The sequence below is a fragment of the Dermochelys coriacea genome, chromosome 3, assembly GCF_009764565.3.
Source record: "Dermochelys coriacea isolate rDerCor1 chromosome 3, rDerCor1.pri.v4, whole genome shotgun sequence".
NCBI classification, from domain to species: domain Eukaryota; kingdom Metazoa; phylum Chordata; order Testudines; family Dermochelyidae; genus Dermochelys; species Dermochelys coriacea.
Genome location: NC_050070.1, coordinates 20,563,579 through 20,707,757, shown reverse-complemented (window position 1 = coordinate 20,707,757; position 144,179 = coordinate 20,563,579). Strand labels below are relative to the sequence as shown.

Genomic DNA, 144,179 nt, shown 5'->3' with positions numbered 1-144,179 from the left:
AGATATATAGATATTTATATAAAGAAAAGGAGTACTTCTGGCACCTTAGAGACTAACAAATTTATTAGAGCATAAGCTTTCATGAGCTACAGCTCACTTCATCGGATGCATTTGGTGGAAAAAAACAGAGGAGAGATTTATATATACACACACACAGAGAACATGAAACAATGGGTTTATCATACACACTGTAAGGAGAGTGATCACTTAAGATAAGCCATCACCAGCAGCAGGGGGGGGAAAGGAGGAAAACCTTTCATGGTGACAAGCAAGGTAGGCTAATTCCAGCAGTTAACAAGAATACCAGAGGAACAGTGGGGGCTGGGGTGGGAGGGAGAAATACCATGGGGAAATAGTTTTACTTTGTGTAATGACTCATCCATTCCCAGTCTCTATTCAAGCCTAAGTTAATTGTATCCAGTTTGCAAATTAATTCCAATTCAGCAGTCTCTCGTTGGAGTCTGTTTTTGAAGCTTTTTTGTTGAAGTATAGCCACTCTTAGGTCTGTGATCGAGTGACCAGAGAGATTGAAGTGTTCTCCAACTGGTTTTTGAATGTTATAATTCTTGACGTCTGATTTGTGTCCATTCATTCTTTTACGTAGAGACTGTCCAGTTTGGCCAATGTACATGGCAGAGGGGCATTGCTGGCACATGATGGCATATATCACATTGGTAGATGCGCAGGTGAACGAGCCTCTGATAGTGTGGCTGATGTGATTAGGCCCTATGATGGTGTCCCCTGAATAGATATGTGGACAGAGTTGGCAACGGGCTTTGTTGCAAGGATAGGTTCCTGGGTTAGTGGTTCTGTTGTGTGGTGTGTGGTTGCTGGTGAGTATTTGCTTCAGATTGGGGGGCTGTCTGTAAGCAAGGACTGGTCTGTCTCCCAAGATCTGTGAGAGTGATGGGTCGTCCTTCAGGATGGGTTGTAGATCCTTGATGATGCATTGGAGAGGTTTTAGTTGGGGGCTGAAGGTGATGGCTAGTGGCGTTCTGTTGTTTTCTTTGTTGGGCCTGTCCTGTAGTAGGTGACTTCTGGGTACTCTTCTGGCTCTATCAATCTGTTTCTTCACTTCAGCAGGTGGGTATTGTAGTTGTAGGAATGCATGATGATTCTATATCGGAAACCTACTGACCGCTATTCCTACCTACATGCCTCTAGCTTTCATCCAGATCATACCACTCGATCCATTGTCTACAGCCAAGCGCTACGATATAACCGCATTTGCTCCAACCCCTCAGACAGAGACAAACACCTACAAGATCTCTATCATGCATTCCTACAACTACAATACCCACCTGCTGAAGTGAAGAAACAGATTGACAGAGCCAGAAGAGTACCCAGAAGTCACCTACTACAGGACAGGCCCAACAAAGAAAACAACAGAACGCCACTAGCCATCACCTTCAGCCCCCAACTAAAACCTCTCCAACGCATCATCAAGGATCTACAACCCATCCTGAAGGACGACCCATCACTCTCACAGATCTTGGGAGACAGACCAGTCCTTGCTTACAGACGGCCCCCCAATCTGAAGCAAATACTCACCAGCAAGCACACACGACACAACAGAACCACTAACCCAGGAACCTATCCTTGCAACAAAGCCCGTTGCCAACTCTGTCCACATATCTATTCAGGGGACACCATCATAGGGCCTAATCACATCAGCCACACTATCAGAGGCTCGTTCACCTGCGCATCTACCAATGTGATATATGCCATCATGTGCCAGCAATGCCCCTCTGCCATGTACATTGGCCAAACTGGACAGTCTCTACGTAAAAGAATGAATGGACACAAATCAGACGTCAAGAATTATAACATTCAAAAACCAGTTGGAGAACACTTCAATCTCTCTGGTCACTCGATCACAGACCTAAGAGTGGCTATACTTCAACAAAAAAGCTTCAAAAACAGACTCCAACGAGAGACTGCTGAATTGGAATTAATTTGCAAACTGGATACAATTAACTTAGGCTTGAATAGAGACTGGGAATGGATGAGTCATTACACAAAGTAAAACTATTTCCCCATGGTATTTCTCCCTCCCACCCCACCTCCCACTGTTCCTCTGATATTCTTGTTAACTGCTGGAATTAGCCTACCTTGCTTGTCACCATGAAAGGTTTTCCTCCTTTCCCCCCTCCCCTCCCCCCCCCGCTGCTGGTGATGGCTTATCTTAAGTGATCACTCTCCTTATAGTGTGTATGATAAACCCATTGTTTCATGTTCTCTGTGTGTGTGTATATATAAATCTCTCCTCTGTTTTTTCCACCAAATGCATCCGATGAAGTGAGCTGTAGCTCACGAAAGCTTATGCTCTAATAAATTTGTTAGTCTCTAAGGTGCCACAAGTACTCCTTTTCTTTTTGCGAATACAGACTAACACAGCTGCTACTCTGAAACCTATAGATATTTATATAGTGACCCAGCCACTCCCAGTCTCTGTTCAAACCCAAGTTAATGGTATCTAGTTTGCATTTTAATTCAAGCTCAGCAGTTTCTTGTTGGAGTCTGTTTTTGAAGCTTTTCTGTTACAAAATTGCCACCCTTAAATCTTTTACTGAGTGGCCAGAGAGGTTGAAGTGTTCTCCTACCAGTTTTTGAATGTTATGCTTCAAAAACAGACTCCAAGGAGAAACTGCTGAGCTTGAATTAATATGCAATCTAGATACCATTAACTTGGGTTTGAACAGAGACTGGAAGTGGCTGGGTCATTACACATATTGAATCTATTTCCCTATGTTAAGTATCCTCCTCACACCTTCTTGTCAACTGTCTAAATGGGTCATCTTGATTATCACTACAAAAGTTTTTTTCTCCTGCTGATAATAGCTCATCTTAATTAGAATCATAGAATCATAGAATCATAGAATATCAGGGTTGGAAGGGACCCCAGAAGGTCATCTAGTCCAACCCCCTGCTCAAAGCAGGACCAAGTCCCAGTTAAATCATCCTAGCCAGGGCTTTGTCAAGCCTGACCTTAAAAACCTCCAAGGAAGGAGATTCTACCACCTCCCTAGGCAACGCATTCCAGTGTTTCACCACCCTCTTAGTGAAAAAGTTTTTCCTAATATCCAATCTAAACCTCCCCCATTGCAACTTGAGACCATTACTCCTCGTTCTGTCATCTGCTACCATTGAGAACAGTCTAGAGCCATCCTCTTTGAAACCCCCTTTCAGGTAGTTGAAAGCAGCTATCAAATCCCCCCTCATTCTTCTCTTCTGCAGACTAAACAATCCCAGCTCCCTCAGCCTCTCCTCGTAAGTCATGTGCTCTAGACCCCTAATCATTTTTGTTGCCCTTCGCTGTACTCTTTCCAATTTATCCACATCCTTCTTGTAGTGTGGGGCCCAAAACTGGACACAGTACTCCAGATGAGGCCTCACCAGTGTCGAATAGAGGGGAACGATCACGTCCCTCGATCTGCTCGCTATGCCCCTACTTATACATCCCAAAATGCCATTGGCCTTCTTGGCAACAAGGGCACACTGCTGACTCATATCCAGCTTCTCGTCAACTGTCACCCCTAGGTCCTTTTCCGCAGAACTGCTGCCGAGCCATTCGGTCCCTAGTCTGTAGCGGTGCATTGGATTCTTCCATCCTAAGTGCAGGACCCTGCACTTATCCTTATTGAACCTCATTAGATTTCTTTTGGCCCAATCTTCCAATTTGTCTAGGTCCTTCTGTATCCTATCCCTCCCCTCCAGCGTATCTACCACTCCTCCCAGTTTAGTATCATCCGCAAATTTGCTGAGAGTGCAATCCACACCATCCTCCAGATCATTTATGAAGATATTGAACAAAACGGGCCCCAGGACCGACCCCTGGGGCACTCCACTTGACACCGGCTGCCAACTAGACATGGAGCCATTGATCACTACCCGTTGAGCCCGACAATCTAGCCAGCTTTCTACCCACCTTATAGTGCATTCATCCAGCCCATACTTCCTTAACTTGCTGACAAGAATGCTGTGGGAGACCGTGTCAAAAGCTTTGCTAAAGTCAAGAAACAATACATCCGCTGCTTTCCCTTCATCCACAGAACCAGTAATCTCATCATAAAAGGCGATTAGATTAGTCAGGCATGACCTTCCCTTGGTGAATCCATGCTGACTGTTCCTGATCACTTTCCTCTCCTCTAAGTGCTTCAGGATTGATTCTTTGAGGACCTGCTCCATGATTTTTCCAGGGACTGAGGTGAGGCTGACCGGCCTGTAGTTCCCAGGATCCTCCTTCTTCCCTTTTTTAAAGATGGGCACTACATTAGCCTTTTTCCAGTCATCCGGGACTTCCCCCGTTCGCCACGAGTTTTCAAAGATAATGGCCAAGGGCTCTGCAATCACAGCCGCCAATTCCCTCAGCACTCTCGGATGCAATTCGTCCGGCCCCATGGACTTGTGCACGTCCAGCTTTTCTAAATAGTCCCTAACCACCTCTATCTCTACAGAGGGCTGGCCATCTCTTCCCCATTTTGTGATGCCCAGCACAGCAGTCTGGGAGCTGACCTTGTTAGTGAAAACAGAGGCAAAAAAAGCATTGAGTACATTAGCTTTTTCCACATCCTCTGTCACTAGCTTGCCTCCCTCATTCAGTAAGGGGCCCACACTTTCCTTGGCTTTCTTCTTGTTGCCAACATACCTGAAGAAACCCTTCTTGTTACTCTTGACATCTCTTGCTAGCTGCAGCTCCAGGTGCGATTTGGCCCTCCTGATATCTTTCCTACATGCCCGAGCAATATTTTTATACTCTTCCCTGGTCATATGTCCAACCTTCCACTTCTTGTAAGCTTCTTTTTTATGTTTAAGATCCGCTAAGATTTCACCATTAAGCCAAGCTTCTTATTCAATTAATTAGCTTCTTACAGTTTGTATGGCAACTTCCACCTTCTCTGTATGTGTATCTATCTATCTATCTATCTATCTATCTATCTATCTATCTATCTATCTATCTATCTATCTATCTATCTATCTATCTTCTTACTATATGTTCCATTCTGTGCATCCGAAGAAGTGGGCTGTAGCCCACGAAAGCTTATGCTCTAATAAATTTGTTAGTCTCTAAGGTGCCACAAGTACTCCTGTGGTTTTTTTTGCACAGTTCCTCTCTGCAAAGAGCAGCCAGGTGAGCACAGTAATTTTAAGCTATAGAAGCACTGGCAAGTAAGATTTCTGATGTGCTACTCACTGTCTATTAAAAAAGAAGCTATATACATTGCACTAGGAAGAAGAAATCTCACTCTCAAAGCATAATTCTGAAAATCAAAATGATGCGACTCATTAATGAAATCGCAGCTGTCTATGGAAGCCTATAAAATCCAGACCCTGTGACTTGGGGGTTCATTTGAAAACTACTGACTTATGTTTATTTCTCACTGAATGACAACATAAACTGAAAACACAGACTGTGTCCACTTTAAAGGCTGGCTGGCTCTCTTGTGTCTTGCCAGATCTTGTAAAAGCTGGGCTTGTGTTATGAATAGTGTATCCCACTCCAGATCTCAGGGTCAAATAAGCAGAATTTTTTTTAAAAAACTGCCTCAATCAGCAAGGGGCGGCTTCCCTCTGTGCTGAGAATATGGCAGGTTTTAACACAGGCTGACTTTTGACCATCTCCTGAATTTATGAGGTCTTTTTGGAACATATTACTTGTGTTTTGAAATTGAAATGAGAAGAGGATGAGCAAATATATTTACTTAACATCAAGCTACTAAAAACTTCAGGAGGAGTCTGGATAGGCTTGATCAAGGCAGGAAAAGGTGAGCATAGGCAGGAGAAATCTTTCTATCTGCCTATGATCACTTCTGAACATGAAGGTGGTCCAGATTCTGTGCTCATTTGCATTTGTACAACTGATTTCAGTGGCATGTAACTCAACAGCATTGTTCTGGTGGGTGAGATTCTGTGGCCTGCGTTGTGCAGGAGGTCAGACTAGATGATCAGAATGATCCCTTCTAACCTTAGTATCTATGGATTTACAGTGCTATAAGTGGGAACAGTATTTGGCCTGAAGGAAAAGCTTCTTCTGGGGAAACCCTATTTTACAATCTAATGAAACTCCATAAGGAATGGATTGCTGTAGTAAAAGAGAAAGTGTAAGAATGGCACCAACTGTTTGACAAACTATGATTTTTACTTTATGCCTCTTGGCAGCCCATTGCCTGTTGCTGAAGACTTTCTCCTACATTACCAACATGCATAAAGCTCAAGCTCATGGATTTCTGACATATTAGCTGGTTTTACTGAAGGTTAGATTGAGTTCTTCAGGCCACATTTATCTTTAATACAGTGTTGCCTGTCTCCCGAGTAGACCTGAGGGACTCAGTTGCTATGCTGACTGCCAGTAGAGATTGTTTGGTGTTGGTATTGCAGTTCATCCCTCTGAATTAGTCTTGAATATGTCATTGAGACCCTTGAAGACCCTTGAAACTGCACGTCTCTCTCTGAAGCACTGAGGATGGTAGAAGATTGCTGGGAAAGGGAGCAGGCCAGCAGAAGCAGACGGAGCTCTGAGTAGGTTTCCACCAAGGATTTTTGGTCACTGTCTATAATAGAGCTAATGCTTTCTCTCCATGGAAATTGATGGGAATTAGATGTTTCTTGTCATTGGAGTTCTGGCCCCTTCAAACTTGGTTACCTTGGTTGAAAACCTGTGTGTAGGCAAGCACATGGTTCAATAATCATGATTCATGATCTCTCTTTTTTTTCAGGGAAAGCAGAAAACCACATTAAACAACAAACTGGATTCCCACTCTTTCCAAACAAGGATCAGATATTCTCCAAACCTCTTTCCATTTATCTCCAGTTTGGGGGCTAAGATGAGGAAATGGGGTAAAAAGGAATAGTTCTTCATACACATTCATGTCTGGTGGTCAGACTAGATGATCATAGCGCTTTCTTCTGGCCTTAAAACCTATGAGCCTGTGTTCTGAATTATTACTGTTACTCCTGCCCTGTTTCATGGGTTAAGACGATCCTGGTCAAAACAGTGCTTGGAAGGGAGACTTCCAAGAAATGTCGGGGTGCTTCAGGAAATGAGGTTGGTGATTCAGCAGATGGCACACTTTCTTATGAGTTAACGTTCCACAAATAGTCCAGTATTTGCAATGGTGCTGTGCCATTTTAAAGATTAAATGGACAACTAAAGTCATCATTAGAGTTAAGTGGGTTTTACTGTCCTGCAAGAGTTTTCAGCATTTTTCCCTGTCCTGAAATGGGACGAAACCCAAAATCTCAATCTCAAATATTTTTTCAAACCAATAATCTGGAAAAAATAATTCAATTTGGGCCAATCAAAACATTTCATTGAGATAATTTTGAAGCTTTTTATTTCAGCCTTTTAATTTTTTTAAAAAAATTTAGTATAACTTACCTAAAATTTCAGAACAAAAATGTTGTTTTAATCAAAACAATGAAACATTTTGTTTCAAAAATGTCAAAGTGGGTTGATTAATTAATTTAAAAAAACAATTTTTTTTATCAATAGTTTCTTGAATCAGGAGATTTGTCAAACTGACCCTTTCACACAAACAGTTTTGGTTTTGACATATCAACATTTTCTGATGAAAAAAAATGTTTCATAGGAAAATTCAACCAGTGCTAGTCCTGACCACCAGTCGTCGTTTCCAAGCTGTTGTCAAAAGTCATTTATTAACCCCTGTATTCTTGGCCAATTCGTGGATGTATAATTACATTCTGACTATCCTGTAGTTTCAGCTGGATATAGTATTCTTCTTTACTTCCTGTGTCATAAATATAAAGGGAAGGGTAAACACCTTTAAAATCCCTCTTGGCCAGAGGAAAAACCCTTTCACCTGTAAAGGGTTAAGAAGCTAGGATAACCTCACTGGCACCTGACCAAAATGACCAGTGAGGAGACAAGATATTTTCAAAGCTGGAGGTGGGGAGAAACAGATTCTCTCAGACTGTGTGTTGTTTTTACCAGGAACAGAACAGGAATGGAGTCTTAGAACTTAGTAAGTAATCTAGCTAGATATGCGTTAGATTCTGTTTTGTTTAAATGGCTGATAAAATAAGTTGTGCTGAATGGAATGTAGATTCCTGTTTTTGTGTCTTTTTGTAACTTAAGGTTTTGCCTTGAGGAATTCTCTATGTTTTGAATCTGATTACCCTGTAAGGTATTTACCATCCTGATTTTACAGAGGTGATTCTTTTACCTTTTCTTTAATTAAACTTCTTCGTTTAAGAACCTGATTGCTTTTTCATTGTTCTTAAGATCCAAGGGTTTGGGTCTGTGTTCATCTATGCAAATTGGTGAGGATTTTTATCAAGCCTTCCCCAGAAAAAGATAACTGGCTCTGTGGATGAGGGGAAAATAGTGGACGTGTTGTTCCTTGATTTAGCAACGATTTTGACACAGTCTCCCACAGTATTCTTGCCAGCAAGTTAAAGAAGTATGGGCTGGATGAATGGACTATAAAGTGGATAGAAAGTTGGCTAGATTGTCGGGCTCAACGGGTAGTGATCAATGGCTCTATGTCTAGTTGGAAGCTGGTATCAATTGGAGTGCCCCAAGGGTCAGTCCTCAGGCCAGTTTTGTTCAATATCTTCATAAATGATCTGGAGGATGGTGTGGATTGCACCCTTAGCAAGTTTGCAGATGACACTAAACTGGGAGGAGAGGTAGATACGCTGGAGGGTAGGGATAGGATACAGATGGACCTAGACAAAGTAGAGGATTGGGCCAAAGGAAATCTGATGAGGTTCAACAAGGACAAGTGCAGAGTCCTGCACTTAGGACGGAAGAATCCCATGCATCGCTACAGATTAGGGACTGAATGGCTCGGCAGCAGTTTTGCAGAAAAGGAACTAGGGGTTACAATGGACGAGAAGCTGGATATGAGTCAACAGTGTGCCCTTGTTGCCAAGAAGGCCAATGGCATTTTGGGCTGTATAGGTAGAGACATTCCCAGCAGATCGAGGAACATGATCGTTCCCCTCTATTCGACATTGGTGAGGTCTCATCTGGAGTACTGTGTCCAGTTATGGGCCCCACACTACAAGAAGGATGTGGAAAAATTGGAAAGAATCCAGCGGAGGGCAACAAAAATGATTAGGGGATTGGAACACATGACTTATGAGGAGGGGCTGAGGGAACTGGGATTGTTTAGTCTGCGGAAGAGAAGAATGAGGGGGAATATGATAGCTGCTTTCAACTACCTGAAAGGGGGTTCCATAGAGGATGGATCTAGACTGTTCTCAGTGGTAGCGGATGACAGAACAAGGAGTAATGGTCTCAAGTTGCAGTGGGGAAAGTTTAGGTTGGATTTTAGGAAAAACTTTTTCACTAGGAAGGTGGTGAAACACTGGAATGCGTTACCTAGGGAGGTGGTGGAATCTCCTTCCTTAGAGGTTTTTAAGGTCAGGTTTGACAAAGCCCTGGCTGGGATGATTTAGTTGGGGATTGGTCCTGCTTTGAGCAGGGGGTTGGACTAGATGACCTCCTGAGGTCCCTTCCAACCCTGATATTCTATGATTCTATGAAAGGGGGAGTAGGGTTTGGGAGGATTTTGGGGGGGGAAGACGTTTCCAAGCAGGCTCTTTCGCTGTTATATATTTGTTAGATGCTTGGTGGTGGCAGCAATAAAGTCCAAAGGCAAAAGGTAAAATAGTTTGTACCTTGGGGAAGTTTTAACCTAAGCTGGTAAAAATAAGCTTAGGGGTTTTTTCATGCAGGTCCCCACATCTGTACCCTAGAGTTCAGAGTGGGGAAGGAGCCTTGACATCCTGTCCTAAACTTTTGTCCATTGTTGCTACGGGCAGTAGTTTTCAGTTGATATTTGTAAAGTGCTTTGTTTTGTTTTAGGAGGAAAGACTGTATAAATATGTTATTTCTATTGTCCCTGAATAAATCAAAGCAGGAAGGGAAATGTATCTGTAGTGCTCAATTGTGCAAAGTCTAAGGCAGGAGTTCTTCAGCATCTTGCACAATCAAGCCCTATTACCTTCCATACACTTCTGGTTTCTGTGTGCAATGAGAACTCCTTTGCTGTAGAATTTGCCATTGTGTAATTGAAGTGTCTGCCTCTAACAAGGAATTTACTTCTACCAGGCACCAGTGTATCCTTACATGCCAAACTGGCAGCTTCTTTTGTTACTTTGAAGTGGTTAGAAATTCTTTCAGACCTGTGGGACTAAGCCTATGATTTAGTTACATTCAATTGTACCTTCATAGGGTAGTGAAGGCAGAGCAATGTTATTTCAACAGCTCAATTCTTATTTTATTATTTGCAATGTTGTATTGCTCAGTCATTGTTGTGACCGTATTAGAGTGGCTGTTGTGCAAACACAGACAAAGACACTCAAGCTCAAGGCGCTCATTACTTAAAAAGACAAAGAAACAAAGGAGAGGGAATGTCAAAACATAAAAGCAAATAATCAGGGTGGTGATAAATACATGCCATTTTAATGACAGGTTTCAGAGTAGCAGACATGTTAGTCTGTATCCGCAAAAAGAAAAGGAGTACTTGTGGCACCTTAGAGACTAACAAATTTGCTTGAGCATAAGCTTTTGTAAGCTACAATATCAGATTAAGTGAGCTGTAGCTCACCAAAGCTTATGCTCAAATAAATTTGTTAGTCTCTAAGGTGCCACAAGTATTCCTTTTATTTATGCCATTTTAATGTAAACAAACTGTCTACTCAGTATTGTTCAATCATTTTTGTAAAGAGAAGTTGTTTCCCCTATCGTTGCATATCAACATTATTTTGACCAGTTAAAATGCAAAATTTCTTTCTTATACTAAAGCATCTTTTTTGCATGACTCCACACAGTGATGGGCATCGTTTAAGAACCTAGGCAGAACTGTACAGAAAAAAAAATACAACTTCTCTTTAAATGCCCTCTCCTAGCCTTCCCTGCAGCAGTCTCAATCCACTCCATCTGGGCAGCCATGACTACATAGGGATTAACTCTCTGAACGTTTCTTACTGGCAGCTAATAAAGGACCTATTCTGTGCCAGCTCTCACATGCGTTTCTGGCTTCTTCTGTGGGCCATAACAGAGACTCAGATAGCCAGAGGATAACTTCTCTGATGCAGAATTAGCATAGGGTTGATGGAAGAGGTTAGAGTTAAAATTTTTATTAGAGCTAATATTAAAAAATTATATTGTACACAAGTTAAGAAAAGAGTGTCTGTACATCTGGGTATAGTGCTTAGATTATCCACAAATACAAAGTTTGTTTTTAAAGTCATAAGATACATATAGTGCATAATCAGCAATAACCCAAATTTAGGTGAATAAATTTAAGAATACAGGTTAGATATTAGCATCGAAGTATTCGGGTACATCACTTATGAAAAGTTATACAGAGAGTTGGTTGTGGAAAGCAAATATAGCAATGAGTAAAGATTGTCCCTCAGTAATTGAGAATTTAGGGTAGGTTGTCCATTTAGAAGTACAATCCATGAGGAAAGTATTTCAGTTACCTTCCCATCTGCGCTTCTCGTCGGCACTCCAGCTCATCCCTCCTGGTACTTCCGATATCCGGTGATGTGCTCTATGTAGATGTCCCTTCACCCCCTCACAGGCACCAGTGTTGGTTAAATGAGGATTTGGGGTGCAGCCTACTGGCAGCGATTGGGGGGTTACTATAAGTTAAAGCAAACTTCAAAGCTGCTCTAAATTACACTGGAAGCGATCACAACCATCTTTGCCATCCCCGCTCCTTGCCCCCTGTCATAAATATAAAGGGAAGGGTAACAACCTTCCTGTATACAGTACTATAAAATCCCTCCTGGCCAGAGGCACAAAATCCTCTTACCTGTAAAGGGTTAAGAAGCTCAGGTAACCTGGCTGGCACCTAACCAAAAGAAGGGGACAAGATACTTTCAAATCTGGTTGGGGGGGAGGGGGTGGAAGGTTTTGTCTGTCTGTTCTGTGTGCTTGCTGGAAAGAGATCAACAAAGCAAGCAATCCAACTCCATTAGAATTAGTAAGTACTAGTAAGGAAATGTGTTAGTTTACTTTTGTTTTGGCTTGTGATTTTCTCTGTGCCTAGAGGAAGGTGTATTCCTGCTTTTCTTTTTGTAACTTTAAAGTTTTTGCCCAGAGGGAAATCCTCTGTATTTTAAATCTGATTGCCCTGTAAGATTAGCTTCCCTTCTAATTTTACAGAGGTGCTTCTTTTACCATTTTTCTTTCTAATAAAGTTCTGTTTCTTTTAAGAGCATGACTGATTTCTCTATTGTCCTAAGACAATTGGTTAGGATATTATTCTCAAGCCTCCCCAGGAAAGGGAGTGTAAGGGTTTGGGGGGATATTTTGGGGGAATAGGAACTCCAAGTGGTCCTTTCCTTGATTCTTTGTTAAATCACTTGGTGGTGGCAGTGTATCCTTCAACGGCAAAGAGTTTGTGCCTTGGGGAAGTTTTACCCTAAGCTGGTAGAAATAAGCTTAGGGGGTCTTTCATGCAGGTCCCCACATCTGTACCCTAGAGTTCAGAGTGGGGAAGGAACCCTGACATCCCGCATCTGCACCTTCTCTCAGGAGGCACAGCACAGAATCTACTTCTATTGGAACAGGATGGAGTTTCCTCACAGTGTTTGCTGGGGCATGAATACAGGAAAGAGCCATTCTGGCGAACTACGGTCAAGGAAAACTTATAAGGTTTACAATAATTCCCTTTCTTCTTCCCTCTACTCTGGGCAGGATACATTATATGAAAAGAGTTCTCATGGTTTTGGTCTATCTTCTAATGGCTGTCAATTTCCTATCCACCAGTTTTCCAGAAAATCTCCAAAAACAGAGCCATCTCACAATAACCATGGAACCTGTTGAATTGTGTGCTGGCTCATAAGGACATTAAACAAGGGACAGCTAAACAGATCCTATGGAGATCAGGGCTAGGTAAGCAACTAAACAGATACGTAGTACTTCAGTGGTGACACATGCCACCAGCTGCAGATAGAAATCCAAAAATTAAAAGCATGACATAAATGCACTGTTAAAAATACAAAAAGATCTGCTCATTTCTTGACACCATATGGCCATTTTGAGTATTAAAGGGTTCAGAAGTATTGTTTATAGACATTGCATGACCATGAATGCCAAAAATAATAATCCTATTAAATGTAGTCCAAATAACTTGTAATGAGATTCAAAATGATATGTTAAATACACATACTAATAGTGAAACTCAAATTGTTTTAGAAATAGCAGAGGGAGAACATTAGCCTATTTTGATTCTAATAATTACTTGCTTCCTGTGTTCCAAATCTATTCAATATGTTTTTTGTAAGAACAAATATTTGTTCTACTAATTGTTCTGAGATTCTCATTGTTATTTTTAAAGGACTGAAGGGCTACACAAGACCAGCGGTTGTTCATTAATGTAAGATCTGGTTGTTTTTTTACTTTAATCATCTTACAGTATTTGAAGAAATTAGGTTCTCTAATACCTCTGTCCTTTGTCCAGATTTAACTTGTCTGTATTTTGTATACCATTATGCAGCCACTTCTCAAGTAAATCTCTGCCAGACTAAACATAGTATTTCCTCATAGGACATTCCAACTGAACCCCAAATAAGTATTGTAGGAGCTTTCAGGATTGTTTATAGGATGTGGATTCCCCACTTTTGAAGCTAGGTAACCATTTATAATTTATATGTTAATTCTTTTGTGACCATTAAGAGACTATCATATCGTAATATCAGAAACTATCAACTTCTTTGACTGCAGAAAAATGTAAAAGATCTAGAAAGAAAACATGGGGCTTAAATACATAAAATATTATTTTAAAATAAGCATAAAAGAAGATGAATGGGAAAAATGCTCAGCTTAACTCTGCCTCCATTGAAATTTCCGTAGTCTTCACATTGTGGTATCAGAATTATGCCAGAACTGACTACTTGAGTAAATCCCACCCTAATATGTCCATTGCAGTACCTTAGACCTATGGCTCATAAGACTGTTATGGGTTTGGTGCTGGGGAAGAGGGATAATGTGCTGCCACACAGTTGCAATCTAGCAACAGCCACTCAGTAACCCGACGGCCCCAGGGAATTGTCCCAGTAGAAAGCTGGGGTGAGACAAGACAAGTCATCGATCCCCCAACACCATGAAAGGACAACAAAGAAAGATTGTGTGTGGAATGGGTGTACATGTGCGGGGAGCTATTTGGAACCTGAGAATGAGAAATCTGGAAAAGAAACTAGCTTGGGGGGATATTGTACCCTTTTCTTAGATGGCTAAATTGAGTTCATAGAGAGGTTCAGCATGACTTACTCAAGGTCCCAGAATGAGCTGGTAGCAGATATAGGACAATTATTCTGCTTTTGTCACTAGACGACTTTCTTATTTTATTCCCAAACAAATACATTTCTATGTAAACTAGATTTTTCTGGAGCCTGTTTTAAATGTAGAACTTGTGTATGATTATATTGCTATCCTAATTTCACCAAGTCTAAAAGTGAACAAAGGGAAAGAAAAGTTGGAAGATAACAAAATCACCTACAGCAATCTGCCTCCCTTGAAAATGTCCCTTGATTTCTTTTATTAACAAAATTGTGTTTAATTCTTCTCACAAATATTCAATACACTGGGTACACTGATACAGCTGGGATTTCTGAATACAAATACAACCTGACTGCATACCATCGAAGCAACACTCAGTTGCTTGGAGAGTCTATTGGTGAATTCTTTAAGTCTCTCTAATCATGTATGTGATGACACTGAAGGGGGCTCTTTACTTTTTTATTTCTCATCTGTATTTGATATTCCCTGTTTATTACAAAATCCCTTCCTTTGCAAAAGTTACAATGTAGCTGTTTTCTAATACTGCTCTATCCTTTTCACTCTCTACAGGAGCCACCCATGTGTGAGAGCTGGGAACCTAATGATTTTTGATAAGTATCCTTGCTGACTGAAAAGTAAAAAGATCAGGACAAATCACAGAGATGCTAAACAGTGAGAATGACTGGGGACATTTAGTTTGTTGATTGCAAAATCTGCCTTTGCTATTTTTACTCATCCGTGTATATTTGTTCCCGGTCTTTACTCTCTAAAAGCCTTTGGTTTATATTTAAATAATTGAATGGTGCACTCTTTGAAGCAAGGACTGTCTTCCTGTGTGTTTGGACTGTGGGCTATTCTGATCCAAATTCCTACTTGTGTCTGCCAAGTGCATGTCTTAACCATGTGCACCCTCAGTTGACTCAGTTAAATCTTAATTGCTCTTAATTTTCATATAGCAGCTGTAATTCTGAATCCACTTAATCCCTATTTAAATCTAACTATATCACATGTGATGTGAGAATATATATGGATATGTGGTTATTATATCTATATCTATCTATTTAGAATGCAAGCAGCTTGGAAATGGGGCTGCCTCATTCTGTGTCATGCACAGAACACAGCATGGTATTGGCATTTCACAAAAAACTAGTAAGCCTAGGTGTTTCCTGATGCATATGTAGCTATCTACGCACTGCGGGGAATAAAAGAAAAAATATGATGTGTGAGTTTCCAAATGTCACGATGTGTTCAAGTGCCTCCTACCGAGGCATCCTCAGGTCTTCAGACTCACCTCCTTTCCCCACCCCCCACAAACATGATCAGGCAGAGAATGGTAATTGAAGGCTGAAACTTTATACTGAAATGCTTCTCTGTTGGAGTCCGCTCTTGTCTCTGTGTGGTAGTACAACAGGGCTACATTCTTGGAAGTGCAGACATTCCAATGGGCTTTCTATACAATGGTGACATGCTAGAGATATGGGGCTGCACTGTTTTACCCCATGTGCCTGCAACTGCACCAGTTAACTTATCTCACTGTTTCAAAGTTCTGCAGCACACATAGCATGAGAGATCATCAAATGTTTGGAGACTCCTGTAATCTCTTGGGTTAAAATAACATGACAGGTTTTCAAGTGCGTATGAAAGAGTCTCATGAACTTTTGTGTGTCCCTGGCTTGCATATCTGATTTGCACACACAGACAATGGTTGAAATTTGAAATATTCTACAATTTGGAAAATGTTTTTAAGAGTTCTCTTTTCCTTATTATCACTATAGGAAATATTCGTCAATTACTAAAAACATTCAATGTGGTAGATACACCGCTTAAGGATGTGTGCACACAATTCAAAGTTCACACATACACAAGGAAGCACACAAAAAACTATACACAATCTTAGGATAGGGTAGCTCTACACTTGGATTTTAGTTGTGTTTTAACCTGACTTAATTAATGTCTATTCTGTCTAATCTATTGATCAGTTTTATACTACCACCCATAATATCTGAGCCACCTTCCACATAAGATCACTAGAAATAGCAAAGCCCATAGTGGAGTTCACAGATTCTCTGATACTCTTTTTCCTTTAAGGGTCAAAACTCTGCTTGGAGTAGTTATCTTTTCAAATTTAATTTAATTAATTTCCTCCCTCCTTCCTCCCCCCACTTGGTTGGTATTGAGTATAAAGGAGTATCCGGGTTGTGAGTGTCCCTACCAGTACTGATGATAAATTCTAGTGTCACACTACATCAAAGTTTCTTCCAGGACACAACTGTTTGTTGCTAGCTGGGTTTAACCTTAGGCTGTAGCAGGGACAATGAGGCAGGATGGGCCTAGGGTGGTGTTTTGCTAGAGGTTCCATTGTTGTCCTGAAGTTGTTTCCTCAACAAGAAAAGGTTGCAAAAAGAAAAGGAGTACTTGTGGCACCTTAGAGACTAACAAATTTATTAGAGCATAAGCTTTCGTGAGCTACAGCTCACTTCATCGGATGCATTTGGTGGAAAAAACAGAGGAGAGATTTATATACACACATACAGAGAACATGAAACAATGGGTTTATCATACACACTGTAAGGAGAGTGATCACTTAAGATAAGCCATCACCAACAGCAGGGGGGGGAAAGGAGGAAAACCTTTCATGGTGACAAGCAGGTAGGCTAATTCCAGCAGTTAACAAGAATATCAGAGGAACAGTGGGGGGTGGGGTGGGAGGGAGAAATACCATGGGGAAATAGTTTTACTTTGTGTAATGACTCATCCATTCCCAGTCTCCATTCAAGCCTAAGTTAATTGTATCCAGTTTGCAAATTAATTCCAATTCAGCAGTCTCTCGTTGGAGTCTGTTTTTGAAGCTTTTTTGTTGAAGTATAGCCACTCTTAGGTCTGTGATCGAGTGACCAGAGAGATTGAAGTGTTCTCCAACTGGTTTTTGAATGTTATAATTCTTGACGTCTGATTTGTGTCCATTCATTCTTTTACGTAGAGACTGTCCAGTTTGGCCAATGTACATGGCAGAGGGGCATTGCTGGCACATGATGGCATATATCACATTGGTAGATGCGCAGGTGAACGAGCCTCTGATAGTGTGGCTGATGTGATTAGGCCCTATGATGGTATCCCCTGAATAGATATGTGGACAGAGTTGGCAACGGGCTTTGTTGCAAGGATAGGTTCCTGGGTTAGTGGTTCTGTTGTGTGGTGTGTGGTTGCTGGTGAGTATTTGCTTCAGATTGGGGGGCTGTCTGTAAGCAAGGACTGGTCTGTCTCCCAAGATCTGAGAGAGCGATGGCTCGTCCTTCAGGATGGGTTGTAGATCCTTGATGATGCGTTGGAGAGGTTTTAGTTGGGGGCTGAAGGTGATGGCTAGTGGCGTTCTGTTGTTTTCTTTGTTGGGCCTGTCCTGTAGTAGGTGACTTCTGGGTACTCTTCTGGCTCTGTCAATCTGTTTCTTCACTTCAGCAGGTGGGTATTGTAGTTGTAGGAATGCATGATAGAGATCTTGTAGGTGTTTGTCTCTGTCTGAGGGGTTGGAGCAAATGCGGTTATATCGTAGCGCTTGGCTGTAGAAAATGGATCGAGTGGTATGATGTGGATGAAAGCTAGAGGCATGTAGGTAGGAATAGCCGTCAGTAGGTTTCCGATATAGGGTGGTGTTTATGTGACCATCGCTTATTAGCACCGTAGTGTCCAGGAAGTGGATCTCTTGTGTGGACTGGTCCAGGCTGAGGTTGATGGTGGGATGGAAATTGTTGAAATCATGGTGGAATTCCTCAAGAGCTTCTTTTCCATGGGTCCAGATGATGAAGATGTGATCAATGTAGCGCAAGTAGAGTAGGGGCATTAGGGGACGAGAGCTGAGGAAGCGTTGTTCTAAGTCAGCCATAAAAATGTTGGCATACTATGGGGCCATGCGGGTACCCATCGCAGTGCCGCTAATTTGAAGGTATACATTGTCACCAAATGAGAGATAGTTATGGGTCAGGACAAAGTCACAAAGTTCTGCCACCAGGTTAGCCGTGACAGTATCGGGGATACTGTTCCTGACGGCTTGTAGTCCATCTTTGTGTGGAATGTTGGTGTAGAGGGCTTCTACATCCATAGTGGCTAGGATGGTGTTTTTAGGAAGATCACCAATGGACTGTAGTTTCCTCAGGAAATCGGTGGTGTCTCGAAGATAGCTGGGAGTGCTGGTAACGAAGGGCCTGAGGAGGGAGTCTACATAGCCAGACAATCCTGCTGTCAGGGTGCCAATGCCTGAGATGATGGGGCGTCCAGGATTTCCAGGTTTATGGATCTTGGGTAGCAGATAGAATACCCCAGGTCGGGGCTCCAGGGGTGTGTCTGTGCGGATTTGTTCTTGTGCTTTTTCAGGGAGTTTCTTGAGCAAATGCTGTAGTTTCTTTTGGTAACTCTCAGTGGGATCAGAGGGTAATGGCTTGTAGAAAGTGGTGTTGGAGAGCTGTCTAGTAGCCTCTTGTTCATACTCTGACCTATTAATGATGACGACAGCACCTCCTTTGTCAGCCTTTTTGATTATGATGTCAGAGTTGTTTCTGAGGCTGTGGATGGCACTGTGTTCTGCATGGCTGAGGTTATGGGGTAAGCGATGCTGCTTTTCCACAATTTCAGCTCGTGCACATCGGCGGAAGCAGTCTATGTAGAAATCCAGGCTGCTGTTTCGACCTTCAGGAGGAGTCCACCCAGAATCCGTCTTTTTGTAGTGTTGGCAGGAAGGTCTCTGTGGGTTAATATGTTGGTCAGAGGTGTGTTGGAAATATTCCTTGAGTCTGAGATGTCGAAAATAGGATTCTAGGTCACCACAGAACTGCAACCTGGAAATCCTGGACGCCCCATCATCTCAGGCATTGGCACCCTGACAGCAGGATTGTCTGGCTATGTAGACTCCCTCCTCAGGCCCTTCGTTACCAGCACTCCCAGCTATCTTCGAGACACCACCGATTTCCTGAGGAAACTACAGTCCATTGGTGATCTTCCTAAAAACACCATCCTAGCCACTATGGATGTAGAAGCCCTCTACACCAACATTCCACACAAAGATGGACTACAAGCCGTCAGGAACAGTATCCCCGATACTGTCACGGCTAACCTGGTGGCAGAACTTTGTGACTTTGTCCTGACCCATAACTATTTCACATTTGGTGACAATGTATACCTTCAAATCAGCGGCACTGCGATGGGTACCCGCATGGCCCCACAGTATGCCAACATTTTTATGGCTGACTTAGAACAACGCTTCCTCAGCTCTCGTCCCCTAATGCCCCTACTCTACTTGCACTACATTGATGACATCTTCATCATCTGGACCCATGGAAAAGAAGCTCTTGAGGAATTCCACCGTGATTTCAACAATTTCCATCCCACCATCAACCTCAGCCTGGACCAGTCCACACAAGAGATCCACTTCCTGGACATTACGGTGCTAATAAGCGATGGTCACATAAACACCACCCTATATCGGAAACCTACTGACCGCTATTCCTACCTACATGCCTCTAGCTTTCATCCAGATCATACCACTCGATCCATTGTCTACAGCCAAGCGCTACGATATAACCGCATTTGCTCCAACCCCTCAGACAGAGACAAACACCTACAAGATCTCTATCATGCATTCCTACAACTACAATACCCACCTGCTGAAGTGAAGAAACAGATTGACAGAGCCAGAAGAGTACCCAGAAGTCACCTACTACAGGACAGGCCCAACAAAGAAAACAACAGAACGCCACTAGCCATCACCTTCAGCCCCCAACTAAAACCTCTCCAACGCATCATCAAGGATCTACAACCCATCCTGAAGGACGAGCCATCGCTCTCTCAGATCTTGGGAGACAGACCAGTCCTTGCTTACAGACAGCCCCCCAATCTGAAGCAAATACTCACCAGCAACCACACACCACACAACAGAACCACTAACCCAGGAACCTATCCTTGCAACAAAGCCCGTTGCCAACTCTGTCCACATATCTATTCAGGGGATACCATCATAGGGCCTAATCACATCAGCCACACTATGAGAGGCTCGTTCACCTGCGCATCTACCAATGTGATATATGCCATCATGTGCCAGCAATGCCCCTCTGCCATGTACATTGGCCAAACTGGACAGTCTCTACGTAAAAGAATGAATGGACACAAATCAGACGTCAAGAATTATAACATTCAAAAACCAGTTGGAGAACACTTCAATCTCTCTGGTCACTCGATCACAGACCTAAGAGTGGCTATACTTCAACAAAAAAGCTTCAAAAACAGACTCCAACGAGAAACTGCTGAATTGGAATTAATTTGCAAACTGGATACAATTAACTTAGGCTTGAATGGAGACTGGGAATGGATGAGTCATTACACAAAGTAAAACTATTTCCCCATGTTTCAGAGTAGCAGCCGTGTTAGTCTGTATTCGCAAAAAGAAAAGGAGTACTTGTGGCACCTTAGAGACTAACAAATTTATTAGAGCATAAGCTTTCGTGATCCGATGAAGTGAGCTGTAGCTCACGAAAGCTTATGCTCTAATAAATTTGTTAGTCTCTAAGGTGCCACAAGTACTCCTTTTCTATTTCCCCATGGTATTTCTCCCTCCCACCCCACCCCCCACTGTTCCTCTGATATTCTTGTTAACTGCTGGAATTAGCCTACCTGCTTTTCACCATGAAAGGTTTTCCTCCTTTCCCCCCCCGCTGTTGGTGATGGCTTATCTTAAGTGATCACTCTCCTTACAGTGTGTATGATACACACAGAGAACATGAAACAATGGGTTTATGTATATAAATCTCTCCTCTGTTTTTTCCACCAAATGCATCCGATGAAGTGAGCTGTAGCTCACGAAAGCTTATGCTCTAATAAATTTGTTAGTCTCTAAGGTGCCACAAGTACTCCTTTTCTTTTTGCGAATACAGACTAACACGGCTGCTACTCTGAAACCTAAGAAAAGGTTGATAACAGAATTGGTCGAAAGTTTTTGGACCAATTTTTTTGTTGATAAATAGCCTTTTTAATGCATTTCCCCCATCAAAATGATTTCTTCCTTTTCTTCCATTTAAAAAAAGAAATGTTAGAAAACATTATTGAAATGTTTCATTTACCAAAAACCCCAGCTTTTGAGAAGTGACACATGTTGATAGCTAATTTGTTAGAGTTTTGGATACAATTTTTGAAAAAAAAGCACAAGAAAAATTTTGCAAAAAAGGAAAAACAAACACATTTTGAACACTTGATAATTGATATAATTGAAATAAGACTAATAATAATTGAAAGAAGACTCAGGCCCTTTAGTTGAAAAAACTACTAAGAACTTGTCTATATGTTAAAAGAAAAGGAGTACTTCTGGCACCTTAGAGACTAACAAATGTCTATATGTTGTTAGTGCATGGCAAGCTAGTGCACTGTAGATTTACACCCTGACTTGCCATGCAGTAGCCTTAAGTATTATGTTCTCACAGTGGTTTAAATCAGGACTAATGCCACTGAGATCAGTGGAGTTACACTGCTAGAAAATTGGTGTAAAATGAGAGGTGAATTGGATTGCACAATCTCTAGGGGTCAGAGAATAGTTTAGTTTCCAGCCTATCTAGTTCTTGACTTCTCATTTGAGATGGCCTACAAGCTTGTGCCAGATGTGGAAATGGATGTATGCTTAATCTGTGGACACATGTTCACCTGTAAATGAACATTCTAAATTATTTGACATGAACCACTAAATGGCAAATACTGTTTTGAAATGATGTCTGAAAAACAAGTTATTGGGATTAATATGATTTATGGAGACTGAAAAACAAATCCCTGTTTGAAGTGGAATAAGAGGACACCCATTTGCTGAGTGATAATTGAACCCAAAATAAACAATTTTGCTTATGGTTAATAATAAGTGTGAAGAATAGTTGAATGACTGATGCTTTCTTTTCTTACCCTACATACCTACACTGTAGATTTGTGCATTTGATTGTCATAGTTAACTTGTAAGCCAAGAAAAATGACAGAACAGGTTTCAGTTTGCACAAAGCAAAAGACAGGGCATTGATATAGAGGATTTTGTATAATGGGAATTAAAATAAAATATAAGGGCTTGTCTACCAGGTGCGCTAATCTGCACTACAGGAGTGTAAATGTTCACGAACTAGTCAGTGTGGACCCAGCTGTTGCACACTAAAAGTTACCTCGTGTGGATTAACATGGTTCTGTTTGAAATGGGACCACTCTAACAGACATGAGGAAACTTCTAGTGCCAGCACAATCTGCAAGGACCAGTTAGTGTATGACACACTAGCACGCACTAGAATTTACACTTCTCTAGGGTGGGCTAATGCACAGCACAAGAGGGGCCAGGAGCTGAATGTGAGGGGCTATGAATGGAATGCATTCCCCTGCATAGGCCAGAACTTTGTTCCATACAGCTGTGCATGGAAGATGGGAAGTGGCCTGGCCATAGAAGAGGGTGACACATAGCAGACACACCATTTTATAGATCTTTCTATTATCTCTTATGTTTAAAGGCCCTACATAGGACTGAAGTAACCTTCTTGTAGCACCTCCACAGTCGACTAATGGGAATGATGGCTTTCCCTCACCCTACCCCATACCTCACATATCTTTCCAAGGCCTGGCTCCTCTACTGAGCTCAGGCTTTGTGTGAATAACTGATGGATGCCTGCCTTCTCTTCCCTGTCCCTCACCTTACAAACCAAGTTTTGGGGACCACCCATGTGCTTAGCTCTGTAGAGACCCTCATGAGTGCAGGGATGAGTGCAAAATGAAGTTATGTAAATAGTAATTCTCAATAAACGACAGAGGGAATAATTAGATACACAGAAAAAAATCGCCATTGAGGGCAGCTGTGCAATCTCGCTACAATAGGGGGTGTGCTGCACACTTTAAGTAGTATTCTTTCATTTGTTTACTGTGGGCTTGATTATCCCTTGGATTAAATGTCCATGCAAGTGCTTAATGGGCTCTAAGAGCCCCCCTTATGGCTGTGCATGGGCTAACCAAAATTTGGGACTGATCATGCAAGAGTCATTGGGTGCTTTTCACCCCCTACTCCTACCATGAGCAGGTAAATAAGGAGCCATGAGATGGGAAATAGGTGGAGCCTTGACTCTCCTCCACCAACATGTTGGCTGGCACTGCTGAGCTGGTGGGGTGCAGGACAGTAAATTACTGATGATTTGGACCTGCAGCAAATTACCAGCCTCCTGGCATGATCTGAGAGTAGGGCTAGAACTATGTCTGTCTGAGGCATGATTCCTCCATTGTGCTGCTGTTGGGGTGGCACAGATGTGCACTGGCCTTTCCAAGAGCCTGCTGGCAAAGCCTGAATCTAGTCCAATCAGCTCCTATTGTATCTCATTGAATGGGAAGAACGTAAATAGCTACCTTAGAGTAAACCAAAACTGATCTATTATTTTTAGTCCCTCCTCCCCACTCCTCATTTGTGCTTTCCATGAAATGCCTCTGTTTTCAATTACCTTGAACAAATATGTGAAACCAGCTCAAAGTATAAACCCTGAGAACAGGTCATAAATCTTTGTTGCTGTTGTTGTTGTTCTGTTTACATATTTGTGTTTATTACCAGTTATTCCAAGTGCTAGAGCATTGCCAATGGGCACAGGAAAATGGCACACAATCCATCCAATGAACAAATACTATAATAAAAAATAATGATAATGAATAATTTATTTATTTAATTAATAATAATGTGCAGCAACCACTCAAGATAATTCCTGTCCTAGGCAAAACTTCAGTCTGCCGTCCCCCTCTTATTCTGTTAGGGGTTCACAGCAGACTGCCAGCACCTCCCCCTCTGCTGCCACTTCCACCCCTGAACCTCATGCATCTGGGTTGGAGGCTGATGGGGCAGATCCCAGTCTGGGACTGCAGAGGTTGATGGGCCCTAGGGCCAGACCCCTTGGGCGCATAACAGTCCAACATTCAGGCATCAGCAGGGGCCAATATCCAGTCTGTAGAGCCCTGATTAATGGGCAGCACAACCATCCAGGCTGGGGGGCTGACCCTCCCTCACACAGGGGGCAGCAGGTGCCTTTCCACAGGATGGAGTCAGGGGGGGAGTGTCTCTGCACCTCAGCCTGCATCCCCAGCCCAGCACTGCACCTTAGCCCCTGCACTCTGAGCCCATCCCAGACTACTCCCCAATTTGTCCTCAGCAACCCCCCCCACCTTTCCAGATGAGCCCCTTGCTGTTGGGCCCATAGCCCTCATGGTGGCAGTCCCTCCAGAGCCTGGGCATGGGGGAGTTGAAGTGGTTGGTGAGGCAGGGGCTGATGGCTGCCCCGGCAGCAGGGCCCACAGGAGCCAGGTGTAGAGTGGCAATCCATGGCCAGCCACTAACATGGAGCTGGGCAGGTAATTGCACTGGCAAGTCATGGTGCTGCCAGGAGCAGTCCCAAGCTACTCAGAAAACGTCTCAGGGGGTTGGGGGAGGGAATGCTTCCCTAACAGCTTGTCTGGGGGCAGCTTCCTGCTCTTCAGAGCCCCACTATCCCTGGTGCCACCGTCAATCTGTCACTCTCAGAAAGCTTCCGCCCTAGACAGATGCCTAGCCAGCCTATAGCTAGTGCAGACTTTGCTAATGTTCAATGTACAATGTCTCCAATCCAGGAGAACTAATAGCAGCTTTCACCCGTGGCCAAAATGGTCTCTCGTAATCAGACTGAAAAAGAAGAGTCCCTTAATGGGGCTCAGGAGATGAGGGTTTTATTCATAGAATCATAGGGTTGGAAGGGACCTCATGGGGGACCATGAGCAAGCCACTGCATCGCTCTGTGCCTCAGTTTCCCCACCTGTAAAAAACAGGCATACTAATACTCACCTCCTTTACCAAGGACGCTTATCTGCAGAGGAAAGTCTGCACTGTAATTAAAAAACCTGTAGCTGGCTTGTGACAGTGACTCCGGCTTGCAGGGATTGTGCTAAGAGGCTGTTTAATTGTGATGCAGATATTTGGGCTTGGGCTGGAGCAGCTGAACCCAATGCAATTAGATATTATGCATGATATGAGGTATTAATCAATGAATGTGACAGATAGGGTTTCCAATTTTGGATGGATCTATTCCTGGAGGTTTCATCACATGACATAGTCTTTAATTAAAGATTAATTTTTAATTCCTGGAGACTCCAGGACAATCCTGGAGGGTTGGCAACATTAGTGACAAAACAGAACAGACTGTTATAAATACAGTAGCTTAAGCTTTCAGTATATTCAAATATTCAGTACCCTGTATCATTAGCTAATTATATGTTGAGAAGCAAAAGCCGTAGGCCTGCTTGCCCTTCCTCTTGTGTTGTAGAAATACTTCAGTGCAAATCTGCAGGGATAGAGCTTTATGTGTGAGTAGGGGGTGTGCTAAGAGCAGAAGGGGGCAGGGCTGGTGGAGTATCCTCAGTGTAGTGAATACCTATGTGAGAATTGCTGTAATCAATGTGAGCTTCTGTGTCATGCCTACATCCTTCTCCAGAGGGGTTTGGCACAGATATGTGTAAATCAGTCAATTGTAGCAGGAATTCTCTGGAGGCCATGCTTATATGGACGCCAGACATAAAATTACTGTGTTGGAATGTGATTGAAAGCCCACTGAAGTTAATAGAAAGACTCCCATGGATTTGCTTTGGATAAGGCCTTTGGTGGGGAAACTGTTCTGGAAAACATTATTGTTGCATGATCCTGTCACATAGGAAACCAGTTTGGATAAAACAGGATCTCAACTGTGACAATGTCTGATGGTTTTTTTCCTTCCCCATTATTTTCCATTTCACACACTGTGGATGACAACTGGGACCAGTAGTGAAAGTTTAGAAACATTGTGAGAAAGACTGATCTTGAAGTATCTTTTTTAAAAATCTTGTTTTCCAAGACTGGAATTTGAAATGGCAGATGTCTCATTAAAACATGAAAAGAATGAGACTTGCAATAAAAACCTGGACTTGTTGTTTAAGTTTGAAAACTGCCTTTGGCATTAAAGTTGGTTGAAAAATGATGCAATTGTTTTGTGAAAAAAAAATCATTGACATTTTGAATTTTTGAAAAAATCCTAATAAAATATTTTTTAAAAAAGTTTCCAGTTTTTTAGAGAAACAAACCCATATCAAAACTTCACAAAATTTCAACCTGTTCTACTTTGGAAGCTGCAGTTTATATGGGAAAGAGAAGGCTTGGGATACGTCTACACTGCAATTAAAAAACCTACAGCTGGTCTGTGTCAGCTGACTCTCGCTCATGCTAAGGGGCTGTTTAATTGTGGTGGAGATGTTCGGAATACTCCCATCTTGCTAGCTCCTAGGCTCCAGCCAAGCCCAAACATCTGCACCTGACAATTAAACAGCCTCTTAGCCCAAGCTTTGCAAGCTAGAGTCACTGGCGCGAGCCAGCTGCGGGTTTTTAATTGCAGTGTAGACATACCCTGGGAGATCTGTGCCTTATAAGGCTTTCATCAGCGTGAGTTTGGGCTGGGCACATTACTGGTGTTGAAAACCCATAGCTAAGCTATGCTGATCATTCCATGAGTGCCAATAAAACCATTTTACATTATTATACCCTCATGTATTCTGTATATGCTACTCATTTTAACAAAAATTTACGTTAGGAGTGTTTCTGAGAGTTTTAATGTTTTGCTGGTACTACTTTCATATCCTTCTGCAAAATCCCCGAGAGGCTGAAAGATCGTAAATAACTAGTAGAACTGGCCAAAAATGGAAACCTGTTTTTTAAAAAAATCAAAGCTTTTTCAATTTTGAAGTGTTGAAGGTGTGCCCATTTTTTTGTTTTTTCAAAAAATATTTTTTTCCAATCTCACCACCAAAAAAAAAAGTTAACAGAAAACATTGAACATGTTATCAGTTTTTTCAATTCTCAGTAATGCTTTCCATTACAAAAATATTAACCATTCAATATTCAAAATGAAATATAAAAGGATATGCTTTTTAAACAAGACCCTTTTCTAGTGAAAAAAACATTTTTTGTTTGAAAAATCCGTAATAATGTATTTTTCAAAACTATTCAACTTACCTAAAATAGCTTTTATTTAGTCAGTAAAGTTACCATCTTAATACCTGATATCCTGGGCCATTCTATGGCTAGGATCAGATGCGTAATTCATTGAAAAGCTGAGAAATCAAATTCAGGCTACAATTCAGGACCATCTTTAATTCTCATGTGGAATATTTTCAATTAATAAGTGCTGCAAAGTCATAGGGCTTCATTATTGTTAATGTGACGTTTGGCTTGCGTTGTACTGGGCTGGCTAAATTTCAGGAATTTAAAAAAACTCCCAGCCTAGCCTAGCTTTGTTGAAATATTTGTTCTCTGTTATCCTCAGCATGCCATGACCTGTGTAACATGGAATGGTGATTTTTTGACATACACATTGAAAAGATTTTTTTAGCTCTAAGAATAGTTGTGCTCCAATTTCCTTGAAAATAACTCACTGGGCCAAATCCCAGGCTTTTTGAAGTCATTGTCAAAACTCCCATTGACTTTGGCGGGGGGTGGGAATGGAGGGGGAATGGTACCAGGATTTGGCCTACTCAGTTCATTAGTGATGGTGTGAACCCCAAACAGCATTATGCTTCCTTTAAAGAAAGAGTCGCTCTCACTTACTGTTTATATACTAACATAATTTTTCACACATTTATTGTGTTACTCTCCTTAATTTGGTGCCATGCTGTGTCCCTGTGGGATGCCACTCAAACACTATGTCAATGATCTCAAAATTGAACTCCAGTGCTTTATTTTACAAATGGCTCCTAGCAGATGTGTGGCACACTTTATTAACTTAAGTACCCATTAGTTGAAAATTTCATTAGTTTGGGGGAAAGGGATCAGTTTTGTCAATAGACCTGGTATGGGTGGATTCTTTGTGTCAACCTGACCCATATCAAAATGGATTATTGTTGTAAGTGAGACAAGTGACCTAATGTTCTGCCTATTATGCACACATGATCTATAACCTTTTAAAATACTAGTGTGGGAAAAGAGCACACTTCAGTGCATCCCCAAACCATGGATTCTTAACAGGTGGCAGTCCTTCTCTTAGCAACATTTGTTATAGGCTGTCTGTGTGAGTGTATGAATTATCAGGGGGTACAGTTTCCAACCAGGTAACCAGGGGAAAATCAGTACAGAGAATGAAACCAGAATAATGAACGGTATAACACACATTGTAATGAGTGTGGAGTGTTGCTGGTGGAACTTTGTCTATAGTGCCATCATCTGACTGAGCGGCAGTGTTTCGGCTGAGGCTTTTTAAACTTTGCCAGGATCCTTCACACTAATAAAGTCATAGATTGTTAAGCTAGATATCATTATAGCGATAACGTAGGGTACATTTTATTCCACTGTTTCAATGTTCTGATACCATGTGCTTCTTGAATGATGGCAGCAGCAGTATTTTCAATCACATTCATTTGACTGTGCTTTACAAACTGTCTCAGGGCCAACTCAGAGGCTCTATGCAAAGCTATTCAGTTGGGCCACACATTTAAAGACCCAAAGTGTAACATGCAATCTATTTATTTTATACATGCTTACACACCTGTGCCAAGCTCCTTTCTCTGTTTGGATGGGGAACAGGGAATCTACCTAGAACTGGTAAGTGCATGTGGAAGGAGTTAGTAGAATAATAGCTGGATTCCTATAAGCATGAGTAGGGGGAACATACAAGGTACTACTCCCAGGGTTACTGTAAAGGCATTAGGTGCTCAAGTTATTACTATCAATTGTTCCAGTCAGCTTGTTCACCATACTATGTGGGACTGGCACATAAGCAGTAAACACACTAATATTAACTTGTTCCTGGGCAGGTGACACTTTCATGGCCCAGCAATTCACTGCAGTTTCAGGCATTTTAGCATTGTATGAACTGGTCCGGATCTCTTCCAGAGGTTGCTGAGCTCTGCTATGTTCACAGGATTATATGCTGCCTTCTGCTATACGCTGCATCTTGCGCTACAGCGCTTTGATGCTACAGCAATAAGCACAAAACTAGGACAGACAGGTAACTAGATAGGTACCTACGATGCCGGGAAAGATGGGAGAAGAGGAGAAGCTCTACTATCTGCCAGACAGCGCAATAGCCCCTCCATGCTGCAGGGGCTAGCTTGCTCACAAGTGAAGACAAGGACAGGGAATGTGGAGCAGCATGTTCCTTTGACTGGAAACTTGTCTGTACATCAGTGCTGGCTGAACCAGTCATAACTACTGCTGTGTCCAGTACAACAAACCTACAAGGTTTTGGCGCAGCTGCAAATGGGGGACAGATGGTTCCTGATGAAGCTGGGCTGCCATAAGGTAGTGAAGAACCTCCCCATGAAGGGGCTGACTCACCACTAGTACTTCCTTGTGGCCGGGCATGGTTTAGCAGTTCTCTTCCCATCAGATACATCCTGCTGAACATTAATCCTGGCCTGCAGTGGTCTGCCACTTCCTGTGACTTGGTCCTTTGGCCAGGTCACTTTAAAGACTCTCTCCTTCCAGGGTAGTCAACAAACAAAGCCAAGGGGCATTAACATATACACACAAAACAGTCTGAGTTCACCAGTAACAGAGGGGAATGGTTCCCTCTCAAGAGGCATCTGTATCTGGACCTCCTTTTCTTTAGGGAGAGGTCATCAGGCAGCAGTTGGCTGGGGAGCTCCTGAAATCAGTCAGCCTTCTCCTCAGGAGCTGAGTGCTGAAGGTCTGCTCTCTTCCCTGGCCTGCCATTAACTGAGCTGGGGCTCTCCCTCTTCATCTCTTCACTCTAATCCTGACATTTCTCACAAGTACAACATGGCCTAGATACCTGAGCCCACATTAGCTCATTAACTCCATGTGTCCAGTGTGGAATTTGTAAACCCCATCACAGACCCCTTAAGGATTAGCATGGAGACAACTGGCTTCAGCTCAGATGTCACTGACCTTTGTGGGGGTTCTGAAATCCATGAAGATCTTGAGACAATCTCAAATTTAGGGGGTAAAACACATTTTCTGTTTTCTCCAATTTTTTCTGTTTCCTCAGTCTGATGAAAAACGTTTCCCCAATTTGGCAGGTGAAAATTGTACTCATATTCAATAAGAAAGGTGTACATTTGGGAAACGAACACATTTCTTTTGGAACTATGAAAATTAAAGACAGTTCTTTACTGGACTTGGACCAAATCATTGGAATTATAACAACCCCAAAATTTTGTAATAGACAAACTCTGGATTACCACACAGCTCTAGGCAGCATCTTTCCTCCACTTCATCAGCCTCACAGTTCCTACTCCTCCATTCGTCTAACTCAGTGGTTCTCAAACTTGTTTCATCACTTATGCAGGGAAAGTCCCTGGCGGGCCGGGCGGATTTGTTTAGCTGCCGCATCTGCAGGTTCAGCCGATCGCGGCTTCCAGTGGCCATGGTTCGCTGATCCAGGCCAATGGGAACTGCTGGAAGCGATGGCCAGTACGTCCCTCGGCCCACATTGCTTCCAGCAGCTCCCATTGGGGCTGGAGCAGTGAACCGTGGCCACTGTGAGCTGCCATGGACCAAACCTGCGGACATGGCAGGTAAACAAACTGGCCTGGCCTGCCAGGGGCTTTCCCTGCACAAGTGGTGGAACAAGTTTGGGAACCACTGGTCTAACTCATTCTTCTGCGTAGAGGCCTGAGAATAAGGAGAGTTCCATGGTTCCAGTATGAGTTGATGGCTAAAAGCCGATGGAGACTGTCTGAGAGATTCATTTTGGACACTAAGAAATCAGCTCAGCGTAAGTGTATTATACGATAATAGCTAGTACTAACAGCGGAACACCAGACAAGCTCTGACATTACTCTTACTCTACTGTCTTGCTCCTGATAGACAAACATCTTACTAAGATTTAATCCTAGTAATTATTTATGTCAACAAGTTGAGGTACTCACTTCCAAATCGATGACTAAAGCATACCATTCTGCTTAGTACTTCAGTGTTGATTAACTCCTTCATTGCAACAGCTTCAATATCTTTTGCTGGCAGGTGCTTCCTCACAATCTGCTTTACTAGTGATGCCAAACTGCATCCTTTCTCTTCTCCATGCAAAGATTAATATGGGCTTTGCAGCACTGCCAGCCCCAGACAACTGAAAGTCCTAAGGGTACTGGTAACATGAACCAGTGTACAATAGGGTATAGGGCCATCTCCTTATCAATGTTGAATATAGTATGATGGAAGTCATGCTGGTTTTGGAAAGATATATTGGGAAAAAAATGTACTTGTAAATTTTTTCCCCTTAATTTGAGTCAGCATTTCTCCAAATCTGAATGAAGCTATTTTAACCACATTAACATTAAACCCAAACCAACTTGCTGGTATGCAAATGTTTGAAGGTAGTGGACTCTTCTTGCCCTTGGCAGATTGGATGCAAACACGAACAGTAGGAAAACAGCCTGTGGCTTGTGGCTTTCCTTTGAAAGTTACAAGTTTTTGACACAGTTCAGTGCTGCTTGTGGAAATGTAATAAAAATAAACTATACTGACTGTAAATTCAGAGGACAATTTATTGTGTTTGGAAAGAAGAATAGTTAAGGAAAAGAGAAAGCTGATGGTCTACTTACATGTTGTTGTGCTGCTTTCGTGTTTGTTTCATGGATTCTCAGATTGTTTTCACACCACCCCTCTAAAGACAATGAGACTATTTGGACAAAATGATTCTTTTCTTTTGTTTAGATTCTTTTACACCACACGAGGACCAGCCTTTTGCTCCGTGCGTCCCCAGACATAACTGTGATAATGTAATGCATTCAGGCCTCAATCCTTCCTCATGCTTCCACCCAGCAACACATCTGAGATCACAAATGGGGCAAATACCAGACAGAGGGCCAAATCCTGGCCACAGACAGCAAATTGCAGTACATAGTAAGTATTGTATCTGAAAAGCTCATTTTATTGTTCTTCCACGTAGTCTGTCTATTCTAGGACCACCACCTACTCCACATGTGCAGTCCAGATCCCTGACAGTGGGCCTGGTTTGAGCGAAAGTGGGAGTTTTCATTCCAGCTCAGACATTCCAACAGCCATCTGAAAAATGTAGATCTGGGCTTGCAGAGGAGATTTCATGACTGTCAGTTACTGCCAAGTACTGTACAGTGTTTGAATATGTTTTATATAAAAGCTTGTATATCTTTGTGGCCAATAGGAAACTGTCAAGCTACATGAGCTTTTACACACCTAAAATCAGAGACCAGAATACTAACTCTAATGGTTGGGCACTGAAGTTGGGTGAAATTTTCAGACAAACAGTTTTTTTGCTGAAAAATGCAGTTTCAGTTGACCCAAGAATTCACGAATAGTTTTGGCCAGTGTCACGAGGCACACTGCTCACCACCAGACTGGCACCTCCTTCTGGTACTCTGGTGATTAGCTCAAGGCTGACACCCCCCTGTCTGCAGTTTGCACACCGTCACTCCGCCTGCCCTCAGCTCCTCTCGCAGCCTCAGGAACCACAGCATCCTCTTTGTGGCTCGGCCCTCTGGCTGTGTCACTGACCGCATTCTCCCTCCAAGGAAGGTTTAGCCCTCAATAATCCTAGGCAGTCCTCTCACTCACTGCCTTGATGCCACTCACCCTGTGGCTGGTAAAGGAACCTGGGCCTGCCCTCTACTCTGAGTTCCAGCCCAGGGACCCTCAGCTCAGTAGTCTGGGCCTTTTCTCTCTGGCCTCACTGCTCGGTCCCTGAACTGCTTCCTACTACTGGTTTCTGTTTCCTTCTAGACCTACCAGTTCCCAAAAGCCTCCTTCTTCTTCCCAGGGAGTGACTGCAATTTCTACTCACTCCTCCCTTTCTCCTGGGAGTGTCTGCTTTTTTCAAGCAGCCTCCTCTCCTTTCAGCTCTTGGGCTTTTTAGGCCACACCAATTCCTGACCAGCTGAGCCTCGTTAATTAGCTGCCTAATGGGTTAATTGGACCCACTGGGCAGTGGCCATGTGGCCTACATTGAACCCTGCAGGGTGAGTGTGGGGTAGTCACCCAATCACAGCCAGAAAGAAAAATGTCAGGTTAGGTTCACAAAATGGCTGGAGGAAGAGGTGGTCCCCACCTCTTAAGTTTTGCCTACTGGTTAGGGCACTCACCTAAGATGTGGGTGAGCCAAGCCAAGTTCTGTTCCCGCATCTGCCTGATGTGGAGAAGGGATTTGAATGTGTGTCTACCATCTCCCACACTGCAGGAGAGTGCACTAGCCACTGGGAGATGAGATATCTGGGGGAGAGCTTTCTCAGTCTCTCCCAGTGAAGCTATTCCACTTTGCATAAAATACTTGAACATTCACTGGGCTAGAGAGAGAGTTAAGTCAGAAAGACTTTATAGCATGGTCATTCAGACACACGCCTGACATGGGAGACCCAACATCATGTCCTTGCTCCAATTACTATTTAACTTATCCTTCTCCCTAATATCCCCTCCTGACTCTAGGCCTGCATTTTGGACTGAACGAGATGTTTTGTTTGACCCAAACTGGACTTTTTGTTTCAGATAGAACAGACTTTTTTTGATTGTAGGAACTGCCAGTGAACTAAAAAAATCTTTTTTTTTTTTGCCCAGCTCTACAGGGGACATCATGTGAATTTGTGAGACACACAGGAAGACATGGGTTCTATACAATTATCTATTTAGGTATCCATCTTTGCTATTCATAATTGAGACCAAATTTTCAAATTACTGAGGACTAAACCATGGCTTAAATTGCCTAGGTGTGGGGAGAAGAAAGGGGAAGAAGACTTTTCTACTCCCAGGTACACCCATACAGTAACAAGACCAGAGAGCTTTGGTTGGAGTCAGATTTCAGAGTAGCAGCCGTGTTAGTCTGTATTCGCAAAAAGAAAAGGAGTACTTGTGGCACCTTAGAGACTAACAAATTTATTAGAGCATAAGCTTTCGTGAGCTACAGCTCACAATGCATTGGTTGGAGTCCTATCCATCACATAGAATCATAGAATATCAGGGTTGGAAGGGACCTCAGGAGGTCATCTAGTCTAATCCACAGCTCAAAGCAGGACCTAATCCCCAATTAAATCATCCCAGCCAGGGCTTTGTCAAGCCTGACCTTAAAAACCTCTAATGAAGGAGATTCTACCACCTCCCTAGGTAACCCATTCCAGTGCTTCACCACCCTCCTAGTGAATTTTTTTTCCCTAATATCCAACCTAAACCTCCCCCACTGCAACTTGAGACCATTACTCCTTGTTCTATCATCTAGTACCACTGAGAGCAGTCTAAATCCATCCTGTTTGGAACCCCCTTTCAGGTAGTTGAAAGCAGCTATTAAATCCACCTTCATTCTTCTCTTCTGCCAACTAAACAATCCCAGTTCCCTCAGCCTCTCCTCATAAGTCATGTGCTCCAGCCCCCAATCATTTTTGTTGCCCTTCTCTGGACTCTTTCCAATTTTTCCACATCCTTCTTGTAGTGTGGGGCCCATAACTGGACACAGTACTCCAGATGAGGCCTCACCAATGCCAAATAGAGGGGAATGATCACGTCCCTCGATCTACTGGCAATGCTCCTACTTATACAGCCCAAAATGCCATTGGCCTTCTTGGCAACAACAGCACACTGTTGACTCATATCCAGCTTCTCATCCATCATAACTCCTAGGTCCTTTTCTGCAGAACTGCTGCCTAGCCACTCGGTCCCTAGTCTGTAGCAGTGCATGGGATTCCTCTGTCCTAAGTGCAGGACTCTGCAGTTGTCCTTGCTGAACCTCATCAGATTTCTTTTGGCCCAATCCTCTAATTTGTCTAGATCCCTCTGTATCCTATCCCTATCCTCCAGCATATCTACTACTCCTCCCAGTTTAGTGTCATCTGCAAACTTGCTGAGGGTGCAATCCACGCCATCCTCCAGATCATTAATGAACATATTGAACAAAACCAGTTCCAGGACTAACCCTTGGGGCACTCGGCTTGATACCAGCTGCCAACTAGATATGGAGCCATTGATCAGTACCCGTTGAGCCTGACAATCTAGCCAACTTTCTCCCTCCCACCCCACCCCCCACTGTTCCTCTGATATTCTTGTTAACTGCTGGAATTAGCCTACCTGCTTGTCACCATGAAAGGTTTTCCTCCTTCCCCCCCCTGCTGTTGGTGATGGCTTATCTTAAGTGATCACTCTCCTTACAGTGTGTATGATAAACCCATTGTTTCATGTTCTCTGTGTGTGTGTATATAAATCTCTCCTCTGTTTTTTCCACCAAATGCATCCGATGAAGTGAGCTGTAGCTCACGAAAGCTTATGCTCTAATAAATTTGTTAGTCTCTAAGGTGCCACAAGTACTCCTTTTCTTTTTGCGAATACAGACTAACACGGCTGCTACTCTGTAGCCAACTTTCTATTCACCTTATAGTCCATTCATCCAGCCCATACTTCTTTAACTTGCTGGCATGAATACTGTGGGAGACCATATCAAAAGCTTTGCTAAAGTCAAGGAATAACATGTTCACTGGTTTCCCCTCATCCACAGAGCCAGTGCTCTGTGAATCCCTCAGTGCACCATGCCCTTGAAGACATATAGCCTTCCGGAAAGATCCTTAGTTGTCTAGTATACAGACTGAAGTCTTTTCAAGTAAGAAGAAGGTTCTCACAGCAGTAAGTTCCACTTAACTTGCTATGAATCATACTGCTCTGCCTTACAGATTATGATTTTATGATTCCTCTATGTTACCTAAGGTGTTTGCACTGTACAGTTTTAGATGAAAACAGTGCATGTTCCTCAGAAAATGGTGATCACACTTGCTATTAGAGACAGTCCAACTTCAAGTGATTCAGCATATGGATTCAGTTATGTTAAGTGGGTCAAATTTTCAAATGTGCCTAAGACATTCAATGGGCTTCAAAGTCACTTAGGAGTGTTAGAACATTTTTACTCAGCATCACTAGGTTTGGCTACTTGTCCAAAGCTTATCTGGACTTATCCAAACCTCTTTGCTCTAGACACCAACCTGGAAATTTCAAAATACTCTTACTCTCATTAATTGCTTTTATGATTTTCCAGTTAAAATACCACAAGAGTAGCCTCTCCTGCAGTATTTCAAGACCTTCTCTTAAGCCCAGCCAAAACCTGGAAGCAGAGAACTACAGCACGATTCTGATGCTAGGGCATAGGGGATTGGCTGTGTAAATTTGTGTATGTCATTTTACCCCTCTTTGTTCCCACCTTTTGTTTTGTCTATTTAGACTTAGCTTTTGTGGCAAAGACTGACTCTCACTGTTTGTTTGAATATGTAGCACATTGAAGGCCCATCACAGATTGATCTGGCTCTTTGGCTTCAGCTTCACTTATGGCTGGTATAGCTCATCTCGCCGGGTGAATAGCATTAAAGGGTAGACACGTGACAAGAATCATGTGCTTATACCAGGCCAGCTGGGAGATAAGAGAAAACCGAGTTCAGCAGGGGAGGGTAGATCTGAAAGCAATTCGATTGACAGTTAGGGAAGACTGTAAGTAGGGTGGCCTGATGTCCCGATTTTATAGGGACACTCCCAGTATTCGGGGCTTTTTCTTATATAGGCGCCTATTACCCCCTCACCCCCTGTCCCAATTTTTCACACTTGCTATCTGGTCACCCTAAGTCTAAGGAAAGTAGACTTGGGAGTCATTATTTAATTGAAAGCAAAGACCTAGTTGGGAAAGGGCTGGTGAAGAGCCCTGGATGGACAGTGTATAGAAAAAATGCCCTGGGAAGGAGAAGGCAGGGCAGTTTTATATTTTGGGCAAACAGACCAGTTGTTTATGGAACCCATAGTAGAGGGTGAGCATGGGCATGGGTTTCCCCATATGGCCACTCTCTGAGGGAGTACAGGTTTCAGAGTAGCAGCCGTGTTAGTCTGTATTCGCAAAAAGAAAAGGAGTACTTGTGGCACCTTAGAGACTAACAAATTTATTAGAGCATAAGCTTTCGTCAGCTACAGCTCACTTCATCGGATGCATCCGATGAAGTGAGCTGTAGCTCACGAAAGTTTATGCTCTAATAAATTTGTTAGTCTCTAAGGTGCCACAAGTACTCCTTTTCTTTTTGAGGGAGTACAGTGACCCTTGCATACAAGGGGAATAAGGGACTGATTAAAGCCCAGGAGAAGGCCGAAGACAAGGTCACAGAGGACAGACCTTCAGAGGAAGGGCTGTGCCCAGTGGAAGAACATGAGGGAGTGATTTGTTTTTGGGTTTATGTTAGACTTTGAGTTAAACTCCAGAAGGCAAGGACTTTGGGATCTAGGCAGAGGGCTACATCGCTTCAGAGATCTGACAGTGCTGGAAGCCAGTGAACGACTAGTATTAACAGGAAACTGAGGTAAGGGCAAGTTCTGATACCAGATTCAGAGAGATCTTGCTATTGGACCTGATCTTCTACTGAGTCTTTAGGTGTCACTGAAATACATATAAAATAATACTATGGAGACTTCCAGCCCACGCACATCCAAAAAAAAGTTAGCTAAGGGTTGGAGTGACATTTTGCAAAACATATTTTGGGTTCAGTTCAAATGCTGGGAAAGGGTAAGGTCAATTCTTATGATATCTTCCCCAGTTAACCCTTCATTAGATATATGACACTACTCTCTGTTATATTCAGTAAAGAATTGACTTGCTCTGTGACAGCCAGAGCAAAGCATATGTTAAGCACAAAAATGCAAAGGAGAAACCAATTGATGGATGTAGGAATGGTCTGAAAGCCAATTATGTTTAGCAGAAATATGCATCTGATATCTTCTACCACAGCAGTATCAATGGCATAGTCAAATGGTAGAATTTTGGGAAACTCCCACTGCTGTTAGGACAGAGCAACCATTTGCTTTAAGGGCAAAATTTGAAGTGATGTATGCAGCCAACCAGCAATGTAAGAAAAGACACAGCTAGCTCAGAGCTCTTTGTGAGATAAGAGGAATAGAGGCCTTAGAATATATGTTCAACGATCAGATTAACTAGTAAATGCTGAGTGCTTTTGAAAATTTTGCTCAGTTTCCTTGTTTTCTTAATGTACCTGTTTGCACTTGTTGATTTGCAAAATTCAGTGCAGTAAAGGCAATTAAAAAGTCCACTTACTTAACACACTATTAACACACATACCATACCACAGGCACCTGTTCTAAATAGACAAGAAAACTGTGATTGATTCTGCTAGCCCTTTGTGGTAACTGCCAGTAAATGATTACTTATAAATGGTGACCAGTTGAAATCCATAATGGCTTTTAGCCATGAATGCATTTAAGTGAAGACCTACTCTAATTCTTTTAATAATGGAAACAACTCTCCTTTGGAGCCAAGTGTATGTGTTTATTTTCAAAACAAAGGCACAATTTCATAAAGTATCGATACTGCTTTAGCCAAATAATTGTAGACATTTCCCCTCTTCTCCTTCCAAAGATGCCTTATCTGGTTGACTGCAAGAGCAACATTCTTAGATTAATCATTCAAAAGCATCTAGTTGAAAGTAGGAATGCATAATGTCAAAACAAAAGATCACATTTATGGAGAATTCCTTTTCCAAAAGCAGTTTACTACATGTGTTGAAGATAAATTACAGTGATGTGGGAGCCAATTTGTATCCATAAAAATCATTTTACAATGGTCACTTTTTCCTGCTTTTCAATTAGAGTGGGGGTCTAGGATCTTTTGAAAACATGTCAAGCTGAAGAGAGAGATGCCGTTAGATGTGAACAATAATTAAATAGTTCCAGTGATACATGGCATAGATATGTCAAGGATCACCTGTGATCATGCTTCAGGGCTGGTCACTGGCCTGAGTCAGGAAGGAATGTATGAGAAACATATCAGCTATAGGCTTCTCTCTGACACAGGGAGATCACTGTGCTGTGCTGAGATTGTCTTTGGCGTGGTTGAGGAAGTGTTGCGAGCAAGGTACAGCTACACCACATTTCTACTTCCCTGATACTGGGCTAGCCAGAGCTAAAACTGCCCCTGGTATAACTTAGAGCAACCTTAGGGCTCCTCTAAGTTATACTATCTGCATTCAGGGACTGTGGTGGGTCAGGATCTGGCGGAGCACAATGAACTCCTCCACCTCCCATGTCAAAGAGCAGAGAAACATGTGGGATAGAAAAGGAGTACTTGTGGCACCTTAGAGACTAACAAATTTATTAGAGCATAAGCTTTCGTGAGCTACAGCTCACTTCATCGGATGCCTCCAATGAAGTGAGCTGTAGCTCACGAAAGCTTATGCTCTAATAAATTTGTTAGTCTCTAAGGTGCCACAAGTACTCCTTTTCTTTTTGCGAATACAGACTAACACGGCTGCTACTCTGAAACATGTGGGATAGAGGTGCCTACACCAGCTTTGTGGCACTCAGTGATTACCCTATCACAGGGGATTCCCGGTTTACTTTCTTAGAGTGGCATTCTGGCTGCTTTGTGCTCCTTCGAAACAACCAAGGCCAAGGTCTGAGCCCAGGCTTTTGAAGCAGATGGGTAGTTTTTCTGTCCCAGTGTGGCAATTTATCACAAAGAGCTTAGTAAAAGGAAGAGAAAAACTCTTCCAGCGACATAGAATTTTCCTGCCTGTATATGTATGAGGCAAGATTTAGTCCCCCCGCCGCTCCAAAAAAACAAAATCTGCATGCCAAATATCCTTGTGAAACCATTAATTCCAAACACCAGCTAATTAACACTAACAGCAAATGCCTTGTTTCTTACCAAAATGCACTGAATTTTTTTGACTTTGTCAATCCCCACACTATTCAACACGCCAGTCCTGTTACATAATAACAACCCCGGTAATGTTCCCGACCGATGCTGAGCATCCTCATCTTGTAGGGTTGGGCCCCAAACTACTAACACTCCATACTTGGAATCCCTTCAGTAGCTGAAAGATGGTGGTGGTTGTTGCTGCATAGGGTTAGGGAACAGAGGATGGGAAAAAAACCCTGACCTCAACCCGTGTGTGCAAAAATACTTCATGATTTACCTCTTTATAGCTACGTTCCAAGCCCTCATTGTCCCCTGTGAAAAACATTGTGGTCTGGATTAATAGAAATGCTGACATTAATTTAGCTACAGCAAAACAAACTGTGCATCTCATATATAATTATATTCCATGGTGGACATCAGGGCTTGCTGTTTCTATGTGGCTGTAGGAAATGGGAATTGTTCACTCCAAAGGTAGGGTGCCTGCAATGAACAATAATCCTAGAAGAGAGCTATGGAGAAGGGGGTCAAGACACAAAGTAATGGAGGAAAAGAAAGAGGAGGTGAAGCAGTTAAGCTTAGCATCAGGATTACTAATATATGCTGCAGGACTTTTTTTGTGTCAATCATTGCAGGCTGTGCTTTTACATCGTACACAGCCTTTTTTCTGCAATGACTTTGCTTTTTTCTATGGAAAAAACCTCTTATTAAATAAATCATCTGCCCCCTGTAATCTACTAGCTTGCATGCCATGCTAAACATTAAACCAGATGAAATGGGGCTTAGTTACACACAGTAAGTGGCCAGCATTTTGTCGAGGGTAAATGAGATAGCTGTTTGTTATTTCTAGGGGGGAAAAATCCCGGACTAAAAAGAAACATCTCTATTAGACAGAGTGGTGTCTTTACAAAGGTGCATTATGCTTCAGCCAAAAAGTGAAATGGGTGGCAGATTATTTCCAAAGTTAAAAGTGTATGGAGAAACCACAATATAAATTAACTCCTAGCAGCTGTTTAGGTCATTCCTTGGATCATTTATCGGTGTGAGTTTTTTTTATACGCTGCATGTTTGGTATGTGTGATGGGGGAAGGGGTTAAATAGAGAGTTTCTGACTGCTTTAGCACATGAAGTCCAATGCAAGTTTCTAGAACAATGAACATAATGGTACTAGAGATAAACCCATATAACTACTAATTTCTTGTTGTCATTACAGTGTCTCTATCTACTGAGCTGGCCTTCAGCACCAATGTACCACAGTCATTATCCTCATGACAGCCCTTTGAGGAAGGGAAGCATTATCTCCATTTTACAAACAGAATACTGAGGTACAGGCTAGGTTAAGTGACTTGCCCAAAGTTGTACAGAAAGTCTGTGGCTGAGCTAAGACTTGAGCCCACATCCCCTCACACTTACTCCAGTGTGTGATCCACTAGACCACCATTCCAGTTCCCACATATGTATTTTCCAATATTATCTACAGGATATATATATATATAGGTGTAAAGGGGATTAATACATGAGGAACAGGATTTGGATTAAGGTTTTTGGGAGAGGCATAAAAATGGTTACGTTCTAAAGACTAGATTGTGCAAACTCATACAGGAATATCACACAGGGCCAGACTATGCTCTATAGGCATATCCTTAGGGCATCAGCTCCTGGAGCCATATGATGAAGGCAGAATCTCAGCTTTCATTTAAAAAAAATAAGTTTCTAGCCTACCTGGTTGTGAAGAAAAGCTTGAAAATACATCCTGGGTCTATCTGATGCAGGGACACGCCCAAAACAATAGCTCAGGGAAGTGGGAATTCTCTATGCATCTCAATAGGATGTTAACTTCAAAACCCAATTCCCTGGGGCTCTGTCAACACCACTCCAACAGAAAACACTGAATGTGGCAGATAAAGAACATAGCAGGCCTAGTTTACCCACCCCATCAGATGGTCCCTAGCAGCCGGGGTAAATACTGAGGTACTCCCTACTGCCACCCCTGCTTCCTGGGGCTGGAGGAAGTGGGTATGCCTGCCTCTCCTGGTCAGAGCAGGACATGGGGATGGAGCTATGTGGGGCCCTGTGTTGTGGCATGCCTAGAATGCCAAACTGCCTTAATCCAGCCCTGTTTATACATGTGAGTAGTCCCAGTGAAAGGAATATTACTGCCTTGATGGAATGCTTCTGCAGGAATTGGCACCAGGTTAATATATAGCTTGACATGTTAATACATTGATTACAAACCCTGATGAACAGGGGGAATAGTGGGCCATGGGAGCCAATAATATTATGTAATTTCTTTGTTCGGCAATGCATGCAGCATGGAGGTTCTGAGAGTTGATTTTTCATGAGCATGGGTGCCACAAGTGCTCCTTTTCTTTTTACATGAGTGAGGTTTCTTTAAGGGAAGGTGAGTATTTGTGTGCTTCACAGAAGTGTTTCTAGCAGTATAATGCAATGTGGAAGTTGCTAGGTGCTGGCATGGCACTGGTAAGAAATGTTCAGATCTACGGTAGTTACATCCACGTTGCTGAGAGTGGAATCAGGGCCTAAATTGTCATAGGTTCAGCCAGAATGTCAGGGTATGTATTATGCAGTGATATGGTGTAACTACTTTTTCAATATATGACGATAAATTGAGAAATGGGGGGGGGGATTGAATTCTCATAATTCCAGTGTTCTTCACTCATTCACCACAGACACATCATGTGCCTTTAATTACAGGATCACATAGAGCACAGAATCATTCAGTGTAGAGCCCTACAACCCAACCTGAACCCAATGGGACCTGACTGCAAGTGTCTGGTCCAGGGCAGGTTGGGTGGAAAAACAACCAGACCCTTTCGGGCTTGGGTTGGGTCAGCTTGCCTCCTCCTGCTCATGGGGTTGGAAAAGGCTGCATGGCCTGCTCTTGCTGGCCACAGCCACCTTGCTGCGCTAGGTATGCTATGGCTGTGGAATGAGTGTGTTGAGGAGCAGCAGTGCCTCTCACTCTGCAGCACACACAGCACCACCAGAAGGGGAAAACAGCAGGAGCTGGGCATGCAGCTGCTGGTGTGCACAAACCTCACAGATAGTGGGAGGATTGCCTCCCACAGGTAAGAGGCAGAAGCACCTGTGGCGCTGACTCAGATTTACAGGAAGGATTGAGGTAAGGTCAGAAAACAACTTGACCTTCTGAAGCTTGGGCAGAGTCAGGTCTAAAAATTAGGCCCAAGCAGACTCTAATTCTGTGCACAAGAGGCAGAGAGTTGCAAGAAGAGTAAGGATATTTTCTTGTATTTAAGGCCCTGGAGAAGAACCCAAGAGAGTTGGTTCTATTCCTGGAATTCCTATGTGATATTGGGCAAGACTGTACTGTGACAGCTATGGCAATTTCCTGCAATATCTTTGCAAGACCTTATGGTATTAAGTTTATGTGTTATTGTGCACTGGGATTGCATGTAACTTCTCTATGGCAGAGAGGTGACAAATATTGCAACACCATGCAGGGGTCCATTGTTTGGAATTAATGGTTTATTTATGATGGTGTTCTACTCCATGGGAGGTGATGGCTGAGAAGCCTGAAGGCTAGAGTGGGTGCCATTGGAGTACTAGGGAATACAGGTACAGTTGCCCTGAATCGTGATATGTTTATGTCACATATGTTTAGGATATAATATGCCTGTATAAGGGGGCCAAATTAACATCGCATAGGCAATCTTCATTCTTGCATTTCTCGACTTGTGAATGCATGACTTTTCAATCTGAATGTTCTTTCCCTAGATGTTTGTATGCAGTATAATAATATAACTTCTCTCACACAGTGAGATCCCAAAGTGCTTCTCGTATTATACATGCACATCAGGCCAAATCCTAGCTCCATTGAACCCAATAGAAGTTTTGCTATTGATTTTAAGTGTCAGGATTTGGCTCTGTATCACTGAAATGCAACCAACTCTGGGTCTCAGTAGGAGTGCCATACCCAGAACAAACATAGAATTCCCCTTAATACATTGTATTTTTCTACCTGACTGATATAGTTTCAGGCAACAGGGTAATATGGAGTTTGGTCTCTTTTACTGAGAAATTACATGTCTCATCTTAAACCTTTTGTCTGTAGTCTAATAAAAGATATTACCTCACCCACCTTCTCTCTCAACTTAAACCTTGTAAGATGTCGATTAATCATAGTGATGGATGCCAAACAAATTGCTGTATGCCAGAGACAGATAATATACTTTATGGGCTATTGGTCTATATACTCACATTCCTATATTCCTTATTTAAAGCTAGTTCTAGGTGACACTGCCCAACCTAAAAGTTCTGGAATATTTTTGCTGTCCTGCTTCTTGCAGTGATTTTTCATTTAGGAACACACCCGTTTCCTGTCAATGTTATTTCTATGATGACTTGGTTGAGAGCAGGGCATATTGTTCTCTGAATTTCTTTGTAAAATATTTTATTTAATTAAACTTTTACAACCAACTCTGCTCTATGTCTAATACTTGTTGTAAATTATAAAGAAAAGCCCCTTCGGCATTTATGAGAATTCAGATAATAAAAAACTATAGGCAAAGAGAAACAACGTCATTGAGTCTCAGATAGCTGTTCATTCCTGATATGTATCTTCCACATAGTGCTATTTAATGAAATATCTAATTTCTCAGTGTACAAGCTAGGCTCAAAAAAAGGACAGGATGGGAGTATTTCAAGGGATTATATTACTAAAGTTTCATAAATGGAGCAAATTGTACCATAATTTGAATAATTGTGGTTTAGTTCAAAATTCTGTAAAATATTACACAGGAAATAAAAGTAAAGTTTGATACAATCTAAAAAAAATAGTCAGAGAATTTAAAATTATCCTCAGTTGGTAACATGTTATTGTATGGAAAATTAGTTCATTCTTCCTATTGTGTACACACACACACAGTGTTTGAAATTATTTTTTTGGTGTGGAAATCTGATGCTATTTATAGTGAGAGCTCTTCTCTGAAAGCAGCATATTGCTACCAGACACTCCCTGAAACAACCATAGAATGACTGCAAAATGGCTACCACAGAGATTTCATAATTGAGGATTTTAATCCATTGGCTGCAATGCTGTTATGAGACTTGGAAATCACCCTCTAACCTTTCAGCACTGTTGGGTGTGTAAACTATTGTGTTTGCTCTTAGGAAACTTTTGTCTTGCCAAATACTCCAGTATTTATGTTAGTTGACAAGTATATTATTCAGTTTACCCATCCCTGACATACTAGGCCTTATGTAGAATTGTTATCCCTCCCAAGAGCTATAGATGAGAGGCAGAAATAAATAGGCATGGGGAAGAAAGAGGAAAGAAAACTAAAAGAAAAAAGATACAAATCCCCCCCAGGATGTTGATGGTGTTTTTCTATTGCCCTTTGTCTTGTAGATCTTTGCTATGAGGGCGGCAAGATTTGGAGTGTTTGGAAAATCTGGTTAGGTTCATACATTTTGGGGATCGGTGTGATGGGTTAGATAATCTCTGGTAAAATAAAGATCCAGTGACTCACAGGCTTGATATTCCTTATAAACGAATGTGGAAGGGCTTCTTGCAGCCAGGGTCATGAGACTGAATCAAAAGTCTGCTAGCACTCAGGCGCTCAGTAGATGTCGTGAAAAGGGCTTTTTACAGCAATGTTCCTCCCAACTCTCAGGAAGCAAGGGAGGCGGGAAGGTAGCCGGATCCTAAGTTAGTCCCATTGAAAGCAAGAACTCCTTTTACCATTCACAACCCAGCTCTTTTGCTGACCATTACTGCATTACTTGTCATGACTGAGATCCCTGGGAACACTGGATGGTTCAACTGTTGTAGTTTTACTTTCCAAGAGGAAGTCTTCCCTCCTCACGACTGGATGGATGTATGCACTCGACTGGATGTGGCTGACTCTTTGTTTCTCTGGGTTAGTCTTGCCCATCTGATTCCCATTATTAATGGTATAATTATTAATGGTATGTGATAATGGCATAGCTCACAATTACAGCATGGAATGAACCCTGCCTCCAAAAGCATCCTGATCATGGTGGTGTAGAGGCACATGAGAAATGTGTGCTACACAAAGCCTCATATAAAAGCACCCCTTTCCCATGAATAAACATAGGAAAAAAATGTGGGGTGAACCAACTACACCAAAATAAACATACTCACAAAATTCCTAGAGACATTTTAAAAGAGTTTATTTTGAATGAGGCAACAAGGAGTAAAAAGCCCATTATTTCAGCTTTTTCTGGGCCTTTTTGCAAGGAGTATCTACAGAGCATTCTAATAGTTGTATATAAACCTGAAAAAAATATGTCCACATGTTCTCTCAGAGATGGAAATATTTTTGAGTGATGACTCCAGCATTTGAGTTCAAATTTCATATTTTGGTGTTTCTTTCATATGACACTTGACCCCAAGGCCATGGGAGACAATAGTAAAACTCCCTTTGACTCCTATTGTGATCAATGTTGGCAGTAAAACGTGTGAATAATAAAATAGTCACACAATGTGATGTGAAAAACCTAAAATTTTTCAGTGCAAAAAAATCAGAAAAATCCCTAAATTTCTGGGTCACCACATTAGCCCAGAACAATAATTTATTTTTTCCTGAAATTCATGGTCTATTTTTTTAAATAATACTGTTAGATATACGTATTATTTATTATTTGTTTTTAACAAAGCATTATATATTTATTTATTAATTTATTATAATTTAGTTGAGGAAACTATCTGTTGTTTTTTTGTTTTTTTTTTTACAATGGGAGCAATTTTTCCTTCTTGATTTTAATCCCAGAATTTATTTACTTTCTTCTTTGGTTTGTTTGCAGTGCACATATTCATCTCCTTTTCTTTTTTCTTCCAGAGATAACTATGAGGGTAATTTTGTGGTTAATTTCTATACTTTGAAATAATTGCATTTGAATTTCCAAGTTGTTGTTTAATAGGCTCACAAATCTGACCTTTATGTGAAACCCTAGCTTTCGAGACTATTTACAAAATTTACTGTATAGTATTGACTTGGTCCAACACACGATGAAGTCAATGTAAAGGCTTCCATTGTTCCTAATGGATCATGCTCATGGCCCAAGTAAAACTAGTTATAATGAATAACACCAAAATGTAATAAAGAATTCATTTATTGGCTTTTGAAGCACATTAAAATAACCTGCTGTAGATTATTCAGTTTCATTTACAAGTACAAACTCAGACAGTATCTTCCCGAAGTTCCAGTATGTTGATTGCTGTCATCTTTTAAATACAGTGTGATACAAACTTGTGATTTTTGCTCTTCTACATGTCCATTCAGGCTTTTATGTGCTGCTGTATATTTTCCATAATCTGCTGAGTATTCAGTTGCTCATCAGCAAGCTGCTGGTCAATAAATGTTTGCAATTCTATCCATGTCTTGGAGTCTTGGTCCATGCCTTTCTGAATCAACATGCGTGTTATTTCCAATTTTTTTCTGAGTGCCTCCTCAGATTTTTGGAGCATTTGATAAACTGATTGCCAGTCAAATGGTTTAGGCACATCTATTCTAAGCTCTCCTTGACGAACAGCTATGTATGGCCTTATGCTATCAATTGTCATTTTCTCAAGATGATGGAGAAGTTCTGTGATGTACTGGAGGAATGTAGAGTACTTTTCTATAGTCAGATCAATTAATTTTTGTGTCTCACTAATTAGCCTTTCATAGGCTTCGCTGAGTTGGTCATAGGCATCTTGTATTTTCACTTTGACCAGTTTGTTATATTCAGCAGAACTCCTTTTGGCAGTTTCAGACCAATATCGGATCTTTTCCTGAGCAGCAGAAGAGAGCTCAATGGCTTTCTGTTTTCCTTTTCCATCAGCATCAGTAACCAGATCATAATACCTCTGGCCATGGTTTTCCACAAATTCTCGTACTTGATCAGTCAGACGTGAAACCAAGTCAGCAGTATCTCCAATGTATTTGGCATGCCAGTCCACTAGAGCATCCATTAGATTCTTTAACCAATCTAGCACCTTGTCTTCCACTTCATAGTATTTGACTGACCACCCAACTAAACTTGGATCAAAATATTCCTCCCGCAGTACTTTTACATATAGAAGAATCTGATGTAGCTTCTCTGAAATCTCTTGAAATGTCTTCTGGCTAAAGTCTTTTAACTGAGAAAGGTGTGTTTTAATATTCTCTGTTAAGGATCTCAATTTTTCTGCATAGTCTGAGCTGATGGTATCACTGTACATCTGTTGTGCTTGAACTTTAATCTCTTCAAAGTTTTTCAATTGTAAGTTTCTAATAATTTCTTCCAAGTTTTGGAAAACTTGCTGCACTAATTGTTTCAGTTGCCTAAGCTTTTCTGCAAAGTCAGCCTCCTGAAGAGTAGCAAATATTTGTCTGGCTTTGTTCTGCAAATGTATTAGCATTTCTTTAATTTGATCAAGCACTTCACTGCCTTTGAGAATTCTGTCAGAAGCAGGAACTTTAACTTCCATCTCATTGACAAATACAATCAAAACGTCGAAATACTCCTGCATTTTTGAAATGCATAGATCAGTAGCTTTTGCTGCCTCCTCTGTAGCCATTACATAGAGTTCTTTACCAGTGTACTTCTCAGCCAGTCCAGGGACCCGGAATTTTGTGATCTTCAGGAATTCGATGGTTGAGTCAATCAAGTGCTTTATCCTCTTGTGGTATTCCCTTATTACCTCCATTGTAGCATCAAAAATCTTTGCTCTTATTTGCTGGTAGTCAATCTGGTCTGCTTGATCTGCTGCTTCTTGATATAACTGTTTAGCTTTGACTGTCATCTCTTGGTATTTCCCAGTGGCCTGGTAGGCAGCTCTTCTGAAGTGAAGATCCATTTCATCTATTTTTCTTGTGGCTAATTGGTATGCTCTTTCAGCCTTGTTTTGCATGATATTCTTCAGCTTTAGGGTGGCAGCACTGATTTCCATCCCTGTATGCTCGTGGTGGTACTTGTTAATACTGTTATAGAGAGCCTCCATCATTGTAGGTACCTTTTCTTTTAGACTGCTCAGCATGTCTGTAGCAGCAGCATCGTTCCAGTTAGTTTTGATCTGAATCAGGTCAGGTTTCTTGAATGATATCTCACTTTTTAATATGTCAATTTCATTCTGAGAGGCAGACTGAAAATCCAAAATGGTATAAGTGAAAAAACAGATTCCAATTCAAACAAATAAAATATTATTACATGCTACTTCTGCTCTAAAAACATGATCCTAAATTATAGAGAGATTTTAGATAGGCATTTTCTTATCTTGCATTCAATTCATTTTAATATAAACTCAGTTTTGTCTATCATGTGTGTGCATGTCTTTAAATGCTGTATTGTATTAAATTCTGTCCTTACACCTAAAAACAGTGGAATAAGAAAGTAAATCAGGGCAGATTTTGGTCTCATTATTTTTATAACACCTTTCTGATTCCTTTGTATACCTGTTAATTGTATCAAAGCAAGATACAAGAATTACTTGGAAAGGTGTCAGTTCTGCTCATTCACTAAACACGTCATACTAGTGTTAAGATTCTATTTAATTATTTTACATGATGAATTGAAAGAGATCCACTATCTTACTCCAAAAGCATTACAAGTTTGTGATCCTCCAGTGCTTTAAATCAACAAGACTACTAGCATAAATGTTACTCAGTATGATTAAGGGTTGCTAAATCAGACCCTAAGAAAGTAAATACATTTCCCTGATTTCATGTTTACACAAGTTAAATTGTGAGTTTTATGTGATACATAAATTAATGTATCACAATCTTGGAATATTAAGTCTGTAATTTTGAAGTTATTGTGGTAGAATCTCAGGATTGGCATTTTTTGTTGCCAAACCCAATAAGTGGCTTTTAGCTCTGTGCCTCACAATATATCTGAGATGTGTTAATGATTCCACACAAGATCCTTGACAGGGAGCTAGAATTTAGGCTCAGTAGCTCATTACCATCACTTCTAGGTTGCTGGTTCTAGTTTGGGCATTTCTACAGTAATTACAAGTATAGTAGAACCTCAATTTTACGAACACCGATCTTACATATGACCAGTTATGCAATCCATTTTCTCCAACAGAAGAAAAATCACATAACAAGAGATAACGAGGAGTCCGGTGGCACCTTAAAGACTAACAGATTTAGTTGGGCATAAGCTTTCAAAAGTTGATGCCCAAATAAATCTGTTAGTCTTTTAGATGCCTCCGGACTCCTCATAGTTTTTGTGGATACAGACTATCACGGCTGCCCCTCTGATACATAACAAGAGATGTCAATGAAGAACAAATCAACATCCCTTCACATTCCCACACCTTCAATGCATTGGAAATTGCTTTGCAGTGATTTGAAGGACAGAGAGGAAGTAGCGCAGTGCATTATAGAGCAATGTATGCACCATACCTGCTGTACCTGCTCAATCCTCAATTAATTCATAAAATAATCTGATGTACAGTGGTTTATACACAATTAGTCTGATGCCCTCTGTCCACTGCCTAATGGATGCATATTTGTGATCTCAAGGCTCTGCCAAGGCTAAATAGGTAGGGCGCTTGAACTATTTTCTTATCTCTAAAAGTGTTTACAGAGATATTACTTCCAGACTGGGGATAAGTCATATTGATGAGATTGGATGGAGTAAGGAAGCTCACATTGCAGGGTTTTTGGTATTTTTCCTTGGACAGAGGTCAGTTTTCAAAACTATCACTCTAACCCCTTTAGTAAGCATTACAGTCACTTTAAAAGGTAAAATCCCAAGCCCCGTTGTGTCTTTTTGCTTCACACATTTCAAGCCTTGCCTACCTGTTGAGTCTGGTAGTAAATTTTCCCTCGGAGAACATCTGTGTCCATCTCAACACGAAAACCCAGGGTGCCCGCAGAAGATGAAGATACCGATGAGGAGATCCTGTGGCTATTTCCCCAGTAACGCATCTGAACATCAGTAAAGGTTGGGCTGATGATCTTTAGTGATGCATTGTGGGCCAAGACTCTGATATAACCAAGAACAAACAGTGTTTAAGAAACAAGTGAATGCTAAGTTACAGGGCAGCTCCTAAAGAAATACATATTGCAGTATGTTTTCTTACAGTATCTCTCGTGATTAATAAAAGTATAAACAAAGCCAAAGCAAGCAAGAGAAAACTAAGAGTTTTACTATCAACATTTTATCTTGGGACTCTGACTAACACATATGCAAATTCAGGGTCATATCCTACACTGTTTTCTCAGGCAAAACTCCATACTGAGGTTGGTCAAGAGTTTTGCTTGAATTAGGACTGAAAAATAGGCCCTTAATGTTGTTAGCTGATTCTTACGGCTTGTAAAGTTAGATTTTTACAAACTAGTCTACTTCTTTTTCCATCTGTGTACTGCAGGCACAAATAAGTGTAGGTAGAAATTTTGTGCCCCCAGTTATTGTTGCTTGCAGTCACTGTTACTAAGCCTCTGATCTGCAGATGAAATCAGGTAGTTGGACATCCAAGTCACTGTAATTCTGAGCATAAATAATTGTGGGTGAAAAATTAGGCTTCCATTGACTTGTGCTCACAGAAAGAGAGCCTCAGTGGAGGCTGTGTTGAAAAGCAGGATCTTTGATTATAGAAAAACCTTACTTACATCTCACCAGTTATGTGAAATGGCAGGCTTTCAGAACAGTCATATGCAAAAAGAGTGTTTTCCAGATTCCCAGTTATCTAATGGGAGTGGAGTGGTGAGGGGTAGCCCAGGGAGCAAAGGGAGTACACTTATTCTTTATAATTACCACAAAGTGCTTTGTAGGAATTAGGTTTCTACGCCATAGTCTGTCTCTTGTCATTTTGTCTATTATAAACCATGTCACCTGAACAAATCTTTACCTAAATCCTTCCATGGTCAGGTCTTTATTGTACTCCACACTCATGTCACGATGTGAAAAGCTGCCTGTTGTCTTTGTCACAAACACATCACCTTCATATCTGTCAGTTGATACAGCTGCAAAAGAGAGATTTTGCATTGTTTGAATTTCTGGAATCACTGCAGAAAACAGATCACATGGTATCCTGTATTTCAGCTGGGTACATAACTGTGGCTCCACAGTCACACACCACTGTGTGGTAAGAAGTTAGATGCCCACAATACAAAATACAAAAGGATATGCATGTATCTGTTTTGTCCCAGACATTTTAAAATGCAAGATATGTACTGTAGCTAGAAAAGTAGGGAAAAATAGGGAAATAAAAATTGGGAATTTTATAATTCCTTCTTCATGTCTTTTATTGTAATTTGATATAAAAGGCCCTTTTGCTTTGCTTTTTGCCCTTGATACAGAATATATATTGAGTTTTCTCTTCTACAGCATGTCATGTTAAATTTACCTCATGTTTTTATTATAACTTTGAAGTTTGGTGGTGCTCAGAAAAGTGGCTCTAAAATTTTTTTGTGGCATTCCGAGTGTGTGTTTCAATAATTTTTAAATCAAATGTGCTCAGTTTCCAAGCAAAAAGATGGGTATTTTTTTAACTGCCAGCCTTACAAACTGAGGGATCAATCAAGCTGGATTCTGCATTACTACCAGTGATAGAGCCTCACTAATCCAGAGCACTTTCAAGTCAATGAAAAGATTGCTACAGAACAAATTATGCCCTTAGTTAAACCTGTGCAACCCTGTGAGCTTTTGGTTGATTTGTACAGGTGTAAAAGATTGAACCTTTAATTGAGACTTACTAAAAATAAATGAGTTGATGATGTGCAAGAAGGAATAGAAACTAGCTCTCTTTCTTTTAGCTGTACTGACTAAGCAGGGCTAACAGGAGTGAGAAGATATAAAGTTATGTTGTCACTAAAATGAACACAGAGAAGGAAAAGGGATCCTCTTTTACATCCCTCTTTCACAGTACAACTGCACTTCAAACACAAAATAATATTTGGAAAAACTAATGTTAACATTTCAACTCAAATTTTGGAGTATGAAATTCCAAAGTTCATCTTACCTTCCAGGTCATATTCCAGGAACTGTAGTGTTGAACTGGAGGTGGAATCAATGGAATATCTAAAAGAGTCCTTGTTGTTTTTTAGGTCTGTTTTCCATGTGACATTATACAATGGTGAAGCAACTCTGAAAGATCCAGTCAAAGCACCGAATGCAGGGAAATAAATTCCAGCAGGCAAAGACATTTTGAGAGGTGGGATCTCTATTTTCTGCTCAGGAATTGTAATTGTTGGCAAGTCAAAGTCTGCAATCTTATTAGCCACTTCACTCAGATCCACATACATATTACCAAGGGAAATGCTTTTTGGAAGTGTGAACTGAGATAGAGTTATTTGGTACTGAGGTACTGTCACCTCAAAGTAAGGAATTTTATATTCCTCCAATGTAATGTACTTGTTTCCTATATCTACCTTGGGGAATCTCATTCTTGGCAGAGAGGGTAAATTGATGTCAAAAGGCATTATGCTTAGCGTGTGTGGAACTTTTATATTTCTCAAGTCAATGGTATACGATGGAACTTGCAGGGTTGTGAAAGGAACTTGAAATTCTGGAGTTGTGAGAACTAGATTTGGAGCTTCTAGTTGCATCTCAGGAACAGTGATTGTGAAGCCGTCAGCCAGTCTGTTCACATATATAGGGAAAAAGTAACTGTCTTCACTTTTTGTATAAACTATGGATGCAGAAGTATTTAAGTACTGCTTCGTGTCAGCACTTGTAGTGAGGTCCAGTTTCAAGATATCCCATAAACTCTTTTCATAAACTGGAAACACAATGTTCCTGAGGAAATCGACCTGTCCTTCCAAAGACCCAGAAATGTCAAATTGTGCCTTTGATTTTTCATTTAATAATTGCATATCATGACTGAGAGATAATGACTGAATTTGGCCTTCACCCTTCCAGCCAAGCTTCTGGTTTTCAGTGTTGATGTTCATTAAGACTTCCTGATTAACTGAAGCTATGTCCAGGAAGGAATTTGGTTGAGTAGCTTGTAGCTGAAGAGATGCTGACATACTCCAAGGAACTAGTTCTAAGGTTACTCTGCAGCTCTGAGTCCCTCTAGTTCTCAGAAGAGGGGTACACTGTGCATAGTTTTCCCCATTGTGCTCCCAGACTGCATAAACACGATGTGTAGATGCTTCAACAGCAACTTTTTCTGTCATTTCCACATTCCAGATTCCATCTGCTTTAGAATTAGCCTCCAGCTTGACTGAGGAGCGAGCTCCATTAGAGTTCAGGTAGGTATTTGCTTCATGGATTAGCATCCCAGAAAATGGATTTAGGGTGTATAACATTCCATTGATATTTCCTTTTGTTGCTGTTTCTACAGAAATGTAAGATGTAAGACTTTCTAAAGTAAGTTTGTGATCAACTGCACCTTTAGCACTGGCACCATATCTAAGAGTATCAAAATCATAATTTAAATTAATTGCTGAGGAAACAGTAGGCTTGGACTTAGTGTTTCCTGTAAGCTCTTGCTTGAAATTTATTTTAAAAACTGGCATGTTGATCTTTGCATTTGTTGTCACGGAAGCTTCCATGTTCCTCTTTGTGAGGCTAACAGTGCTGTCATGCTTTCCTTCCACAAATTTATTATTACTCAGGGACAATGCTGTGGCCAGTTTCAAACCCCTTTTCCTTGTCAGGCTTGTTGTAGCATCTAAATTAAACTGCAGTGCATCAATGACAGAAGAAGATGAGGAACTGAAGCGAGCAACAACATCGGACTGGTTGAAAAGCCCAACATTTGTATTCAAGGTAATCACACTGGATTTAAATGAAAAGTCATAGGTAATGTTTCCCAAGGCAGGAACCAAGATATGGTTTGATGGGCTGTGCACTGTGAATTTAGGAAGCTTAAGTGTGCGCAGATCTTTGGGGACATGAAGGACTGGCATCTCCAGTGACGGTAGGACTAATGTGTAAGACGGTACTGAAAACCCAATAAGTGGGATGGTGAAGCCTGTTGTGCTTATTTCTTTGGGGATCACATAACCAAATGCTGGCAACTCTGCTGTAAAGGGAGACACCTCGATGTTCACAATAGGAATGGTATATCCAGGAATCCTGAAAGTCCGTGGTAGTTTGTTGACTGAAGTTTCTACTTTATATTTGTCAAACTCTATCTTGGCTTTGTTATATGAACTGGTGAGAAAATCTAATGCATTGTCCCTTCCTTTCTCAAAATGTCTATTGAACAAGATGATGTACTGATTAATTGCTTCATGCACTGCTTTTAAGGGAAGAGGGAGTGAGTGCATGTCTTTGTTCTTCTTATATTGGGCATTCAGATTTAAATCAAATGATTGCTTTGTAGTCTTCAATAAATCCTTCAGGCCTGTCTGTTCCCAGAGTGAATACCCTTTCATCATCTGAGAAGTTTTGATTCCAACATAAGGAATGTGAAGTTCAGGAATTGATAGAGGAATATTTAGGAAGTCCAGGTTGGCTTCACCATTCATTCCCACATGAGCTTCAATCTTGTCTTCAGTGTTCCCAACAGACATGCTGTGGGAATATTTGTACTGATTGAACCTGCCATTAGCTTGCCAGTGGACTTGCTGAACAGAGGAACTGAGCACCAGACCATAATTATTCAGAAATTCAATTTTTCCAGTCACCTTCAATGGAAAACTAACTTTCACATTCCCATCATTGTTTGTTGATATGCTAACTTCAAAGGGCTGCACCAAAAAGGCAACATTATTATTTATGGTTCCAGCAACTCTCCCATTGAGTTTAACCTCATGATTTCCTTTTATTTCTACTTTCATCGTTGCAAGCTGTCCTGTGCCTTGTACACTTAAATTGCTACGACCCACATGTTGCGACTCAACTTCAGACTGAAGCTGAAGTGTTACATAATTTAGGAGACCACATTCATAATTCACTTTCTGGTTGACTTTCAAGTATTTATCATTTATCCTGTTTTCAGCAGCAAATGCAATAAAGGGACCCTCAATTGTAAAAGTGGCACGGGAGTCATGGGTGCCTTCATCGGAGAAATCAGGAAAAGCCCATTTCCAGTTTCCTTTACCACTGGAAGTAAATGATATGTGTCCTGCTTCTACCTCTGTTATCATGTCATTCATCAGATCAGCCTGGCTGGAGAGATCAGCTTGCGGAATGTTCAGTCTGTGAGAATATGTTGTCTTGCTCTGCATCAAAATTTTCCTCTGTAGCTGGACTAGTAAATTGTTGTGTACTTCCATCAAATTCTTTGTAGTACGTAAGCTTGTAGTAGTTTCAGCTTTCCCCTGTACAGAAGTCCCTAAAAATATCACTTCACTGTTGTGATCAACTTTAAGGAGTGTATGGGTGACCTTCATGGTTTCTTTAAGGATCAATTGCTGCATCTCAGGGGCTGAGAGGCGTGCATCTGCGTTCACAGTGAAAGCAAGGAAATCTAATCTGGATGTTGCTTGAGCTGAAACAGTGGCTACAAATTCTGGGCTGTTTATGGAAGCTGTAGTGTTCTGAATGCCAGCAAGAGTGGACAGTGTGAAGAATGGAGAAACTATTCTGAAAGTACCAGACAGTTTGCCGAATGTAGGGACAGTGATTGTGTGCGGAATACGTGGCAGCTGGTATTCTGGTATCTGAATGTTAGGAGTCTGGAACTCATTTAGATTTAGTTTAGGGATCAAGAATTCAGGTATTTGTAGCTCAGGAATATACATTTCTGGGAAAGAAATGTCAGAAAAAAGCATATCTTTCATCTTTAGTTCTCTAAAATACATGTCAGGTATTGGCAACTGAAATTCACTGGACATCATTTGGTCTATTGTTTTCACAATCCTCAGTTTGATTTCATTCAGGTCAATTGTATAGGAAGGAACCTTATAGGTATTTAGAATAGTAAATTCTGGGGTAGTAAACCTGACTGGAATTTGTATGTCTTTAAGTTTCTTTATGTGGATCTGATAAGAGGAGATATGCAAGTCAGTTAATGGAACTATGAAATCTGGTGTTTGAAATGTTGCTTCCCGGAGAGCTCGGAGACTGACTTCAAAGGCAGGTATGTTGACTATGCTGGTTCTGATTTCAGGAACATTGAAACCTGTTTCAATAAATACATTCAATTTTTCAGCCCAGTTTTTTACATCATACTGCTCAGCTAAAAGAGCAATCTTCTTAGAAGCAATGTCCCATTGGTCAGAAATATATGTGACAATGATGTTGTAGAACTGGCTTGCCTTCTGAAGATATCTCTGGCATTCCTTTGGAATGTCCATTTGATAAATCCTGTCTCGTAGATCTTCCAGGTTTTCATTTAGCTTGACTTTCAGATCAGCAAACACTGTTGAATTTAGGAGGTCCCTAAACCAATGAACGACTGCTGTAAGCTTGGTGTCTCCTAATTGTTCTATGAATTTTGAAACCGCAGCATTGACATCCTTCATATACTGTTTTAATGCTTCTGCTTTCTGTGGGAGTTCTAGGGTTCTGAGTTCATCATTGATTTTCTGGGTAATTTCCCGGATTTTGTTGTTTGTTTGATCTACAAACTGATTATAGTCAAAATACTTTAGCTGTTTTATAACCATGTCAAGGAACTTGTTGACTTCATCCATCAATTTTTGATAATCAAATGCTTGTACTTGCTTGACAGCATCATCAATAATACTAACAATTTTATCAAAGAATGATCTTATGTCAATTTTTTTCAGAGAAATGGTTAGCTTTTGGACTGTTTCTTTTACTTTATATTGGTCAGACAATTGTATCATCCTGTCCATTAGAAACTGAGCCTGCTTGTCAATCTCATACTTCATGATCATGTCATGAATTTTGCCTCGGAAAGCACTGATCTTCTCAGCAACTTCATAATCCTCCATCAAATTTAGGAGAATATCTTTAATTTGTTCAATAATTTCATTCATTTTTTGAAATGGCAATGAACTCCTGATTTTTTCTAAAAGCTTTTTAATGTCAACAGACTGTACCTGTTGTTTCAAATTTTCTGCAATACGTTTGGCATCAATATTGTGAATCTGGCTCTTGAGCTGTTCTAGCTTTCCTTGTACCTGAGCTATGATTTTGTACTCAGCATCCATATTTTGAATCCAGGCTTTGGCACTGCTTTCTATTTTGCTTGGGTCATACTGAGAAATAATGGACTGTAAGTCTTGAATAGTGTTAATCGTTGTTGCACTGATTTTATACTGTTGATCCAGAACTTTAATTTTTTCAACTATTTGGTCAATCAGGTTTTCAATAACTGTTCTAATGTCATACTGATCATAATTATCTCTGATATGTTGCTCAATTTGTATCAGGTAAATTTGTAGCTGAGACAGTGCTTCCTGCAAATTGATTCTGGCATTTTCCAGTGCATTCTGGAGGTCATCAGCTGTTATTCTATAGTCCTTTGTGAAAGCAACCAATTTCTCTTTCATGCCGTTAACCTTGCTTTTGAAATCTAATTTGTTCATGTAGTCATTAACCTGCCGTGGGAGCTTATCCATAGTTGCCCTGTATTTCCTCATATAATGATCTATATTTATGCTTTTAAAGTACCTTTGTATAGACTGCAGTGTGGATAGAATCGCACCCCTGATTTGTTCAAAGTAAGCAGGCAAGTATTCTAGGAATGGCAGGTTGATAACATGCTCGTCCTTGTTCTTATCATATTTCACAGAGCCAGAGATGCTGAATTCTTGAGGCTGTTCCACAGCATCCCTCAGACCTAAAACATCAATTAAATTAATTGGTTCAGGCATTAATGGTACTTGAATTGGTGAGTCCATTATAGTGAGGTCTGCTAAAGCTTGTCCTCTAAGTTCCACACCAGTTTTTTCGGCATCATTGTAAGCACCGAGGTCCTGTGTGTATACATTATTGTTCACTTGACTCTTCAATTTCCAGGCACTTGACTGCTCTGATGGAGTGAAAAGCATATGGATTTTATTATCAAGTAATGTAGTGTATTTTTTTCCAGTAGTTAGGCTGTGGCTGGTAGATCCTTTGTAATCATGGGAGAAAGTGAAAGCCAGGGGCTCTGCTTTAAACAGGAATTTGCTGTATAGTTGTCCAGTATGTTCTCCCATAGCAAATAGTCTCCCATCACCAGTGGTGTGTACATCAGCAGCGACAGTAAATGGGGCCATAGCAGAACGTACTACATTGGTGAAATGTAGGGATTTTGCATCACAGTTTGTATTGATAGTAATGGAGGAAGCAAGCCCTGCAACATCCAGGTTAATTCTGTGGATGAGTGCTGTGCCTTGAATTTTTGCAGCTGTGTCTGTTTTAAAATTTGCAGCCAGATCAGCATAAGTGATGGCATATGTATGCTTCACTTCATCTGTTCCATAGGCCCCCCTCACATTACCAGTCAGCGTCAGCTTCAGTGCCTCCAGTCGTAACTGTGCTTTGTTGGTTACACCAGTTTCACTGTATTTTAAGTCATTGTTCAATTTAGCTGTGAGTGAATAGGGCTGCAGTTGTAGGTCAAAATAATGCTTGTGGGACTTGTCAGGGCTGATGGTATTGTCTAATTTTGAAGTAAATGTTAAGGATAAGCCAGGAATATTCAGCTCATTCACATGCTCAAGATTCATTTCCTTGTATGATCCTACCAAGTTATTTGAAAACTTGAGTCCTTCTCTGTTAACTCTAAAGTTTAAGATGTTTTTGCTGTCCACGCCCAGAATTGTGCTCTGATATACACTTCCTAGTGCTATTTCTATTAGGGCCATTCTTCCATCTACGCTGAATTGTGCATTGTGTTCACCATAGCGTCCCTTAGCAGTAACTGCCAAGGTGCCTCCAGAAGCATCAATTCTAGCATTCATTTCTTTCTGCAACATTAGTGGATTAAACTGCAGGTTTGTGATTGCGCTGCTGGCCAAACCATCCTGGTTAATCCTTATTGTAGACTTATGTGCTGCTCGGTTTCTTTGACCATTCACAGTAATATCACAGTTTAGTTCAAGACCCTGGAAATTAAGGGAACCTGAAAGGAGGGTGTAATACCGGTTTTCTTTGTAAGTTGCTTGGTATTCAGAGCGAACCGAAGCCATCTGCTTTGCCAAAATTAATTCAAACTTGTTGAGACCCGCAAGGTTTTGGTATCTTCCATTTGTTTCTGACTTCACATTCAGCTGGCTCTTTTCATACTTCAGTGAAGCTGTGTTTGTTATGATACCACTCTGAATATTAGAGACTGCAGTGACTGACAGTACATCACCAGTTCGCTTGCCAGTTATCTGATTGGTAGCGTGAAGGTAAGACGAGTCAAATGTCAGATTGGATTTCCCAGTTAACTCATGGCTGTTTTTGTTATAGGTGCTTGAGAGAGTGTAAATTCCTTTAGCAAAGGCTGAAGCAACTCTTAGCTCCCCTTCCATTTGTACTTTGTTGATATTCAAATTATTTTTCTGGCTGAAATCCATATCTGTAGAAAAGGAGAGCTGAGTGCCCAGAGTGCTAGATGCCGCAAGTGAGACGGACTGTTTTACAGTGAGAGTAGGTTCATATTTGTTTGTCCTGCTATATTTAAAATTTGAATCTAGGAGTCTGTGATGTAGGGAACTTTCATATGTGCAATCAAATGTATTCTGATCATAAAATGCTTCTCCAGAACCTGGAATAGGAGATAGGGAAGGGGGAAGACAGAAGATATAAAAGTATAATAAATATCTTACATTTACTTACAAGACAAAATAATATACTATGTATGATATCATTAAGCTTTCAGAATTGCATATTATTTTGTTCAAAAAGCAAACACTGTTTTGGTAAAGTAATTACTAAACATTTCTATACTACTGGATGTTTGATATCTGGGGCTAAATTTTCAAAAACAGCATTTAAATTAACTCTCATTGTGATATTACATATAAATCTATAAGATGAAATAGGCCATACCATTGTTTAACTTGAAATGAACAAACTATGTGCCAAACAAATCATCCAAATCAGTGTTCATGACACATCTCTTTCATTGTCTTCATCTTTATTATGTTTCATGCTGGGATTTTCAAAAAAGCCTAAAGGTGTTAGGCAGCTAACTCACACTGAAATTTAGATTTAGGTGCCTAGCTCCCTTTGAAAATCCCAGTTTCATGGCCTAATCCTTAGAGTAGCTAACTGTCTAGAGCACCCATTGACCTCTCAAATAGGAGTTTGAGTTGATTCAATAGGAATTTGTGGAACCTAGTTCCTTTCAAGATCAGATTCTTGGGCTGTGATTTCCTCGGGGCAAGGTCTTTGTTGACATACATATATGTTTTTGTACATATTTTTAGGCACACATACACACACACACTATGGTGCTGTATACAATAATAATAGCAATACAACTGTGCCTGCCTATTTGCATGGGAAACTGTTTGTGCACATACAAGTGTTTGGGATCTAGTTAACTGAACTGCATGCACAAATAATTGCAAATACTGACCTATGCCCTGATTCTGCAAGCACTTAGGGTTCCTACTGAGTTTAATGGGGCTATTGATATGCTTAAGTATTTTCAGGATCAGGGCTTCAGAGGCTGGGTTGGGGCTCCTTGGAAAATCTGGATCTGAAATTTTTATTAAACTATCTGGATTTATTTTTAGCACCTACTTAAACTTCATATTACATATTTTAAAAAAGAAGAAAAGATTTGAGTTTACACAAACATTTTTTTAAATAAACAGTTTGAAAACAAATGTGCTTTTCATAGTACATATAAAAATATAGATATTTTAAAAGTAGATTTAAAAGTATAATACTATTAACAAAAATTCTTACCTTGCACATTGTATGAAAGTAAGTCGAAAACAGAATCAGCTTTCATCAGATAACTAGTTCTCAGACTGGAAACATTCTTTGTGGTGTTAGCCACTGTATAAGATGCAGACCAGTTGTAATAATTGCTATATACATTTGTAGAGACCTCTAACGTGCCCAGTAAAGGCACACGGAGTTGGTAGGACTCTGGAACAGTAAATAGTGGAAGTCGGTACTCCTGAGATGGCACATTTATTCCAATTGATTCCATTACCAACTGAGGTGTTTTTACGGTCTTTGGCAGCCTTATATCATGCGATGATCTTCCACCAAATGGCAATGGGATGTTAATTATAACATTGTCCTTGTTCCAAATATATTTGATCCGGCCATCACTGTAACACAAAAATTACCCACTATGTAAAACTCTATGAAACACACAAAAGTAGTTATTATTAATAATGATAATGAGGTAATTCATATATACATTAATTTTAAGGGAAGAAAGAACCATTACGATCATCTAGTCTGACCTCAGCACTCCACATACATTCACTAATTAAACCTCAGTGCAGATAGGTATGTAAGTGTTGTTATCCCCATTTTACAGACAGGAAGTCTGAGAGATTAAGTGGGCCAACACACAAAATGTCACTGGCAGGGACTAGATCTTTCCCCCCAAAGATAAATTGACTAGACCATGCTGGTTGCTCCTCTAATGAGTTTTTCCAAGGAAGTTAAACACAAGACTCTTATTTTGCTCCTGATTTTCTACTCTAATTAATACTTTGCACCTGCCATTTGAGGATCTTAATCTACTTTACGAACATTAATGAGCAGAGATGTTGGTATGGCAATGGTGTCAGAGACAGAGTGATGAAGATATAATATGCATTTTATAATGAGGAAATGAGGCACAGACAGAAAAAGTCTTTTGACCAAGGTCACATTCAAATAGAGTTATAAAAAGACTCCACTTTCCTAACTCCCAGAATAATGCCCTAAGTGCTCCAATTGGTGTCTCTTGATTTGAAACCCTTCCTTTCTGATGTCATTACCACACTTATGCAATATGATATTTGGAATAGTAGAAAAAGAGATCTGTTCATATTCATATGAATAAAAGTGATATGTTTGTAGAGTGTTACATCAAGGGCTTCATTATTATTAATTATTATTATTATATTCTGTGATAGCTCCTGGTTATTTACATATCTCAAAATTTAATTTTTTTAGAAGACATTATTTATTCGTCCAAAAATTGGTACTGGAAAGTGTATTGATCATTACACACTATTCATTACTCATCTTTCAGTACCTGTTATTCTTTTTCTTTAAAAGTTCCACCCATCCAATCAGGTACTAGAAACAATACCATGTGACTGTGAAAAACTCTGACTGGCGGCTGTAGGGGAGTTTGGTGGTAGTGGGGGATATTGTTATGCACAGAGAAAAATGAGAAGAAATTGCATTGTAATTTATAAGATCTGTACTTTTGGCAAGTTCTTTTTGTTGTTGTTTGTCTGTATCTGTTTCTCTAATCTGGCTTTAGATTTTACAATGTTTGGGACAGAGACTGTCTGCTATTTTATGTGTGCTCTGTGGCTAGAACAACCAGGGTTGGAATCTTTATGTGCTACCAGAACATTAATACTCATAATTTAATGCTCCATTGCACAACACAAATAATGAATACCAAATAGTCAAAGTGAAGTTTCTAACACACATAGGCTGAAATTGTTTGAATAAACTCTTCTGTGAATACTAACAAATAACATATACATTTGCTGAAATGAAGACTGATTCATAAATAATTTGCAAACAGTAAAAAAGGGCTATATTCACAAGCATTATTTGTAATGAATTATTCTATCAGCTGTACTTGATTAAGGTTGTTGCTCTCTACATCCCAATAAGGACCACTCCAGAATTGGAGAAAATATTGACCAAGTCCATTGGCACATATGACTGTCTACAAAACAGTTTTACTGAAGCACAAGAATTGGAAATGTATTAGAACCTTTGGGGTATCAGAAAATACGTTATATAAGAAATGGTCCTAAATGGCAGTCAGATACCAAAGGGGTGAATATGGTGCAAACTTCAAGACAGATAGATTAGCTAGGCAGAATGTGTGCTGTTGAATGGAAGTGAATGGCAGCAAGGAGCAATCTGAAAGTCATGGAATCCCAAATACAAAGTTGTGATTTTTAAGAAATGGCCAATAAACCAGAGGCACTGAATCTGAAATGGTTAACAAAAATGTAGTGTAGGGCAGCAGAATTACCCACTGTTATAATAATGGGCATAGTTGGTAAGACCATAGGAGAAAGAGCACTTGGTTCCCAACCCATATTCTGCCCACGAACAGACTGAAAGCAATGAAGATGCTTTTGCCTAATATGAGCTTCATGATACCACAGTGAAAGAAAGCATAAGGAAAAACAATTCATTTTCTGCACAGGGATATGGAGTGCATGATATATTTATATGTGATGGGCCAGATCATCAGCTGGTGTAAACTGGCTTCAGTGGAGCTATGGCAAATGTCACTAATGAGGCTCGGCCCCTGCATATTAAATATGTATGCCATTTAGTAAACATAATTATATATCTCTGCTCTTACAATTCTTTGTTATGGTTAGTATGTGCTATTGTCTAAAACAAAGTCCAATCATATTTTAAATAAGAAATACATGAACAAATTTCCAGTTTCAGTTCCCTGTGGTGACTGTTCTTATTTCTCCATTTACCTTTTCAGGAAAACTTCTTCTGGAATGGTAATATCAGGCAGCCCCACTGCCTGAATGTTCAGTTCCTGCAGTCCATTTAGTTTATCTTGTAAAGTTTGGGCATAGGGAAAATCCTTGGATGCCTTCTGCAGCCAGGTACGGGTTGCCTGCAATGACACAGTAGATGTGTTTTCCAGAGTAGTATGAAATAAGTGTTAGCTTTAAGCCAGTGGGACTACCCATGCGTTTAAAGTTAAGCACATGATTGTGTGCTTTTCTGGAGAGGAGCAGATAGACCTGATAATGCAACTCTTACACACTCAAGTGATTATTTACACAAGCAGTCCCAGTAAAATATGTTGGATGACTCCTCGGGGTTGCATGATCAAGCTGTAATATTTTTAGAATAAATATTCACACTTACCATGATGAATTGTGAGACAATGTGCCTCAATGTCATATCTATATTAGCCACTTTCCGATCCATAAGCTCATTGGCATACTTCTGTAAACTCTTTGGGTAGTCTGCGAAGTCAACAGGGAAGTTGGCAGACATCTTTTTCACTGCTGTGCTGGTGCCTGAATTCCACTCTAGTTCAATCTTCTCATTATCTGAAAATCATGAATTCGGGGTTTGGGGGAGGATAAAAATTAACAAAATCACGTTACTCTTGTATGGCTCACTGTGTATAGAGAAGTACTGGATAATGGATGTAACAGGAGATTACATATATGGTTTTCACATATGGGTGAAGTTTCTATGTCATGATAAATGCCCATACCGTATCTGAAAACAACTCTCTCTGAAATCGAGTTCCCATAAGTTGTTGCTGATGAGTCCATCTGAAGAGAAACCCTGTTCAGTGAATGATGAAGCAATGCTTCGGTTCTGAGTTCAGTCCGTAGGCGAGGGATAGAAATGACACCTCCCAGCATTGCAGCTTTCTTCCCATCATATCTGTGAAAGCAAAATAGTAGCAAATGTGAATGTCACCTGTTTGGCTATAGTATGGCTGGCACTTTTCCAGGAGCAATTATAGCATTTAAAACTGGAAAAAGGAATTCTGGGTGGTACAAAGAATGGGTTTATTTGGACCTAGGAACTTGACTCTTGAGCTATTGAGTGCTCTGAATTCCCATTGATTTCCTTGGGACTTCACTGATGATGGAAAATTATTATAATACTATTGTGGAGCTCTTCCTGCCCAGGTATATATGGGACAAATACTAAAATCCTTACTCAGGATAAACTCCCAATGATATCAATAGTAGTTTTATCTAACAAGTGAGTAAACACTAAAGCATTTGGCCTGCTATGGGCAAGAGTCTGCTACTGAGTCTGATCTTCCTCTAGCTTAAGCATTGTACACCATTGTAACTTTGCTGACTTGAGTAGTCTTAATCCTGATTTTATATTGGTGTAAATGAAAGGGAATCAAGGTATTTGAACTTTGTTAATGTCACTGGTGTTACAGGCAGCTCTGCATGTGGAACATCCCTGGGGCAGCATCAAGATAAGAGAATTCTGTTGAAGAATGAAGGGTATTAAAGGTGAGCAATTCACCTCACTGTGGGTCTGTGATAATTTTAGGATCAGGGGAAAACTGCCATTAATTATAAACTCTTCCATAGATGCTACAGAAAATATTCTTATCATGAAAAGTGGGGATTCTTACAGATAGTTCTCTGATGTTTTTATTCTTATTATTTATTGAGTTCCAATGGCACTCTTGACACACTACCAGTATAACAGAAGATATGGGAATTACCTCAAAGAATTTGTAACCAAAATTATATATGCCATATATAGTGTGAAGGATCCATTCTGAAGCTGGATTATACTTATTTTCTTTTTATTTATCTGTGGTTGATTATAGATGAATGGCTTTATGATAGAAGTGTGTTTTAAAGAGGGATTTGAACGAAGAGAGAGAGAGAGAAGTCACATGGTGCATGTAGATGATGGACAATCTCTGTGTATCTAGAACAGGGGTTGGCAACCTTCAGCATGCGGCCCATCAGGGTAATCCACTGGTGGTCTGCGAGACATTTTTTTACGTTGACTGTCTTCAGGCATGGCCCCCCGCAGCTCCCAGTGGATGCAGTTCTTCGTTCCCAGCCAATGGGAGCTGTGGGAAGTAGTGGCCAGCATGTCCCTGCGGCCTGCTCTATTTCCCGCAGCTCACATTGGCTGGGAACGGCAAACTGCAGCCACTGGAAGCAGGGCGGGGGGCATGCCTGTAGATGGTCAGTGTAAACAAAATGTCTCATGGTCCACCAGCGGATTACCCTGATGGGCTGCGTGCTGAAGGTTGCCGACCCCTGACCTAGTAGAATGTACTCCTGAAAACCCTATTATTAATAAAATATTCAGTTACCTAGTTTCAAAATATTCAGAATGTCTAACATGGTCTTGGGATTACCTTATGCGACCAGTAAGAGTAACTTCGGGAATCTTCTTGTTACTAATGTCTAAGATAAAGGTATATGCCCTCATCTCCAGAGTAGATTCATCATTGACTCTGAAGTTGGTACCAAAGTCAATATCAAAATTTGGAATTTGCACATCACTGGTCAAAATCTTCTTGTCTCTGTTGTATCTGAAGGTCAGTGTGGCCTCAGTTTGTCTTGCACCTGAAAAATGAAACATTAATGATGTCTTTTTAGGCTTTTATAGAAGGAAGGATGAAAAAAATGAGCATCTGAAAATAGCATTACCCCAAATATCTAAAGCAGACAGTGAAGAGAACAATTTGAGTACACAAGTTGAAATTTGCTCTCCTTGTTCTTTCAAATTTCTCAGGATTCCATCCAACCTACTGGAGTCTCTGTATTGTGTCTAATGACCTCTCTGCTTGCTCTCTCTCTTTATCTATCACTGATCTTCTTCAGTTTGTCTCTCCATACAATTTGATATTGGTGCAACTCTTTTTTTCTGTAACAGATTTTCAGTATTTCTGTGCATTATTGACTAACCATTTATTTTCATATTTCACCTAACAACGTATCTTTTCTCTTGCTTATAGGGTGCCTCGTAATTTCCTTTCTTTATTGCTTTAATGTATCAATGTAATTTTATTATTTAACACAGCAAAACATTTTGAGATACAAAATATAGTTATGGTCCTTCAAACACCTGTGCACTGGAACTACTCATGCACATAAAACTGAGGACATGCGTTTGCAGGTTTGGGTACAAAAATTCTTGTGTATTATATGTTGTAAATAGCAATGCTAATTTTGTTAATCTGAGTTTTCTTAATGGCAATGTCATAATTCAAAGATGAGCTAAGTCTGATTGTTCTTTAGATTTTTACCTTTTGCCTCAGTGGTAAATTTCAAAGTGTCTATCAGGCCATTTTCCTCTCTCTGTAGCTCATAGTTAGCATTTGCAGAGTATTCCTGTACTTGTCCTGTAGGCTGTATTTCAATTTCAATCCTAGAGAATTCATAATGGGAAAAAGGTCATCTATATTAGTAACTAACAAATCCAATTAGTATAGCAAAATGTAAAAATCACCTCAATTCCCATCCATCTTGTTTCTGAGTTGATCCTGCCTGTCTTTTATTAAAGTACATGGAAAAAAAAGCAATATGTACTGCAGCCATAAGAGGGACGGTTGACTTTTGTGGGATAGACAAAAAATAGATACAGTCAAGGATGACATGACTGACCTAGTTTCTCCAGTCAGTGGGTAGTATGGTGCTGCATCTGTGTAGCTGGCATTAGAGTAAGCTACTTTAGTACAGTAATTTAGACCAACGAAGAAAGGTTTGCAAGATGTCCATGACTCTCTGTTCTCAATCAGAGGTGGAATCACTTCAGTTTTGGTTGGAGAGACCAAATGTAAAGTGTTACTGGAAAAGAAAAATAAGCCTAGTTATTCTCAAGACATGTATCTAAATATTACTGTTATTTGATAAATCCTATTTATTTATGAGATTAGTTTTCAAGTGAAAACCTTCTGAAAAAATATACCTATTACAAGCTTAAGAAAGCCCTGGCTGGGATGATTTAGTTGGTATTCGTCCTGTTTTGAGCAGGGGGTTGGACTAGATGACCTCCTGAGGTCCCTTCCAACCCTGATATTCTATGATTCTATGAATACAGGGTTTTGGAAATAGCAAGTAGTGAGAAAATGATAAAATTATTTATTAATAATTATTATATAATAAATAACCTGCATGCATACAGATCCTTTCATCTTAGAATCTCAAAGTGATTATGATAATTAATTATCACCCCACCACATAGATATGTATTGTTATTACCAGCATTTTATAAAAGGGGAAATTGAGGCATAAACAGGTTATGTGTCTTGGCAAATATTATGAAAGTGAGTAACAAATTCAGGAATCTTTCAGACCTTATTCCCAATCTCTAGTCTGCTCTGACTACTATGTTACACCGAGAAGGAAGTTATTCTAGCTTTACAGTAGCAGTCATTTTCCAGAATAGCAAAAAACAAACAAATAAAGAAAGAAATCCAAAACAAAAAAAGCCAAGCACCATCAAAATAAAATCCAGTACAATATTTATCATTCAGAAGCAAAAAAGCAAGAAGGAAAGGAGGATGCAATCTTGAAAGAGCCAATATTAAGAATATTGATCCAAATACCTGAAACTGAAGAGCTTGGTAGGGGTCTTTGGAGCAGGAATGCTGAGTTTTAATTGTCCGGCTCTCAAACCAACCCGGGCTTCAATTCCAGACTCATGGTATATGTTGGAGATCATCTGCACGCCACTTCTAGCAAATGCCGGGATGTTTACTCCCACATGAGTTATAAACTCAATTGCCATCGAGGGTTTAAGGACCAGGTCTGCTTGCATCTATGGGGCAAAGAGAAAATGATATATTTAATTCCCCAAAGAACATCATTTAGTTCTGATAATATCAGTGTAAGAGTAATATCTAGATATTGGTAGGTTAATTTATCAAATTATGTTGTTATTCAGTAAAGTTTGGTCCCTAAGGGTATGTCTATACTACTCACTGGATCAGCGGGCAGCGATCGATCCAGCAGGGGTCAATTTATCACGTCTAGATTGACCCCCGAGCACTCTCCCGTTGATTCCTATACTCCACCACCATGAGAGATGCAGGCAGAGTCGACGGGGGAGTGTCAGCAGTCGACTCACCGCAGTGAAGACACCACGGTGAGTAGGTCTAAGTACGTTGACTTCAGCTACGTTATTCACGAAGCTGAAGTTGCATAACTTAGATCGATCCGCCCCCCACCACCAGTGTAGACCAGGCCCTAAAACACACTATAGAATCTGAAGGAAAAGGGAAGTGATATTGTGGGGAAGCAAATATGGGGGAGATAAACTCAGGGACAGTGAACTTGCTTTTTGTTGAAGCTGTTCCCACTGCAGAGAGACTTTGAATAAAAAATGGCTGTTTGGAGAGCCTCATGCAATTTAAATCCAGTCAGAAGAGACTTTTCTACAGTGGGAGGATTATACTAAGCTCCAGTGAGTAAAAGGTTTGACAAATAGGAATGGGTCCAAAGATCTATCTAAACTTTCCCAATGTATGAGATCACTCAGGCGCAAGGTTTTTATTTGGCTGATAACCAAAATAGGGGCCAGATGCAAATCTGGATGCAGATTCAAAAATTTACAACCCCACATTTCAGAGGTGTTTGGATTGGACATTTTTGTTTCAAACCTATTTCTGGTGACTCAGGATTTCAGAGAAGTAGCTTGGTAACTTGGGTTAACTTGGATGAATAATCTTAGATAGATATATAAACCCCAGGCATATTTTAATATTTGTTTTGTTTCAATTTATTATTTTAGTATGCCCTCACCCAATGACAACCTGGAAGCTTTGTAATTAATAATTTAATCTTGTTTCTGGAATATTTGTATTGTCTTTGACAACCTGCTGATATCTCTGTTTTTTCCCAAAGGAGATGGCACACTTGTTAGGGGAATGTAATATCATGACAGGAGTTAAGACTCACATTCTTTGGTTGAATCTTCACCCCAGCCTTCGCTCCAGGAGTTGCAATTCCAGACAAAGCAACTTGGAGCTGCAATCCTGCTCCAGTTGGGAGCTCAAATTCATTATCCATAAAGATATAGTGAACAAATAAGTCACCCTCTGTACCTTTTGAGATGGCCTGCACAATCTGTGAATGAAATAAGGAAACACTGAATAATGAAGTACCTTAATGTAGGCTTTAATGTAACTTTACTTAATGTAACATTACTTAATGTTACTTAATGTAACATTACTTTAATGTAACATTAAAATGAATCCTAGGATGAGGTATAAAGGACCTTTTAAAAATATCCTTTAATCATAATCACATAATCTAAGACTATAATTCTTATATGTACAGAGATCAAGACTGCACAAAAATATTACTTTATGAGGCACAAATAAAAACATTTGCAAAGAACATTTATCAAAATCTGGCTTTTAAGAAAAATTAATACAATAATTTCTTCACCTAAATCTGAGGAAACAATAGTGACCACCTGATTACATGGTGATAGGTGTAATATAAGTACCTAGGCGGATCAGATTAGGTAGAAGGGTGAAATCCTAGCATCACTGAAGTCAACGGTAAACCTCCCACTGACTTCAGTGGGGTCAGGATTTCATCCAATATCCCTAAAGTGCAATACATTTTCTTTCCTTTTTAATATTATAAAACATTAAAAAAATTTCCTGTACATTCTACCTCCATAATTAACACTTTAGCAAAATAGCCATAGACAAGAATTAAGATTTTAGGGATTACTTCCACATTGGTCTCAATCCTGCAATGGGATCCTTTGGAGTCAATAGATGAATACTTGTGTCTCAGCAGACTCCTACTGGCTTCTCTGGGACTCTGCATGGATCTCATTGTTGGATTGGATCCACAGCATGTGAAATCAAATGGAATAAAGATACAGAGATAATCATGATATTGAAGACATTGTTGTGAATCTCACATTCTTCTGTTGTCGAGATGCACAATTAGATGGATTTGTTCCAATGGGATTTAGGCACCTAAATAACTTTGGGGATAGAGTGTTTGTCTTTTTTTGGCTAAATTTTGACATTACATTTTAAATAATTTTCTTTTTAAGTGACTAGTACTCCATTCAAATATCTGCTTTATTTGGAAGATAAATATAAAAATATCTGATAGAAAATATTTCACATTAGGTTTTACTTTCTGCACTTTAGAAACATACCTTTTCTGGAATGGCCTGCAGAGTTTTAATGCTCTTTAAAATCACATTTCCCATTAGCTTGAAATCGTTGAGTTTCATGTACCCAAGTTCTTCTCCCAGGATTCGGAGGTAGGCCCTAGCTTCAGGAACTTCTTTGTTTCCCATTTCTTTTATCAATTTTTCAAAGTTCAGCATTATTCCTTTCATCACATCCTGAGAATTCAACAAAAAAGTACCACAAAATCAGATCCTCTTGTAACAAGTCTGAGGATTTGATACACCTAGTACAATTACATAATGGCTGCCAGCTGATCTGCAAACATAGCCTTATTGGAGACAGAACTCAGGAACTTTGGTTCCTAAAACAAAGGATTCTATGAAATGCCATAAAGGAAAATCACCTTTAATTAGGTGTAACTAGAGATTTTATCTTCTGTAAGTTAACCACGAGAGGGCAAGGCTCCAGATATGCAATACATTACACATGCCGGAAAGTACTGCACACAGATTTATGCGTGTGATAATATTAATAAAACACTGTCCAAAGAACAGTCTGAAAGTATACCTGATCCTGTCTGTCATTCGTGGAGTAACCAAAATAGTCAAAGAGCACCTTGGAGACATGCTCTGGAACTCTGCCGTCAACCCAGTACAAAGCCTTACTGGCACTGTCAGGAAAGAACCCTTTTTGCCCAAACAATGCTTCTAGTGTTGGCTCAAAACTCTTCCCGTCCATGCCAATCTGAAACACACCAAAACAATGTAATGACTGAGACAGATTCCCTGCTTCTAGGGAGCTTTACAGCAAAGAGACTCTCTGGTGAACAAATGGTACATTTTAAAATGTACACTGCAATTACAGAAAGCTATAGAGAAGGTACATGCATGCAGCTGGGGAGCAGAGCATTTGATCTCTCTTTGGGTGAAATTCACCCCCATGCAAAGCATCAGCACAAGACCTATGAATTGCTTAAATCCCTCCTAAACCGCAATATGAGTGCTGAAGTGTGACATTAGTGTGACAATGCACTTCAAGTGGGGCTGTTGCACAGGGGAGAATTTTACGCCTAATGAGATCTTGAATGACTCAGCCTGAGCCTGAAATGCTCCCAGACACGATGGTAATGGGTGCCAAGAAAGGACCAGTCCGATCCAAAGCCCACTGAAGTCAATGTTAGGTCTCCTTTTGACATCAGTGGGGTTTAGATCAGGATCTTGGTGCTGTAAAATAAAAATATTTTAGTCACTGCAAGTCAGTATAAGCAAACAGAAAGAAAATATGTAAAAACTGAGTAACAGTGTAAGGATTTGACATCTGTTGTACCTCAAAGATATCCATTGGGCTAAGTCCATACAACTGCAGAGTAGTTTTTAGCATGGTTTCTTTAGGAATGTAGGTGTTTGGATCGAAGATCAGATTTCCTTCTACTTTGGCTGAGACAGGATCATGCCCGGGCAGAGAAATACGTTTGGAAATCTGATAATTTGAGAGAAACTTTCTGAAGTCATTGGCTGCTGGAATCTGAGATCCTTTAAGAGCTTCTTGTACTTTGTTTTTAAGACTAAGAAAAAAGGAAATTAATTGGAATACAGTTGGTAAACATTCAGAAATCAGTTAGCCTTCAAACAATAATGATTTCTTCTGCCATGTGTCTTGATTGTACTTAGTGAATGCTCTGTACTTGTTCATGTAGTAAAAGCAAGGATAAGAGCCAGAACCTCAGTGGGTGTAAGCTGGCATATCTGTATTGAAGCCACTGATTTACACCCGCTGATTATCTGGCCCTCTGACTTAAAATTGTTTTAATAAGGCTATTTCAGTTCATGATTAGTCTTTGGAAAAAAGCACAGAACAGGATCATCTGAATTCCAGTTAGGGTTATAACTTTGTTTCTACATTAACAATGTACAATTTAATTGTACTTACTCGTCGATGCCTACTTCCTCAGAGTCCAAGATGTTGGCAATGTGGGTAGCGACAAAGCTTTTCACTTGTTCACTTTTGTCCCTTAGGAGCGCTCTAGTGATCTTGTTGAGATCAGATGCGGAAGGGCCTTTCATCAGCATGAGATAAGCTGCCAGACGTTTGTCAACTGGAGCATCGGCATTTTGGAAAGCTTTAAGAAGCACAGCACGGTCCTGTACCAACAATGAAAGGTACATTAGCGCACTGATAATCTGGCTAGCAGATGATATTGCCAAGTCTCTGATTGGAACATGTTGAGTCAAATTATTTCCTTAAATCACACCCGTGTAACCTTGTTGCAACTTTATTGGAGTTATAGAGCAGGGAATCCCCTTATTTCTAGGATTGGTAAAAAAAATCATTAAAACTTTGTTTTGATGGAAATTTTCATGAACAAAATCTGCTTTTGTCAAAACTGAAATTCATTTTGATTTCTGGCAACTGAAAATGAAAACTGTTGCTTGTTGTTTGTTGAAAACCCAAACATTTTTAGTTTTTATTTTATCAACAAAAGGCCAAAATCTTCTGAAGAAAACTTTAGATGAAAACTGAAAAGGTTTTTTGCTTGACATTTTTCTTTGGGAAATTATTTTCCAAACAGCTCTACTTATTTCATATATATTGCATAGTAATTCTGATTACTTCACCTTCACAGTACACAAGAAAAACATTCTCTGAAATATTTGGGGTGATGTACAACATCTTAACAACTATTTAAAACATGAAAAAAGATCCTGTCTTATAGGCTGTAAGCTCTTTGGAGCTGGAACAGGCTTTTTCTACATTTCTGTAAAGTGTTTAGCACGATGCATCCCCAAACCTTCTGATGCTGCTGTAGTGCAAATACAAATAATACCTAACTCTTATACTGTGCTTTTCATCCATAGATCTCAAAGCACTTCACCAAGGAGGTCAGTATCATTATCCCCATTGTACAAATGGAGAAAAAGAGGCACAGAGAGGCTGACTTGCTCAAGGTCACCCAGAAGGCCAGTGGTAGAACCAGGAACAGAACCCAGGTGGTTGTCTAGTGAATTACCCACTAGGCAACACTACCACAACAAATAACCACCCAGTAAAAGCAATGAGCTTGATTCTTCTCCTCTCACTATAATTAAACCTGGGTAAATCAGAGGTAACTCTCTTGAAGTCATTGGGCCACATCGTCATTGTAATTACTTCATTGAAGACCCCATCCAATAGCTATGGACAGATCCAATTCTCGTCTCATGTAATTAAACCTTTGTAAAGCAGGTGCAACACAATGGAGCTATGTTGATTTACACAAACTAAAGATCTGGCCCATTGAGTTATATCAGCAGAAAGCTGCTATGAGAGGAGTATCAGACCCAGTAAAATCAAGGAAGGGGTTCTAAAGAAGGGCAGGGGAATAGATAATGGGGAAATAGCATAAAATATTAATGGATGGAGAAAACCTGCTTTGTTTAATCATTAACTTGAAGCATATAACTGAGATGAGCTAGAACTGTACAAATTCTTAAAGACTGATTTACCTCATCAGTGATAGTCATTCTTCTCAGTGCCTGGATGGCTGCTTTCTGAACAGAAAGTGATGCAACTTCACTTTTGATACATGTCTTCAGAGCAGATTTCAGGTTTGGATTAGCAACCTCCATTGCCTTTCCCATGTTTCCAATAGCCTGTGAATTATGAAAAAAAGGCAATAAATATATTTCCCCAGTCAATAAGAATGCTATACTGCATGCTGTGATTTTAAAATAATAGCTAATATAAAGAGAGAGGGAAATTAAAATACCCTAAGTGTGAGGTAGGTTAACTCGTCATTCCCAGAGCACTCATTGCCAATCATTGACTCCATAAAATTTGCAACATCCGTTATTTCCTGTGTCACCGTTTTCTTGTCTTCATAGAATCTATGGGAAGGGAAGACAGAAATGAACCAGAAACCATTAGAAACACCTTACTTAGGTGTGTATAGGGAATCCTTTTCTAAGTCAATTTGCACAAACATAGCAATCTGAATGATTAAATCTCCAAATAATGTCTGCTGTCAGAGTTTGTCCTAACATTTTCCCTGCACACGTATATGCACATATACTCACTTGGTAACAGCATGGCTTAAAGCATAAAAAGTAGCTCGACTTTGCTGGTACTGGGCCATGTTAAGAATTTCCCGTATTCTTTTGGTACATGGAAAAGGCAGGAGTCCAAGGCTGTATGTGACTGCATCCGCCACCAGAGGATCGACATTTCCAGTTCTTATTATCTGAAGTATAGAACCGAAGCAATCCGGGGTACCACACTGAATCAGACCCTGCACTGTGATGGAACTGAAAGGGAAAGAGATTATGGACATTAGCCCAATGTTCTTGAGTATATGTCCATGTTGCATATTAGAAAGAAACATCCAGCCAGTGTGTTACAACTATATTCAAATGAAGACAGATATTTTCTACAACTGAGAAATGTTTTTAGGTCTCTATGGAGTCATGAAATTCAAATCAGAACTTCGTGAAATTTGGAGTATCTCAGAGTAAGAGTTTTCCAGTCAGGTAGAGACTAGTCCACAACCTGAAGTTCAAATCTAGATCCAAATTTCCACAAAGTCCAGAGGAGGGTTTGGAACTGGGGTTTTGGTTCAGGCGTATCCTTCTCCATCCCTATCTGTATCATCGATATCTTTTATATTTATGTATTCTGTGTCTGTGTCTAGATTTGTATGCGTTCTAGTGTAAGTGATATATACATATATCGCTGTGTGTCTCTAAATATATCACACAAATGGCCATTAAAAATCAGTTAAAATCATATAATTTTTACAAATTATGCTAATATCATAACCAGCTATGGACAACAAAAGGTTTATTACATTACTGTTATTATTATTATTCATTATTTTTATTATTGTAGCACTTAGGAGCCCAATTCATGGACCAGTAACCTATTGTGCTAGGTGCTGTACAAACACAGAACACCCAAGACATGTAGTCACATGTTTCTCTCTCTAACTATCTCGCCCTCCTCACATCCACAAACCAATCACAATCCTCAGTGATACAGTGTAATATAATGAGTTAAACACGGGTGGGCAAACTTTTTGGCCTGAGGGCCACATTGGGGTTGCGAAAACTGTATTGAGGGCCGGGAAGGAAGGCTGTGCCTCCCCAAACAGCCTGGCCCCCACCCCTATATGCCCCCTCCCACTTCCCAACCCCTGACTTCCCCTCTCAGAACCCCCAACCCATCCAATCCTCCCTGCCCCTTGTCCTCTAACAGCCCCCTCCCAGGACCTCACACCCTTAACTGCCCCCTGGGACCCTACCCCCATCCAACCCCCCTACTCCCAGTCCCCCGATCCCTATGCACACCCTCGCCCCCTGACAGGCCCCCCGGGACCCCACGCCCATCCAACCCCCCCACTCCCCATCCCCTGACCCTTATCCACACACCCGCCCCCTAACAGGCCCCCACCAGGACCCCATGCTTATCCAAGCCCCCCTGTTCCCCGTCCCCTGACCGCCTCCTGCCCCCTGCAGAACCACCACCCCATCCAACCGCCCTCTGCTCCCTGTCCCCTGGCTGCCCCGGGACTCCCTGCTCTTTATCCAACCCCCCAGCCCCCTTACCATGCCGCTCAGAGCAGCATGTCTGGCAGCTGTGCCCCCTGGCTGGAGCTAGACAAGCTGCCGCACTGCCCTGCTGGAGCACGCAGCCCTGCCACACTGTGTGCTGCCCGTGTGGCAGCGTGGCTGTGGGGGAGGACAGACAGCAGGGGAAGGACCAGGGACTAGCTTCCCTGGCCAGGAGCTCAAGGGCAGGGCAGGATGGTCCCATGGGCTGGATGTGGCCCGCAGGTTATAGTTTGCCCACCTCTGAGTTAAACGGAGGCTGCTTTTTCCTGTGTATGTGTAAATGGAATAAAATGCAGCCAGGAGGGAAATGGTGGAGCAGTAAATTTGTGGCCCAGGCCTGGACCTCCAAAAATTTGCTCCCTGCAACTGGAGATTTGGTAGTGGTAGCACCTCATGCCAGGGCTTGTAATCAGTGTATTTTAACACATCTATTCCCTGAATAGCCTAAAAGTCTAATCTAATTTACCTGTTCATGGGACTGTGGGGGGAGGGGAGGAGTCCCAGGGGAACTGCTGATGTCTGTGATAAAGGCTTATTATGTAGCATTTATTACACGACCGTTTGAGGAACAATTGGTACAAGTTCTGGATTTGATCCCATATAATACTGAGCTGTATGGTTTACACTTAGGAGTCTACTCCCCCCCGAAATATACTAGGATTTATATATATCAAAATAACAGGTAATGAGAAAATGAAAAATATTAATACCTTGTGGAAGGCAAGAATAAACCTGTTGAAGAAAATTATTACCGCACTGGACTTGTTTGTTTGTGGAATAACTTTTAAATAGCTTTCTGTGTCTCTCCCTCAAACACACATACTCTTAGCAGTCTTTCCCAATCGCCAGCTATTACAGCATTTTAAGATATTACTTTAGGCTATGATTAAAACTGTTTACAGGAGAACATCACCTCTGGAATTAAATTTGCGTTCACATTACCAGGCATTGTGTTTATACAATGCGAGAGCTACACTTTTTATACATTACCTTGATGTCTCCATCATCTTCAGTACAAGAGACCCTAGCGTGTCATTGTGTAAGCCTCTAAGTCCAGTTACAAATTTGTAAAAAAGACTTGCTCTGTGCTGGTTCTGCTGGGAGGCTGACAACTTCTGCAGTTCCTGGAGGACCTTCAGCACAGCGTCCCCATGCCGGAGGGATTTGGTATCAGCACTTTCCAAGGAAAGACTTTTCTTTTCCAGTTTATCTAACGAACAGGAAAAGCATTATTTCTTTCTGTAAGCACTGTGATCTCAAACCCCACACTGGGCAACCAGGGATTATGGAGTTGCTCTGGGCTCAGCTAGCCCTGCCCTGCCACACTTGCAAGACACAAACAGACTGGAGAAGGAGTTAAAAGGGAGCAGAACAGCTCACTGGTGGAAGACCAGGGGAGAGAGTGGACCTGCAACTTGCAGCTCCTGAGGAAAGGGCTGAGGGAAGGCAGGACCTCTCCCAACAACAACTTCCTATGGGAAGGGAAGACTGTTAGAGGGCTTTCCCTTCACCCTCTCCCCTGATTCTTGTCACGCAGACAGAAAACAGAAGATCAGAAGTCTGAAGTGCAGGCAATTCGATTTTTATTGGGGTTAGTTCCAAGCAATCATATCCATAGCTCTACACGCTGGCAGAGTCTGTTTCTCAGTGTTCCGTTCCCAGCTCTGACACCACAGAGCCTTTACCCTGTGTCCCCATTCCCCATTTCCCTCCCCACCTCCTCCTCCTTAGCAGGCCCAAATATACCTGGAGTGCACACCCCTAGTCACACCCCTTACAACTTCTGGTCCTGTTTTGTTTTCGAGGGTCATGAGTTGGGGTCTTCGTTCCACCCCTTTTATACCCCACGGAAGGGGTAAGCGGTGAGGTTGTGCTCTGGCCAAGGCCAGGCCTTTGTTCGGCTTTTAGTGTTTCTTATGCCTCCTCCCACAACCCCCATTGCCCCTTCTAATTGATTGCTTGACTTTGCCTTGAGATAAGGAGTTGAGGCAGTCTTTACGTGTGCGCTCATCATTTACATCCCCACCATGCCCAGTAACACTTTAGCTTTATCCCTTATCTTTTCCCATTGTACTAAAAGCCCCATTTGGTTGTGGGAAATGCAACACAGTCTCTTTGTTCATTCTTCTTCACACATATTAGTATAAGATATGAGTTTCAAAACATCAAACTCAAAATTCTATCTCAGGCTGACAAACAAGCCTAGATACGAACAAGGACCTGCTTCAGATGCACCGTGAGGGGGAGGCATTTCCTTCTCATTCTCCTATGAACTCAATTTCTTAGTGTTAATTCCCCTTGTGCTATCTGTAGTCTACCCTGACAGGCGAGAGACTGGAGACTGACCTGGCCAGGGGGCCAAATCACAGGAGAAGGCAGCTGCTACCCTGAGAGAGATAGAGAGCACTGCTGTGCAAAGCACAGCCAGGAGGAAGTGCCCAGTGCTGAGCTGACCCCCTTCACACCTTCTTGTCACAGACTTCAAAGTTTGAACCATAGTGGGGTGATAGGAAGTCGCCCAAGGAGGGCAGCCTTAAGGATTTCCTAGATGTCAGACCTTTGATAGCCCTCACAGGGCCCTGAGCTGGAGCCTGGTGGAGTGGGAGGACCCAGGCTCCCCTACACTTCCCAACCCCCGCATATCTAAGGGCCTAAATCCTGACCACTAGGCAACACTACCCACAAGAGCAAGACATCACAGAGACATTTTAGTTTCTGACTCCTTGAAGCATCCTTCCTGTTTAAATAACAGGATCTTTATGAAGTTTTATATAGGTACTGATGTAGCTGAATAGTGCATTTGTTTCCCCAAATCTAGAATTATTTCACATATAGATGAGTACACACCATTGCCATTTCCTGAAAATGATATGCGGCTTTTTTTTTATCATAGGTGGTTATGCATTTCTTAACAAAGCTAATCTAACTTGATCAGTGGACATGTTTTATGAGGAGTGCATGCTGAGATGGGAAGCCAGAAATGTGCCACGGTGAAACTGAAAAATGTTTCAGTACTGCAGACCTACCTTCATCAAAGTTTCTGCTGTTGATTTTGGGGGTTTCGACAAGTTTCAGAGTCTGCGTGACTTGTGCCATCATACCATACTGATTTCTAGTAAATAACAGAAAAACACAGTCCTTTAGTTGTGGCTGAATTAGTTGTGCTGAATCCTGCCCACCATTGCATGGGCAGTAAATCAGGGCAGAATTTGACCTATTATCATTCATTATGACTATTTACAAAGGAAGGGTAACGATATATAACATGCCACCTACTTGTATGAAGAAGGCAGAAACAGGTGTTTTTCTCTGCAGTCTACTTCCGCCACATGCCTTCTCTTTGAATCTATAGTGTACTGACAGGATTGACTGCTGCCAAGCAGGGTGGTTAATGGGCTGTTCTGTAAAACATAGTTTGAGGAACATTTAGCATATTTTGTTGTAGTGAAACAAGCACATTTCTGATGGCTATTGTTACTGGGATGCAATATTAACAGTTACAGCACATTGGGAGTGGTGCTGCTGTTTGGTTCATAATTAAATCACATCCTTGTCTAAAGAAAAACTGTGCCAATATCTCAGTCCATATCCTGCAGTCTCTTCACAGCCAACACTCCTGCAGATATCTTGTCCTAAGTGTCAGTGAAGTTATTATGGTGTTTGCCTAAGAATGTACAGCAGGACTGAGCCCTTATAACCTACAGGAAAGAACATGGCCTTATCAGTGCTTAATTTGTAATGAAAGAAGTTGCCTGGGCTCAAGCAATTAGGTGCTAGGGCTCAAGTAATGTTTTTACGTTCATAACTGATGCAGCAAACCCAGAGGTGCCAGAGCTATGAACTGTCAAGCCTACAGGTGCCCACACTCAGCCCTGGCAAGCTCTGGCACAAATTAAGCACTGGCCCTTATCATTATGAAGTAATTTGCAATGGTTAGAATAATTTAGACACTTTAAAACAGTGGATGTACTTCACAGTCCTCCTATGGTTACAAATGGTTTAAAGATTTCCATCAAGAACAAACATTAAAAGTATAAGCACAGGAGCATTCGGTACCAGGAACAAATCTTCCAGTGTGTGTGTGTGTGTGTGTGTGTGTGTGCATGTTTGTACTCAGCCTACTTGCATGCACAAATACCCTGATATGCCTCTGAGGATGGGGCTTATCAAAGGATTTGGTGCATGCAGAAATCTCAGCATGCACATGCACATCAAGCTACTTGCATGCATATGCTGGTTACATACAATGTACATATGCATGTTGGAAGATTTGGTCAATAAAGTTTAATGAGCTATCTAGAAAACCTTGGGCCTGATCTGACAAGGTGCCTCACACCTGACAGTACTAAGCCCATGGGAAAGTGTGATTACATATATATATATGTATATATATATATATATATATATATATATATATATATAAAATCAGTTATTCCCAACTAGTGTCTTAAAAAACAAAAACAAAACAAACCAAAGCAACTAACCAACCAAACAAAAAAACCCACATCACTTTGCAGTATTTGTGAGAACAATGTGAAAGAAGTTGAGATGATATTCGTTTCCCAAAGTTCAGATTTTTCTATTGACTACCACTAATGGCAGGAAGCAAAGGCAGAGGGTCAGATTCTGTAGAACTGAAAGAACTATAATGAAGCACTTTCTTAAATAACATTATGCCCTGCTATACTTACCAGTCCCTTTATGAGGGCAATTGGGCTGACATAGTCTCTGATGGGATTGAAGTTATCGCAGGTTTTCAGGTTTCTGTTTATTGAAATTACTGATGCTGTGTTCCCTTTTCTATCCTTGACTTCAACTTCACTGTCGCACTTCCCATATATGGTATCCTGGAGAGCGGGGAAAATTAACATCATTGTTCATGTCACCAAATGAATTCAAGTCTAGTCTGAAATCCCATTGTCTGAGTAAGAACTTCAGGAGAGGGCCCACTTAGTGGGTTTTGCTGCATTTGTTAAAGAAGTAAATTAACTGTTGCTCAGCTTCCTACCATGGAGATTGTTTTTAGGTTGTCTTCTGTTTCCATTGGCACAATAAGTGTTGAGATGATCCCCCTCTTGATGTTAAGAATGTTCATTGGTTCATCCTTCTCTGAATACAGCTGGACCTTCTTCCCATCCTGAGTGCTAAATTTCAGTTCATATCTGCCCCCCAAAAAACAGTAGGTATGAGACGAAAATAAAAACAAGCTAGCCAAGAGCTTACCATCTTGATTATTGCCAAATGCTCCATGTACATCTAGATATAGAATTATTCACTTGTATTAATGTGGCTCCCCAAAGCCCCAATCAAGATTGGGCTCCATTTTGCCAAGGACTGTACAAATACACACATTCCAAATAATTTAAAACAGCATTTAAAATATTCCCTAATAAACCACTTTCTGCATCTCTCTCTTCCTTTTTTTCATGAGAAATAGTGATCTTGGGCTCACTGCTTATTATTTTATATTGCTTCGTTCTTTCCCGCAATTCTGTATAGACTATCCCCAACCATGACTCTACCTGGTATTATTAGTTTCTCTTTGAATACTGAGTAGGAAACTACTGACCATTAATACCTCCTCAGTTCTGGTGTATACTGTACACTTAAAGAATAAGATGTTGTAAACTTTGAGGACATTCAGTGAAGAGGAACAAGAATGATTTGTGATCTGGAAAACCTAATTTATAGTTTTCAGAGTAGCAGCCGTGTTAGTCTGTATTCGCAAAAAGAAAAGGAGTACTTGTGGCACCTTAGAGACTAACAAATTTATTAGAGCATAAGCTTTCGTGAGCTACAGCTCACTTCATCGGATGCATTACGATGAAGTGAGCTGTAGCTCACGAAAGCTTATGCTCTAATAAATTTGTTAGTCTCTAAGGTGCCACAAGTACTCCTTTTCTTTTTGCTAATTTATAGTGACAGGATTAAGGAGCTGAGTCTATTGAGTTTATTGTAGAGAAGGCTAAGGGTAAACTTGATGGATCTGTAAGTACCTATGCAGGGAGAAGATTTCTGATATTAGAGGGCTCTTTAGTCTAGTGTGCAGATGCATAAAAAAATCCAATGGCTGGTAGCTAAATTTAGACAAATTCAGATAGGAAATAAGATGTGATGTTTTCAAAGTGAGGGTAATTAACTATTGGAACAGATTATCAAGCAATGTGGTTGATTCTCCATCACTGGTAGTCTTTCAATCAAGACTGGATATCTTTCTAACAAATATGCTTTAGCTCCTAAACCTCAAGTTATTTTGCTGGATGCAAGAATCCCTTGGTGCAATTCTATGGCCTGTGATGTGCAGAACAGGATAATAGCATTAGGGACATCTTCAGGAAGGGCATTCCATGCATAAAGGGAGGCATGGAAACAAGTGTGAAGGTTCATGTGGAGAAATGGACAAACAAGCAATGGAAACTGGTTTCACTGGTGGACCAGAGGGGGCAGACACAATAAATTACCAGTGCAGGTAAGTAGGGAGGAGCTAAGTTGTGAAGGACATTAAAGGTCAGTAGCAGAAGCCTGGGCTGTTTGCTTAGGTGGGCTAATGTTAGTTTGTGCCATGTAAGCCGAGCAAAGTAGTCTGAAAGTGGCTGGAGACGTCCATTTGATAAATTCTTCATGTTCAGGGGAACTTTCCTCTGGTAGAAAACTCAGAGTGGACTACACTGACTCCTACACCAGCACTCCCCACATTCCTGATATGAGGGAGAGAAGGGAACAGGCTGTGAACATTCCAGCGTCAGAGTGTGGATAGGATGATTTCTGCTAGACCCAGGCTTTCAGTGATACAATTCAAGGCTGTCCTCATGCAGCCCCAAATTGTGCCACAGCCAAGTGGCTCTGAATCAAGGAGTTGCAACTAGCTCCTGCTCTCTCAGCATCACAGTTCATTTCTGAGTCTGGGACAGCACTGCCATACACCACCCTTTTAAAGGACAGGGCAGTTTGTGAAGTCACAGTCTATCCCGAATTAAATAAGAATGGGTTTGTTAGCAAAGGCTCTAGTAAGTTTTTGCTCACTGGGCCATGGCTCTGGCAAAGTCATCCGAGTTCTTTGACTTTTTCAGGAGACTCTTTCCCTCAGCATCCACACCGAACATCTCTCGCAGGGTACATTGGCTTGTCTTCAGGATGAAGCTACACAGCTGTGGGACCTCCAGCTCAACCTGAAAACATACACAGCACATGCTTGCTCCTTCTTTATCACTCCTGCAGAACTATGTGGTTCTTATTTTAAAAGATACAGGAGATTTTCTTACATTTATTTTTAAAGTAACACTGTGTGCACTGTGCACTTGTATAGCAGTTTTTGTGTGAAGATCGAAGAGTGCTTTAAGTAATCTTACAATATCCAGGTGGAATAAAGGTCATATAGATTTGGTCTATGACTTGGGCCCCTAAGAACTATGGAAATATGAATAATTAATAATATATTCCTTATATTAACGATGGGTAAACTGAGAGACAGACACGTTATGTGACTTTCCCATAATCACATAGTAAGTCAATGGCAAAGCATGGAACAAGTACCCAGGTCGCCTGCTCCATCCATTTCACCAAACTATATATAAATCAATTCCTCACTTCGGGCTGGTAGAGAATTTTCAGTTAAAACTATTTTTCAACAGAATGTTGGGTTTTCAATTGAATATCTTTTTTGTTGAAAAAGTGTCTGCTTTCCATGGAAAACTTTGATTTTTCATTAAAAAAATGAACGCTCCAAACCCAAAATATTTCTATTTGGATATGCTGTCTCATGGGAATGGTAGTTTGGTTGGCTCACATCCCTATTCTCCTCTTAGGACTGGGTTACCCAGCCGGGTTTTATCTCCTCAGATACATCATGGCCATTCAACTCCCATGATGCACAGCCTCTCCTCACCAATAGGGGAGAGTAGTCCAACCAGGGAGCCCAACTTGTAGAAGAAAATGGGAGCACAAGGCACCCAAACTACAACACCCATAAGGCACTGCAATGACATTCTGGAATAGAAATATTTTTGCTAAAATAATTTGGATTTTGGCCAAAATATTTCAGATTTAGATTTTTTTTTGCCAAAAATTCAAAATTTACCACATGGTGGGGGGACCATTTATCCAACCAGCTCTTTCTGCAGTTCTGTTTACACAAGCTGAGGATACAGACCTTAGACTCTCAAATCTTTTTAAAAGAGAGACTGCATATTATCTCCTGAAAATATGCACAATGGACTAAGTCCTCTTTGCTCTATTCTGGTCCTACTGATATTAATAGAACTACTTAACTAAGGAAAGTGAGTATGACATGGTCCAACATTATTATAAAGTCCAGAATTATTATTAATCAAATAATATTAATTATAGCTGGTCAAAAAGTGGGAATTTTTTTGCAAAAACTTTTTTGTCAGAAAGTGTTGAAATTTGAAATGGTATGACCAGAGTATTTATGGATATTCTTACAGTAATGATAATAATATGTGATCTTACTCCCATTGACTTTAATTGGAGCAGAATCAGGCCTCTAATTTATAAGATTCCTCACATATGGAATGTGTCAAAAGTGAGTACATTTCAAGCAGAACAAGCATGAAGATGACTAATGAGAAACACTGAACATTTGCTCCACACCATACTGCATGCTAGATGCAAAGACCAGCAATATTCACTGTAAACCAGCAATCTGCAGTGTGGGTCTTGACATTGGCTTCAGAACTTGTGAAAAAATTTGAGCATTATACAGAGGAGTATTTAGTTACTGGGCAGAACACTGTAATATCCAAAAGCTATTTGCCCAGTTACCCAGTTAATGAAGTAATATTGTGAAATGTGACATTTTGAGGAAGTTGGAAGGAGAATAGGATAGGTTATCGGGCTAATGGCCTATGGAGCCTTTCACCCCTAGGATACCAGATCCTGACCCAGGAAGATGATAACTGAAAGTTGTCATCACCTGGTGAGTATTCAGTGTGCTGCATGAAATCAATTGATCAATTAGCAGTCTCAGTTTAGGCTGTAGTGGATAAACGTTGAGTGCTTCTATTGGCAGACCCAGAGGAAAAGCCAAATACTGAATGAGCCATGCACCGAGTTATCAACTCTGCTATCTCTTCTCTGGGAGTAGAAAAGCCTGGTCAGGTTCCAGGTGCATTGGCAGAGTGGAGTGAAGAAACTCTGTCAATCTTGCCACTGCCTTTTCCGTCGGAAAATAAAGGGCTTCAGACTTCAGGGTTGTCAAATGTGTGCATTTCACAAGCACTACATTCACTAAATACAAAATGGAGGGGGAAGGGAGATGGAGGCCGTAGGAAGATATGAGGGAGAAGTTTCCAATTGTTAATCCCCACGTTGCTCATTATCTTTTTTCTGATTGTAGTCAGTTCTTTCTTCCTCTTTCCTTACCTTGCAGTTAATTTTAGAGCCACTTCGTGAATCTGCTGTTCCTTTCACTCCACTTGCTATTTCTGCTTCATAGTTATAAATGTATTTTCTGAGATGTTTAAATCTGGTTGCATCTTCTGCAATTAGAAAAACAAATACATTTTTATGAATAGCACAGACAGATACATATTTAGATCATCACAATACAGATCAAGATAGCATAGTGCAAACTGGAAATAATGCCAGAAATGAGGGAAATATTAGCATATCACTATGGCTGATTTCTTCTTTGGTTTTGTACCTAAGTTGGTTTTTTTTTAAGATAAATCTGTAGAAGGGATATGGTGAGTTGTCATTACTTGAAGCCTTTAAATCAAGATAGGATGTTTTTCCAAAATATGTGCTATAGCTCAAACAGAAATTATGGCCTTGATGCACAAATTATTGGATCCTTTGTCTGTATTATGCAACTGTATTATGTCAGCTTAGATGATCATAATGATCCCTTCTGGCTTTAAAGTCTATGCATCTCAGATTTTTTTCCCCATTAAAGTCAATGGTAAGCACAGTTGGGAATGTAGGCCCCATCAGAAGAAAATGTAAGGGATAATTGAAGCTATGCAAAGGAAAGATAGCAAGAATAATAAAAGGCCAATATGGCTCCATCAGGAGCTCTTCAATGTCATGGAAATCAAAAAGAAATTCTACAAAAAGTGGAAATGTGGATGAATTGCTCAGGAGGAGTAAAAAGAATAGCACAAGCATGTAGGGACAAAATCAGAAAGACTAAGGCACAAAATAAGTTACACCTAGCAGGGGACATAAAATGCAATAAACAGAGGTTCTTTAAATATATTAGAAGGAAGAGAAAGATGAAGGAAAGTGTAGGTCCTCCACTTAGTGGAGAAGGAGAACTAAAACTCATGACATCAGAAAGGCTGAGGTGCTTAATGCCTATTTTGTTTCAGTGTTCATTAAAAAGGTTAATGGTGATGAGATACTCAACACAATTAATATTAACACGGGGGAAGGAATGCAGGCCAAAATAGGGAAAGAACAGGTTAAAGAATATTTAGATAAATTAGATGTATCCAAGTCGATATGGCTTGAGGAAAACTTGGAACTGTTAGCAATTACGTTTGAGAACTCATGGATGATGGATGAAGTCCCAGAGGACTGGAGTAGGGCTAACATAGTACCTATATTTAAAAAGATGAGCAAAAAGGACTTGGGGAATTATGGACCAGTGAGCCTAACTTAATACCTGGAAAGATACTTAAACATTTTTTTGAACAATATAATTATGAGCACTCAGAGAATAATAGGGTTATAAGGAATAGCCAGCACGGATTTGTCAACTAGAATCATAGAATCATAGAATCATAGAATATCAGGGTTGGAAGGGACCCCAGAAGGTCATCTAGTCCAACCCCCTGCTCAAAGCAGGACCAAGTCCCAGTTAAATCATCCTAGCCAGGGCTTTGTCAAGCCTGACCTTAAAAACCTCTAAGGAAGGAGATTCTACCACCTCCCTAGGTAACGCATTCCAGTGTTTCACCACCCTCTTAGTGAAAAAGTTTTTCCTAATATCCAACTAGTTGAAAGACCATACTTAAAGAGTCAGGTTTCAGAGTAGCAGTCGAGTTAGTCTGTATCTGCAAAAAGAAAAGGAGGACTTGTGGCCCCTTAGAGACTAACAGGCCACTTTTGGATAGTATCCATTTTGGCCTGTAGGGGGTTGATAGTTCCTTGACCCACCTGGTGTCCAAGGTAAGTCGTTATCAATGGTTCACTGTCAAACTGGGAGGTAATATCTAGTGGCTCCCACAGGGTTCTGTCCTGGGTCTGACCCTATTCAATATTTTTAGGTTTGACAGAATCAATTTTTTTTATAATTTTGATGGATAATATAAATGTTTATTTTAAGCATTTTTAAAAAATATTTAAATTTTCACAGTTTTGCAAAATTATGGGTTTTAAGCCATTTTAAAAAATGGTTTAAATTTGCACAGTTGTTACAAGAAATTAAGGGGGATATTTAGAAAATAATTATTTAATGACATTTGATGTTGAGATTTTAAAAAGTTAAAGCTTTATAGCCATTAAAACACAAATTGTCAACATTACATGTCAAAATATACAAAGTAAATATCCTTAAATCAAACTCTAATAAATTCTCAAGCAGCTCTTTTCTTACTTTGCCTTTTGGTAAATTTATAATATTATGGATGGGAATATTTTTTCATTGGTTTCTGTGTGTATGGTCAAATTGAAAAAAATTAAATCTAAATCCTTCCAAATTTAAATACTTTTGTTAATGACTTGGATGACGGAGTGGAGAGTATGCTTATAAAATGTGCAGATGACACCAAGATTGGAGGGGTTGCAACCACTTTGAAAGACAGGATTAGAATTCAAAATGACCTTGATGAATTAGAGAATTGTTCTGAAGTCAGTAAGATGAAATTCAATAAAGACAAGAGCAAAGTACTATACAATGCACAGCTACAAAATGGGGAATAACTGGCTAGCCAGTAATACTATTGGAAAGGATCTGGGCGTTATTGTAGATCAAAAATTGAATGAGTCAGCTATGTGATGCAGTTTCAAAAATCCTAATATCGCTCTGGGGTGTTGTATGTAAGTCACAGGAAGTAACTGTCCTGTTCTACTCAGCACTGGTTAAGCCTCAGCTGGACTACTGTATCCAGTTCTGGGCACCACACTTTAAGAATGATGTGGACAAATTGGAGAGAGTCCAGAGGACAGCAATAAAAATAGGAAAAGGTTTTAAAAACCTGACCTATGAGAAAAGGTTAAGAAAACTGGGCATGTTTAGTCTTGAGAAAAGAAAACTGAAGGGGGACCTGATAATAGTCTTAAAATATGCTAACAGCTGTTGTAAAGGGGACTGTGATCAATTGTTCTCCATGTCCACTGAAGATAGGAAAAGAAAAAAAGGGGCTTAATCTGCAGCAAAGAAGATTTAAGCTAGATATTAGGAAAATTGTTCTAACTATATCTGTCATTAAGTTTTAGAATAGGTTAGAGGTTTAGAATAGGTTTAGAATAGAATAGTTTTAGAAAAGGGAGGTTGTGCAGTCCCCATCATTGGAAGTTTTTAAGAACATATTGGACAAATGTGTCAGGGATGGTTTAGGTTTACTTGGTCCTTCCTCAGCACAGCAGGCTGGACTTAAAGGCCTCTCAATATCCCTTCCAGCCCCACCTTTTAATGATTCTATGCACACAATTAATTAGATTGTTTTTAAAAAGCATATATTGGGTTTCTTTAAAAGTGGTGTTTGCTTCCTTGCTAACAACAGAGTTCAGCTCAAATTTGTGCAGTCACAATTCAAAGAAAACTATAAGAGCCAATTTGTCCAGGGATTTCACATGGTTGAAGTTTACAAAGATGAATGTAGAAATGGAGTGGGAAAAAACAACCCCCAAACCAGAATCCCTAATTCTAATTCTGTGAGAATCTAAGAACCGTCCTCCTGTCCAAAAGTTTCTATGAGTTTTCTGGGAACATGATTCAGAGTAGCAGCCTGTAGTCTGTAGTAGTCTGTATTCGCAAAAAAGAAAAGGAGTACTTGTGACACCTTAGAGACTAACAAATTTATTTGAGCATAAGCTTTCATGAGCTACAGCTCACTTCATCGGATGCATTCAGTGGAATACCATCCGATAGAGTGAGCTGTAGCTCATGAAAGCTTATGCTCAAATAAATTTGTTAGTCTCTAAGGTGCCACAAGTACTCCTTTTCTTTTCTGGGAACATGAGATACTTTTCTGAGTCAAACTCACACCTGAGTTTGTGGACTCCCTGGAGTTCTTCCTTTTTATATTAGTGGACATTTTTTTTTATGTGTACAGGACCCAGATCAGGCCTGTGCACTGTTTAAGTCCTTGAGACAACATCAGGCAGGAGGAAATGTGTTTAGAAGCCTCTCCTAAAAGCTCAGAGGACTTAAGTGGCACACAGGCCTTGTGTTGGGTCTCTTCACACAGGAGAATTTCACCTATCTGTCCCTACTACCTGCAAAGGAGATTCAGATTTAACATTATTATTATTATTATTATTATTTATTATCTGTATTGTGGTAGCACCTAGGATCCCTAGTCATGGACCAGGACCCCATTGTGCTAGGTCCTGTATAACACAGAACAAAAATGATGCCGCGAACAGCATACTGAATTCTGCTTGCGGATAAAATGAAAAATCAGTGAAGTTACATAGATATAGATGAAAGCAGAACTTCCTTCACTGTCTCACAGGGATATGAGATCTTCCAGTGGCAGGCCTGGAAATTGTGGGCCAAATTCTGTTCACAGATAACTGCCATTGTGTCTGCAGGCAGAACTGGAAACTAACCCTGATCTTCCTTGGGAGGAAGGAAAGTCAACTTCATCTTGGCGTAAGCACACATACTCCAGTGAAATCAAGAGTTTTGCCTCTTTATGCCAGCACTGTGTTTGGCTCAGTGAAGTGTATTATATTCTCAGTCATGCTCCTGTAACACATTTTATCATGTCAGCAGGGAATGTCTCAATAGAATCTGGTGGGATTTTGACTGCTTTATATTCTGGTACAAGAATTACACTTTAGAGGGGAAAAGAGAGAGATCTTGAAAGCAAGCTATACATCTTAGAAAAGGAATATATGAGACAGACTAAGCTATGGAAGTGCGAACTGAATAATTTCAAATCAGAGAGCCAAATCCTCAATTGGTGTAAATCAGCATAGACCTGTTGAAGTCAAGCTGTGCTAGTTTACACCAGCTAAGGATCTTTCTGAGAGTTTACTCTGACATCATTGGGGTTGTAAATGAGAGTAGAATTTTGCTGTAAGTATCCTCTTTTTTCCTTGGAGTTCCAGAGTCCAGCGCCTTATCTTTTTTCCCCTTGATGGCAAGTATTTTATTTTAGACACCATTAATTTAATTATTAATAAATATGAATATGATAGCAATAAATACTTAATATGATATAGTTCTCTTCATCCCCAATTATTCAACTAATCTGATCAGCCAATTATATTAATTACAATCATACAAACAGTTTGAAGGCTATCCATGTAAACTTCAGCTACCTTACACTCTACCATACTATAATTGTTTGTATACTTTCATCAATTCTCAAAATACTGATATCTGTTGTACTAATTCTAGGAGGCATAATTTCTCTCCAACTACTGCTTCATTCCCAGTGTTTAACATGAACCTTATCTGTTATAAAAGGAATAAATAATGATGAAAATAGTAAATAAAAATAAAGTTGAGAAATTGACAGTGAAACCCAGAAAAAACTCTCTGAATTGGCTCAGATGGATGAATTAATCCTGATCACCTGTAGATGGTGCTAGAGTGTCAAATAAGAAAAAGCAAAAGCTCATCAAAGACAAAGATCAAAACAACTCATGGACACTGACCCTCCAGAGGAACATTCTGTATCCAAGCAAGCTGTCAGGGCCAACCAGGGTTCATTACAAAGGTTGTGCATAAAGTCAGCATTTCCTGTTTCTTGACTAGGTTGGTTTAATAAATTATTATCCCTGCTGATAGAGTTATTGACATAAAGTATTCTGTAGGCATTTAGTTAGCTATATGAGTCAAATACTTGGGTGTATCAATAATTGAAAGGAGTAAATCAGGAGTGAGATTACCAGTGTACATTGAAATGAAATGCATACGATTTCCCTGTTAAATCTTCAAAGTCAGAGAAAGGGGACTTCCAAAATAATGGACCTTGAAAATCAACCAAGCAAATAAATGTGGTATTTCTTTTTGGAAAGTTTTTTAAAATTCAGAGCCATAATCATTGCTTTTCAGGCTGATGAAAAGTCTTAATATTCATAGGGCTAAGTTCCTGAGACCCTGTAATTCCTGAAGTCAACAGGAGTTTTGCCTGAGTAAACATCTGTTTTAAAGGAAGAGATATATGGAAATGGAAAACAAAAAACCAAGAACCTGAACTTTGGGAGGTATAGTCAGTTAAAACAATAGTAGAGCAAAAGAAATACAAAGGGAGAACCCTTACTTGAGCAAGCTGGATTTCCATTTTCAGGCCCATCTTCTGTAAAAAAGCAAAGCATAAAATAAAACGTTTACAAATTATTAATATCAAACAAATAAAATAGAAATTCATATGTACATTCTGCATCACAGTCCAGAGATGGATATTCAGACACAATGGGGCCTCACTAATTTGTACTAACAACTAAGGGCTTAGTTCTGCAAACACTGAGGTTAAAGACAAAATTCCCATCTACTTAAATGATGAAGTTGAGCATTAAAAAAACACTGCAAATGACTGAATTTTGTGAATTAGGAAGCAAGGCCTAATCCTCAGATCACTGAATTCAGTAGCAAAGTGCTCCTTGATATTAATGGTGTATGATCAGGCCCTAAATGTACAACATAATAATAAAAAGAATTGTGATGGGCGAAGTAGTACAGTTGATAGATGACAAACAGACCAAATGCATCACAGAATATGCTTTCTTTACAGTACTGAAAATTATAGGTTAGTTTTAAATTATGAAAATATTGAATAGTAGACTAATAACTGTACTCTGGTAATATTTTCTTTGTAAAAATAATGATAGTGTTGCTATATGAGACCTCTGTACAACTCTCTGCTATTAAATCTTGACTAAGAAGTAGGGAAAGACCTCCGTTTTTGTGTCTGAATTATAAAGTTTGTGGACTGGCGAAAAGTAGATAAGTAAGATGCAGCTGTATTGATGACAGAGGTAAACGTATCTGTTGAAAAAGGTGTATAATTTAATCGATATTTGGATTGCATCAAGCTATGCATTCACTTAAGGTTAGTTTGAATACTGAGACTTTATTCTTCCATGCGCCCTGATTCAAAGCCCACAGTCTTTTCTTTGACTTAACTGATCAGACTCGTATTGTTTTGTATTAGAAAAAAAGTTACTTATTTCACATAATCTAATAACAATAACAATACTAGTAACAATGTATAGGACCAAATACATTCTTAGTGTAACTCCAGTGAAGTCAATAAAGGCCATAGGGGGTGAATATTATCATTACCTGCATATAGGACCAGATCCTGCTAAACACCCATTTATTTCAATGGTGAAGGATTGGACCCATAGTTCTATCCTCCTGAAGGATCCCAAAACATTTTACAAACTATGGTACCATTGAACAATCTAAACAGACAATGCTAGGCCAGGAAGGAGTTATCTTACAACTCCACCACACCACATTCATTTTTTTTCCAAATTATACCAGGTCTATCTTTACTGAACTGAATCAAAATTACTATAGAGCTACTGTCATCTTTTAATACAAATCACTATTTCACATACAGTGCCTCCTACCAGACACATCATGTTTTATCACTCATATCCCATCACACTTGCAGTAAAACATATTAGCAACACCCACATGAAATCTGCAGAGTACTATACAATGTCTCCTTGCAGGTGAGCAATGATCACTATAAAGAAAAGCAGCTAGGCAAAAATAAATGATGATGATACCACTACACTTGTAAAATAAATTAAAAATAAAGCAGAGAAATGGTGACATTTCCAACTTTTCCTTGTATGGATTTAATCTGGATCCTGCTATTAGGACACACTCCCAAAAAGGGAATAGATTACATATTTCCCATCCTTGGCTTCTTTGATTCTGTGATTCATAGTCCATAGATTTTTCCCTTCCTGATATTTTAGTAGATTTTCACATAAAGCTACAAAAAGCTACTTACGAGTGAGCACATCACTGCTGAGCAGCAACAGCAGCAGCAGCCAGAGCTGTAGAGGGCCCATGGTGAGCACCGGACCCTATTGCTGCTGTCCCCTCAATTCTCCTCCTTCCTCCCTTCACCTCCTCTCCACAAGTTTCAGGGAGAGAATGAGCCTCCTCACTTGGACCTGCATTTATATAGTCTGTTGCAAGCAGCTGAGCCAAATGGTTTAGAAAGTTCAGAGCAAATTGCAAAAGGTCCAAAGGTTAAAGTCCTGGATCCTCTTTGCAATGCTGCAGAAGGCTCAGCCTAGGCTGCTGAGGCCCCAGCATTCAGAAGAAGACTGAACAGTTATCTGTGGTAAATGATTGTGCCACTTCAATTGTATTTTTCTTTCTTTAACTGAGTTTTAACAGCAGAAGATAATATTCCAACAAAAGGGGTTTCCTCCTTTTAGCAAGAAATAAAGTAAATCATGTAAATTACAGCTGGGGCAAGCTAGCACTACAGAACTTTGAATTAGTATGGAGGCTGAGGGCTCGAATGGTACTTATACATGAGAGTAATTAGATTATTGTGCAATTTAGGCATCTTCTCTTTACTTAATGTGAACATGCTGTCATGTGGCCAGAAGAGGCAGAACAATCAATGTTACTAATGCCCTTTGTAGGGCAAAAATTTCCTTCATACCTTGCTAAAAAGCAGATGCATTTCAGACAGGCTGGTAATATCCAGGCACGACAGGCCATATCAAATGCTGGGATTAGAAAATTCAGTATTCTTGTTGGTTTCAGTTAGCCCAGATTTTTAGAGATCATCGCCTTGTGTGGTAACAACAACAAAGAAATGAGAGGTTTCAGAGTAGCAGCCGTGTTAGTCTGTATCCGCAAAAAGAACAGGAGTAAGTGTGGCATTTTAGAGACTAACAAATTTATTAGAGCATAAGCTCATGAAAGCTTATGCTCTAATAAATTTGTTAGTCTCTAAAGTGCCACAAGTACTCCTGTTCTTTTTAAAGAAATGAGAGGTAATGATAAGAAATTATCATTATTATTCAGAGAACTAAATGAAAGGAATTCAAAACTGTACAGTAGTCATGAACATTTAAGTGTATATTAGAACTGGTCAAAAATCAGGATTTCCATCCCATAGGGAATTCTAATATTTGGGAAAAAATTCCCAAATCACTATGAAAAGCAATTTTTTTTTCAGAATGGAAAGTTCCCAAAAGTTCAGTTCAGTAATGTCAAAACATTTGATTTTGATATTTCTGTCCACAATGAAAAGTTTTGACATTCCCAAATCAAAATATTTCTTTTTGTTTTGTTGAGCCAAATCTAAGTCTAAGCAAGTCTAAGTCTAGTACAGTAATAAAAACTGAATACAGATTTAATCTCATTCTTAGAGATGTTTCAGTAAGTTTCTTTCACAGACTGGACACCTTTCTAGTCTGGGCACAATCCTTTCCCCTGGTACAGCCCTTATTCCAGCTCAGCTATTTTGGCTATTTTTAACTTGGATCAACAGTAATCTGGGTGCCCCTAAACTGCCATGGTGCCTCATGGGAGTTGTAATTCAGGTACCTCATGACTTGACTCTTCTCTGTGGGTAGGCTCCGTTGCTAGATTAATCTCCCATGATGCACCATGTTCACATAACTCTCATGATGTACAATGTCAGTTCAACCAGAAGGTAGGTAGTGTATCATGGCAGATATAGTTCCGTCAGGGAGCCCAGCCCTTCCTTGACATCTCTGGGGTCAGGATTTCATCTAAAGCCATTTGGATGGACAAGCCATTTTGGTCAGACCAGAAATCTCATAAGAACAGACTTTCTTGTGAGAATTCCCTCTCCTTCTCTGATTGGGGTTGAAAACACCACAAGAACAGCAGGTCTGGAGATGTCAACATTTTTAAAGGATCTGATTGTATATAAGTAGTTGCCTCCCTCCTTTCTTTCTCTTTCTTTATTTGAGGAAGAGGGACTGACGGGTTGGATCACAGAAACCCCCTGGGAGCTGCCACCTGATGTGCCAAGACTACTTCTCCCCCTGCTTTCCTGTGCACTCAGCTAAGGACTTCAGTGCCCTGCCTGGTTTGAGCCAGACCTGCTAGCCTGCTGCAAGCCCAGACCCAGGTCTGAACCATGTTCCCTAACAGCTGTAGGCTCAACTGAGAGCAGCTTAAGGTTCCTTCCCCACTCTGAACTCTAGGGTACAGATGTGGGGACCTGCATGAAAACCTCCTAATCTTACTTTTACCAGCTTAGGTTAAAACTTCCCCAAGGTACAAACTATTTTACCTTTTGCCCTTGGACTTTCGCTGCCACCACCAAACGTCTAACCAGTATTATTATTATTAGAAAAGAGTCTGTTTGGAAACGTCTTCCCCCCCCAAAATCCTCCCAAACATTTCCCCCTCCTTTCTGGGGAAGGTTTGATAAAAATCCTCACCAATTTGCATAGGTGACCACAGACCCAACCCTTGGATCTTAAGAACAATGAAAAAGCATTCAGTTTCTTAAAAGAAGAATTTTAATAGAAGAAAAAGTAAAAAGAATCACCTCTGTAAAATCAGGATGGTAAATACCATACAGGGTAATTAGATTCAAAACATAGAGAATCCCTCTAGGCAAAACCTTAAGTTATAAAAAGACACATATAAAGACATGTATAAAGCTTATACAGGGTAAACTCATAAATTGTTCGCCCTCTATAACACTGATAGAGAGATATGCACAGCTGTTTCCTGCCCCCCACCAAGTATTAATAAGTAAAAAGTGATTTTATTAAATACAGGAAGTAGGATTTAAGTGGTTCCAAGTAAGAACAGACAGAGCAAAGTGAATTACCAAGCAAAACAAAATAAAACATGCAAGTCTAAGTCTAGTACAGTAATAAAAACTGAATACAGATTTAATCTCATTCTTAGAGATGTTTCAATAAGTTTCTTTCACAGACTGGACACCTTTCTAGTCTGGGCACAATCCTTTCCCCTGGTACAGCCCTTATTCCAGCTCAGGTGGTAGTTAGGGGATTTCTCATGATGGCTGCCTCCCCTTGTTCTGTTCCACCCACTTATATCTTTTGCATAAGGAAGGGATCCTTTGTCCCTCCGGGTTCCCACCCCTCTTTCTCAGTGGAAAAGCACCAGGTTAAAGATGGATTCCAGTTCAGGTGACATGATCACACGTCCTGTGAGACCCCACGCCTTCATTCCTCCCAACCTAACTCACAGGAAGGCCTGCCTGCAAACAGAGCCATCCACAGTCAATTGTCCTGGTTGATGGGAGCCATCAAGATTCCAAACCACCATTAATGGTCCACACTTTGCATAACTACAATAGGCCGTCAGAGTTATATTTCATATTTCATTTAGACAAATCAGATGATTAGATTATAAGCTTTGTAATGATACCTTACAAGAGATCTTTTGCATGAAGCATATTTTAGTTACATTATATTCACACTCATCAGCATACTTTTATAAAATCATATAGAGTGCGTCACACAGGTGGTGACTGATGCTAATCTGCAGAGGCAGAAGAAAGTCCATATTTCAAGCTGAAGAAAGTGGAGTCTGAGGACAACATTGATGTCCAGAGCTGTGTTGGTGATAGTGGGTGGAGGGGTGGTTTGAGAAGGTCACTCCAGCTGGGAGGAGTCTCTATGCACCTGAGGGATGCATCCGATGAAGTGAGCTGTAGCTCATGAAAGCTTATGCTCAAATAAATTTGTTAGTCTCTAGTGAGATCATAGCTCATGTTTCTACACAATATAGATTCAATCTTAGTTTTAATAGTAAATACACAGGGGGAAATTATGGAACTGTGAAGTGCAGATATTTAGGAAGCATCTGGCTCTGGATGGTTCCCTTCTTTTGCTCTTAGGAGAGAAGTAAGAAGAGGGAAAGATTCCCTCCCCCAAAAAAGAGAGAAGAAAAGTTAGCAAGTAATTAAGTGTAACTGAAAGGAGCTGGCATGGCTTATGGAGGAAGATGTACTATTAAGTCTGGTAAAATCTGTTAGACAGAATGCTAGATCTTCAGTTAGTACATGTCTATATCAATGGAGTTAGGGCAATTTATACTTGAGGATCTGACTGTTATACTTTGTGGAAGACAGGTCTCAAGGCCCTCATAATTTGAATCTTTAAAACGCTGTCCAAAAGCATCAAAAAGTTGTCTTGATAGACCCCAATGATCTGTTTAGACTGAAGTCCTCTAATGTTTATATGTGACCAGACCCTAGCAAGAAGATTATCATGTGGACCCACCTCCTTTCCCATTCATGATTACATGGACCATCTTTTATCTATTTTAGGCACTTTCATAGCCCTCATTATCAGAGTACTGCACAGTCTTTAATGTAGTTATCCCCACAATAGCCCTGAGTGGTAGAGAAGTGCTATTATCTTCATTTTACAGATGGGGACCTGAGGCCCAGAGCTAAGTGACTTGCCCAAGGTCACACAGAAAGTCTGTAGCAAAGCAGGAATTGGAATCCCTGTCTCCCAAGACTTAGACTAGTGCCCTAGTCACTGGCCCATCCTCCCTCACCATCATGCTCATATAACATTCCTGGGGCATCTTCTCCAATAGCTTACATGGAACAGTAATATCAGGAAAGGATTGAAGGTTTTAGATACCTTTTAATGTAATTTAACCATTAGAAACAAGAAGGAGGAGCTAGCACCATGTAACCAGCCAGAGATCACAGAGACCACAGTTGGGGAACATCTGCATTAAAATATTTTACACTTTTGGTTCAGCTGTTGCTGTTTTTTATCTTAGATAAGAGGCAGGGAGACTTTTTTTTTGCTAAGTTATTGATGAAACATATAGAAGAGAAGAAGAAAAATATTATCTTTTACGTGGCATTACCAGAAATGTTAGCCATAATGAATGAAACATTAAGAGATGGAAAGCAGATTTCAATGCTAGGTGGAGACTGAACTTTAAACAAATTATAGAACAGGTCATAAATTCCTGTAGCTTTTGTCATGACTGGATGATGAAGTGCTACCTACTATGCTTGACTCTCTGAGGAATCAGAGAGCAGGTAGTTAAGGTTAGTGGGTACTAACCTTAAGCAACCTTAGTGGGTACTAGACTTAATTCAGTTCCTAGAGGACAGAAGTTGGCAGCATAAAAAAAAATTACTGTAACTAGCACTACTTTGCATTCCCACCAGAGGCCAAGGATCAAAGGGCCATGGGAAGTGAACTGTCCTTTCACCCCCTAGAGAGGTCTCTAGCTAAACTGCAGACTTAGGCCCTGATTGAACAAGGTTGTTGACTTTAGGCATGTGAATAGTTTTACTGAATCATGGGGCTTGCTCCTGGGCTTAAAGTTACTCATGTGCTTAAGTATTTTGCTGATTCAATTATCCAGTTTCTTTAACCAAAATTACTAATCATAAGACTTTTAAAAAAAAAATAAAGAAAGACAAGTTTCCTAAAAATTGATGTCAATCAAAAGTTCTTCAAAAAGAGTAGGGGCATCATAGATCACCTGTCTAAAACAGGCTGCATACAGCCAAGCAGTGTTTTTAAAATTGGATCATTAGAATGTATTTAATCATTACATTATATTAATTATATCTAGTCTTTATATATAGTGTAACACTACACATCAGGAAACTGCAGCATTTTGTAGCATGTAGTATGCATGCAAATAAAGTGAGAGGCATCAATAACATACATTTTCATTGTGATAACTCATCTAAAATGTACCACAACCTTATTAGTGATTCCTTGATATTTGTTTACTGTAGAAGATGTCTTTTCATATGGCCTTATTATTAATGCTTCACTGATAAAAAATAGAAGGCGACAGAAGAACTCACCATGTTGAAGTAACTTTATTTGTGAGGCCACTACCCTCTCCTGCTTCAAATCCTTCCTAAAGACCCCTTTTCTGTTGTGATGCCTACAAAAGATTATCCAACCAATCATGGCTATATTGAGAGAGATTATTTTTGCATGTATTTTTTAAAAATAACGTTCAGCTGATTTTGAACCATCAAGCTGTGAAATAGACTAGCTTGATCTATTTTTTGTTACTATTGTCATCTCTTCTTTTTTGAACCTGATTCAACACCTTTTGAAGTCAATGGAAGAACTTTCACTGATTCACAGATTTTAAGGGCAGAAGAAACCATTGTGCTCATCTAGCCTGACCTCCTGCTTGAGGCAGGCCATAGAATCTCACCCAATAATTCCCTCATCAAGCCCACCTCTTGTAATTTAGCTATAAAACATCTTTTAGAAAGACATTGGCTTGATTTAAAGATTTCAAGCGAGGGAGAGTCCATCACATCCCCTGATAATTTATTCCAATGGCTTACTGCCGTCACAATCAAAAATTTGCATTTTATGTCTAGTCTGACTTTGTCTAGATTCACCTTTCAACCTCTGGATCTAGTTATGTCTTTTTCTACTAAGGAATCATCTGCTACCATAAATCTTTGTCCTATGTATGTGCTTATAGACCAGAAACAAATTATCTTTTAACCTTATCTTTGATAAGCTAAAAACATTGAGCTGCTGAAATCTCTCACTAAACAGCATATTTTCCAGACCTCAGATACTTCTTGTATCTCTTTTTTGAACCATTTCTAAATTTTCAGCCTCCTTTCTGAAGTGTGGACACAACATTCCTGTAATAGTCTCACTAACACTATATACAGAGGTAATAGCACTTCCCTGCTCTTGTTCAGTATTCCCCTGCTTATACATCAGACGAAGGTTTTTAACCATCAGAGGAGTGAAGTTTTTGAATAGCCTTCCTATGGAAGCAGTGGGGGCAAACGATCTATCTGGCTTTAAGATTAAACTCAATAAGTTTATGGAGGAGATGGTATGATGGGATAATGGGATTTTGGTAAGTAATTGATCTTTAAATATTCAGGGTAAATAGGACTAATCCCCTGAGATGGGATATTAGATGGATGGGATCTGAGTTACCCAGGAAAGAATTTTCTGTAGTATCTGGCTGGTGAATCTTGCCCATATGCTCAGGGTTTAGCTGATTGCCATATTTGGGGTCGGGAAGGAATTTTCCTCCAGGGCAGATTGGAGAGGCCCTGGAGGTTTTTCGCCTTCCTCTGTAGCATGGGTCATGGTTGACTTGAGGGAGGCTTCTCTGCTCCTTGAAGTCTTTAAACCATGATTTAAGGACTTCAATAGCTCAGACATAGGTGAGGTTTTTCAGAGGAGTGGATGGGTGAGATTCTGTGGCCTGCACTGTGCAGGAGGTCGGATTAGATGATCAGAATGGTCCCTTCTGACCTTAGTATCTATGAATCTGAGTAGCAGTATTAACCCGCTTAGCCACAACCTCGCACTGAGAGCTCATGTTCAGTTGGTTATCCATCATGACCCCTAAATCCTTTTTTCAGGGTCAGTACTTTTCAGAATGCTGTCTCCCATCCTGAAAGTATGGTCTTATTCTTTCCTTCTAGACATATGACCTTGCTTTTGCCTGTATTAAAATAGATATTGTTCAGCTGAACTTAGCTTATCTGGCAGTGCTGCCTAATGGACAGGACACAGGACTCAGGAAACTGGTTTTATTGCTGGCTCAGTCACTAGCCTGTTGGGTGACCTTGGGCAAGTAGTTTCAACACTCTGTGGCTCAGTTTCCCCATCTGTAAAGGGGGTTATTGCTACTGACCTTCTTGGAAAGTGCTTTGAGATCTACTGAGGAAAAGTGCTAACAATTTTTATGATTAATGATCATTACTATTTTATTTTATTATTATTAACATGTAATTCAGATTGCTTTATATAACAGACCTATCCTTAGCATTATTTACTACTCTACCAATTGACTTCACTGAGCATTAGATCAAGTGCCTATTGCTTGCTAACCACTTTTGTTGTGTCTTGTTTTGAATTAGATTCTAACATCCTGGGGGTTGGGGCAGGCCTTTTTTGACTGCCAAAGTAACACTGTAACAGGGTGGCCTGTCTCTATAAGGGCTAGGCTAATCAGCCCTGTTCCATCAGCCCCAGCTGCACCATAATTAATTAGCCACTTTCCAGCCTGAGCGGGTGGAACTGCGGGGCGGAGGTGGGGGGTGTCAGCTGATACCTAATGGGCCTCATAAAAGGGCTGAGAGAGCTCAGTGTGGGGGAGCACTCATAGGAAGTATGTGGGGGTTCTTATGGATCTCTGAAGCAGAGTCTGTAAGTACTTCAAGGAAGAGGCTGGGAGGCAGGACTCAGTCCTAGAACACAAAAGATGGAAAGGTAGCCCAGAGGGGCTGAGTCAGTGAGAGGGACTCCCAGGGAGTAGTATGGGAGTTAGGGCTGTAGGGATGTAAAGGTAGCCCAGAGATATTAGGGCATGGAGCTGCAGGAAAGTACTTGAGGATGAGGGGGAATTATTCATGAACCCAAATGTAAAAAAATTGAATTATAACAGAGTTTTATAGGGTACTTTATGGAAAGTAAAGAATTTCATTGCACCCAGCATCTCATTATAAAAATGTATTTCATCATTAAAATAACTTTCTGGTAATTAATTGCCAAAAAACCTCAGTGTTTATATTGTGAACCACCGATATCATTTTCAAATTCTGTTTTTGACTTTACAAGACACTATACACTATGAAAGAATAAAAAAAATCATGCATCTATGCAACTATCAATACTGTCTTATGAGAAGCTGTTTTGGGCTATATAATGAATAGTGAATAAGCAATCTAAGGTAGAGTGTTATTGCATATATTTCTTGTGCACAGCCTCCAGGAAATAAAATATGTGATTACATGAGTAGCAAGGTGCAAACGACTCTGAAGTTCTTTGTTGTTTATTATATTTTTAGGGTTGAAAATCACATTTTGAACTTCAGAGAGGATAAACCAATAGTGCCATTTTCCAGTTTGTGTGAATTATCAGTTATTTGTGTTTTATTAGTGAATTCTATAAATCAAGTATAGTAAAGTGGTCTTGATAGGGAGAACTTGGTTACTCAGAGTATTATGAGATGGAGCCATGCCCAGGCATCCCTTATTTGCTGCATAGTTAGTAGTAATTCCACGCCCCCCTCTCCCATCTATTGTGGTGCAGCTAAACAAAATGGCAAGTTCCCAGCCTGAAATCCTATAAGTAAATTTATTTTTGTTGCACTGAGCAATCCCTTTACAAAATCATGGCTTATACTGGATAGTTCCTCAGCTTCACAAACTTGGGGTTTATCTTTGATTCCTCCCTCTTCTTTTGATTTCTTCATCTAGCCCATTACCAAGTTTTGTTGTGTCTTTCTTTATTATATTCCAAACATCCAACCATTCTTTTCTTTCTCAATGGGCAAAACATATGTCCTGGCTCTGATCACCTTCTAAATTAATTAGTAAAATCTCTTCTGTTGTCTTTCCAAATCCCATACTACAGGGATGAGCAACTGGTAGCCTGAGGGCCACATCTGACCTTTCAGATCATTTTATTACCCACCACAGCCTAGCATGGGGCAAGCAACCTGGTAGTGGTAATGCGAGAAGGGGATGGGTGAGGGCCCTGCCTGTGTGCGGATGTGTGTGTCATGTGATGCTGTGGCAAGAGCCAACAAGATGGAGTAGGAATCTGGGCCCAGCCCTGGAGGATGGGAACCACCTCTATAGAGTGAGGGCTGTGCAGGTTCCTTCTCCAACCTCTCCCCAGCCCCTTCCCGGGCCTCCCCGCATCATACCATCTATGGTCAGGATTTGACCTTCCTCCCCCATGTCACAGCCCCTGGCCCGCCAAAGAGTTTTAATGGATGTTGTTGCCCTCTACTACCTTACAGTTGCCCTTCCCTGCCACCCTTCTTCCCCTCTGTCCATCTCAAATGTTGCTAAAAAAATTGTCCCTTCATTTATTGCTCTTATTATAACACTCCCCTCTTCAAATTACCCTCTTGTCTACCTTATTATGTTCAAACTTCTTGTCCTAGCCTTCTCCTGCCCCACCCTAAATATCTGATCAGGATTCTTCTTGGGTTCCCTCCTCCTTTCATTCTACCAATAATGCTAGCTTTGAATTTCAAATATATCCAGGCAGTTACTGAACAAATAATAAATGATAAATAAAAGTTGTGTTACTAAATAGAGGTTATATTTTGCCATTGATCTTTGCAAACACCTTCCATTGACATCAATGAGAGATCTGCTGTGGGTCAAAGGAAATCTGTAGTTCTCAATTTATCTGAGGCCATGAACCATAATAAAATTGGATTTGTCCCTCTCCACAGAATGGGTTTGATCCCTTGCATTAGACAGATTGGGTTAGCCCATAGAAACTAATTTGAATAAAGCAGCAGCCAGGGGTGAAAGTAACACAGAAGACTTACCAGTATGGGAGCCCAGCTGGGCCCCCGGAAAGAGCACGGCCTCAGGAGGAAGGGGCGGGGCCTCATGCAGAAGGGGTGGGGCTGGGGTCAGCATCCCCCCAGCCAGCCCATCTGCGCTGCCTGGCCCATGCCACCTGGGACTCCAGCGGTGATTTAAAAGGTCCTGGGGCTTCAGCCACGGCAGCCGGGAGCCCCAAGCCCTTTTAAATTGCCGGGCTCTAGGACAGCTACCCCTTTTATGCCCCCCCGCCACTACTAGCCCTACCAGCAAGGCCGCCAATGGGGATGGGCAAAAGGGGCAGTGACGTTAAAGCAGTGTTGCGGCAGCGCTTTAAGATCGGCTGCGTACAGGCTGGTACCGGCAGCCACTTACCGGTACACCGTACCGGCCCATACCGTCCTACTTTCACCCCCTGGAAGCAGCAGTCATCTAATTAGAATGAACCAACTCTCTATGTAATTTGAATACATTTGGAAAAGAGCAGCTTCTGAAATCAGTGCAGGTAGCTAAAAGAATTATATGGATGAAACGATAATGCAATTGGTTTGTGGACTACTGTCCTTCAGGATCTCACCCAATATGAGAGAGATCCCTTTATTCAGAAAAATAAGATTGGTATCTCACTTGGAAACCATTTCTGGAGTGGTATTGTGAGCATATGGCATCTGGAATGGCTATGTCTTTATTTGTCCATCGCACATGCTCATGTCCATTTCTGGATACACACTTCTCCACAAGCCCAGGTGTTTCCAGATGTGAGGTTTAGGTTCAGACCCATCTCTGCTATTAGTTTGTTTTAGCTGACGCTGGAAAACCCACACTGTTCTTGCTAAGATACACTCCTTTGTACAGTCAGAAAGAATGATGCTGGAAATAAACATGATATCGTTTACCCACTTTGCATGTGTGTCTGATGATATGCTATAGAGCTAGATTGTCAAAACAGCTCAGCTCCAGTTTAGGCATCAAAATATATGGCCTGATTTTCACAATGGTGCTGAGCTATTTTGAAAATCTGGCTTTAATTTTGGATGCTGAGTGTTTGGAAAATCAGGCTCTGAGGTCTTTTGAAAATGTGATCCTTAGTGTCTGACCTACAAAGATCACAGAAACCTAATCTTATTGCCAGAAAAGCCAAAACTCCATTAGCTCAAGAGGTAGATACCATTGCTGTTGAGCTGAAGAAGCAGCATTCTAGTTCATGTTATTATGGGGTGTGGATGATTTTTATATGTCAGTCTGTCTACAGCACAGCGATTTGTTACAATGGTCTTTCTTCAACGGAATTAACTTTTTAAATTAAGATAAGCCATAAATAACATAATTAGAGTTTATCTTTAGATAACAGGTAGGGCTGTCAGACAAGAAAAAAGAAAAGGAGTACTTGTGGCACCTTAGAGACTAACAAATTCTATGGATCTTGGGTAGCAGATAGAATACCCCAATACCACACCTCGGGGTTCCAGGGGTGTGTCTGTGCGGATTTGTTCTTGTGCTTTTTCAGAGAGTTTCTTGAGCAAATGCTGTAGTTTCTTTTGGTAACCCTCAGTGGGATCAGAGGGTAATGGCTTGTAGAAAGTGGTGTTGGAGAGGTGCCTAGCTCATAATTTGTTAGTCTCTAAGGTGTCACAAGTACTCCTTTTCTTTTTGCGAATACAGACTAACACGGCTGCTTCTCTGAGACAAGAAAAGAGAATGTTCTGTTGTTCAAATGTTATTTAGTAACAGGAACAAACCTTCCATCAGTTCATCCTTTTCAGTTCTTTGAAAACAGGTTTACTAAAGGTAAACGAAGCACCTAAATATTTATTTAGTAGGAAAGAGCCAAAACTTTCAGTATTATGTTGCTCCAGACATTTCAAATTTGAAGAATAAATGGATTATCTTGTAACATAAAACTTATCTTGCCTTGTTGAAAAACATTGAGTTATTTTTAGAGAAATATGAACACTCTGAGACAGATTCTTTGCTGGAGTGAACTGATGGGGCTATGCTTCTGAGGATTTAGCCTGCTACTTTTTTCTTGATAGCAAGATCAGCAAGTCTGAGATTTATGGAGCCAGATTTTTAGCTCTTTAACTGTGACCATAAAATTTGCAAGGTTATCCATTTTCACTTGCAAAATACCATATTTGCATAGGCAAATAGATAATTGTGTTTCTAAATTCTGTTTTTTCCTCCATCGCCAGCCCCCGTTCACTTTCTAAATTGTCTTGCTGTCTGTTCTCATTCAGTTCATTGGGCTCAGCTACCACCTCTCCGAAATTTACCTTTTCACACTAGAACTTTCACCACTCCCCCTTTGTCTGTCGAGTATCTCCTCTTGGATGTTTTGTGGGTACATTTATCAAAGCTTTTTGTATTTCAACCCATGCCTTCTCCTCTTCTCCCTATTGCCTTTCTCTGCTATAGCACATTACAGACTCCTTGTCACCCAGGCTTGCAAGCTCGGTGTCACTTTTGACTCCTCCCTTACCTTCTCACCCAATATCTAAGATCTTGCTAAATCCTGCATAAGTGCCACAGTACTATAGTCTCCTCCTCCTGTTCATTTGTATTTCACCAGTTCCATCCTATCCAGAATGCCATTGCGAGGGGCGTTTTCCACTCCAGCTGCTCTCACCAGAGCACCTGCCTCCTGTAAATGGTTTCTTATTCTGCATTAAGTACAAGATAATTGTACTTGCCTTCAGAGTGCCTCAGAATTCTGTTCCCCATGGAGCTCTCCTCCCAACTGTGACCCCACTCCTGTACTCTGGTGTGATGAGAGCCTAATGCCAGCACAGCGGCTCCTTCAGGGGTGTAGACTGAGTGCAGTGATTCCTAGACTAAGACCATCCCTGCTGTTGGTGAATGGCACACAGCCCGGGAAAGGTGAGTATGACCTACTCATCGCTGTGTAGGGCTTTGGGGATCATGATGTCAGAGGGGAATGGAGGAGGTAGAAGTGGAGGCTTTTATCCACGTGGAAAACTTTAAGGTGCTTAAAGTTTTACACACAGAACATTGTTAGTCTTTTATGTTTTTAATGTGGGTCTAACTGTTTGCTTTCCATCACTCGCAGTCAGAACTTCCCTGGTCCTCTTATCCCATTCCTGACTCTGGACCAAGGGCACTCAGTGCAACTCAGAGCATGGGGAAAGTGCAAAAGTGACATTAAGCCACCTTTGCACTTCCTCAGTCCTAGGTCCAACCTGCACTGAGCCACTTCCTTTATTTCATATTAAGCAGAGCAACACAGAGCTGCTTTAAAACCTCTTACACTAGCCACAGAAGGATCATCCCTATCCAGGGGGATGCTAGGAGGAACAGAGCTGGCACAGCGCTCCTTTGCCAGCTCCTCCTCCAAATCTCTCTAGGCAAGGCTGTGAAGAACTTCAGAGAGACCTAATAAAGCGAAGTGTACGGGTGGAATTAACTGGTGACAAATGCAAGGATATGCAAATGGGAAGGAATAATCTGAATTTCTCATACATTTTACTGGGTTCTAACTTTAACTGTCAGAACTCAGTAAACATACATGCTTATAACTGTGCCTGAACCGTTCAGTGAAGACCTCTGCTTAGTGTGCAGTGTGATGGAAGATAGCACAGATAATACTATACTATAATGGCATTCTATTAATATAAACCAATGATATGTTGTCATCTGGGGTACCATGTTCAATGCCTGTTATCCTGTCTCAAAACAAACATTGCAGATATAGAGGGGGTTGAGAGACACTCAATAAAAATGGTCAGGGGCATGGGAAAACATCCAGTCAAGAGAGATGAGCGAGACTGGGACTATTTGTGTTAGAAAGGAATCTCAGAGGAGGGAGCAGGGTAAAGGCGCACAAAACAATAAAAGACCAACCACTTCTATTCACCCTTTCTCACACTATGAAAATGAGGGGCCATTCAATGAAACTGAAAGTTGGCAGTAAATTTGAAACTGAAAACATGAAACATTATGCCCAATTGGCCTCTTGAACTAGTTGTCACAGGAACTGGATGTTTACTGGGATAATTAAGACATCCAATGTTTGGAAAGAATATAAATTTCATGAACAAGAGACAAAGGGATAAGGAAGGTTTTTCCATAATGGCCTTCTTAAGGGCTTCTTGCATCCTTCTCTGAAGCAGCTGACATTGCCAACTGTTAGAGACAGGTTTCAGAGTAGCAGCCATGTTAGTCTGTATTCGCAAAAAGAAAAGGAGTACTTGTGGCACCTTAGAGACTAACAAATTTATTAGAGAATAAGCTTTCATGAGCTACAGCTCACTTCATCAGATGCATTTGGTGGAAAAAACTTGTTTCCACCAAATGCATCCGATGAAGTGAGCTGTAGCTCATGAAAGTTTATGCTCTAATAAATTTGTTAGTCTCTAAGGTGCCACAAGTACTCCTTTTCTTTTTGTTAGAGACAGGATACTGGGTTAGAGGAACCACTACTCTGTTCCTGCATGGCAATTTTTATGTTCATGTAATTCTAATTTTTTTCTTTGAATTCATAAAACATGGTTCTAAGAGGGGTTGAAATTATTTCTATTGGAGAAAACAGCTCTTCTCTACTTCTCATATACTTATTTTCTAGTGACTTATGTGGAATTACATATGATTTACCTGAGGGTGAGAACAGAGTCGGGTCCTTGACCTGCGAGAAGGGAACATTTGATAGTTATAGAAGGAGAACTTGATACTTTTTCAGTGGGATAGAAACTTAATCTTGGAATGGGAGGTCAGTTTACAGATGCAGTAGTTAACATTTCAGTTATTCATTTTGATATGTGTATTTTTCAGGGGTTAGTATTAAGATGAATATTGAACTCTGATTATTTAAGACTTAAGCTGTGAAAGTAGCTATTGACTTTTTCTGATGACTAAACTCCTAGGTAAGGAATTATTTTGGAATAAGGTAAGAAACAGGCTTAATGTTCTCTTCATATTAGCGTTGCAATTTTTGGCAAAATGGTACCACTATGCAGTGAATTAATTAGGAGATTGCTGAAAACACAGGGTGATTATTCCTTTGCTCCCAGCTGTACCATAGATCCATGGATTCTTTACACAGAGATTTTTCTGTTTGACTAGTTTCTAGTTTGCATTTATACCTAATGTCAAACATTAACCTGAAAGGTGAAACCCCTTATTGCAACATCATATGATCTTCAGAAAAGTTGTGGGTTGTTTTTATAATAGTACTCCAAAAGATCTGAGGAATGCTGTATCTAAAATTAGAATTGTGTCTAATTTCAAAGGCTAACAGCTAAATAATGCAGAATAACAGATTGTTCAACTGATAAAATACATAAATATTTAGATCAGCCCTGCACCCATTTATCAGTAGTAGATGCACCATTGTGCCAGGCAATGGACAAACACACAAGAAGATACAGGAGTAGGCTTTCAAAGACACAAAACAACAGTTAGGTTCCAAAATGCCATTTATGCCTTTGAAAATCTACTCCATAGTCTCTGCTCCAAATGTAATTTGATATATGAGGCTACCAGTGCATGTAAGATCTTACACAAATAGAACTTCCACTGACTTCAGTGGAAGCTTTATCTGAGCAACTGTTGTAGAATGTAACCATCATACTTTATTTTCACTTGCGTTACTAACCCAAGGGTGTTTTTCATAATATAAAAATAAATGTACTTTGAGTCCTGCAATAACTGTATGATTAAGATAATTATGATACCGCAACTAACAAACATTGAAATCAGCTGTAATAACTGATGCGTAACTGGGCATGTTACTTCTTTGGATATAAATTGAGAGGCCCTCTTTTAAAATCTGTAGAGCCTACTTCTGACATGTTTGAGAAAACTGGCATCCTCTCACCCAAACAGGAAAACATACACTTTATGATGCAAAGGAATGTCAATGTATAACTGATATTTGTAGAATGAGGAGTGGACTAGACAAAAAGATTCAGGAGCAACCTAGTTTGGTGTGACACTTGGAGCTCAGGGTTGCAAATTGGTGGCAAGGCTGTTACCAGATACAATCAGGCCTCTCTGCATGTGCCGCTGGCCTCTGTATATGCTTCATAGAGATCTCTTGCTGGCAATTCTGCTTGCCTGCTATATCACTTAAGATGCATTAACCTATTCTCCCCAGTACAGAAGGCCTAGAGTTCAGACTCCTTTCCTGGAAGCCCCATATTATGGTCTGAAGTGAAGGCCAAATGGTTCCAGCGCACAGGTGAATTTCAGCCACTGTATGAAGCCACATATGGATCACCCAACCCAGTGAACCCTAGAAGTGGGATGAAAGCCACACCCATTGGATCCCTCTGTGACTTTTCTCTCATGCAGACTGCTGAGCAGTTTCTTAATAGTGGGGCCATCACTTAGGTAGCCAGACTTTTTTCTTACATTCCTGCCCCAGCTACAAACTTACTGATACATTACCCGGCATTTCCTCTATAATTTTTGCCATTCTCTTGTCTCACCAGAATCACTAGGGGTATAAGGGAGTTTAGCAGAGCTGTTGAACAACAGCAAGCGACAGAAAAAGTCAACAAGTTTCATCAGCACTTTAGAAAATCAGGTCACTTATTTTGATCTCTAAATATAGACTTGGGACCCTAACTTTAGGCATCTATTTTTAAAAAACAACCACTGATTCATTCCCTGTAACTAAGGATTGTCTCCTTATTTGTATTTTTCAGGCCTTTGTCTAGTTTTAAGGACACAGGCAATTGGGTTTTGCACTCACCATAGCAGCTGAAAACTATTCTAGAGTCGTTGCAGTTTTTTCATGCTGGAGAATCTTTGATACACTCCTCAGGGAAAGGAGTGTATCAAAGATTAGGGAAAGTTTATCTCCAGTGTCTGAGGTCAACAGAATTCAACCCCAGCAGGCCACCACCTTGAAGTAACCTCAACTGCTGGACTGAGCCCAGTACTGTTGGTGCCAAAGCACAATCCTCGACCACTTGAGATAAAGAAGCTACTCTTATATCTATTGGCTGTTTAACTCCACTGTTTGTTCCCCTCTATCGTCCATTATTTTACTTTCTATTACTCTCATTATTTCTCCTCTATAAATAAAATAGTCCTAATATTTTAAAATCTCCCCATATGGAGGGTCTACCTTCCCATGTCTCCACTCAGTTTTGTTTTTGCTTTTTTGGAATTTTCTCTTCCCCTCTATGTCTTCTCTGAAATGAGATCCAAAGTGAATAAAATATTCAAGGTGGAAGGTAGCATTGGCTGGTATGACGTTAGAATGTTTTTCCTTTTTAATGATATTGTGATGGTGGAATGGTCCAATATTAAGAACCTTGGATGGAAAGGTCATCACAAACTTTTTTAAAGGGAAGGAAGGGGGCTTTAGCACACCCATTGTGCCCAACAGTAGGAGCAGCTCACGCCCTTTGGTAGCACAGAACAGCTGTATATAAAGGAGGAGCCCGGCACACCAAGACCATATGTTCCAAAGGGAGAATGTGGCACTGATAGGGGTGCCTAGGTTTCAAACTCAGGGACTGAGGGGTGGAACAAAACTTTGTGTTATGCAGTCAGCACACCAAGTTTGGTCCCTCAGAAGGAGCAGTCGGTGTTTGGTTGAGATTCTGTACAAGCCCTCGGAGAGAGGCAGAGGCTCAGAATAGCTGCTTCGTGGGAGAAAGTAGTGGTTCCTTACCTGAAAAAAAGGGTACAATCCATGTACAATTGGTTCTTCCTGCTGTCCAGGGAAACAAGACTGGGGTACATTTTGAAAATAAACAAATTACACTAAGAAAATATCTGACTCTTGTCACTGATTTCTTTTCCGAATGGAAAGCTGATCTGTAAAGCCCTGCATTTCATCTGTTGCTTAGTCAAGGGGGTGGTAATACATTCTATAAATTATTCTTTAAACTCTGTTTAATGCAAGCTAAGATCTTAACTCATCTTTTAAATCACTGCTAACACTGGGCAAACATCTACAATGAAATGTCCTAAATAACACCTAGATCTTTCTACTGAGCAGTTTAGTTCTTTCTACTGTGCATTATCTTGCAACTGTCTTTCTTGTCTAATGCTTAGTCAGTATCAAAGTCTCCCATGGAATGAAGTACAGTAATTAACAGGTTTTTCTTGTATTACACACAGGAGATAGCATAGAGTGGTATCAGTAAGTATGGGTTTTGCCCATCTTTAATATCCTATCTTGAACTTGTACTGATATCAATACAAAGTGTGTTCTCAGCAACAATGGACATTTAAGCCAATGTCTGACTTCAGTTATTTCTGTTTCAGCACTAAGGTTTTTTTTGCAGTGATTACTGAATTCAGAGATGGGATTTGGATATATTTTTTATCAGTGTAATACAAGTAATTACAGTTGTCATATTATATTATTATTATGAAGAATATTTTCTTAGGTAAAACCAAAGATCCTAATTCTGAGTTGTGTCCGAGTTGACCTCAGCAGAGCTCAGGAAGAGGTTGGGGAGCAAAAGGCATGGGATAAAAAGAAGTAAAATCAAAGTAAAGAAGTTTTCCATAATTGTGTTAGATAATGAAGGCATAAATCAAATAACCACATTTTGATAACTTATGTATTTAAATCTACCAGCATTTTGCAATTGATAAAACTGTAAATAAAAAAGATTCTGGACTGAACGATGAACCTCTTAGGGAAGCCATGCCAAGCATCACTACTGTGATGCTACACCCCATATTCTTCATAGAAATATGGTTATGATATGCATATGGCAAAACTAAGATATACTTTTATGCAAGATGGCTCACTGGAAAGGTTATGATTTACTGAATGTGATTATCCAATTTGTATGCATGTATAATTTCTGTATCTAAAGTTAGGAATATTGACTGTTGTGACAAAGTTCCTGCTCTATCTTGGTGGGTCTTGCACTTATTGGTGGATTTGCTTGCCTTGGAGCTTCACAGCAGCCTTCAGCTTGGCCATTTTTCTGAACCCACAGTCCAGGTCAACTCCTCCTGTGTCTCACCAGGAGTTAGGAGGATTTGGGGGGAACCCGGGCCCGCCCTCTACTCCGGGTTCAAGCCCAGGGCCCTGTGGAATGCAGCTGTCTAGAGTGCCTCCTGGAACAGCTGTGCAACAGCTACAACTCCTGGGCTACTCACCCATGGCCTCCTCCCAACACCTTCTTTATCATCACCATAGGACCTTCTTCCTGGTGTCTGATAATGCTTGTACACCTCAGTCCTCCAACAGTCAGCGTTCTCACTTTCAGCTCCTAGTGCCTCTTGCTCCCAGCTCCTCACACGCACACCACAAACTGAATCATAGAATCATAGAATCATAGAATATCAGGGTTGGAAGGGACCCCAGAAGGTCATCTAGTCCAACCCCCTGCTCAAAGCAGGACCAAGTCCCAGTTAAATCATCCCAGCCAGGGCTTTGTCAAGCCTGACCTTAAAAACCTCTAAGGAAGGAGATTCTACCACCTCCCTAGGTAACGCATTCCAGTGTTTCACCACCCTCTTAGTGAAAAAGTTTTTCCTAATATCCAATCTAAACCTCCCCCATTGCAACTTGAGACCATTACTCCTCGTTCTGTCATCTGCTACCATTGAGAACAGTCTAGAGCCATCCTCTTTGAAACCCCCTTTCAGGTAGTTGAAAGACTGAAGTGAGCTCCTTTTTAAAACTCAGGTGCCCTGATTAGCCTGCCTTAATTGATTCTGGCACCTTCTTGATTGGCTGCAGGTGTTCTAATCAGCCTGTCTTAATTGTCCCCAGAAGGTTCCTGATTGTTCTGGAACCTTCCCTGTTACCTTACCCAGGGAAAAGGGACCTACTTAGCCTGGGGCTAATATATCTGCCTTCTATTACTCTCCTATAGCCATCTGGCCCAACCCTGTCACACTATGTAACAATTACAGCTGTTTGTGTATTTGGGAGACACCCACCAGACAACCGGCCATCACAGCCTTGATGGCCCATTGAGAAGCAACAAGAAGATTGTAAAGATACTAATCTCTCTCTTTCCTGAGAGGCATCCTGGAACGTACCTCTGATACTACCAGGTCAGGTGGTCCTATCACGTGATACAAAATACCACCTTGGACACTGCTGGCACTTTTCCTCTGTAGGGGGATGGGAATCAAACAAAGGATTCCTGCCTTAGGTAAATCCTTTTTAAGGGCTGGGGAGGGGGTTGATCTGAACTCCCCTCCATTGCCTACCCAAGAAGAAGGACTGCTGAAAGAACCTGAAGGGACAAAGGAACTAACCTGAAGGGAAAGGCAGGGGTGAGTCCAGACTGAGACAGGGGTCCAATCTGTAAGAAGAAATAACTGGAATTCTGAGCTACAGAAACTCTGCATCCTCCCTAAGTCAACATTTAGGGTGAGAAATTATATTTTGTAACCTGTTTCTTTAGTGACTCAAGCTTAGTTTGTGTGTTGTGTTTTATTTGCTCAGTAATCTGCTTTGTTCTGTTTGCTATCTCTTATAATCACTTATAATCTGCTTTTTATAGTTAATACATTTGTTTTGTTTATAACATTGCCCAGTTTGTGCAATGCATATCTTGGGGGGCAAGAAGCTGTGCACATCTCTTCACATCGAGGGAGAGGGTGAATTTTTCTGAGCTTGTGCGGTGCAGATTTTTCTATATAGTGCAAGACAGTATTATTTGGGGTTTATTCCCCAAAAGGGGTGTTCACATGAGTGCTGGGTGAATCCTCTCACACAGAAATGACTTCAGTCTGTGTATGCAGCTGGGTATGGCCCTATCTGTGTGTGTGTGTCTGCTGCAAGACGCTGGAGAGCCTAATTAAGCAAAACAGGGAGAAGGAATCCAGGCTGGTGGAGCGGAGAGACTCAGTGGAAACCCCAGTAAATCGTGGGGCATTCCAAAAGGGGGGTCCAACCCGTCACAGTTACTACTAACAAGGTGCCACTCACAGTTGCAAATGATATTATAGCAGACTTCTGGATAGTCACAAGAATTGTTCATGACCTAGAAAATTCAGCCAAATGTATTGTTACTGTATTTATTATAATAATTTTCACTTTTGCAAATCCTTCTAAAACATTAATTAAGTTTCATGACACCTCTTTAAAGAATATGTTGCCATTTGACAGGAGTAAGTTGAGTGCAAAGACAAGTTAAGGCCAACAAATGCGGCTGTCTTTTTGAGTGCATCAGTATTTGCGAGGCTAACCTGAGATACCTTGGGCCTGATTTTCGGAAGGGTGGAACAATCAAAATGTGATTTGCATTCAGTGGAAGGTACTGATGTTCAGAACCTCTGAAAATCAGGGCCAAGGTATCTCAAGATGGGAATCTAAAAATTAATGCACCCAAAATCAGAGGCCAATTTTGAAAATTTTGACCTAAGTGTCTTCCCAAAGGTGCCACAATGAGTCAGTGGTACAACCAGAACTGAAGCCCAGCTGTTCTGTCTCCTACCCCCTTTCTGTAACCTTTGCATAGGCATTCCTTACTACATTCCATTAAGGATCAGGGCAAAATTTATAATGTTCATTGTTTTGGACTTTGTATTGCTTTTGTCCTCTCTAGAGGATAGTCTACCCTCCCTTAGTCTTTAATGTATATCTTCTCATTTCCCTCAATATCTTGCATCTGTAACCTTCCAGGGCTAGATAAAATTAGAGTGATTTCCATTCACCCCCTAACAAGCCCCACACATAATTACTCTGCATAACTGTTCACTGCTGAGTCATGTGAGACACCCTATTGCCCTAGGAACAGTCACTGGAGACACTTCAGGAGAAATCTTCAAAAGTGTCCAAGTGACTTAGAAACCTAAGCCCCATTTTTAAATAGCAGCATAGTCACAGGCTCAAATTCTCAAAAGTATTTAGGTTCCTAACTCTCAATGAACATTGTTAGGGTCCTAACTCCCAATGGGCCTACACATTTTTGAAAAGCCTACTAGCCTTATCTGTGTCTTTAGGTGCCTAAATACCTTTAAAAACCTGGCCCTTAGATGGCTAAGCTTCATTGAAAGTCATTGGGACGTAGGCTCCTTGATTATTCAAGAGTTTTTGAAAATGTTACCCCTCTTCCTCTTAGGAGAAGTTAGAGGGTGGGAGGTCAAGTTAATGTTTCATAGAAAAATAATTTGGCTTTATATCTGACTGTTGTATGTTTATTTCACAACCTTCATATTTTTAAACATATAATTAACTTCCCACAAAAACTACCACCATTGCTGGGCACCCTTACTCATTGTTCAGGAGGCCGTGCCCAGACACTGACTGGGCCATAGAAATCAAACCAGATTTATCACCTTAAATGTGGTCCTTCTAGCCCAGGCCTGAAGCACACTTGCATTTGGAGGAGATTGCATTGCTGCTGCCCAGGGCTGTTTGTTCATCTTAAACAAGCACTAAGTTCATATGTAAAGGTTATCTCCTTACATAAAATATAAATGTAAGGCCATTAACCCTTGGTCACATTTGAAGCATGCAGACCAGAAACCAGCACTGATTTTTGCACAGTGATGCTACCAGATCTAAGAGTGTTGGATGTCAGTCATATATAATGAAGAAAAATGTTTCTCACAGGTAATGAATATCTCTTCAGTAATGTGCCACTGTGCAATACAATCTCCTAGAACTTAAAACAAAACCAGAATCATGAGCAAATACCATCACTGCTCATAGCTGCAAGAAAAATGATTTTGCTGATCTCCACGGTTCCCTGTACTCTCACCCTAATATGCTGAGTACTTGCTCCACACTTGCCAACTCTTTCATTATGAGAAATGGCACTGGAAACCATTAGACAAGGAGGATGACTTCCCAGGCTTATCAGTCCCTGTAATAAGGTTGCCGTCACAACCCCTGGGCAGAGTCACCATTCCACTGAAAAGAGGATAGAAAAAATACAAAAGCAGCATAAATAACCCTTCCCACCAAACCCTTTGCTTATAGTGCATAGAACTCTTCCTGCATAGAGAAGAAGAGCAGCTCCTGGACTCCCTGTAGCAAGGCTCATTAACAAGCAGATAATCACAGAGGTAGTCTTTTCAACTGGGTTCAGCTGAAGAGTTCAAGGTCTCTTCTGCACTGGAGAGAGAAAGCCAAGAGCAATGCACACAGATACAGGTTCCACTACACACTGAAGTGAAGTCTCAGTATTAAATCATGGAATCTTTGGGGGTTTGAATATATTCAAATGACTCTAACAGAGCTGTATAAGGAAATATTAACTATTTTGTATATCTGGCTGGAAAATGAGAAAAAATGTCATTAAAATTGTCCCCTTTTTTCACTTTTGGTCATCATTTTGAAACTCTCTGACTCCACTAATCTTCAAACAATTAGTTCCATTTTCTCTTTTCCACTTTCTCCAAGGAGAAAAATGGAATCACCGCTGTACAAAATGAAACCAGCTTTCCATGATTAAAAAAAATATTGCTTTTAATGGCTATAAAATTTAGTGCCATTACGTAAATAACATCATTTTACCACTTCTTCTTTATTAATGATTTCCCTTTGAACTGTGATCAGTACACCCAGATGTCTGAATGTGAGAAATTTTAGCTATGGCATCTGGATCCTTCGTAGACTACAAAAGCAAGTCTGCTATTGGCATGTAAACTGCACCACTCTCTTTTAAAGAAATAATACTGCCTTTGGCTTGGTTGTTACTGGGACTTCTTTAATGAGAAGCCTGTTTGCTTACATTTTGATTTAGGAATAGTCTATGCACTTTGGATGGAATCTTATCCCTACTGAAGTCAATGGCACTGTTGCCACTGACTTGAGCAGAGCAAGGATTTTATCCTTTGTGCTTATGGCTATGCCTACATTGCAATCAAAGATGTGATTTGCAGCACAGGCTGTAAAGGCCCGCCTGGGGGCATAGGTACATAATTGCCTTACTAGACTTTGCTAAAGACTCTGCTGTCAGATCTTCATTGCCATTGTTCGTTAGATTAAAGCTAGCACAGCTACGCCTACCCGAGCTGCAGTTGCACTTCCAGTTACAGTGTAGACAGGCTTTGTTCACAGGTAGAAAATTATAACAGGATCCTAGGCAAGCTCTCCGCAAAACTTTGAACTCTAGGTGCCTTTGTGGCTCCTCCAGAAAAACTATCTAAAGGGGAGAGATTGTGAGAAAAAAAATCAGTGGTTGTTTTGGCCTTATCTTTTCTGCATTTTCCCGTATTGGAGTAGACTGGGAGACTGCAGGTAAAAACTATATAAAATTCATTGATCCTGGAGCATAGGTTGTAATCAGGGATGTGCACAGAAATTTAACTTTGACACCTTTTGACAACTAGCTCTTCCCTCCCTTCCTGGCCCCCAGCAGGAGCTTGCTCTTCCTTCCCTCGTCCCGTCCCACCCCGTCTCTGGCAGGAACTCACTCTTCCTTCCTTCCGCCCTTACCTGGAAGGAGCTCACTCTCCCCTTACCCCCACTGTGACCCCAGGGCCAGATGAATTCTGTGCCCCTGAAGATTATTGGGGGGGGGTCATGCCCCTACTTGCTGTCCCCCCCCCTTTGCTTGCCCCTGGTTTTAATTGGTCTGGCTCCATTTGGTTCCCAACCACACCTCATCCCTCTCACTGAAAACACAGTCACATGTGCCATGCTGCCATAGGATCCCCTAGCATAAGGTTTGTACTTCTGATCCCTCTGATAATATGTGGAAGTCGAATATTTACAATGAAACAGGCATTATTAAAAAGAGAAAAATATTGGACTCAGATTGTTTTGGATTCTGATTCATCATGCGAGGATTTAGCAGATGGTTGAAGAGAAAGCAAGACACATGTCTTTTACTACAACCTCTGTGAAATGGATACATTAATAAATAGTGTAAAATAACAAATAGTAAGTAATAAATAGTAAGTAAGAAGAAAATAAAGTGATAAGTAACAGTTAGTATGGATTTGTCAAGAAAAAAATCATGTCAAACCAACCTAATAGCTTTCTTTGACAGAATAACACATCTTGTGGATGCAATAGATGTGGTATATCTTGACTTTAATAAGGCTTTTGATATTATCTTACATGATCTTCTCATAAACAAAATAGGGAAATACAACCTAGATGGATCTACTATAAGGTGGGTGCATAACTGGTTGGAAAACCATTTCCAGACAGTGGAGTATCAGTGGTTCACAGTCAAGCTGAAAGGATATAACGAGTGGGATATAACAGGGATCAGTTCTGGGTCCAGTTCTGTTCAATATCATCATCAATTATTTACACAATGGGATAGAGAATATACTTATAAAATTTGCGGAAAATACTGAGCTGGGAGGGGTTGCAAGTGCTTTGGAAGATAGGATTCAAACTCAAAATAATCTGGACAAACTGGAGAAATGGTCTGAAGCAAATAGGATGAAATTCATTAAGGACAAATTCTACTACTCCAGAGGAACAATCAGTTGCAGACATACAAAATGGTAAATGACTGCCTAGGAAGGAGTACTGTAGAAAGGGATCTGGGGGTCATAGTGGGTCACAAGCTAAAACATGAGTCAACAGAATAACACTGTTGAAAAAAAAAAAGTGAACATAATTCTGGGATGTATTAGTAAGCGTGTTGTAAGCAAGACACAAGAAATAATTCTTCCGCTCTACTCCATGCTGAATAGGCCTCAAATGGAGTATTGTGTCCAGTTCTGAGCACCACATTTCAGGAAAGAAGTGGACAAATTGGAGAAAGTCCAAGGAAGAGCAACACAAATGATTAAAGGAGTAGAAAGCATGACCTGTGAGGGAAGATTGAAAAAATTGGGTTTGTTTAGTCTGGAGAAGAGAAGATTGGGGAGGGGGGGACATGATAACAGTTTTCATGTACATAAAAGGTTGTTACAAGGATGAGGGAGAAAAAATGTTCTTGTTAACCTCTGAGGATAGGACAAGAAGCAATGGGCTGACATTGCAGCAAGGAAGGTTTAGGTTGGACATTAGAAAAAACTTCCTAACTGTCAGGGTAATTAAGTGCTGGAATAAATTGCCTAGGGAGGCTGTGAAATCTCCATCATTGGAGGCTTTTAAGAGCAGGTTAGACAAACACCTGTCAGGGATGGTCTAGATAATATTTAGTCTTGCCTTGAGTCAAGGGGACTGGACTAGAAGACCTCTCAAGGTCCCTTCCAGTCCTATGTTTCTATGATTCACAAACACATTCTATTTGAAAACAAAAAAATTAAGATACACTGGACCCTTGCTAGAACGCATGTCTATATAGCACAAATTTGCATATAACACGGTCGCGGCCATGGATCCCAAATTTAATTACTTTAATTGCAATTCATTTCAACGCGATCCCCGCTATAACGTGGTCCTCGTGTTAATGCGGTACCTCTCATGGATCCCAAATCCCACGTTCTAGCAAGGGTCCGGTGTACTACAGCTGTTTTTCAATAAATTTCAGGCAATGTTTGATAGCAACTAAGCACATAATGCTGGATAGACTTCTGTGTGCATTTCAGTTTCCTGGAAATTCTTCCAAGGAAACCCAGGGCAAATTTATTTTAGTTAAACATTAGTTTGGTGGTCGGTGTTTCTACCCTGAATATTTTCTGCTCTCATCATTAACTATTTATTTATCTAAATCTGAATAGCTGCAGCATTAACATCTAAAAACCCTGGGTTTTCAGGTATAAGAAGCCTGGAAACAACATGATTTGTTGTTGGTGGTAGCTATAAAGCGAAAGTTCAGTATTGGTATTCAGGGTTCTATATGATCAACTCAGCACTGTTTAGGAGCATGGTTTAATTCCTATCTTTCCCTATAGAATCCTAAGCCATACCAACCTCCACTGATGGGTAATGATGATATGTAAATCAGTGATTCTTTGACTTCATTTGTTCCTCTGACCAGCAGGCATCAACTCTCTCTTTTTGATCCATTTGGAGATACCATGAAGAAGAGTGAATAGTACAATATTGTAAATAAAATGTTAAAGAAGAGTCAGGAAATGTTGCTTTTGACAAGGAGGCAGCAATGTCAGCATACTGCGTATTATTAAATTCAGAGTTAGCACAGCATTCCCAGATCTTTTTGGCTTTTGTTTCAGAAGTCTGCCTCTTCTCTTCAGGGCCTGTGAGATCACATTTCTCTGTGTCGCACATGTGCCATTGTCTAACTCTATGAACCTGGACAACGCTCCTGCTCTTCTGCCAAAAGTACTGGTCTAACAAACTGTCACACACAAACCTAAGACGATCTGAGAAATCAAGCACACAAAATTCAGGAAATGCAGTTAATGTTGACTCAGCTCTGAACCTTTGTGCATGTGCTGTTAAATATGGATATTTATGACAATGAATATACAAAGTAATATTTTTGCTTTACAGCATTATATTCCATCTGTGAAAAAATTCAGAGCCCACTCTTGAGCCCTATGAGTATAATTGTACAAACGGGAATTTCTGGTAGAGTCTCACACACACTGTACGTGCTGCATGCACCATGCATTATTACAGTCTAATAAAGATTGAGCATCTAACCTGATAACATGGAAGTTCAGGAGATAAGCAATAGAGTGTGAAGTTTAATTCAATATACTCCTTGGTCTTTCGTTCATATAGAATAAAATTAGGACAACCCCTCCTTAAATTTTTCTGGTTTCAGAGTAGCAGCCATGTTAGTCTGTATTGGCAAAAAGAAAAGGAGTACTTGTGGCACCTTAGAGACTAACAAATTTATTAGAGCATAAGCTTTCGTGAGATATAGGTGTATTTTGTCCACCCTCTTCTGGTTCCAAGTACAAGTTACTACGTATTATTTATTATTTTACCCAAAACTGTGATGAGGCGCTTTCCAGCACATACAACTCTTTAAGGTCTCTTTAAGCTTTTCTGGGCAATCTGAGTCCCTGATGATAGAAAGCCCCCACATTCAGTCATTGCATTTACGCACATGCTTAATTTTAAGTACACACTTATCTCCCACTGAAGACAATGGCGCTTAAGTACGTGCTTAAGAGCTTTTCCTGAATCAAGGCCTAAGGTCTCAGTTCTGCAAACACTTATGCACATGCTTAAACTTAAGCTCATGGGTAAGTGTTTGTATGATTGGGCCCTAGATTTCACACATGAGCAATGACAGGGAACAGTGAGAAGGAGATGAAGAAGGAAAGACAGTGGTCTCCCGAGAGGATGGTTTGTAATTACAAAGATACCAGTCCAGCATTCATTTCCAGGCAGTAGCTGAACAATTCCTAGCCTCTTTCTACAACACTATGAGTAGAATAAGTAGCAGATCTCAAATTAAATTAAAACTTTGTTTTTGTAATAGGCAGGGATATGATGGAACATTTTCTCCAATTATTGATTAGTTCGGAGATTCTTGTCCAAGGCTCATCATTTTGGTCCAGTGATTAGGGCTGTGGCCTAGGACTTGAGAGATTCAAGTTCAATTCCTGCTGTGCCACAGACTTCCTGTGTGACCATGGGCAAGTCATGTAATGTCTCAGTTCCCCCTTTGTAAATTGGAGATAGTAGCATTTCTCTACCTCATGGGGGTTGTGAGGATAAATATATTAAAGACTGTGAAATAAATTGAGATTTATTGATGAAAAGCACTAGATGTGTTATATTAGCATTATTACTTACTATATATACTGCATTAAGATTCTCCATATCCTTCTTAAATCTTAAGATCATTGAACTATAATCATAACCAAACACTCCATACTTTTGATCTATGTCAGTATCTCTTTTCTTCTGTATAAAGTAGTGTGATCACCTCACTCCCCATTATCAGACAGCTCCATTGACTCCCATATACTTGAATATCCAATTCAGAATTGTTCTTCTTATTTTTAAATTCTACCATGCACAGCTTCAACCTGTCTCATAGATCTTGTCTTTCTCTACTTCTTTCCTTGTTTCCACCACTCACCTCCTTTCTACTCCAGTGTATGTACACTCATCATTGTTCTGTGGGCCTCTTCTCCTTTGCATTTCCTGCCTTTTGGTCAAGATTCCTATGATTGCTCAGACCAGAGAAACAAGGGGGTGCTCTTCAGCCAGGCTGTGTAGAGCATTGCTTAATGCTTTGTATGTTGGCCCATGCAGGGAAAATCATGAGGCAAGCAGGGAAGTTGCTGGAGTATGATCAATACTCAGTACACTGCTTCTGCAGCCACCTTATCAGATTGTCCCACTAAGCCTGAATTCTACATAACGGGAGACTGCCAAAGACAGATGCCATGGTAATTCATATGCAATTTCACATGCAAAATCATGAAATTCTGAGTTGGAAGTGGGGCTTGGGGGTCAAGCTTTAATGTGAACTTAATTAGTCAGCTTATGTTTAGTGATTGATAAAGCAGACAGTTTAATCAATAAACCTGTATCATTATTTATATGAAAAAATCATAGCTTTTTAGCTATGTAGGAAGATTCATTAATGCTTTGCAGTTTTGTCTAATATATTATTTAAATAGAGTAACAAAGAGTAACATTGATTTGGATAAATCATTCATGCTGGATTTCATAGAATGTTATTACATATTAGATAGAATATTTGAATAATTCAATTTTAGTCCAACTATTAAAATATTTAATTAATTAAAAGCAGATGGTACAAACTTTATATACTTCTATGCAAAAATGTAGGGCCTGATTTTCATCCCACACCAGTTTGACACTGGTGAACTCCATTTACTTCAGTGAAGTTATTCCATGTTTACATAAGATCAAAATCAGGACATGGTACTTCTGCAGGGCTCAGTTGTGGTTTTGCACAAGCCTTACTGCGACTTGAGGGTTGTTGTTTGTTCTTTTTTTATTTGCTTTGGTTTTTTTGGTTTTGGACATGCTAGTTATATTGCAAAACAAAAGGTTTGTGTTGGCTCTTCGACTGAAGAGGATATAGGTTAATCATTGCTTTTCAGAAAAGCATATTTTAATCTGAGAACATTTCTAGAAACTGGGATACTATTATTATTATTTGCCTTGAAATTAAAAACAAATTTAAGGGAAAAGACAGTACAAAATGTTACAATTAAGGCTTGGCCCAGCATTCATTGCTTGTCTTAAACTCCCACAGACTTTAGCTGAGTTCTGCCTGTGTATGAAATGTGGGATTGCCCACAGTTAATAGTCCTGAGGAAAAGTAAACACAAAATTAAAACTATAAATTCATTGGACAATAAATTTAGGGGCAGCTTATTAAAATCATTGATAGAGAGAAAAGTGATCACTTGTAAATGCTTTGAGGGCACTTTAGGGAATGTTAGACTATATTGTATGCATTCTTAGGTTTATATTGCACAAACATTACCACTCACTCAAAACTCTTTCTCTTCTTTCAGCTTATCAAGAGTCTGAAATAAAAATCACTTACAAGTACTACTATGGGGTTCACTCCTCTCTTCCCCTCACTTGCTATTTTTATTTCAGTTTATTTCCATTCCTTGAATGGAAGTTAGTTACCTGATTCTGCAGTATTTTTGCAGAAAGCCTTCTGAAACTCTGAAAGCCTTCATAGTCTGCATATTGAAGAATACATGATCAGATCTTTAATAAAGTGGTTTTGGGGTGAAATCTTGATTCCAGTGGAGTAAATGTGTGTTTTGCTATTGACTTCAATGGGGCTAGGATTTTCCCCCTGGTGCCCAATACATCCATCCCCTCTCAGAATCTCTTCCACTCTCATTCAGAGGGCTTGTCTTCACTTTCAAGTTAACTCAAGTTCTAACTTGAGTCTTGCCCATGCCTTGAGTCCCATCCACATACAAAACCCCTTAATTCAAGTGTGGTGATGTTTTTACTTGAATTGGCTGGCCCAAAAAGGAGTATAGACTTAAACTTGTATGAAAAACTCATCACCTTGTAATGTGGAAGAAGGCTAGAATCCCTTGATTCCTTGCCATGAGCCCAAAAAAGACGAACAAGTTATCCCACAATTCACTGTGAAAGAATTAATATAGTGGCCCAGTTTACTATACCTCAAGGACAATGGGAAGTCCAGATATCCCCAGAAGTCTTCGTGATTCACAAAAATGAGTGCAGCGCCATGTGAACACAGCAGTTTAAGTATTATTTCACAGTATACCAGGGGCAGCCTTAGCTGGGGTCCATGGGTGCAACTGCATCCACAGATATCAAGCCAGCTCAGGTCAACCTGGAGTCGCACTGCATCTGGCACAGGGATCGCAATGCCTCTCACTCAAATTTGGCGTGGCCACCATGGTGGAGGGGAAGCCATGGCAAATTTGAGTGAGTGGCACTGCGACCCCATGCACCAGGCTTGGCACCCACCGTTGATAATGCAAGGAGCGACTCGCTCATCCCGGGCTGGCCCAGATCCCACCATCATCACTGCTGGCATCATCGCACTGGGACTGAGGTGACTTGCCAGGATGAGAGCCCTGAGGTAAGCACAGGGTTCGGGGTCAGGGATCCATTGGTGGTGGAGTTGGAGCTCAAGGAGAGCCAGGAAGAGCTCTCCCAGCTCACGCAAAGCAGAGTTCCCATTTTCACAGGCCTGAGCCCTCTTTGGTCCCCCATCATCTTCCTGACCCCCATCCCCATTCCCATTGAATCAGGAGGCTACCTCTGATCCTGCAGTGTGGCTGCTCTCACTTGAGCTAGGCTATCTCGGGAGGAGTAAATTGAGTGTTGATAATCTGAATTAAGTTTTCACTGAAGACATGCCCAGAACCATCTCATATACATCAACATCTAATAACACTCAGAAAAAAAATCATAGATTCATTTGAGTTGGAAGGGTCCTCTAATGATTCATCTAGCTTTCCCTCTGCATCATGGTATGACTAATTTGATTATTCCTGATCCAGCAGATAGATATGTGTCTCTCATCTAGCATTAAAGAACTCCACTGATGGGAATTCCACTCCCTCCCTCTGCAGTTGTTCCATTGTCTAAACATTTGTAAAGCTACAAAACCGCACCTAAAATTTAAGTAGCCCAGATCAAGACAAAACAATCTAGATCCAAATACTGACAGGGCTGTTGGTTTCTAAGCTTTCAGTACTTGTCTATCAAAAATTTCCCAATTTTAAAGTAAGGACCAGTTGCTAATCTCAGTCATACCAATGTAAATCTGAAGCAAACTCCTGATGACAATGTCTGAATCTTCCTTTTAATTAATACCACTTTATTGTTTTGCGTGACACCATGAAACCATCAATATAATTAAAACTTAATTTAGTTTTACTTTTTCAGGTTAGATTTTAGTCATTTATGTCAATGTAACAGAAATATTTATGTCCTCCCATACCATACCACACCACATCATAGCTATTCTAATATGTATTTGTCCAGGTTATTATATGGTCCTTCCATCAATATAGTATTTGAGCACCTCCCAGTAACAGATATTAATTTATTTATACTTACAGCACCCCTGTGAGATAGGAAAGTTCACAGTTGGGGAATTGAGCATAGAGAGACTTAATTACTTGGCCGCAGTCAGATAGAAAGTCTGTGGCAGAGTCAGGAATTGAACTCAGGTATCTTGAATCTGAGGCCATTGCCTCAACCACAATACTATCTTTACTGAAAATAATTATGCTGATTTTCGTACGCAGATTTTCACTTTAGTGACGTTATTTCTGATTTACACCTGTGTAACCACAAAGAGATTCAGGGACAAATGGGTAAAATTCTGACCTTTTATGGTTGGTACAATTCCATACAACTGTGCTTGCTTATACCAGCGCTAATTTTGGCCCAACAGGATTATCTTCCTTAACAATGCAAGTCTTGTCTTCACAAAAAACTTCCTGAACATAGTTCTGGGCACTGCTGCTCTTCTGAACTACTCTGTCCCCATATAGATTATGTATATACAAACCATATGAAAACAAACCCTGGCAGTTCATAAAACCTGGGTGTGTCTCGGCCTCCTTTAAATGTCATCTTCTGAAATAAGTCATACATATTTGCTAATAGTTTGTATTTATTTTTCTAATTCAAGAAAAACATATTCATAAAGAAATCAAGGAGAAATGCCTAGCAGTTTACCCTTTACAGGCCAGATATTCAAGGGTATTAGTTGCCTAAAGATGTAGTTAGCTGCCAAGTGGGATTCAAAAAGCACCTAGATAACGAACTCCTATTGAAATCAATTGGAGTTAGGCACTTAGGTGCTTCTGAAATGCCCACTAGGGGTGGAATGCTCAAAAGGAGTTAGGATCCTAACTTCCATTGGAATCAATACAAATTGGGAGCCTAAACAGAAGTTAAGAGCCTTACTCCTGTGAAACATTCCACCCTCGGTGCCTATCTTCAACTTTAGGTACCTAAATCCCTTAAAAAATCTGGCTCTTAGTGCTACGGCTATTGTTATATTGATCTGACTGAAAAATGGTAAGGAGAAATTTGTAAAAATGTCCTGTATCTTTTTCCCTATTTTTTCCCCATACAAATTTAAAATGTTGATGAAGAGTATAATCAAGAAATTTGTCAATTTCATCTCTATTTATGCCTACAATATATTGGAATGAATATACAATTGTAGTCACCAAGTATTGAATCCTTTTTCTACCCTGAGAATAGTTGCTTTTGTGCACCTGAATAAAACTGATGTATCACTTTATAAGGCATATACAGAATCAACAATGTAAATTATGGATGAACCACCTGGGGACAAAACACAGCCCAGAGGTGTGGATATTCTACTTAATTAATAAGGTTCCTGGTTTGAAATCAATCAGAGCATGAAATAACTACAAAGTGGCTGTTCCTTCAAAGTTAGAGAATATTTTTACATGACTAACCAGTTCATGTTCTTTGCTCTGTAACAACCAGTGATCTCATTGCCACGCAGCAAACAGATTTATGATATTGTGCAAAGGTTAAAGCCAACAGAGATTTGTTTGGTGCAAAGTCCAGGTATCTGGGATCTTAGTAATAAAAGCAGGATATTTCTTGTTGCTTCTGTATAATCCATGGGGGTTCAGATAAAACAACTTCTTTATAACTTCTCTGATAAGGGCTGGGAAAAACAGGAGGTACAGGCAGACACTGGTTTCAGTCTCAAGTCGGTTCACTACTGACACCAGTTTTAACTCACTCATACACCACCATACTGATAAACAGTGGTAGAGTCAGCACGATTGCTAAGCTATTTGTGTATCTCATAGTTTTATACACGGACAGTGTCTCACAGTTGGAAAAATCCACACAGATTCTTAGCAGAAGACATTTCTGGCTGAACCAACTAATATATTGTGTTTGAATCTACAGCTTCTCACTTCTCCTCAGACCTATATGGTAAATAGAACATCCAGGAAATACCAAGAGAGTATGATCTGGAGATCATAATGAGAATAAATTCTCTCTGGGGTTTCCACTTCTCAGAGCGGAGAATTAGGAAGCAGCAGAACCCAGACCTGTAATTTACATAGTATGCTAGATAATAAATTCATTTTTACACATTTTACAGGATTGCAAATACAGGGAAATTTACTTACACTCACTGTCAAGATAAAGACTCTCATAAGAATGGGAAACAGTACCAACTATTTATTCAGATATCATTAATATTATGGCCACTTAAGGGACTCACAGTTGTCACTGCGATACACACCATTGCCTCTGAAAACTTTACATAGTAAGCCAATGGAATTCAAATCCTCCTGTTCTATACCCACAAATCCCTATCATTTGAGCCAACAAATAATTTCTGTTAGTGGTATATGGCCTATGACACACAGTTAAGCAGTTGCAGTTCCAGCTAGTAGAGGTCAGTGGTTCACATACACACCATTCATAAAGGGCCAGATTCTGGTTTGGCCTAATTGGATATAAGATTGCCCCTCCCCACACGCCATCCCACCTCAATCTGACACAGACTCTTTGCATCTCCACTGCAGGTCTGAGGTAAGAAAGCAGCCGAATTTTTTTTCCCCTACACTAGTGGGCAGGGGGTGGACAAGGAGGGGTGGAATGCCTGTTGAAGCATTGGGTAATATTCTTGGGTAATAATATTGGGAAGGGCGAGCAGCAGATTACTTACCTCCTGTTTTAGGCACAAACCTTCCACAGCTGCTTCTGGGGTGGTAGAGCTAAGCACCATCTCTTATATGAGGCTGGTTGTTAAAGGACAATCTAGCCCAAAAATATTATGGTCTCAATCAGGCTGCACTGCAAAATAGCTTAGATTGTATATTTCATAAAAAAAAGGAACATGATATAATGTTGTTACTGATACTAGAATTATGGTTAAGATGGTATTTTCAGCGTAAACTCCTATTTATCCTGAAATATAAAATTCCCCAGAAATGGCCGATGCTTGTTCTCCGTTAACAAAGTTTCTTGGTAAGTTCAATTAAATTTCAGGTACTTTAAAAGTATTGGAGGTAGATAACAGAATGAAAAAAAGTTTTTTGTCGGGGTTTTTATTTAACCATGTAAATTATTTTTCAGATGCTTTATCTTTTGTGCTTGGGTAGCTCACACACAGATTAGTTTTGTAACTTGATTTTGGTATGAACTTAGGCCAAATTTTTCAAATGTGGATGCCCAAAGTTAGGTCCTAACTCTATATTTATTACATATTTTGAGGTCTTAACTGGACATCTACTTTGACCTTTTGATATGGCATCAGGCTAGTTCTCTCTCAGAGTGTTGGTCGAGGGCTAACATGTTCCTGGCAGTTACTTTATAAACAAGGCTTACCTACCTTCCATGCCTGACTTTGGAGCTGACTGGGTGTGTACCAAACCTAAACTATTTTATTTTGTGTTGCATCTCTTCACCACTTATTTCATCTGTATTTTTTCTAATATCAAGGCATTAACATTTATATCAATGGGACTGCTTGTGTGAATAAGGAATACTCATATGAGTAAAAGAGGCAAGATCAGGGCTTTAATTTGTAAGTTTCTTGGTATATGGGCTGTGTCTTTATGCTCATTTAATGATTTGCACCCTTGTGGCACTATAGAAATAAATGCACTGTGTCAATAAAGCAAGAATTCAAAGCAGGGAGAACTCAAAAACCAAGCAAGATAGCATGGAATTGAGATTAATTGCAACATAGCAACCATACCTGGTGCTTTAGAAAAGAAACTGGTTCTAGTCCCAGCTCTGCATTTGATTGGACATATATGTGCCTATGTATAGTAACTAAGCACTATTATTGCTCATTGAACAAGGTATTAATTGACATAAGTGTGGCAGAATTCAACCCAGACCTACTTACGCTGGTTACAGAATGTGTTTGTCTAAATAAAGTGGCAGCCTCCCCAGTTTTACTGAGCTGTTACACATTTCATTTTGTAATAATTTATTTTGCTCTATCACGTAATAAAATCTACGGTTTTATCTTGAGCACACTCCCTGAGATTGACATGCCTGCATATATTGGTCTTGAGGAAGATTTCATGTGAGAACATTTGCATACACTAACATCATCACCCTCTAACCTACATTCTCTGGACTTGTTTGTGATGCTTCTGAATCCCTTAAATTTATTTTCTTGAAATCATCATTTCACCCTTGCCTCCCAAGTTGCTATGTTGTTTGCTAAGTCAATTTCCCCAAGTCATTATTTTAGCTATCAGGCATTAAATTGCTCTTGAAATTTGGCCTCAGTCCATCTGAACAAACAAACTTAACTTAATTGGCATACATTATGTTACATCATCTCCTGTGGGGGTTAAAAATAAAACAAAAAAAAACGTAAATATTCTTATTTCTTTCAAATGTTACAAAAAATCTAAATCTTTATGCACTGATGTTTTCCTTAAATAGTTTTAGTTAGAGATGACAGAATATCAATTGTCTTCCAAATTTTAGGCCTGAGGGAATGAATAAGATTTAGATTTAATTCCCTGTATTCAAACCTGACCCTATGGCTTTGGGTTGACCAGAAGGGACAGTTTTCTGGTTCTGATGGTGTTGAAATAACACAGGAAGGGGCTGACCTCGTAAGAGCCTCCGCCATTCAAGATGGAAGAAGTTTATCTCAAGTTTCACTATTCATAAAGATTGAACTCTTAGATGAGATGATTAAGAGAAGAGTTGGGACCATTCAATTTGACTCTATCCCTGATTCAGAATTCAACCTGGCCCCCAAACTTTCTAATTATAACCAGCATCTAATTATAACAGAAGTTTTCAACACGAGTCTGACATGGCATGGCATGGAATTAAGGGAACACATTTGTACTAAATGATTTCCACCATAGTGTCTTTGGAAGGATATATAGGATTAGCATGATTCTATCATATATTCATGTGCGAGGGAATGACTTAGTTTGATGTGCAAGGGTGAGAGTGATAGTGAAGCACAACAAGAATATGTCAACTACAAGTAATAAGTTCCTGGTGCTATCATAGTGGAAGTGGAGTGCTAATATCACAGTATCTTTGCTAGTGGATGGAACATTTAGGTTGAATTGTTCATAGAGATGTTGCAAAAGAGACTTTCAACATTTCATTTTGTATTTAGAATTTAACCAGAAATTTAAAAGCTTACAAAAATTTCTGGTCAGAGTGAATAAGTAATAGAAATACTACTTTGTCCTTAAATTAGCCCAGTTCCTGAAGTCTTTTTTTTTAAACCCTCAGTCTTAATACAAGCAAAACTCTCATTCATATCAGTATGAGTTTTGTCTGAATAAGGTCCACAGAAGTCTTCATGTAGGAAAACTAACACACTTCATCAAAATTGATAACATAATACTCAAAGTTTTCTGTGAGGTAGAAATTATCCCCAAATCACAGGCAAGGAAAAATGAGGCACACCAAGGTTAGGAAACTTATTGGACCAACATGAATCATGACACAATTCTAAATATAACTCAGAATTGCACACTTTGTGAGGCTAGTAAAAATATACCTATTGTTTTTCATGTGAAATTTGAAAGTTTTTCCCTAAATTTCTTGTAAATGTATGTTTGTTTTTCAATGGGGGGAAGAATCCCCAAACCTGAATTTTTTTTAGGTTTTGAAAACTTAAATTTTTGTTCAAAAACAGTGTTTTTGTTTTGTTTGTTTTTTGATAAACATTTTCAGTTTTCAAAAACCAAAAATGTTTTATTAAAACCCCTAATTTTTTATCGCAAACTGACTGTTTTACGGTTTTTGGTCAAAAATCCAGATTTTTAACCAAAATAAAAATTGTATTTTGTTTAAGACACATTTTTTATTGAAGAAAAAAAAATGTTTGGATGAAAACATTTCAACCAGTTCTAGCTCTCGGGTCTTAGTGATGAAATGGTCCTTTGGGGGCAGTTACGCTGTGCTAAATAAAGGCACCTTGTCTCTTAAGTGATGCAATATTCAAGTTAACTTATATTGCCTAAATTTCTTGAATCATTAAAGAGATAAAATAGAGCTTATGGCTAGAAATGGCTAATGCATGTATTTTGAAAAGTATTGTATGTTGTGTAATTCAAAAAAAAAAGTGCAATTATTCAGAGCAAACATGTTAGGACTCAGTTCAACAGATAATACCTAACTCCAGAGCATACTGACCTATTCAGATGAAAGATCAGCATGACACAGGGCATATGAAAGAAAAATAGCTAACGTGCCCCACAATGACTGTTTGGATGAATTTTGTCCCCCTGTTTGCAGTCTCCTACATGAGCTAGGATGCAAAGTTTCTGCACCAGGCTGTCTGATGAACTGCCAATTTTTTTCGTTTTGGGGGAAAGGAAACTAGTTATGCTTCCAATGTTATTTGAAGTTGAGATATGCCCTTTGTAGAGATAGAGGAGATTGTGTACTTTCTGCCTTTAGTAACCTTTCCTCTCTTACATCAGGCATGGCAGAGCTAACCTCCGTTGAAACATCGAGGAAAGTTGCCGAGTATTCTTTTTACATGGGAGAATTAAATCCAGGTCCTTGGGATCTGCACTCTGTGACTGCCTGAGCCCCAAGAAGCAGTTGTTTAGTCAGGGAATAGTTGCAGAGAAGAATTGCCTTCCCTCTGTTCAACCCCTCACATTACATGGGCTGAGTTGCCATATGAAATCCTGGCTCCCCTGAAGTTAATGGTAACACTCCCATTAATTTCAGTGGGGGAGGACTTCACCCCTTCTGTTTAAAATGAGTTAACAGATGGGACAAATTTTGGTGAATCCTGCCCACTTTTAGCCTTAGTATACCCTTACATTTACTTACTATTTTAGCAAGCGAGGTAATTAGCAAGCACTATTAAGTATACACTTTTTCAGTTATAAAATAGTTCATCCACAAGTTATTGGGCTTGGTGCAGGAATAACTGTGTGAAATTCTATGACATGCATTATGCAGAAGGATAGGCTAGAGCCAAAATGGTCCCTTTTGGTCTTAATATCCACTAAGAATTTAACAGCTTGCTTTACTGCTATAAGCATCTGCCTGAACCACTGTCTCCAACCTTAACAGGAAAAATAGAGCACTAAAGGAGCAAAGTGCCTCTTTCCCTTTATCTAAATCACATTTATTAACATTGTGTCCCACATTGACTGATTTGGGGCCTCAGCATAATCTGAGTGAAGTAAATGGGAGTCTTTCTCTTTGGGGAGTGAGGTATGAAGGAAGGATTCATGATTATGGAGCTCATATATGAATGATCATTCACTGTCTCCATCAAAAGCTTATTTATTTATTAAACATCTGTATTGTGTACAATTTCTTAAAGGAAGCTGTTTGGACATTTTAAAGTTTTGTTTGATTGCAATTGTCCTCAAAGGAATAAAAATTATAAAAGTTACTTAGGACAGATCCTAATGAAAAGGTAGTGATGAGAACATCCAATCATAATTACAGTATATGGTTCTGTTCTTTACCAGAAAACCATTTGCAAACCTAGTTCTGACTACAAGGATCTTGTCTGCTTGCCAGGATAAGCTGGAGGGGTGATGATCTTCAGGCTATTGGAAGCCCTTTGTTAAAATGTTGCCACCAAACTAAAGAGTGAAGAGGGACAATTTCTCTGTTTCATCCCATCTCTGGACAAAGTTAAACCTCTGCTGTGGATTGCTTTATATCTGGAACTCAGAGAAATATTTCTGAAGTACAAGATTTTTCCTTTTGGAATTGATCAGATTGCACCAAATTGCAGGGTTGATTTTATTAAAGTACCAGGGAGGACTCTTTCCCTTCATAAATTGTTAATTTGTTTGTATTATCATAGTGTCTAAGCACTCTTGTATTTTACCCATACATTCAGTATACTTTTCAGGAATAAAGTATAAACATTTGAAGTAAAAAGTCTTATAAGTTTGTTAGTCATGTGACATTGCCTCCCTCCTTGCTTATGAAATAAGCATTTTTATTTGAGTAAAAAGCAAACAAATAGATTTTCCTGTATCATATCACACCTATTTTCAAGCACATCTGTTGGCCAGGATTTATCATGGAGTAAATAGAATATGTACAAAGCTCATTCTTAAAATATAGGCAGCATGCCTGTCCCTATGGCTGCTTGAATATTCACAAAGGCCCACATTCATGAATTTCAATGGATATTTTAGGAGCCGAACTACCCTTCAGGATCTGGGCCCTTATGTCTGGATGCAAAGTTATCTCTCAACATACTTCCAGCAACAAATTCTTTTTTATTCTGCTTTTAATATTAAAAAACAACACTATTTTGAGAGTAAAAAGAAAAGGAGGACTTGTGGCACCTTAGAGACTAACAAATTTATCTGAGCATAAGCTTTCGTGAGTTACAGCTCACTTCATCGGATATGAAAGGATTAATACAACTTAACTCTGACAGTACTAGTGGCCACGTAAAGTAACAAAAACAGATAAATTATGAAAATATCCAAAAGATTCAGTTACATATGAGCCAAATCAAATATATAATTCTACCGTTTGCTAGGACTCACCAAATTTCTGTGTGTTATACACAAAATCTGAAGTTATGTGGAAAGAGTGACTTACTGATCTCATAAAAGAAAATCATTTTCAATATAATCAATATTATCCATAATTAGTCAAACAGTTACTTATCTAGAACTAGAGTACACAGATATAGATGGAATTGGGGGGACACTTTCAAGTCAGGTACAATTTTTTTTCAGTACAATTTTCAGTGTTTATAACATTTTTCTCACTGTTGCAGATGTCCCCCAATTTTGCTTCTTCTCAGCTGGAGTTATCAAAGCAGGTTTCCCTTCCCTTAAAAGTATAGTCTCATTTGTAAATTTCTTTATTTGTAAGTTTTGGCCTACATTGTCATTTTGTACAAAAAATAGATTTTCTCCAAAATGTAAATATGAGGATTACATGTGCAAACCAGATCAATTAGTAGAAAGCTATTTTATTTCTTAACAGAACATCTGAAAAGTTATACACTTCAGCACTATAATTTATTAATGTTATTGTATTTTTTCTGCAAAAGATGAAGGAGAGGAATGAAAGTTCCCTGTAGAACAGTGCAGATGAGTTTTACAAGACAAGCTTCTCTTACTGACATAATCATCGACTCTGTTTGTTGTAGATATGCAAAGCTAGCAGGTCACATTATTACCAAACAGAATACTGATTATCCTAAATACCAGTCTCAGCAGAGTTGGAAAGATGTCAAGGTGAGATTGTGCATTACATAAAACATGAGTGCATTACCAGGTTATTGTGTGTTTCCCACAGTGAGTTAATCTAGGGACTAAAAAGTTAATCATCTCACTAAACTAAAGTGAAGAGCTGGGCAGAGCAGCTTGAGGATTGCTCTTGAGTAATGTGTTGGCTTTCAAGATGGTTAGATCCCTCAATCTTTGGAATCTATTTTCAGCATATAAGTGAAGCATTTTGTTAAGAATATCCAATGGTGCCTTGTGATTCTTCAGTAGAGAACCTTACCTGTTGCTACATAGATTGATATGCAGAGAAAAAAAATATGATTACAAGAATTTATGTGGCACTCAGCACCATAGTACAGGGAGCCTTGTCTACACTGAGTCTTTAGCCACTCATGTACTTGTAGCTGTTTGAAAACAAGATAAGTTGTACTGTGTAAAACTCATACTGCCTCAATGTAAATTGTGTATGCACTAGAATTTTGCCCTGATTCAGTTGCACTGGTGGCTAAAAACCTAGCATATACAAGACCAGAGTGTAGTTTATATGACTTAGATTGCAAGCAGTAGTAAAGTATATGAAGCAGAAATCTCCATCTGCCCAGAAATACCACAACTTTGCAAGACAGAGATGGGAAAACTTAGACAATAGACTGAATGCTGGGAAATGAACATATCAAGAAGTCTGGACAAGGAGGTGTGATTTACATAATTTCCTGAATGTAAACAAGATCTGGGTCAAACGGGAGTGATTCCAAATGAGAAGGCTTGCTGCTGAGTATGCTCTGTCTCTTGGTAGCTTTCTCCTCACCGATGGAATCTTATAGGCCCCGATCCTGCAACCAAATCTGCATGGGTGAACTAACTTCAAAGGGGCTCAGGCACAGGGGTCCATCTGCACAGATTTGATTGCTTTAATCAAGGCTTTAATGTGAAAATTACTAATCTATTATTGTGAAAATTACTAATCTATATACTCCAGCAGAAGTGAAATGCAAAAAGTAATCCACAACACAAATGATCAAAAGCCAGTCAGATTTTGAAAATCTTTTCATTTTTATTTTCCATACACAACATTAGTAACACATGTATTTTTTAAAATATATGGGCTGAAATCCTGGCTCCATTGAAGACAATCAGAGTTTTGCCATTGACTTCAATAAGGCCAGAATTTCACCCATGAAATTGTTCCTTTAACATATCTGATGACAACATCACATATTTTAATTCCAAGATGGATCAGCACCCTGCAGGCAATTAAAACTGCTATAATATATCTTGCTTTTCCTGAAATACCATAGTATATTGTCTGCTCTATTATAGGATGATAGTGTAGACATAATTTTAGATTTATGTTGCATAAAAAACTATCCAGGGTGTACCAAAGAGCAATTAAAGAGAATCACTAGCTTTAAAAAGAACATTTTAAAACTTATTTCAAGACTAATGGACAACTGATGAATACAATTCTGCCTCAGATATTTGATGGAGCTCCCATCGATGGTACCCACCTGAAATCAGAATAGGGTCATATACCTTTAAAAAACTGGTGCTAAATGCCACATATATCTGAAGAATTACAAGCAAATCCATTAGCTCTGCTGACAGTACGAAGAGCAAGTAGACATCGCATGATCATTGCCTTTGTTTGCACTGCAATTTCACATTTCATACAAATGATCAATGACAAATGTCCAAAAAGCAGTTCTAGGTCATTTGTTCTGTTTGTAAACAGAGAAAAAGGTGAAATATTTAACAAGACAGACATAATGATTAACTCTAGAGCCTCATATTGCAAGGGTTGGGGGTGGGGTGGGGGAGAAACCCACACACAAGTCTAGATTGAACCAAGGCTTTTATGGCCTGATTTTTGAAGGGGCTGAACACTGATTTCAGTGGAAGTTAAGGTTGCTCAGCCCCCTCTCAGGTCATTAGGGACAGCAGACCTGAGCCTTGAGATGGAGAGTTAATCAAGCGAAGTCTTTTGCAGTTTCAGTGTATTTTCTGTTATATATATATTAAAATCACACCCAGAGGGCCCAGTAAAGATTGGGGTCCCATAATTGGCACCATGAATTGGATCCACAAAAGGATTAGTCATTGCAATACCTAACTTTTAGGTGCCTAGAAAATCACTGGAACAACGAGAACCCCAGAGTCTGAGTTAGGTGCCTAGGCTCCCTATATAATGAATGGGGAGAGCTGGGTGCCTAAGAATAGCATCTATAAAAGCTATTAGGTGAGGCCTGCCTAAATGGGAGATGGGAGATGTTGATAAAAAGGGAGTATCCTAAATCCCACTCCCTCATGTAATTCAGCACCTAAATCTGGGCTGCAGGGACACACCTCTCTCGGCTTGTGATCCACTGCCAGGAACCCCTCTTGGGAGTCAGATGGCTTAGGCACCTAACCCATTTCTTCTGAGAATGAGTGATGCAGGCACTTAACTCCATGCAAAGTGGTCATGAGGAGTGGGAGGAGAAAGAAGCTTCCCTCATAAACTTTAGCTCAGTGGTCAGGACTCACCAGCAAGTAGAAGAGTCTGGTGCCATTCTCTCCTGAGTCTGATGAGAAGGGATTTGAACAAGGATCACCTCTCTCTCAAGACAATACCCTAGTAACTGGACTATGGGATATTCTGATGTGTCTCTTTCTCAGTCTCTCCTTTGAAGCCATTCCACTTTAATTAAATAATTGAAATATTAAATATTAATTGGTCCAAAGAGAGTATCACTAGATATTTCAGTGGCTAGGGCACTCTCCTGAGAGGTGGGAGATTTCTGTACAAATCTAAAGATATAAGGGAAGCCTCCTCCTCCCCTCCCCGCTCCAGTGCTTTGTGTGGAGTTAAGCATGCTCAGAGCATACCTACTGGATCAGGCCTTGCAAATAACATAGACGCTCCTATGCCTACCATCCCTGGGTTCATGAATCACATTGGGGCTAAGGTGGGATATAGGCACCCAGATACCTACAGTGAAGCAACAGTGTGCATGCCCGGGGCGGAACATAGGGACCTGGGGAATTTTTACAGTGGAAATTTAGGAATCAGGTGAGTTTAGAAGTATACAATGTCAGGCAGCAGCTGAGCGTTGTTTTTATGGATTGCAGTGTTGCCTAAAACTGGGACTTAGAGTGTAGGCACTTAAGTCTCTTTGTTGATCTGGCCTCATATGAACATATACAAAGATAATTCCCAATCCACATTGTTTCTTGGATAAGATTGCCTGAAATTTCTCTTTGAATTTACAAAAGTCATTCAGGTGAACTTTTTGGAACAGGTTTAATTGAGTATAAATTAAGGCCTTGAATGTTCAAGCAAATCTGTTTAGGCAGGCCCCTTCCCCACATTGGCGCCAGTGGGGCTTTGTGTGAGCATAAGGGTTTTTCCACATGGACCAGTTTGCAGCTTTCAGGCCACACCTGGGTTAACTGATGTGGATCATAGAAATGAAAGATGCTAAAGACCTATTAGATCATCTAGTCTGTCTCCTCACCAGTCTAGATGATTTAATAGCTCTTTTTCCACCTCTTAGTTTATATGATTCCATGACTCACAATTTGGTTAGATCACCCATCATCAATGCATGCATCTGACATATCACTTAACCTTTAAAATGACAAGTTACACTGCACATGCACTCCCTGATTTTCCCTTCAAAAATCTTAGGTTTGTGTATACTTATAAGTTTTACCAGTGTAACTGTTTGGGTTAGGGCTGTGATTTTTTAAACTAAAATAGTTTTAATGGTAAAAGTCCTACTGTGGATGGAGTTATATTGGTACAGAGGTGACTTATACAGGTATAACGTGGAGTCCGGTGGCATCTTAAAGACTAACAGATTTATTTGGCCATAAGCTTTCATGGGCTAGAACCCACTTCATCAGATGCATGGACTGAAAATTACAGATGCAGGCATTATATACTGACACATGAAGAGAAGGGATTTACCTCACAAGTGAAGAACCAGTGTTGACAGGGCCAATTCAATCAGGGTGGATGTAGTCCACTCCCAATAATAGATGAGGAGATGCCAATTCCAGGAGAGGCAAAGCTGCTTTTGTAATGAGCCAGCCACTCCCAGTCCCTTTTCAGGCCCAATTTAATGGTGAAAAATTTGCAAATGAAGTTTAGTTCTGCTGTTTCTCTTTGAAGTCTGTTTCTGAAGTTTTTTTGTTCAAGTACTGCTACTTTTAAATCTGTTATAGAATGTCCAGGAAGACTGAAGTGTTCTCCTACTAGCTTTTGTATGTTACCATTCATGTGTCAGTATAATAATGCCTGCATCTGTAATTTTCTCTCCATGCATCCAATGAAGTGGGTTCTAGCCACCGGACTCCTTGTTGTTTTTGTGGATACAGACTAACATGGCTATCCCCTGATACTTATACAGGTGTAGATATTCTCCTTCTCATATGGGAATAGCTATACCAGTATAAAGCACCTTTATACCAACATAATTGCACACACATTGAGGGAGGAGGTTGTACTGCTTTAACTATACCAATATAGTTAAAGCAACACAGCTTGTGTATGTAAACAAGCCCTAAGGGTAAAACAGAATAATGTGAATAGCAATCCCTCTTATGAGAATTCCTCCCAGTTACTCCACTCTGGCCAGGGACAAGCCACTTAACTCCGTTGTCTGCTACTCCATCAATAAAATGGGGATTATACTTTCTTACCTGCTTGGGGTGTTATGAGGAGTCATTAATTGCTTGTAAAGTGCTATATATATTTTAAGTAGTAGTAGAAGATACTGGATTCTTCTGTCATGATTTCATAGATATGGCTTCCACTGACTGTTCTTTGATGTATAAACTGTTGAGAATTGTGTTGAGAAACAGGTTATTGATGATATAAATATAATTTGCCAAAATACAGTGACTACTAGAGTAATGTATTATATAATAAAATATTTTCAAAGGGAACTGCATTGTGTACATAAATCAAGATGCTTCAATGTTAATACAAATTATAGCAATATCTGAAAACATTTCTAATAGTGCAAATGTGATCTTCAAAGTTCCCCCATACATATATACACTTGTATTTCAGGATAGAACAGGCTCATTTAAATGCTTCATTGGTCAAACTGTTGAAGCAATACTGGTATATTGTCAAGTATTTCACTATCGGCCACCTTTGGTTGTTTCTGCCACCTAGTGGCTGCTGCTCAGTTATCGGCACCACACAGTGGTTACTGTGGATTAGGTTAGGTCCTTTCAAAGAAAGCGTGGGAAAAAGTACACTAGCCCATAGGTGCTGGAGCTAGGAGTGCGGGGGTGCTGCAGCACCCCCTGGTTTGAAGTGATTTCCATTATATACAGGGTTTAAGGTTTGATTCAATTGCTCTCAGCACCCCCACTACACAATTTTTTCCAGCACCTCTGCACTAGCTTCAGAGGGGTAGCTGTGTTAGTCTGTATCAACAAAAACAATGAGGAGTCCTTGTGGCAACTTAGAGTCTAACAAATTTATTTGGGCATAAGTGAGGAGTCCTTGTGGCAATTTATAGACTAACAAATTTATTTGGGCATAAGCTTTTGTGGGCTGAAATAGTGGGTGCCACAAGGACTCCTCGTTGTTTCTCCACTAGCCTCAATTTTGGTGTGGTTGTTTTGTACTTTTTTCTCTTCCAAATCTCTGCCTATTATAGAGACAGCAGAACTTCTACCAGAGTTTGTGATGTATGAAATCTTTTTGTGTAAAGGTTTGGCTATAGTGCACAGCTGCACTACAAAAGAAAATAGTCTTCACCCAACAGTTAGCTCCACATCTGGAGCTATAGTTAAATGGGGTTTTTTCCCATTCAAGGTCTTGAATAAGAAATTATTTTTATTTCCCCCATTTGTTATACACACCAGCATTTGTTCTCTTATATATGGAAGATTATTACAAAGAATAACAAATCTGAGTCATTCACCATGGGCTAGATTCATAAAGAAACTTACATGTGGTGATGCTGAATATTGCCATGTCAAATTTGTAGGCACTCAGAAAACCATGGGATTCACAAAGCCTGAGTTCAGTGCCTAGGCTCCCTATACAACAAATGGAAAGAGATAAGTGCCTCAGAATGGGATTCACAAAAGTCAGCATCCTAAGCAGCTCCCCACCTAAGCCAGGCAGTGGGAGATGCCAAGCCACAGAGTGTGTGTGCTAAACCCCATCCCTTAGACATAGGTGACTAAGTCCAGAGTGCAAGGAGGCAGTTCCCTCTGAAAACCCTGCCTTGGCATTAGGTGCCTATGCCATTTTAGCAAGAAGCCAGGGGAGGATGCCTTCCCTTATAACTCTTAATCCAGTGGTTAGTGTAGGGTATTCAGATGGGATGTGGAAGATGGGAAGTTCTCCCTTCACGGGGGGAAAGGTGACGTGAATAGGGATCCACTACTGCTCAGGTACAGGCCCTAACCACTGGCCTATGGCATATTATGATGTGAGATTCCCTCATTCTTGCCTGTTGAAGCTGTTCCACTGTGGCTAAATAACGATAGAATCATGAGGCCACAGAGGGAGAGAGAGATAACCCCACATGAGAATGGCTCTGTAGACTGGTGGTTAGAACATTCACTTAACAGGCGGAGGTGGTGGTGGTGGTAGTGGTAGAAAACTCAGTATCCGGTCTCCTGGTCCATCTGCTTTAAAAAAAAACCAAAACGTTCTACAGTGGAACAGATTCAATAGCAGAGCCTGAGGAAGCCCTTCCACATTAGGGTATCCTATGACCCTGTGGTTAGGACACTAATCTGAGAAGTTACAGAGCCCAGATAAAATCCCTTGTCTCCCTCAAGTGGAAAAGGGATTTGAACTGGGGTCTTCCCCATCCTAGATGAGTACCCTAACTACTGGACTAAAAAGCTATGAGAGAGGCCACCCCCAGTTGTTTTATGCAAGTTTACATATAGAGGCCCTATCCAATAAGCAAGGTCTGAGCACACTTTACTGGCTCGGGGCTGATGGGTCAGTTAGGTGGAGGAATGCTTATCTCTCCCCAGTGCATGAATCACGCTGAGGCTTAAGCATCCGGTCACCTGGTGTGTGGTTGAAATACACTTGCACAGAGAATTTTATTGCAAAAATGTAGGCAATGAGTGAGTTTAGCTGCCTCCCGGGTTTGGTGGCTGAGTGGGGGGGAGGGGTGAATTTCAGAAGGGACTGATTCTGGGATTTAGGCACCTAAAGTGACAGTTAGGTGTCTAAGTTCTTTTGGCAAAACTATCCCAGATGTTTTAGTTTTATTTGGAAATGCTATTATTCATTTGCATCAGACCTTGGTACATATTTTACAGCTTCTATTGCCATTCACTCATACAGACATTTAGAAATGCTTCAGCCCTTTTAAGCTGCTTAAACAAGCAACCACAGACCCCATCAGGGATGCTGCTACAGTAGCTTCTTGGAAAGTGGCATGACTTCACACACCTAAATCATTGACATCTCCATGGTAATCCAAAGGCATAGACCTATTTCCAGGTTGGTACAACACTTAGAAGTAAATGAGGGCTAGAATTTGGTGTCCAGCCAAGAGTTAGTGAGCTTCTCTATCCTGAAAGATTAAATGTAAACATCTCCTTCCTGGACATTAATGCACCATGTACTACTAACAAAGCTGCATGGGAGACATGTTCAAAGTGTTCAGATATGATGGATTGTCTTTCCTGCAAAAACAGGAAAAATATGGAAAGGGAGTAAGTTGATTAATGGTCATATAATGAGGCAAATTTAATAACTGTCATACTATGAAGTAATGCCAGAAACATACATTTCTATCCTTTTAGGCAGCTCAATGATGGGCATTTAGAAATATCTATTTTAAGGAATGAAACTATTGCTACAAAATATTTGAACTTTGTTATTATGGATGTTTTAACTACAGTAGCCTAAAGACCAGGAGTTTTAAAGAGAACTAACTCCAGGTTGGCATGATCTTTCCTCTGATTTGTACAAAACATATAGTATCAAGACCAAATAGTCCCATCTCTCTCCCCAGCTTGTATTAGCAATGCTTTCCAAATAGGAATATTTCCATTTCTTGCACAGGAAGCTTTAATTTCTCCCAAGCTTGCCAGGGCTAGCTCTTATTATCCACCGTCCACCAAGATCCCCGATTAGCAGTCACAGACCAAACTCTGGCAAAGGTGAGGGCCACATGCTTGGAGATTAGGATCCCCGGATTAATTCATCCCAGCAACAGTTCGTAGCATCCAATAGCACTTCAAGGACTTTGGGGGCTAACTCGCTATTCCCTTGGTGTGGCCACCTCATTAGATGCTGAGAGCGCT

The 144,179-nt window shown here is 40.2% G+C and overlaps 1 protein-coding gene across 1 annotated transcript; it reads right to left on the bottom strand.

Annotated features, from left to right (window-relative positions):
• Positions 1-46,081: 46,081 nt before the first annotated feature.
• Positions 46,082-94,299, bottom strand: APOB (apolipoprotein B). Its single transcript, XM_038396158.2, has 29 exons — positions 94,173-94,299; positions 92,466-92,501; positions 86,446-86,561; positions 84,088-84,233; positions 82,073-82,226; positions 81,756-81,911; positions 80,341-80,465; positions 80,091-80,176; positions 78,055-78,274; positions 75,535-75,762; positions 75,228-75,345; positions 74,965-75,111; positions 73,412-73,623; positions 72,809-73,046; positions 72,050-72,226; positions 71,506-71,697; positions 70,278-70,445; positions 68,927-69,138; positions 67,983-68,165; positions 67,625-67,746; positions 66,731-66,941; positions 65,090-65,265; positions 64,732-64,919; positions 64,329-64,474; positions 61,597-61,970; positions 52,862-60,445; positions 51,749-51,863; positions 50,697-50,883; positions 46,082-49,033 (listed from the first exon to the last, which is right to left on the bottom strand). Exons 1-29 carry the CDS (start codon positions 94,231-94,233, stop codon positions 47,207-47,209), a joined length of 13,905 nt encoding a protein of 4,634 aa, XP_038252086.1. The 5' UTR covers positions 94,234-94,299; the 3' UTR covers positions 46,082-47,206.
• Between the last annotated feature and the right edge of the window lie 49,880 nt (positions 94,300-144,179).

Coding starts and splice junctions, on each gene's coding strand:
- APOB (XM_038396158.2), bottom strand. CDS start 94,233: ATGGGCCCTCTACAGCTCTGGCTGCTGCTGCTGTTGCTGCTCAGCAGT. Junction 73,047..73,411: donor GAGGAAGTAGGCATCGACGA/GTAAGTACAATT, acceptor CTTTTTTCTTAG/TCTTAAAAACAAAGTACAAG. Junction 68,166..68,926: donor ACCAAGCTCTTCAGTTTCAG/GTATTTGGATCA, acceptor TTTCTTTTCCAG/TAACACTTTACATTTGGTCT.